Source organism: Telopea speciosissima, chromosome 4 (assembly GCF_018873765.1).
Source record: "Telopea speciosissima isolate NSW1024214 ecotype Mountain lineage chromosome 4, Tspe_v1, whole genome shotgun sequence".
NCBI classification, from domain to species: domain Eukaryota; kingdom Viridiplantae; phylum Streptophyta; class Magnoliopsida; order Proteales; family Proteaceae; genus Telopea; species Telopea speciosissima.
The window spans coordinates 7,359,232-7,502,470 of record NC_057919.1 but is presented as its reverse complement, the minus strand read 5'-3'; the positions used below and the strand labels follow the sequence as shown (position 1 = coordinate 7,502,470).

Here is a 143,239-nt window from a genome sequence, read left to right as displayed (position 1 = left end):
CCTTCACAGGAAATAGAAACTAAATTAAAACTGGTTCAACTCCCAATTGGCTTGTCCGATGAATATCAAATTTTAAACACTAGGAGTAATAACACTGAGGAACGACATACTAGAAAATGGTGTCCATCCAAAGGCTGGAATTGCAGCCAGAATTAATAAGTAAATAAAACAGTGGTTGATATCTTGCTTATCAGTGGAAAAAAAATGAACATATGAGGGCCAGAACACAAGGAAGCAATGGAGCATAAGATCAGGCACACACATTAATGTGTGGCCTGCTAATCAAAGGGGAAAAAAAACCCTGTCAAGCAGAACCGAGAGTGATAACCATTGAACAAACCTACAGTAAAAGGTTAGGACAGAACAGCAGGATATTAAACCAAGGAAAACCAAAAGCAAAAAAAATCAAAGAAACAGTCGATATTACCTTGCTGGAAGTTGGTTAACAGAATATGCAATGAAAGAGAAAAAAAGAAGAAAAGAAAGTAGAAGAAGAGAGATAAGATTTGGCTTCACATCAGGAGTCCAGGACCAGGTTATGCTTCACCCGCCTTGGCTGCAACTAATTCACCATAGGAGCAAGAGTTTCTTGAGAAGACACTGTTTTTGCTTTGTCAAAATCGTGGGCTAACTCCTCCCACCTCTCTTTTATATATAGCATTCTAAAAACTATTATAAGAAATAGAAAGTAATAGAAGGAAAGACAATAAAGGAGAATCTGTTCTTGGCCTTTAAGCCACTAAGATGAATCCTAGGTGGGCCTGTAATGGGCTTAAGTGAAACATATTTTAACCCATAATGGGTCCAAAACAGACTTAGAACAAGTGACATAATACCTAGCATGGCCTGTTAAAATAGCCTAACTAATGGGCTGTTTTAAGCAGCTAAAGGAGGGCCTGTCCGATGGCCCTTGTGCCTCCTTGAGTAAACCTTCAGCTCTGTACCAATACTATCCTCCTGAGCACCCCAACAAGGCTTAAAATATTCCCTGCCCCTGACATAATGAAGAGTGCTATCGCTTGATCTAAATTACCATCAGTGGTGTTGCTTGTCCTATTGATGGTACCATTAAGAAAGAAAAGATTCTATCTTCAATATTATAATCGAGATTATCATTTCAAGTCCTATTCAAATGATGGCTTCCTCCCCCCAACCCCCCCTTGTGTTTTTTGAAGGAGCTTGGATAGGGGCTGGGGAGGGAAGGGGGAGTATGACAGGAGTAGCAAAAAAGAGAGAATTGTGTTTCAATGTTCTTGTAACAATATCAGAAACTAAAAACCAGTAACAGCAAGAGAAAGCAGAGTCAGTATATTTGGCAGTTCCCCCCCCCCCCCCCCGGTCGCATATATATAATAAACCAATTACAAATAGACAAGGACTAGAAGTCCTTGCTGTAGAAGAAGTCTGATAATAGAAGTCTAGCCTAAGTAGGAAAGAATAAAACAAACCAAAAGAAAAGATAACAACTAACCACAATACACTCCCCCTATCGTGGTACACATACATAATGTACCCCCACAGTACATTTGGTACAAACTTGAACAGTTCTCATGAATTGAAGCTGTGATACATCCATATTTATTAATTTATGGTTGTTGTATGAGAGAGTGAAGCTTTGAGAGATTCTATTACACTCTTGGTGTTTGCTGTTTAATTTTGAAGCTCTATTGACACTTCTAAGTGAATTTCCTAACTGTTCCTTTTTGTGGACAAATATCTGTAGCTTTCTTTCAAGGACAAAAAGTCTTACTGTTGGATTTCTGAACTCCAGTATTTGTATTTTGTGTTATCAGGTCATAGCAGAAAGCTTATCTGAGGAGGAAATTGCCGGTTTAAAAGAGATGTTTAAGGCAATGGATACTGACAATAGTGGTGCAATCACATTTGATGAATTAAAGGCTGGTTTGAGAAGATATGGCTCCAACCTTAAGGAGTCAGAGATCCGTCAACTTATGGATGCAGTAAGATTATTTGGTTTCCTAAGGAAAAAGAAAAAAAATTTTTTAACAAGGTTGTTGATGATTCAGTATTATTGAGAAATACTTTTTTCTGTTTTATTTTTCCTTTTTTTGGGTGATATTACTGTCTCTCCATGAACTGACAGATAGGCTTGCAAAAAGTAGATAGTTTTCTTATTCACAGGAAATAGAAGTTGACAGTCTTTAAAAACCATGAAAGTAACACACATGAATCCTGTTGCTTCAGAATAATTTTTTTTTTTTTTGGGGGGGGGGGGGGACCATATTTAGTTGAAGATTTTGGAAATTACATCTCGTATGCTCATGTACTTTGGGGGCAATTGTTTGTGCTTCTACCACTCCTGACTATCCTGGATTTAATTTTTCTATTCCTGACGATTTTGTTGGTTATTTGAAATATTTTACCAAAGCAGTCTAAGCTGGATTAATTCCATGAGGGAAATTTTATATTGGATGAGGAAAGTGAAGAATTTACTGTATGATATGATGATAGTATGAGGAGGCTATTCAAAATAATTTGATCACTTGGGTATTTAGGAGTTGTCCTGCTTATCCTGGACAATTGCATGCACCATTGATGAGGTTAAGGCAAACTAGAAAACGTTGTTTTCTTGGACATAATGTTTCCAGGTGGAAAATTCTGTTGCTGAAATGCTTTTTAAATGAGTTCTGATTGAGTCTTTAAACAGCTCCTGCTTCTGCAGTAATCCTTTTGATCTGCTGCTTCTTCTCTATAAACCTTGTGGCTTTAATGTCTGCTAGTGTGGCTTCAAATTGTGTCATGCTGCTTCTGCAGCAATTAATTGCTCTTTTTAGACCGTAAATATCTTTAGTTATTCTTTTGAGCTGCTGTTTATCTTCTAATTACTTTTAATTGCTTTTTGATGATTCATTATTTGAATAGAAAATTAAATTATAAGATGTTTGCGAAGGGTAGTGGGCATTTGGATCAGAAAAAATAATTGTAGGCCTAGAGAGAGAGAGAGAGAGAGAGAGTAAATTTTCTGGGTTCAGAAGTTTGTAGTTCTTGGGATGTGATTGCATGAATTGGATTCTGTTTAGCTAACTGAGTTTGATCATGTCAGGCCGATGTGGATAACAGTGGGACCATTGACTATGGGGAATTTATCGCTGCAACTGTACATCTTAACAAACTGGAGCGTGAAGAACATCTCATTGCGGCATTTTCATACTTTGACAAGGATGGAAGTGGTTATATTACAGTTGATGAACTCCAGCAGGCTTGCTCAGAACATGGCATGACTGATGTTCCTCTTGAAGATATCATCAAAGAAGTTGATCAAGACAATGTAAGTGATGAGACCTCTGAATGCTTATAATGCCCCTTTTCAGGAAATCGGTTTACTCTTTTTCCCTTTCGGATTATATTTCCACTGGATGATGTATAGAAGTATTTCAATCATCAAAACTGATAAAAAAAAGTGGTTAATTTGTTGCTATTGTTTAGGTCACGATTATAGATTATTGCAGTTTTACCATATCAGATTATCAATTACCTACATAGTTTCACCAAATTTGACCTTTCAAGAACCTTGTAATCAGTTCTTAATTACATATTACCAATTCATCGGGCTGGAAGACACTGCACTTTCTTTTCTAGCCTGCTTGGCCATAGAAAAAGAGATTATTTTCTTTCTTTCTTTATGGATCTTCAAAAGAGGGACAGGAGGAGGTGAAAATCTGAAGTAAAAATACTCTAGTAGGCATCCAATCTCTCACACACACAGGATCATCAGACCCTTTTTGAATGATGTGAGTTCTGAATTTTATTTGTAAGCACACCATGTGTGTTGCATAGCTATGTTGGGAGGTTGTAGGTGCTGATGTCGAGTGAAAGCATATGTTAATCCTGATTAAAACTTAAAACATGCACTTGTTATTTGACATTATCTTCTCTATTCCTCTTGTATTATTGTTATTGTTATGATTATTATTTTTGAGCTTGGGTTAACCTCTGATATATTGTTGGTTATTTATATATATGTTTCAGGATGGTAGGATAGACTATGGTGAGTTTGTTGCTATGATGCAAAAAGGTAATCCTTTTGTTGGAAGAAGAACCATGCGGAACAGTCTGAATATGAGCATGAGAGATGCACCAGGAGCTCATTGAATTCTGATCACGCGCATCATGAACAGGTATCCTTCAAATTCCTGTACCTTGTAATGTCCCTTTCTCCTCATCGTTCTCTTTTACGGATATTTTTAACAGTTGTTCTCAACGTTGAAGGATAAAAGTTGGGAATATACGCAAACCTGAAACACAATATAGTGAAGTACCTTTTAGCTTACATTATTTATACCATTAACCATAGTTGTCAAGGCGTCCTGGTGCCCTTTGCTGGAAGGTCGCCTTGGTGCCTTATTGGTGTTACCTTGATTTTTCCCCTCCTCCAACGCTTAGGATCGTCTAGATGCTGTGACAACTATGCTATGAATAGAAGAAAGAGACACAAATTGTGTACCTAGCTTTTTGCATAAGAAAAAATAAATAATTTTATTATGGAAAATACGTTCTGTTAAAGAGAAGGTGTAAAGTAACCGATGAATACAACAGAAGGGAGGTCTACTTATAGCATTCTTGGCTGCTTCATCATGAAAGAAGCGTGAGCCATTATTAAAACATTATGCAGTTGATGATTCCCACAAAAAATTTGATCGCCGGGTCATGCTAATTCCATACGAATCAGTTCTGAGCAGCACCTGCCATTACTTCATCAAGACCATGAATACGGCAATACCGTCGCCTACTTGAAGTACGGTGCCAGTTTAAATATTTTAGTTTGTAAGGTTAATAACTAAGTAGTAACTTTTCATTAGTGACTTGGTCATCTAATTTGAGATCATCTAGAATAATTAAATAGGTCTTCATATCTGTAATATACCTCCATCAATTGAAGATGTTTTGAGTAATGAATACAAGTTTTTTTATGAGTTTTGGAGTTGTTGAGTTTAGAATACGGGATTGGTACCCATACTCCTTTCTTCTTCTTCTCCATTTATTACAAGGTTGGTTTCTGCAATTTTCTTCTCTCTTCATATCAATTTCTAATTCTGATTATGTTCTTCGTATTAAAAATCCTATGTTTTTCTGGATTCTTAAATTCCTACTCCTAAAAAAGGGCATACCCAGTGCACGAGGCTCCTGCCACTGTGGGGTCTGGGGAGAATAATAAGGTATGCAGCCTTACTCCTGCTTCCGCAGAGAGGCTGTTTCCAGACCCGAACCCGTGACCACTTGGTCACAATTGAGCAACCTTCACCGTTGCACCAAGGCCCGCCCTCTATAAATCTGATTTTTTTCGGCCTCCGTACTTAGTAATTGATTACTGATCTGAACATTCTTACGGTTTCAAAATTCAAACTTGAATTGTATTCTCTGGTTTTTACTTCAAGTCTGATTTTAGTTTAAGCAATTTTAAAGTTTTAATTTCTAAGTTTGATCTCAGATTTTTTGTCTATCACTCGGCTTGTTATTTGGTACTGAAATCAATCTCTAATCTGGTTTGTCTGAACTTTTTATCGATTCTTAGATTTGGGAATTCCTTCTTCATGTAGGAATCTTCAGCTCCTAAGAATCTGACCATTGGATCAAGCCTTATTTCTGATATAATATTGTCCCATCCCATTAAAGCCTTTGACCAGAATTTTGCCTGAACCTGATCCCTTGATTCTTGGTTATTAAAATTCTTTGGAAATCTGGTTTTATTTCTTATGTGTGATCCTGTCGCAAGCTTATCTCCTATTGGATCTCACTGGTTCGAGATTAGCACTGCATTACCTGAAACTCTTCATCATGGAGATTGATCTAGACGCCTATGTCTTACTCTTTCTAATGATAGGTGATCTCCATAAAAGGTGAAGCTATCTTTGAATTACTTGAAGAATCACTAGAAGTGGATGGTCTTCAAGAGCAAATCACGACTGTGATTGAAGCTGAGGATTTGATTAACGGTTCGATTGAAGTCGTGGGGCCCCAAAAATATATTCCAATCGAAGAGACACAACTTGACGTTGTTCATAAGGGGATTGAGATGGTTGAACTTCTTCTTCCTCCACAAAAATTATATGAAAGGAAGCTGATCATTGCTGATTTTGATAGTGAGATGTGTTGAATCATCATACCATTAAAGCCGATGATAATGGATGTTGATGGAGTGACGTTGATTCTCACCCACTATAAAACTCGAGGATGAGTTTTTTTTTTCCAACAGCAGGGGATTTGATGCAGTTAAGGATGGTCAATCGGGCCAATTGGGCCTTGGAAGACTTTACTCCTAGGTTTGTCAGCTGACGTCTGAATAATCGATGGTCTTGAAAATTACTTATGGAGTCCCTGTGTTTGTATCATTCATCGGCCTCGATTAGGTCCTTATCGATTCTCTCCGGATTGGAGGATCACCTTTGACCTGTCCGAACTGCTAATATGGCTAGTCTATGTGCCAATTGTTTCCCAGAGGTGGGAGCGGTCTTTTGGCCCATAGTTGGGTCTATGGGTTTGATAGTGAAATGCGCTGGATCATCGTACCATTAAAGCCGATGATCATGGATGTTGATCGAGTGGCGTTGATTCTCACCCACTATAATACTCGAGCATGAATTTTTTTTCAACATCAGAAGAATTGATGAGTTAAGGGTGGCCAATCGGGCCAATTGGGTCTCAAAAGACTTTATTTTGGCCCATAGTTTGGTCTATGGACCTTGGGCTTTTATTTTTGAGTTTATTGATGTAAGGGACCTAATTTCTAAGCCCATAAAGTGGGGGTAAAGTTAGTGCGCAAGTTAGTGGTTTGAGTTAGATTAGGATGCTTAATAGCTTTTACGAGTTCTAGTTTGAGTCTGTTTACTTTAAGTCAGTATAAGACAGTGATTATGAGTCCTTTTTTGAGTCAATTTAGGAATTATAGAAGGTTATTATATATGCAATACACCCCCTCATCAATTGGAGATGTTTTGAGTAACGGATGAGTTTTTTTCAAGAGTTTTGGAGCTGTTGAGCTTGACATGTGTGATTGGTATCCCATACTTGATGTTTTCTCTTCTCCTAGTTCTCTTTTCCTCTCTTCTTTTCTCCATTTATTACAAGGTTAGTTTCTGCAATTCTCTTTTCTTCATATCAATTTCTAGTCCTGATCCTGTTCTAAGCATACAAATCCTATATTTTTTCTGGATTCTTGAATTTCTACACCCAACTTGTAGGAATTTTTTGAAATTAGATTTCAATTCTGCTTCCATACTTTGCAATTGGCTTCTGATCTGAATCTTCTTATGTTTTCAAAATTCAAACTTGAAACTGAAATTCCATTTTCCTACTACAAATTTTATTTTCTGTTTAATCGATTAATTTTTTACTATCTTAATGGCTTGTTATTTGATACTGAGATCAATCTATAATCTGGTTTGTCTGAACCTTCTATCGATTCTTAGATTTGAGAATTCGTTACTCAAGTAGTAATCTTCAGATCCTAAGAATCTGACCATTGGATTAAGCCTGATTTCTGATATTATATTGTCCCATCCAATTAGAGCCTTTGACAAGAATTTTGCCTGAATCTGATCCCTTTATTCTTTGTTGTTAAAATTCTTTGGAAATCTGGTTTTATTACTTATGTGTGATCATGTCACAAGCATATCTCCCATTGAATCTCACAGGTTTGAGAATAGCACTGCATTAGAAGGGATTTTGATCTCGCTAATTTTGTCAATGATAAGATTATATGCTGTAAGGCCACCTCATCAAAATTTAATTTTCTCGGCTTTGAAGCTGTCAGTGGCATGAGGATTAACTTCAGCAGAGGTGTGATTGGTGGTGTATTAGATGTTCTGAATATGCATGGCTTTCCGGGATCTTGAGATATTTCCTATTGGTTTAGTCACTCCAGTTCTGGTACTGGTTATGATTATATGTATGGCAGATACTGATACTGTTGGGGCGCATCATTGAATCTGCGATTGGGACCAGTCCTGGACTCTTGATAGTGTGGTAAAGATGGACAGGTAGATATCTTCAAGAGGTGGAAAAGGGCTCTTATCAGAAGTTGCTCTCGATTTTGCCAATCTATTTCATGTTCCTCTCTGCATTTCAGTATTGATGCCCGACCAGTAGGAGTTACTTGAAAGATTGTCATTTATATAAGAGACTGATCAATGCTATAAGTGGTTCGGTTGTGTGTGCCGTGATGCGTTAAACTTATTTGAGTTTAAGACTATCCTAACAATTTCAGTTGCATTAAGTGACCCCGTTTGATTCAAAGTGGCCATAGAGAAGTCAGTTTCAGACTGATTGGTGGTGTGAGAAAACACCTGTTTTCCAGCCCCTCTTTTCTGCCTTATGGCCAATAAAGAATCACTGTTGATAGACTTTTGGAGCAGGGAGAGGGCAGATACTTTTTCCTAGCCTAGGAAGGAAATTTGATGATTTGTGGATTGAGCCTGAGGAAAAGAACTCTTTGAAATCTCTCTCGATCCCTTTCCTTCACTCTTCAGGCTGGCGAATAATGTTTCTCCCCCTTACCTCCTTTTTGTTTTTCCCTTGTTATTGATGTTTTGGTTGCAGTGACATAGCAACATGTAGTGGTGAGCATCTTCCGTAATAAATGGTACTCATGATATTTTTTTTAGAAGCTGCCTCAGCTATTCCCATGTTCAATCTTTTCTGAAACCAACTTTAGAATTAAGTTGGTAGACATGGTTGCTGGCTTGGACATTCCTTTGGAAGTAAAAAAAGAATTGATAATTTCCCTTCCTCTCCCACCATAAGTTTTCCCTTTGAAATGTTCCTCGTGATAGGGCCAGTGAACAATTGAACATAAGGTCATTTATTAATGCCAATGGCAGGTGATCATGTCTTATCTGGCTTATATGCATCAATGGGATGGATGCCTTACAAGCAGAGATGATGGTTCTTTCATAACTAACTTCTTGAAACTGTTTGCTATTAGTTCTTTCATAACTAGCTCTATTTTGAAGCCTTTCTGACTTGTGTCTGAAGTTTTCGTTGTGTCATGGTTCTTGGCTGTAAATGCATTTCAACATCCCCAAATTGTTAATTTTAGATAACTATAACAATACAAGCAAAATTATGATCCTACAGTTCAAACTTGCATCCAAATGACTGTTCCCAATTTATGCAAATGATCTTTGTTACTTATCAGAAGTTACGAATGCAACTATCTCACAGAAGCTCGAATCCACCTGGACATTAAGACATAAATTCACCTAAGCTTCTAACAGGCGAGGACCTATTCATTATATCATCCATTGACAATTAGGCAAGAGGTGAAAATGAAGGACAATTAAGAATACAACCTTTTTTTAATTTAATATTCAGTAGAACTATAGAACCTCTGTGCACTAGTACCCAAAAGACTTGACAATTTTATTGATTACTTAAGTTATTAATTTGTAAAGTAACATAAGATATTAGATTGCCTCAGTAGAGCCATCACTTTATACACAGATGGTAACAGAAAGAGAATGTCCAAAAGCCTACAAGCTCATAACAGTAGAAATCTGATTGGGTTGTATTAAGGCCCTCACATTGGAGCTTATAATAAGTGTATAACAGTAGAAATCTATCATTACACCTTTATAGATCTTATATCAGTATTAAACCCTGGCTGTCTGACACCAGTTTGGTATTAGGGCATTTGTTCTCACAGGGGTTGTGAGTCCAATCTTCAAGACATCTACATAGATTTATGGAATTTTTAAATTTGAGAAAAACCCCAGCATTAGAAAGTTGTGTAAATTTCACTTACCACAGAAAATCCAGTTTTTGTTCATGAACTGGGGGTTTGACTTTTTATCCTTTTGGAATTTTATTTTTTAACTATTTTTATTAGATTTAAATAGGGGGTATTGCTTATTTATGAATTATTTATGAATAATATCTTAAGTCAATGAAATATAAATACATGAATATTTACTTAAATGATATTTGGCATAAATAAGTGTTTGTCTTGACAACTATAAATCTCAGTACACTGTGTATGCGTACACTAGTAAACTTGGGTGAAAAACCACAAGTACCATTTTGAGTGTTTTTTGTGTGAAAATAGTTCATGCATTATGTTTAGAATGTCAAAAATAGGTTGTATACAAAACATCAGATCAAAAAAAACATTTCTGGGCCTTGAAACCACCAACACGAATTGACTGGGAAAAAATCACTGATTTCGACCATATCTCGGTTTTTGGCTGGTTGAAACCTGGTCGAAACCCGAGTTATCATATATAATATATTATATAACAAAATGTGGGTGAAATTTAAAGTTTGATATATATATATATATAACTTAAAGCATGGTTGGGCCAGGCTCAACTTGAGGCCTCAACCCTAGCCCGATCTGACCTTGACTCAGGGCTGGAACTAGAAATTTCCAGCCCTCACCCCCCCTCGGGGCCAAGATATCTCAACCCAGGCCCTGTTGGGCCGACAGGCCCAAACTTGCACTTCTACTACACGGATCCTTGCCCTTCAATCAGCTCTATTCGATGTCATACTAGAGACAAGACCTAATCTATGCAGGTCTTCCCTCACCACTTCTCCTAGGGTCATTTTAGGCCTGGCCCTAGCTCTTGTAGTCCTAGAATTGAATTGCTCAAACCAGAAACCAAACAGAACCTGTTAATCAAAGCATAGTTCAGATTAGGGAAAATCTTGATAATAGGAAATTGGGTGGTTGAGTGGACTTAAAACTTAGATCGAGTATGGATTAGGTAGGGGAGAAAAGTTGCTGAAAGTTACAACTAAATCAGATGGTTAATTCTGGAATTACGGAGGAATCCTACTAGAGAAAGGAGAGAAGGGAAATGGGTGAGTTCAGACAATCGGCTGGGTGGATGGGTATGGAACTTGGATAGAGTCACTATTTAATCCCCAAATAATGATGAAATTAACACTACCAGAGTCTCTTTTGCCCGTAGAAGTAAGAAATCAAAGTTGATTTTACCAAAAAAAAATGATTAGAATGCCTAACGGGAGCTCTCATAAGTGTTTTGCAGTCACGGATCCTGTTTTGTAGTTTATAAGAGATGCATCAAGCGTATCGATAGATATGACCCGACACATTAATTAAGAACTTATGCAGAAGGAAATGAAGAAACAAAAGCAGTGGCCTCAAAAGAAAGAAGCTCGGAAATTATATAATGCAAACCTGAAAGATGGATTCGAATTTACGAAAAGATCGAGCCAGGAGAGCTCGGTGGGCGTCGGCTTTCGAGGATTATCAGAAGCGAATCTGTAAGGAATCGTCCAAGCTCTATAATTCGATTCGATCGGAGGCATCAGCTGGGGAAAGGGAACCAATTCCTTAGAACTGTCCATGACTTCCCTCTGATTCCCTTGGATGATTCCTTCAATCTCTAATTCTTCAGGTTTAGTTCTCAATTGAGCCCTAGATTTCACAACAGCTACAATAAACCAAACAGATCGCAAAGTATATATATGCGAATGTGCGATAACGAGGGAATCAGTGAGAGTCGGCTACTGTGACACGAAATCCCCCTGGGCTTACAAACAGCCAAAGAAATGCAATAATTCATCTCTGAGTTTACAAATATCCTCCTATGTTATTTTCCAAAATACCCTTTTTTATTCCATTTCTTTGGCTGTAAACCGGGGGTAGCAGCAAAGTTTCGTCCGGCAATAAACCACGAAAGATATCATAGAAGTTAACAAGTACCTAATCTTTTAGATCAGATTAAACATGTATTAAATATTAATGATGTCCGATATTAGTGTTGCGCGCTGCACTGGACGCGCGTCTGATCAATAATTCACAGAAACTGAATTTGAATCTCTCACATCAACCGTGAGATAGAGCCTTGTCACCTTTTGTAAATGTCATCCAGCTGTCAGCTGTTTACAACTACAGCTCTAAAAAACCAAACACATCAAATCAAGTCTGACTTCAGGACAGGGTGTCACATAGTTGGTGCTGACTGTGTTAGTCTTTAGAAGGGGTCCGCAACTTTCTCTATCTTGTATTTTAATATTTTGTTTCTTATTTTTTTGTTTTTGTTTTTGTTTTTTGAGTGGGTGATAGTAGCACTTCGTGTATTTTTGTAAAACGCAACGACTTAGGGTGCGTTTGGTAACAGTCTGAACAAAGAACGTTCGTTCTTGATTAGAAACATTCTTTTACGTTTTTAGTCTGGAACGACGTTCTGAGCCTGAAAATGATCGTTTGGTAACGGTCTCAAGAACGTCGTTCAGAACGAAAATGGTGTTTGGTAAAACATGTTCTTCCCTATTTGATGTTAATTACAATAATGCCATTTCTTTGTCAATTATATCAATAAAAGACTTGTAAAATCATTTTCTCTTACCAACCTTAGCATAAAATTAAAAAATCTCATTAACATAACTAAAGTAAGTATGAAAATATGTCAAATTTCAAAGATACCATTAAAATTGGGTTCTTGTGTGGATTAGTGGCATAACTGACTATGCTATGAACAATTGAATAAAGAGGGCCTTGGTGGACTCGAACCACCATCCTCTTGGAACATGCTCATGTTCCGAGTGCTCTACCAATTTGAGTTAAAGACCCATCAAGTTGTCAATGAATTAACACAACAGATTAAACCAAATTATATTCTCCATTCTTTTTTGAATTAATTTGCAATGAATGAATTTTAATGGCCCAAGAAGCACAAAAGAAATCATTCAACGAAGCTGTGGAAAGGGAAAGCGTTTTTACCTTATATGTGTGGCCTGTAATCTCCAATCTATACAATCTTTGTCTTCAATTCTAAGCAAATCCCAGATTTGCACTCTGCTAAAACTTTCCTGAATTTTCCTTTGTTACAGTAAACTTCTAGCATCTCCTAACAACAAAATTAACAATTAAAAGTGGAACCAAATATATTTTGTTGGTCTGGTTCTTAGGAGGTCCTTTGATCATTAATACTAAAATGGTACATGTCATGTAGGTTTAACTTCCCAGGTGAAAGCCTGGAAGTCATCGTTTTCTCCTTTAAAAAGCTTAGAGATCTTGGATTTGAGTTCAAGTACAGCTTAGAAGAGATGTACAAGGGAGCCATAAAAACAACTAAGGAGAAGGGTTTGCTTCCCCTTTCTAATCCAAACCCAACTCAATAACACTAGCTAGAACGCTAAACTAAAATCAGAGGAAGCTGGGAAAAAAAAAAAACACAAACAATGAAAGCCAAGAGGATATAAAAGGAGGGAGGGGGCAGAAGAAGAGGAATTAGGCACAACATCATAATGCAAAATCTCTTCGATTCTCTCTACTTTAACCTAAAGCTCCAAACTTTAATTCCCAATTACTAACTAGACTGTTCTGTGTTGTACAATTGAAAAAAAAAAAAATAAGGAAACACATTCATAATGATTTTTTTTTTTTTTTTTTTTTTTTTTTTTTTTTTTTTTTTTTTTTTTTTTTTTTTTTTTTTTTTACGTTTGGTTGGTTTTTCTTTTTCATTTTTATTTTTTATTTTTTTTTTTTTCCTCATGCTTCTGTAGGAACATCTCATCATGATCATCCCATAGAGAACTAGTTCTACAAATTCATAAGTGAATGTGCTAGAGATAGATGTATCTTTAAGGGAGTCTATGCATCAAGGACACCATATTTCTATGTTGCTTTACCTTTTATTGTATAGAGCAATATCTGGTTTGTCGTCCCACTTAGTGGGGTTTCTTTGTCTTCTTAATTGAAGTGTTTATTCATTTAGAAAAGGGGAGGTGGGGGGAAGAGATTGAAGTACAACCAAATGCTCTGTAAGAATTATTCCTTTAGCTAGAGACCTGACTACCATGCCAAGCCTTCCAATCTAAGCTGGCATCTTACAGAACATAGTCCAACAATCACATAATATCAGTCCATACAAAGAAACCAGTTGATTAACAGCTGAGCTCAACCAATCGACAATATTTAATACTGAAAACAAAATAAATCAATGTTGAGCAAACCATACAGGTTTGTTCTAGATCAAATCAGCCAAAAGAACCCCAATCATCAGGCATAATTTGAGAACCAACCAAATTAAAATTAAAAATCCCCCATTTTCAATCGAATTACCTCACGAGGCTGATGTGAACACCCAAGCTTTGGTGAACAGCGGAGCAATCGATGCAAAGAAAAATCCCATACGTGACGAACGCCCATGTTGGATTCTTTGCATTGCAATCGAAACACATCGCATCAAAAAACCGAAACAAATGAACAAGGAGAACCAAAAATGAATCATGCAGATCGCAACTCTTAAACCGATCTCAAAATAAAAAAACCAATAAAATTGAGATAAAAAGAGGAGGGAAAAACAAAACATGAACCTTGTCACAGATCATACAAAATTCCCAAATCACACCAAAAAAATCCCTAAGATTACAGATCATACAAAATTCCCAAATCATACCAACAAAATTTCTGAAATCCCATACCTTTTCGGCTGAATCCTTTGAAGTGTAGGGTTGGTGACCCAATTCGAAGACAGAGAGAGTGAGAGGGAGAGAGCAAGACAGAGAGAGCCAAAGAGAGAGAGAGAGAGTGCGAGACAGAGAGCGAGAGGGAGAGAGAGAGACAGAGAGAGTGAGAGCAGAGAGAGAGAGAGAGAGAGAGAGAGAGAGAGAGAGAGAGAGAGAGAGAGAGAGAGAGACATGAGATCATGGTTTGGCCGTAGTTGCAGATGACCTTCTCTTCCTCTGCTCCTTCTATTTCCTTCTCTTCCCCTACTCCTATTTCCTTCTCTTCCCGATCTATCGCAAAGAGGCAACGAGCTTGTTTGCTTCTTTCTCAAAATCACGGGTTTTCACGATATCGTGATATAATTGTCGTTTTTGTTCTTTGAAGACCGTCTCTGAGACGGTCTGTAAAGAACGTTCTTTTGGTGCGCAAGACCTCCGATTCGTTTTAAAAGAACGAAAAAACAAACCGTAAAGCCAAACACTTTTTCATGTTTTTTTGTTCTTTTTGAACAAAAGAACTGTTCAGAACGTTGTTCTGAACGTTACCAAACGCACTCTTAATCTGAGTCGTTTATGTTTTTACCTTTTAATCGTAATTGTTGAATTAAAAAAGTCATCAACTTGTTCACCGTGACAGCAAGTTTCTTCTTTTTCCTATTCTTCTTCGTTGCTGGGGAGTGCTTCAGGTTTCTCTGGCTTCTTCTTCTTCTCTATTCACAGGTTTTTCTTGAATCTCTGGGATCTGAAACAACTGCCTTCTGGGTTCTCCTCTCTACAACCATTTGTCTCAACCTGAAGACCCTTGAATCTCTGGGATCTGGAACAACAGCTTTCTGGGTTCTTTCGATTTGGAACTAAACAGAAATGCCAAAAAACTCCATCTTCCCTTTCATTAAAAAAAGGGAAAATATCATCCCCCTCCCCTCTAAGTTTGCCTTATATCAATCCAGTACCCAAGTGTTGAAAAATATCTTTCTCCTCCTCTACTTTATAAAGTTACTATCAATCGTACCCTAAGTATGTAACGCTGTTAAAAAAACATGTGTAAAGATAAAATTACCCTTTTTAATATCTATTGAAAGCATATGTCTTTCTCTCTTGCTTGTGAAAAGACTATATTACCCTTTTATGTAGAGTTAAAAGGCAAAAGCCTTTCTTCTCCCTTGCAACAGCCAAATCGAGAGATAGAAGAAACGGACCGGTCGGACGAACCAAAACGGACCTTGGCCGGCTCGGTTTACACTAAAACAAAAGCCATCGTCCTCTTCTCTGTCTGAAACTCAGGATTCTTCTTCCTCTTCTGAATCCTTTCGAACCGAAACCTTCCTTCTTCCTCCTATGAATCCTTTGTGAAGAAATCAGCTCTCTTCTTTGTTAGCCCAAACCGAGCTTCTTCCTCCTCTGGCGAAGGTTGGAACAAAAACCCAGATCCAGATCTAGGAAAGATTTGAAACAGGGGAGCTCACAAACTGATCAACTTCTAAAAATTACAAAGAATGAATAACCAAACAGCTGTTCGAGAAAAGAAGAACAGGAAAAGAAACCCATGAAACAAGACAGATAATGTAAACATCCCAGATTGAAATCCTGGATGGGATTGGAAAGCAAAGGGAAAACAATAAATCTTGATGAAAACCCAGATATGTAAAAACAGAGAGAGAGACCAAAATTGAAAAGAAAAGAAAAAAACTCCAAAAAAGTATTACCAATTCCTTGCCAAGTTCTATAGCAGCATCTTGATAGCTACTCTTTCTTTCCTTGGCTGCTACTTCCATCAAACACACAAATCTGTTTAAACTTGGATTGCTTCAATCCCTTCTCCCTCTCCATTCTTTATCTATTTTATGTTACTTTGTCGCTGAGAACTCTTCTGTTTTGACGTGTGTTTTTTGTTGGTGTGTTCATTGATGTAAGATTACTTCTCTAGTCACAAGTCCACGGCAGCTGCCTGCAAGTGAAATATGTAAGCATCCAAACAGGGCCTTTATGAATTATGAGTTGCCTCATCTTGCTTTCAATATTTCAATCGACTGCCTGGTCTTGCATCCAAATTTTTTTAAAGAATTGTTAGTTGCAGGTGCACACAGGCAGCCCCGCTTGGAAGTCTGCCAGATCCAAAAGGGTGTGGTTGATGCAAACACATCGGAATGAGGGAACCAATGGCATGCATCGATTTGCCCTTCAAGATCAATTCATGGAGAGAAGAAGACGAGAGGAAGAAGACATTGGATGGATGGTTCAGTGTTTGAGAGGAAGAAGACGGTGGAGGCAGAACCAGTTTCTCAATCGTGTAAGTGTGAAAAGATGGCTTGAGAAAATAGGGTTTTGTTTTGCTTTTTAGATCTGGTTTGGTCCAAGTGAAATGGTCTATTAGTAGCCTGTTTACGGTTTTATCTCATCAAACCGATCTTCAACTCAGCTTTTGTAAAGTTTTAAAAATGTCCGTTAGATATCTCTTACACCACGCGTCACTCCCATAATAGAGGGTGGGAAGATGGTTGCTATAGCCCAGGCCGTAGAAGATCTGAATCCCGATGCAAAAAGGGAATTTTGGGATTGGAGGGATAAAAATGGAATTAGAATAAATTAAGGGTAATTTGGGGTTTTAGATAAAATGGACCTGTCCACGTCATCAAATATAGGTAGTTTTTAACGGTTAGGATTCGGTTGATAATAACTTTATAAAGTATGGGAGGGGGAAGATATTTTTCAAAACTTGGGTACTGAATTAATATAAGGCAAACTTAGAGGGGGAGGAAGATGATATTTCCTTTAAAATAAATAAATAAACCCCCTCTTCCCACCGACAATACATGGGGTACATGGGGAAGGCGGAGGTAGGAGGAGACAATACACAGTGGCTTCTTCTTCTTCAGCTTTCTTTAAAAAAGAGGATTTTGAGAAGAAAAAAATCAAAACAAAGATAATCAATTTACAGGGGAGTGCTTCAAGGAGATGGGTTTTGGGTTGCAAGGGGTGGGTTTTTTATTTATTTATTTTTCTTTTTAGTAAATTGATTCTCTCTGGGTTTGCAGAGAATAGGTTTACAGGGGAAGACAGAGATTTACAGGGGATTGCTTCAAGGAGATGAGTTTTGGGTTGCAGGTGGTGGTTCCTTGGTTATCTCAGGGGATGGGAAAAATTAGGACTTGAAATATCCCTAAGATCGACCATCTGATAGAGACTCCACCACTACCGCCCTTTGGGTGTCTGGTCGTGGGCATTAGACCCATTTGAAAGCTTCGGGTCTTCGCAATGCAGCTGATGCTGCTTCTGTTTCTTTTTTTCTTTTTCTTTTTTAATTTTAATATCAGTCTCTTGCTATTCTTCTTCTATGTTCTAATCTCCTCCTTCCTTCCGCCCTTCATTTTGCTTCTTCTTCTACTCCCGTTGTGTTTTAATGTTTTAAGGAGACGGAAAAGAAAAGCGTTGGACAGTAGTCAGAAATACGAAAAGAGGGACTAAGTGTAGCAGCACGAATTTGCCATTTGCTAAAAAGAAAACAAGCAAAATCCGAAGCAGAGACGATTAGACGATAGTAGAGAGAGAGAGCCTGGACTACATATTTCCTTCAAATAATATTATAGATTGGATCTAACGTCTTCTCCATTTGATGTTCTTAGATTTTAGGGGTTAAGCTTGTAGCAATGGCGGTTATTACTCGTGAATTTGGGTTTAGTGTTGCTTTTTTTCTTTTTTTTGTTTAAAAATTGATTCTCTCTGGTTTTGCAGAGAATAGGGGAAGAGAGAGATTTACAGGGGAGTTCTTCAAGGAGATGGGTTTTGGGTTGCAGGGGTGGTTCTTGTTTTATAAATTGATTCTCTCCGGATTTGCAGAGATAGGTTTACAGGGGAAGAGAGAGCTGCAGAAGACGATGTGGGAGAGACTGTTGCAGGTTGAAACAGTTAAGATCGAGTGATTAAATCTCAATGCGTTTAACGGTGCGCTTATCCAATTTTATCGATCGCGTTGCGATTTTTTTCCTTTGTTTTTTTTTTTTGTTTTGTTTTTTGATCAAGTTTCCTTTCACCCACGACGGGGCGGGGAATAGGAGGGTATTTTGAAACATACAAAAAATCTAAGAGGGGTTTGTGAACCATAAAATGGTGGGTGAATCGGCCTCTGTTTTTTGTGTTTTTGTTTTTTTTTAATATGTTCCTATTGTTTTCTATTTCAACAATTAAGGTGTATTTCCCTTTAGATTCGATACTATAAGACACATCTCTAATGGGGTAAGAGAACGGAAAGGAAAAGGGAAGGGAAGGATAGGGAAATTGAGTTTTGTGATCTCCACATTACTAAAATAATCAATTCCCTCCTTCCCCCCACAAAATTGTACCTAAAATGGTGGGATCCTCAAAAGGGACGGAGTGGAAAATTTTGACCGTCACGTTAGTGGACAATCCCCTTAAATTATGGAAAATTGTCTTTTCATTTCTTCCACCCAGTAATCAAAATAAACATGGGTTTTGGTATATATAAATCTAATAAAAAATTACTATCGAAGGATCAACTCAGTTCGAGAAGATCAACTCCTCAAATAAGAAGTCACCTATTCCCCCTCTCCTTTCCCCTATTAAAGCTCTCCAATTCTTTAAAAAAAAAAAAAAAAAATCTAATAAAAAAATTGTGATTTGAATTTGTAGAGAAACTTGTATTTATACAAAATGGGATGCGCAGTCTCTAGTTTTACCTCAACTATGGATGTAGGAACCTATAGTTAAGCTTGAAACAAGTCGCAAGTGATGGGACGAAATTTTGCTGCTACACCTGCTACAGGTGTGGCAGAAACATACAAAGGCTGGCAGCGAAGGAAATGGGATCTTAAGGGTATTTAAGAAAATAATAAAATTTAGGAGGGTATTATGAATCCAAAGGCGAAGTGAATTATTCCATTTCCTTGGCACCCAGCCTTGTAGCAGCAAAAAAAAATTTCCCAAGTTGATGCTCGTTGTTGATTGTGATTGAAGCATTACCATTTACTTTGTAAATGATTGACCCAGACTCCACTTCCCTTACATCCCTTACATCCCAGAACTCATGAACCAGAAACTACAGACAAAATTTCACAAACTCCTTATTTCTCACCTTATATACAGTAGTTTACAGGGTAATTAATATTGTAAAGAGAGACAAATATACTTTTAAGGTACGATTGATCCAGGTAATTAAGGGTTCAAAACTACACTGGCACTGGTTTCGTATCTTCCAAGCAGCTCATTTTGATTTTTCACCTATGTAGCAGCAGCAATTGCACTTGGAGTTGTATGAGAGTACTGTTTGGTGTAGTTTGTTAAAGATCTCCACAAAGTCCCATCATGATCAGATCCTTCTTCCCTCTCATTCTCTTCTAATGATCTTCCCATAGTTTCACGAGTGAAGAAAAAGGTCAAAATCATCCCAACCAAACCTATTACACCAAGAAGCATCAAAGTTTTCATCATTCCAATCCCTTCATGATATCCATACTCCACATCACGCTTATGCTTTTCCTGTGATGCCCATAAAAACCCTACCGACCCTATAATTGCTCCGACCTTACCGGCGGCACCTGATATTCCGTGACACGTCGACCGGAATCTTGCCGGAAAGAGCTCTGCAGGTATGATGAAGGTGGTGGTATTAGGCCCAAAGTTAGAGAAGAAGAAGATGAGTCCATAGAGGATCAAGAATCCTGCATTGGGATCAGTTTTCCAGTACTTATCATAAGAAATCCCAACAGCAAATAAGCAGAGAGAAACACAGAAGAAACCCATCATTTGTATTTTGACTCTACCAACACGATCAATCAAGGCAACGGTAGCCCAATATCCAGGTATTGTAGAGCAAATTGCGATAATAGCTTGAAGCTTCGCAACATGGAATGCTTCTTGGTAGGAATTGACAGTTTTCTTTTCGGGGAGAGAATGGCTGTAAATCTGAGACTGGAAAAGATTGTTACAGTAGAAAACAACATCTATGAGGAACCATGTGATAGCACAAGCAAATAGATCTCGACCATGGCGTTGAAAGAATATCTTGGAGAAAAGGCCATAAGATGGTGGGTCTGGTAGGACCAGATCATTATCTTCTTTGATCTCATTTACAGGTACGTCCAAAACTTTCTCCATATCTTTCACAGCTTGACAAATATTTTGCTCCACCAATGCGGTATATCTGTAGAACAAGTAACAATTATCAGAATAAGAGAAGACAACCACTCCCATAGCCCAAGCCCAAGCCAAAGCCAAAGACCAGTCCAGCTTTCAGTTTGTATTTTGGATTTGGATCCTCTGCGGCCTGGGGTTGAGCAGCAATCGTGTTGCGCTCAATTCACATGCCACCATATCGGATTTCATGCCGATTTAATGGAACCGAGCCATTTACAATTAAATCGTGAAATCGTTTAATAAATGGTTTTGTTTGATTGTAAAACTAACACTGTTTGGTTAAATGGTTTAAATGGAATCGTTTTAAACTAATGGTAAATTGTTTTTTAAATCATTTAAATTGAAACAAATATTAGTAATGTAATGATACTAATTAACCATTAGTGGTAAGAATAAATAATCAATAAATATGTAACGATAAAAATAAATAATTATTTAAAAAAAACATATAAGAATTCAATTCATACATCCATTCAAATAAAAAAAATTAGACATGCAATAAAAAGCAATAGTTAGAATTAAAAAAAAAAAAAAAAAAAAGTTAAAACACCTTACAAAACTGTTTAAACTGAGACCAACATGTGAAACCGTTTAGTAAACAGCCGGCTTTGGTTTCACCTGACAAAAACTTGCGCTGAACTGTTTAACACCCATAGACTTGGTCAGTAGAAACAGGTTTGACCAAAACGGATCTCTTTTTGAGAGATACATACCAAGGTGCATTATAAAAATGACATGTTGATAAAAATCAAGTTCTACACGAAAAAAAAAAAAATTTCAAATTGATTGAATTCGATCATTTTCTAAGCTTGGGTGAATCTTCACGATCATATTTTATAATTTTTCTATTCCACTGGATTATTTGTTCGAGTCAAATCTTTATTTTTTTAACAATGACAAAGAAACTAAGATGACTCGAGATAATTCATTTAAAAAACAAGAAAAAATAACGTACAATCAAGCATATGTCCATCCTCTCTCTCCCCTCTCTCCCCCAACACCCCTATTGATGCTATGCCGAAGCACTCCTAATTGATGTACTCCCTATGAGTGCTTCATTAAAGATCTTTCTTCCCACAAATATATGTGTTGGGCTCTTTCATAAGGCGGGAGTGTAGCGCATATCCAATGGCCCGCAATGCTTAGGCATGCAGTCCAACACTCCGCATGTATGTTGGACTGCATACCCAATCACTGTGGGTTGTTAGATGGTGCGATACAAACCCTATCGTGCTATATACGTTGGAAGAGATAACACTGCATGAATGCATTGCGTTTGCATCACCATAGAAGCCAATGGAAGTGTGTGCTCAGGCATCAAACATGACGGCTGAGTGATCATTTTGCTACTCCCTTGTGTGTAGGTATGTGGGAGCATAACCAAGCAAGGGTTTTTTACCCTTAAAAGGTTACTTAAATCCACGTCTTTTATTATAATAAAATAATTTTTGTACGGACTAATATAATTATGAATATACCCTTACCCTTGATTGGGCAATCAATCAGAAGTCATATCGTCATGACCTTCTAGAGCTTATAAGGGCAAATTGGTAAATCAAAAAGAGGAAGGCTTGGGGAATCGTTGACGGATCCCTATTTTCTTTCAAATTTTGACTGAGTCAGGACATGTTAATGTAGACCCGGCATCATAGTAGACCATCACTAAAACGAGGGAAAATCGAACGGCTGGAGAGAAATCGAAAGGGGCACAGAGAGACATCACATACCTGGCAGTTTCGGGCATCATCATCCGCCAATAGTAAGTCATCGCCGCAGGGATGGCTCCGATCATGAGAATCAATCGCCACGCGAGATCGGCCTCGTCGGGAGTCGGTCTTTTCGGATCGGGCCAACCGGAGACCCGGTTGAAAATAGCACAGACGGCCATGGTGACGGCGGAGCTGGTAAGGATCCCAAACCCTTGCATGCAGAAAACGGCGGCGATGAAAGAGCCACGTGTGCGTTTATTGGCGAACTCCGACATTATAGTGGCGGAGAGAGGGTAATCGCCACCGATACCGACACCGAGCCAGAAGCGAAAGAAGCAGAGACTGGTAAGAACGCATTTCTTGGTACGGCAGATTGAAAATCCGCAACCCACGGAGCTGGACACCATGAGTATGAGAGCCAAACCGTAGACCCGCCTCCGGCCAACCAGGTCACCGAGTCTGCCGAAGACGAGTTTACCGATTACGGTGCCGAGGAGGGCGATGGACACCATTATTGAAACGACGGAAGGGGGAGTGACGCCGGAATTGGCAGTTCCCGGGCGGGAGTAGTAGATGTGTCCGATGAGTTTCATGACGGGAGCAATACAGAAAAGGTCGTAAGCGTCGGTGAAGAGACCCATGCCGGCGATGATGATGGCCTTGAAGTGGTAGTATTGTGTTTTCGCCGTGTCCAGCGCCGACAACACCTTCAGTCCCATCGTCACTCTCTGGTCAATCAGTTTCCTTTCCTGTAGGTGTAGCTATGCCCTCTTCCTCTTCTTCTTCTTCTCTCTTCTGTTTCAACAACTTTCACGTTCTTCAATTCCTCGAGTTGTGGCTTTGGATCTGTATAAATATGACAAGACTATATGACTATTGTACCTGATCGTAAGTCAACTCCGCTCCTTCGCAGCTGTAAGGAGGAACATAGAAGACGATCAAAACTATATACAGCTTCTCAGGTTTTGACTCTTTGCAAGCTATGGGGCCCACGTAAGAATCTGGTAAGCAACCACTAAACAGCTGATTAATCAACTCTACTTTCCTTGATTGCGTTTCACTAGTACGATAGAATCATATCACTCTCACTGTGATTGGAATCCTAACTCTGATACTGATCTAGGAGGCCCATACCTGGCTCAAATACCAATGAAATGGCATAGTCTATAGCGAACTCAATTAATGGTATAATATTGTTTGCTTTGAATAAGGTTTACTGCAACATTTTAAAACACATCGTATCATATGAAGGTTGGTCATCGTTTATATGGATATTCCATGACTATATTGTATCATGCATGTGAAGGTTGACCGACACTACATGTTCATATCGATATCGTATTAGGGATGTAAATGGATTAGATTTGGTTCGGATAGTGCTATATCCGCATCCACATCCGATTAGCTTTTGAATGGATTCAGATATTGTTAAACGGATACAGACATGGATATGGATCGAATATTTTATCCGTTTACATGTAAATATAGCTTTTTGAATAGTTATAGCCTATCCGTATCCGTATTTATTTAACTTTCAGATGGATTCAAATAATACTAAACGGATACGGATATCAATACGAAAACAAATTTCGACTATGAAAAGATCGAAATCGTCTATATAAGGATTGGAGTGCGACTAGTCTAGAGCAGAGAGTAGACAATATAATAAAACGAATTCCCTGACATCATCTTGATAGTATTTTTAAAACAGAACCACTTTCTTTCTGATGTGTGCCGATAGTGATACTTTCAACCATGGTTGAGGCTAACCACAAAATTTGATGTGATTAAGAGAGGAAATTTCTCGTATAATACAATTGGCAAAATGATCATATAATCGTTGGAGAGAATATATCGGCCAGCTAATTGAGTTGACTTCAAAAATTCAAATTAGTTGTGCCGAGGAATAAAAAGGCTGAAGCGGACTTTCCAGCTAACGGTCCAACGCCGTAGTCGTGTGATCCAATCGAGGTTGACTTATAAGGACTTTTCTTTTTTCTATTTAAAAAAAAATCCTTTTTGGTTGGTTGAGAAGCAATATTGACTGTAGAGTCTTGCGTATTTGATCCCATGAAGATGTGGAAGCGGGCCTCCCTCACCGTCAATGGTGTTTTCTTTGAACTTTCCTCTCTCAAGGCTAAACGCGTTTGACCTGTATAGGTTTTGATAAAGACATCTCTATTTCTTCCTCTTTTGGTTTTTAGGATAAGGGGAAAGTTTTTATACACGGCTGTGTAAGCCGTGTATGTGAGAGGGTGGAAGTTTTAAGGCATTAATTAATGAGTGGGGGTTTATGATTTTTTCAATTCTTTGTGAGAGGGAACACGACCGTGCATGCTTACACGATCGTGTATGAAAACTTCCCCCGAAGGATAATCTAAGAAATTGATCAATCATCTACTCTGGGATCTCTTCGTATGGCTAAGCCATGGTTTTAGTGCACGGTATCACAACGGATATCGATCAACATGGAAACGGATATGGTATCAGATCGTTATCGACATGGATCAACTGTATTGGACAAATTTACCCCTAAATCTCCTTTAAACATAGATTTTTTGACCATTTTATCCCTTTTCTGTATTGTATCATTAATATGGTATTGACACAGTATTGAGATGTTCAGTTGCAAAAATGATACGTATCGCCCGGTATAGGCAATACGATACCAATACATCAAACCATGGCTAAACCGAATTAACCAAGCACAATGATGAACTTGTGACTATTTTAATGTGAGATGTTTACCTGTGAGGTGTTTATTAGGTATTGGGTTGGGATTAGCAATATCGGTATTAATAACTACTTGATATCAGATCGGTGGTACAAAAATCAAAGGGTAAAATAGTAAAAAAAAAAAAATATCATATTGAAATCTTTGAAGCAGATAGAAGAAGCATCTGATCCAGCTTGATATGGTTGATATTGGTATCTATATTGATGATGACCAATACGAGTCCAGATACCGTGCACTAGAACCCTGATTGTTGCTCAAATTGTTTGAATTGGTCACTCTATCCACAAATATTTCTTTTGTCATTTTTGTCTTCGAGTAAAAACTGTCACTCAGTAGGTATCACTAGCATCTGTTCGAAGGATCTTGAGTCTATCAAATGAGATTCAAAATAATGTTTAAATACATAACCAATTGTTATTGTCAACTGAGAAAACATGGCGATCATCAAGAGCTCTCATAAACTGGACCCTAAGAAAACCCGATTGTTATTCTTCTTCTTTTTTAAAAGAGGCTTTAATCTCTTTGGCATTGGTGGCTCATTAACTTACGAATGTGCAAGTTTATGAGAATGGATTCTAGTGTTATTTTTGTAAATCATAAATATTTTGTACTCATGAAGTAGGGATAAAGCTGCGTACGTTATGATCTTCCCCAAACCATATTTAATATTCATAATTTTTTTTTGTAATTTCATAATGTTTTTTTGGTACTTAAATTTTGTGGGCATTTTATACATATTATTAACATTTAATTGTAATAAAATTTTGAATCTAATTAAACATTATTATAAGTCAGACTGATACTTACAAATTATTTGAAACAATCAACCTTGGTATAACGAATAATGACATTGGAAAATTAAGTGAAAACCCTTACATAGAGAGTCGTCAATTGAGATAGACCACCAAATTTTTTATATGGTCTATTCAAAGGATCGCCAACTGCCCAAGTCTTACGACCATGACTATTAAATAATTGCACGTAGGTCCGGTTCTTTATACGGTTTTAGTTAATTGGTTCCATACATTGAAAAAAAATAAAAATTGCAAAACTTGGGTATCAAAAGTTAATAATCTTCTCTAAACAAGATGGAGGAAGTGATTCCTGTCCGAGAGCATAGACTCTGCAAACGCTCTTCTCTCTCCCCGCTAATCTCCTGAAATGACCTCTGTGCCCCCTAAAATGATTCCTATCCAAGGGCACTCTTTGGGTGTTCCTTGCCAGTAGTGACACCCATTCCAACAGTTTTTCAAATGACAAACTGACTAGTCAATGTTGTGGAAACTGGTAACTCATTTGAAAGGCTCCAGATTGTGCCCTTTTTAGCTACTTTTCTCCTAATAGATTTACAATTGTTTAATTAAGGGGAAATTTCTAAGATCCACTTGATAAAAAAATTAATTACAAGACTAGCAGCTTTAAAATATATTTACGGTTACTAGTTTCAATTTTAAAAGGATTTACTCAATCCCCAAAATTATTTTTTGCTCATACTGCTCAAGATGAAAACAAAAGTAAACTTCCTTAAATACCCCAACCTCTTTTCAGCTTCTCTCTCCACATATTTTCTATTTTTATTTTAAATTTTTTTTATTTAATTCTTTTATTTTTAATGCCATATGTGGGATCCACTTCCTCTTCTTTCTCTGAAGAATGCTGCACCATCCCGCTCCTGCAAACCCCTTGGAACTCCACCTCTACCTGTAACACCCACTCCTTCTCCTGCTCTCACTCTCTCATCCCCTGCCTCCCTACCCTCCACAGTGCTCTCATCAACCCTCGCCTCACCCCCTGCTTCTCTGCCCTTTCTCCTCCCCCATCTCCCGTCAACACTGGGAACTTTGTCAAACCACGGGAAACAGTAAATTTGAATGGTAAAGTTTTGATTCGCGCCTAACTGATAACAGCCCGATGAGATTCTAAAATGCTCCTTCACTATCTCGCCATGGCTGCTCCATTCCTGCAGAAATCCCAAATCCCTTTGCACACAGACCCAAAATCGAATCTTGAGTTTAGAAACAATGATTTCAGAGGAACCCATCTTAGGATCAGCTTTTCTCACATAATCCACTTCAGAGATGGAATCTCCAGAAACCCAATTCTCAAATTGATATTTTGGTATGCTAAAACTACCTCACCCTTTTCGCAAATTCAGCGAGAGAAAGACGTTGATCAGGATAACATAATCGAAGATCTTTTGATCTTCCTCCACTCACTGATTTCGTCTCAATAATTCACTGTTAAAAAGGAAGTAGAGAGGGTACACGTTGGATACTTGACTTCTCAATTAACATTTTAATTAGAAATTCTTCAAGGGCTTGGAAATTGGAATGGACGCTTAATAGCACAAAGATCTCTTCTGGGTTTCTGGGTTTTGAGATTCAAGAGCCCAAAATGTCTTATTCTTTTATTTAAAATTCGGAGAAAGCTTACATTTTTATCATCATCAAGGAGATGATCTAGTGGTAGTAGAGGAATCCGAAGTTGTGTGATTGTGCAACATTTTTATGCTCCGTTACGCACCAGAAAAAAGGTAGTAGAGGAATCCAGTAAAAAACTCATTTCTTTGCTTGAACATCTTAAAAAGATTAATGCACCACACATAAGCCGAGAAGAGGAAAGGCGAAAAATGGTGGGGGGTGGGGAGGGTGTTGTAGAAAGGAGGTCGGGGGGGATGGGGAAGGGCAGGAAAGCAGGATGGGTGGGTTGCAGAGGAGGGGGAGTGAAAGCGGGAGAGAGAGAATGGGTGTTGCAGGTGGGGGTGGAGTTGCAGACAAGGCGAGGGTGTTGTAGCCTGTAGGGGGTGGTTCCGCCTTGGTGGAGAAAGAAGAAGAAGATGAAGAAAAGGAGGAGGAGATGGTGGTGGGTCCCGCAATTACTTAAAAATATGAAAAAATGAAAAAATAAAATAAAATAAAATGAAGTGATTTTGGGGTATGAATAGATGAAGCGATGTTGGGGCATTTTAGGAAGTTCAGTCTAATTATATCATGGGTTACATGAGCAATAACTAACTTTGAGGAATTAGGTAAATCTTTTCAAAATTGAAACTAATAGATGTAAAATATATTTTAAACCTACTTACCTTGTAATAACTTTCTTATCTAGTAGATCCAGGCAATTTTTCCTTTAATTAATTGGCTCACTTCGGATCTTAGGTGAGACCTTAGAGAGCTTGTTTTGGCAGGTACTCTCTTATAGTAAGTACGATTAGACCCACTTTTTTATTTTTAAAATAAGGTTAATTGAACAGATAAAAATCCTCTGCAATTCCCTCATGATATAGTGCGGTGTAGTTTGGGGTGGAGATATTGACATCTGACCGTTAGAGATGGCACCTCTGCGAGGTGTTGACATCTCCACCCTGAACTGCATCATGGGGAATTGGAGAGGATTTAAACTCATTCTATAGAAATTCAAGAAAATTTTCATTATAACGAAAAAATTATTATAACGTTAAATACTATATATAAATAATGAGAAAAAGTACGAGGGCAAATAAACATGAGAGTCAAAACAATAACAAGTGTCAGTACTATGAGTTAGCCTACTGTAATACTTTAGCCATTCACGGAGAGAAGGTTCATCAAGCGTTTTAAAATTTCCTTTTTCTCATCCAAAAAAACAAAAATTGAGAAAAAGTCCATTGGTGGGTGACTTGGGTTTTCGTGTGCTATGCACAACACAATAGAACATGTAGTTGGAATCATTACTTCTACATACTTATTTACGAATGTCTAAACAAACCTTAAACTTGTGACCTTATATTTAAATTCCCCTAGAAATGAGTCGCTCAATGTGATCACGACGACTAGTGATCCCTAGCCCTGAAATGATTATTTCAACAAATAATAAGAATAGGAGATGAGATTAATGACTTCAATCTCTTTGTGAACTAGGTTACCTAACTTTGGCCATTAAAATTTTTGGGAAAATTACCTAGATGTATTAAATAAGAAAAAAGTATTACAATACAAGTAGGTTTACAAGAAAAATTAATGTAAAACAAAGTCAAACCTACTTGCTTTGTAATACTTTTTCTAGTCTAATAGATGTAAGAAATTAAAATATAAGGTAATGCTGGAAATACAACATAACCCACTCAATACATGGGGTACTCTAGGCTGGCCGCAGGTCCAACCCAACTTCAATTTGGATCCTCTATTGCCGAGCAGCCCGGTAGGACCATGCTGCCCAGACACGATGTTGTGTGCAATGTCCGCCTTACCCCTGTCCAAACACCTTACCCGAGTGAGGGTAAGGCGGTCATTGCATGCAATACCGTGTCTGGGCAGCACGGTTCTGCCGGACAGCTCAACAGTAGAGGATCTGGATCCACCCAACCTATGCTAAACTGAGAGAGCCTATCTCACTAGATTGACTTGGGTTGGCCTTCACAGTTGATAAAATTAGAAGAAAAAAAATTAATCTACAAAATATAATATAAATTTGAGTGGATTTTCTCCCAAATTTCTCGATATGTTTATTTATTTTGGATTTTTTTAAATATTGTAAAGGCATATGTTTTTCATAAGTTGTACTTTTATTTATACAATAATTTAAGCTAAAAATTCATATAGAGCTTGGACTCTAAATCTTATTTTAAAATCTATTACTTTGTCATTATTCTTTAATCTCTCATCCTCCTATTCAAAAAATTCTATGAAAAATTATTCCTCTATTTCTGATCCATAGTTTCAATCTCCACCTGCCACACTTTCTCAGTTTCTCTCCTCTACCAAATTCCTATTAAACACCGTTCCCCCTCCCTCATGTTTCCTTTCTATAGCTTTTCCTTATCCATAGTTCTACTACCCACTTGCCACATAACTCTCCACAATATTTTTCTTATTTTGTCCTCAACCCTACCAACCCAGGACTTCCTTCGAAAAAGGAACCTAATCACCCAAAAATACTGTCTTTGTTGGAACTCTAAAGAAAGTGTGGAGCACTTGTTCTTTTCTTGTCCCTCCTCCAAAAGTTTCTAAAAATTAATCCTTTCAAGAATTTTGCCACATCCAAATGATATTAAACTTTTTCAAAGGAGTAGAGACGGATATTAAAGAACTTTAATAGTAAAACAACTTATGACTCGATATATCACATCTAGTGGAAAAGAAACAAGAAAAGGTGGACCTCTTCTTCGCAGACTAATTAGCAGATTTGGACTTCTATCAGTGCCACTAATCATAATACTGTTACGAATAGGCATCTTGAGATTTCTTGGGACCTTCCTCTTATTGCTTCCCGTCCCAGTAATTTATATCCCCTCCATTGAGCTTTCTTCGTATTAGTATTAAGGGAACCTCATCTTGTATGGCCTATTAGGGTGGTTATTGTATCCTGTTTTTTCTTTAAATATGTTTTTCACTCCCCCAAAAAATATATATATCTCCCTTATTTGTTAACCCACCATTTTCCTACTATTGGAAATTTTCAATATCTCCTCTACAATAAAACTATAGGAGACCAGTGTACAGCTTCAAGCCTTGGAGGAGGGGGTATTATAGGAAACATAAAAAATAAGGGACATATGAGAAATTTTACAAGAAGTGGTGCTACAATAATCTGAGTCTTGTAAGGAGTACCCGCATACAATTTTGAACTTAAATTGATATTGTACTAGTCTTTAACCCATAACTGACTTTAAACTTTATTTTCCTTCTCAAAATAGACCTACATCTTCTCGCAAGGTGAAGATAGAAGAGTTGAACCCATGAATTGTTGGGAGCCTACACTTTATCTACAAGGCATTGATTGTTTTCAACTCACTCAATTTGATTGGTGATATAATTGTTGGGATTTCACAATCACATAAACCCACTCAATATCCAAAGGTCAAAATTGCCACATCATTTTGACTGGTGATAATTTTGTAGACTAAATGAGAGCTTATCTTGATGTCGCCATGAAGTGGCATTTTTCCCTCATCTTTAATTGGGCAGGGTAGGGGCACAATTCTTGCTTGCAAGTGCTAGAAGCATGCACCAATGAGGATGGTGGGACAAGAGGTCTTTTCCACGGTATAGGGCTAGAGAAAGACACACGGCTTAGCACAGCACTCGCATGTCCAGCTTTTTCTCTTTTTATAATTTTAATTGAGGAATGGGTCTTTTTCTCTTTTTATAATTTTAATTGAGGAATGGGTATGAGAGCAGTACACCATAAGCTAGCACCCTATGTGTCCATCTATCTCTTCCCCTTTTGAAATGACTCCTTTACCCTTAAAAGGATGAAGAGAGAGAGAGAGAGAGAGAGAGAGAGAGAGAGACATAGACACATAGTACACCCTTTAGATAACCCAGAACTTCCTTCGCTCCATTAGTAGGTATGCAAAAACCAAAGTTGAATCCATTGCATTCATAATATGTATCTCAAAAGGTTAAAATACCTTGTTTTAACATTTCTACTAGAATCTCTCAATGCTAAAATTTTAAAAATAAATAAATTTTTTTTCTTTGATCTTCAAAAAGGGCATATCCGGTGCACAAAACTCCAGCTACTGCAAGGTCTGGAGAGGGTCATAATGTATACAGCTTTACCCCTGCTTTTGAAGAGAGACTGTTTCCAGACTCTTTGATCTTCATTTCCTTAAAATAAAAAATATGGCAACCAGATATGATCATTCATCTATTGCTAAGGAAATTCGAACTTTTAGAAAGGGGAAACAAGAATTACAAGAGGAAAAGAGTCAGCCAGTTGAAAATGAAAAGAGATGAAAAAGAGAGTCCGCTCCATTGTGTATGATATAATTTAAACAATTTATCTATATTGTTGAAGGAAGAGCAGCTACATCTATGCACCAGGTATTTTGTATTTCATCACTACAGCTTCAAGGATTCCATCTGATCTGAAATCGGGTGAAAACAATCTTGGGTCCACAGGTCCAGGCAGACTGAAAGAGACTGTGAACGGTCCAGGCGGGCAAAGGTGCTGGGTCTTCATCTGAAATAAACGTGAATGTCTAAGGACAGATCTTTCACCTGTCGCCATCACCCCTCGGATATGGACCTTCCCGTTGTGTTCAATCTCACAACTAAACTGACCTGCTCAGAAACATCCATGGTATGAATGAGAACCCAAAATAAAATGTAATAGATTTGCCAAGCACTCTAACTATAATCTTCCTGAGAGAAAACATGAGTGATAAGTCACACAAGTGAACGTTCAGTGAAGCCAATACAAGGCAAGAAGAAATCATCTCATGTATTATTTCATACAAAAATTAGGCTACCAAGTACATAAGAATCACCATGTACATACAATACTACCCTTTTAAGGTTTTTCCCTGCCCTTGTAATGGTGTGGTCTACTAAAAAGTTGCAGAAGATCACAACTTGATACTCCCAACATACTATCCAATTAGCAACTGGACACCAATGGTTCGATGGGTTCAAAACTACTACTTAGTACTTAAAGACCATTATGAAGAAGTGACAAAGTATAGTGAGTCTGATGCCACTTCATGAATTTAGTAGGAAAAGATCCATGAATATCATTTTCAGTACCTTGCAAAAACTTCCAATCACTTTTGAATCACCATGTACATACAATACTACCCTCGTAAGGATCACAACTTGATACTCCCAACATACCATCCAATTAGCAACTGGACACCAATGGTTCGATGGATTCAAAACTACTACTTACAAGACCAATGTGAAGAAGTGAAAGTATAGTGAGTCTGATGCCACTGTCACTCACACTAATATTCCCCAGTTCTTGTTCATCTTTAAACAGATGGCTGGCAACTTCAAGAATTTAGTAGGAAAAGATCCATGGATATCATTTTCAGTACCTTGCAAAAACTTCCAATCACTTTCAAAGATGTTTTTATTGTTTTCTGATCAGACATTCAGAAAGAACAACAAGAGAAGAGCATACATTTAGATTTGTAACTTGAATTGGTCACAAGTTGAGAAAGTATGAACCAACACCTTCTTTCCATCCATCTTATTCTACTGTTTGAAATGTAATAGAGGCAGCAAGTATTACCAAGGATATTTATCAACATCACTTTTTCTGCTGTATCCTTGATTGCAGTCAACTAGTGTCTCTCCACTATGATTTTTTTTCTTCTAATTTTTTGGTGGAAATTTTCAAGTAGTTGTAGAAAGAGAAAATTCCTATGTTTACTCCATGCTTAATTATTAGATATAAACCCAAATCATGTACATCTTATTCACTTTACCATAAGGTTTGAATTTCTCTCTTGATATGCCATTATGCATTCAAGTCCAGACTATCCCATTGCGTATGTACTAACCAACAAGAGTTTCATCAGACATAGAGTGGTCATTCAATAATATAAACAGCTCAGTGCTCACAGCTTAAGAAGGAACCACACCCCCCCCCCCCCAAAAAAAAAAAGAAGGAGAGAGAAGCTTAAGAAGAGAATGAACCTACATAAAATCTCCTATCCCTCCACTCTTCCTCCAATCCCCTCTCTCCAACCCATCTTTGCCAGAAACTTCTTTGACAATTTCCTCGAGAAAGAAAATATAGAAAGTTTTTCTATGTTCCTTCAACAATCCACAATAAAGCTATAAACAGGTGATCCATTAATCCAATCATGTTCAATTCTGCGCATGAGACTAATAACCTTTCAAACGACACCACAATCATGCAACAAACAAGCTTTGACAACCCAATATAAACCCTAAAGAACATGAGGGACTCCTGCTTCTACTTCAAACTCCTATTCCTTGCCATCAATCTGTATTTCTTTTGGTGTTATATCTTCCATCAATGTCATGGAAAGCTTTTTCTGATTTTCCCCAATATAGATCCAACCCATAGATCTCTGCAATCTTGTTGAATTTTGTGGTACATTAGATTTCCATTGACCTCACTTCCTTTGCTTGAATCACCAAAACAATATAGGGATCCAGTTTGCAACAGATTTCCTATACAAAATAACATCGAATAGCAGCAATCGCTGAGCCTTTGCATGGAGCTAGTGATTCCTATGCAATATGAGGAACTGTATATTCTTCTAGTTGTGTAGAACTGTATATTCTTCAAGTTTGTATAGATGACGACCATGTACTCTCCACTCTCTAGGGTTTACAACCATTAGAAAATTTTAGTTAAGTGGATGTACTCTTTTTTAGGGGTTGGGGGGGAGGGGGTCAGTCTAAGGAGGATTAGATATGAGAGGCTATATGTGTCTTTGTGGACCAGAGATGACCTTTTCTTTTTTGTTTTTGGGGGTAAAACATATGACCTTCCTTTTAATTATGTAACTTCATAACGAATACAAAACTAAACGACTATAGGGGACATCAAGGAGCAACATTTGAAACCTGAAAACTCTGATCAGCTTGAAGATCTGTCAACTGGAGACTTTGAAGGAAAGAAAAGAATGCATCAAGCTTACTAGCAGTCTTTATCAAGAAAACTTAACTGTCGAGTTCGTATGAGATGTACATCTTGTTTTGGTATTGCCAAGTGGCAATGTATCTACTCTAGTGGTAGGGTGAGGAAACTTGAAATATCATTCATCGATGATCAATGACCATGCCTTCTGAGGCAAATATAGACACCACAGAAACTCTATTATGATATTTGCTTTGATCTACTAACGAAGTTGTCAGTCCATAGTCTGATCCAAGGCATTAAGGACAATCAACAGACCTACAAATGAAGGAAGAACCAAACCCAGAAAAAGGAACAAAAATAAAAGAAGGAATTGTCCAAACCAATGTCTGAACTTGGGCCTAAATTTCTTCCCCTTATCTTCGCTAAATACAAAACAAGAACACTGGACTGCTTTGAACAACACCTTTTTCTTTGTTGGAGGGGGGGGGGGGGATGTTGGTCAACTCTCGAAAATATCAAGATACAATTTCAAGAAATAACAAAGAAAAAGGACAAAAGGTTAAACAGGGAATTCTGAGTTTCAAAAAGTTTCCAAAAACCCAGAAAATTTAAGCTACATGACATATGAAGTCATTAGAGGAAAAAGAGGGTCGACCAGTCAACTGCGTTAATCATGTTACTGACAATGTTTTGTCCTATGCTGCCAGGTCCTGCGGAGGGGCCCGGTTCAACAATTTACCACCTCCACTGGTCAGGCCACTTGGACTTTTATAATTACATCTTTAAAAATAACAATGCATATCAATGAAAGAGTAAGATGTAAACTAATACAATGCAAAGAGCAGGGAAAACAAACCTACCTTGATCTTTCTTGACACCAGGCAGAGCGACTCGAAAAAGATATGCATCCTTACTTATTCCTATGTCAACAAGACCAACAGGTGGTCCGGCTCTCCCTTCTTTTGCAGTTCCTGTTAAAATGATAGAGGAATTTGAGTTGCATTGTTCCAACTTGGGAGTGGAGAAAAGTGACACCATGGAAGGCCCACCCAACTCAGAGGTCCTTATAGAAAAACTTTCTTCAATTGGATGAGCTTGTATGGGTATAGGACAAAGTTGAGGCAGGGTGTCCATTTGAAAGGGATCAGTATGGCTCCTTTTCTTCATTCCAACTTGATGTTTTGCAGTGGCACTAGCACTTCCACTGAGAACCCCTTTTATTTCTGTTTCCTTACTCATCTTGTCTTGGTTACTTTCTTCTTTGTCAGTTCGGTACCCATGGGAGTATAATTGGACTTCTCCTATATTGATCTTAATATCATACATGCCAGTTAAATGCCTGAACTTTTCCAGATCCTCTAATTTAATGTATGAAGTATCAGGGTTGTCAATCAGAATGGTTCCATTGACCTTATGGCTACCCCTGTACCTAGTCTGCTTATGAAGATTCAGAGGGAAGAAACTTGTAAACTGCTGGCTATCTTCAAGCAACCCAGACCATGGAGAAGATAATTTACCTTTGAAGTACATGTATAGTGAGTGCAGTTTTAATACTGCACTTGGGTGTGCATGCCGCAAAATGTAGTAGTATAAATTTTCTACTTGAGGAAGACTAACAAATGAAGAACCTAAATCATTCAAACTGTATGGGGGCAGACCTTCAGCCATTCTCTGGGCGGCTGATCGCCTTGGGATATCAGTTTTGACATCAGGGCCCAAGAAAGTTCCCATAATGAAGTTGATCAAGAATCTCTGGTCATTCGAGGATGCTTCGACCAACTGTCTAGGATGGTTGTTATTTTCTTGACTATCCATCCCTCCTGTTCAGCTTCTTTTTCAGTGCTCAACTTACCTATTTCAGGAATTAAGACAAAATTAGAAATAAGTCCAACAGGTGGTGAATTGTTAAGGAGCAGAAAATTGAAGCATAGTGGAGATAACCACTAAACCACATATGCTATGACAGGCGGATCCTTGCTAAGCCTGGCTTTATGCAAAAAAGCTCCAGCCCAAGAGGGTAAAGCTATTGATCTCAAAAACAACCTGGCCTGTCAAGCCTCTAGCACCAGGTTGCCTCTGTTTGAGACCAGCAAGGTCGCCAGTCGCAAACCCTACATCAGAGGATAATTATGTATAATCTTTAATTGAAAAATAAGAAAGACTTTCTCAAAAAATAAGATGAAGATAAAAGGCAACAAGATTTTCAAATCATAAGAGGAAACACTACAGTGCAGCAATCTGAAGGAACAATAAAAGTGGAAAGAAATGTTTCAGGACAAAGTTAGAGATTGCTTATGACATTTGTACCATCTTGTCTTAAGGAGGCCAAGCAACCAACCTGATTCTCCTCAAGAATAACATCATCTTTGGAACCACCCAGTAAGACATATAATGAAGAGTAGCAATCACGAATCACGACATGCTCATAAAATGAAGGACCATGAATACTGTTACAAACAAATTTCATTCTCGAGTCTTGACCGGCCTGCGAGACAAACAACATATTCAATCCTAAACACAAGAATCATAGAGAGAAGCAAATCCTGAAAGCCAAAATGAAAAAGACATGATATAACCAGGGAAAGATGATTGATCACCTTCACAAAGCATACAATTTTACTGCAACTGATATAACTAGGATATATTGAACTAGGCAAGTGTCTTGTACTGGATGTATGCTAACTCACCAAGCACATCTAACAAATCAGAACACATAATTTTCGTACTCGCTAATCTCTAAGTGGCAATATCAGAACGAAGAGAAGAACTAGATGCTGGCTCAGGAGCATACTGCACATATTGCCCTCAACAAGCTAATATGTCATGAAGAAAGCATGGAAGGCACCATTTACCACCCAGTTTGTGAGGAACTGTGGAAAACTCTTCTGAATCTATTTAAAACTCTGATCTCAATCAAATAATCATAAATCTGGAGATGAAGTATGGACATACTGTTGACATGTTACATAACAAGCTAATCCAAGTTATAAGAAATAAAAATAACATCAGTAGTACTGCGAAGGCTTAGGTCAAGTAATTTTGATGGATTACCATTGCAACTAGTCTTAGTAATCAATACTCAAATATAAAAAAGTAATCCTTCACAAATGATCCACACTTTCGAGCCCATTCAGCATACTATTAACAAGGATGTATTATCATTGCAACTACTCTCAATCATCATAATCCACAGTTTCTAGCCCATTCAGCATACTATAGACAGCATGATGACCCTGACATCAACAAGATTTAATTTGCATACATTTGTATTGAACCAATTGCTTTCATGAATATCAAGATAAAGTTCCTTTTCCAAAAGCAAATTGTGACTCACCAAAATTTAAGCATGTCTTCTGCTTTAAAGTCAAACTTTGATGACATTCCAAAAACCTGACGACCAAAGAAACACACCTTGCCTCTGGAGCAATAAAAAATTTAACCCTCCTGCAGCAATGCCATGTAAACCACCAAGTAAGAGAAAGGAAACTACAAGGAGAGGTTTCATCATTGATTGGCATAAGAAGATGGATGAAATTTCATGAGTTAATCAGAAATAAGAGAAAAGTTATACTCAAGATTGATCATCGACACCTCATTCTACCTAAATCAAAACCTGAAACAGAAAACAGGTTGAACAGTATTTGCTACAAGACATTCACCAAAAAATGGCACAATTCTAACAAATCTTGACCAGGCATACTGTTGCTGATGCTATCTTCACCTGTTAATTTGTCTCTTTCTAGTTGGATGTGAAGAATTTCTTCTCCACAGTGATCTAAACAGGTACAATTGCATGAAACCACTTCAAATATCACTTATTCTGACCTTATTCCCGTACTACTAGAAGAGATGTCATGGGTACTTCCATACCCTCCTTTTAACATTGAAATACACATGTTACTTTGGATTCTCTATGCACTCCATATAATGAAGTGCAAGGGAAAATCAAACTCTTAAGTAATTGAGATTTCAAGAAACAAGAAATATCAGCAATTCAGCATAAAAAAACATAAAAATAACAAAAATAGTATCAATATGAAAATCATTGTCTGTACTATTGCTTCAATAATAGACAATTGAGCTAAGTTGTATCGACAAAAAACAAGATGGTATAACTAGTATTTGATGTAGATCGAATCATGAAGAAGAAAGGACCAAAACAGGATTCAGCAAACCAGCAGCCTGTCCAGATTTTCCCCCATCGAGCCAGCACACTTGTGCCATATTGTGAAAATAATTAAGCCCCTATAGCCAGGCCTATTCTGTCATCGATCAGCAACTCTTCAAAGAGATATTTGGCAGATCTGTGGGGCCCATTACCATGTTTTAATAGGACTTGGGTGGAAGCCTATTACTACCATCTTATTCTATTTTGTTTCTATTTTTGTTATCAGTTTTAAGGAAGATTTTATTCAGCATTCAGTTTCCATTTTGGGTGTAACTAGGAATTAGAAAGAAACCTAGGCTAGTTTCAATTTTCATTGAATTGAATTTATTAAGATAAGTGTCACGATGAGGGGGTCTGTCCCTATTGTGATTAGTTGTTATTTTTATTTTATTCTTTTCCTATTTAGGCTAGATCACTATTCCCTAATTAGACTAGATTTCTATTTTCTGTTTTCTTGCTGCACAAGGACTTACTTTCCTTGTTTGATTGTACTTCATTGGTTATTATATAAGGGTGGTAAGGGGGACTGCTAAAGTAACGATTGTAAGCTCTCTAGCAGTCTCTCCTGTCTTTCTCCCTCAATCTGGTGTCTTTCTCTCAGCTCTCTTCTTCTTCTTCAGTGGTCCTGATTATCAAGGTTAACATTTGTTGCATGGTATCAGAGCTATGAAGAAAAAGGTGGAAAAAAAAAAACTGAAAGTCTGAGAAGAGAGGTCCCTGCAAGTCTTGAAAAAAAAAGGACGAGTCTCTGCTGTTTTGATGATATATGTATATATATATATGATCATACTGATTTCTTGTGATTTCCACTTATGCTGTTTTATCGTTGATGGGTTTGCCGCTGATAAACCTCTTGCAAGGAACATCCTACATGAATGAATTGGTTTGAAGATCCTGATTTGCTGATCGTGATTTTCCTGGTGCCGTTCGAAGAAGTGGCCAATGGTACCTTTGTTTTCCGCTGGTTTCTGACCCAAATCTCTGCTTGTTTCGCGCGAGGGTAGAAGAAGATTTTTTAGGCCTACTTTTCCAGGCAGCAATTTGTTCTTGGAGTTCAACGAGGGTTGAAGAAGATTTCCGCGAGATAACGTTTCCTGTTGGATGCGTGATTTCCACGAGATAAGGTTTCCAGATTACCGCCGCCTCCTCTCCCTGGTTCTCGGTTGCAGTGGGCCAGTGGCTAGGGTTTCTTCTCATTGAGTGAAGGACTAGGTCTCTCAATTGATTTCGTGAGGACTTCCTCTTCAAATTGTCTTCCATTACGAAGAGTACTTTCCATATTGTTTTGCCCTTTATTTTTTGTGTTTCCATATCTGCCCCTCCCTTTATGCCTACTTCTATCAACATCCATATTCAGTGTTATTGCCAAGTCTGTCCCTACACAATAATTACTAATACTCTATATGTCCCCTTGCCTCTTTATTTACCAATAGCCCCTTTAAATTTCTAGGATCTACCAAACTGCCATTGCCTTTTTATCATTGGACTCTTGTTGATTTACCAAACGTGAATATATTGTTCTTATCTGCTCAAGTCACCAGTTGGAGATTATTATTATTTTGTATCCTCATGTTAGGATTAGAACCTTGCACGATTTATTATTTAGCAATTGAATATATAGTACATTCGTAGACGATCTCTACAAAGAAGGAAAGATAGAGATTGAGATACAATGTGACTCTACATGTGATATGAATTGATAATAAAGAGATCTAGGTGATTTAGGCATCCTAGATTGGAGAAGAATCGAATAGAGTTCCTAAAGGAGGAAGAACTCTATTCCGGTCAATATACCCCCTCAAGTTGGAGGGTCAGGTGGATGGACCTTCAGCTTGTCACATAAGAACTGGAATCGACTCGTAGAGAGAGGCTTTGTGAGAGCATCGGCAAGTTGATCAGATGTAGTCATGATCTAAACAGAGAGTTGGAGATTGGCGATTGGCGACATGTTCGCACACAAAATGAAAGTCGATCTCAATGTGCTTGGTACGAACATGGAAGGCCAGTTTCACCAATAAGTAGGTGGCACCAATGTTGTCACACCATAAGATAGGAGGAGCCTTCAGAGGAAATCCCAACTCAAGAAAGAGAGCTTCCAACCAAAGTAACTCTGCAGATGTCTCGGCAAGGGCTTTATACTTGGACTCAGTAGAGGAGCATGCAACTGTCGTCTGTTTGCGAGATTGCCAGGAGATCAAATTAGGGCCAAGAAAAATGGCGTACATGGGTACACGCCTGTGGAGCGGCGATAAGAACTACTGCCAGCCCAGTCAGTAATCAGCATCAAAGAACGCTTGCAACTTATTGTCTGAAGAGCGTTTAATGAGCAAGCCATAGGTGCAAGTATGCTGCAGATAACGTAAAATACATTTGACTAAGGACCAATGATCTTCCGTCGAGGCAGACTCTGTTAACAATGAAGGCCACATCAAGCTGAGTAAAAGTAAAACACTGTAAAGCTTCAACGATAGATCGACATTTTGTGGCATCAGTCATAAGAGTACCCCCTGAAGATGAAGCCGGTGGAGTTATGGACATCGGAGTGAGAATGGGTTTACATGCACTCATGCCAGACCACCAAAGAAGATCCCTGATATATTGAGATTGAGAGGAAGTACACCCTTGGTATGAGAAAGGACCTCAACCCCCAAGAAGAAGTTTAGGGGTCCTAAATCTTTAAAGGAGAACTCGGCAGCCAACTGGTTCAATAGAGTAGTCACCTGAGAGGGAGTGTTACTGGTAACGATAATGTCATCAACGTAAATAAGCACATAGACCATAGAACCACCTTTCCTGTAGATAAATAAGGAGGGATCGGAACGAGATGCAGAAAACCCCAACTGAAGCAAAAAATGGGATAACCTGTGAAATCAGGCCCGGGGAGCCTGCTTGAGACCATAAAGAGACCTGTGTAGCATGCAAAAATGTTGTGGTTTGGTAGAGTCCTCAAAGCCAGGCGGCTGGGCCATGTAAACTTCTTCAAATAGAACACCATGTAAAAAGACGTTGTGAACATCAAGTTGTTGAATGGGCCAGCCTTGAGAAATGGCAATAGCAAGAATAGAGCGAACCGTTGTAAGTTTCACAACAGCGCTGAAAGTTTCTGCGTAGTCAAGGCCCTCTTGTTGGTGAAACCCTTTAGCAACAAGGCAAGCCTCGTACTGTTCCAATGATCGATCAGCTTTCCGCTTAACTCTGTAAACCCATTTACATCCAACCAAATTCATATGAGGAGAGCGAGGCACAAGAGACCAAGTACCATTCCTTAGAAGCACATTAAACTCATCGGACATAGCCTGCCGCCACTCAAAAAATTTCCGTGCTTGAGAGAAACACGTAGGTTCATCAAGAGGTGTGGTGGTGGATAAGGAATATAGAGGTGGAGGGCGGGTGGTGTGAGAGCGAAGCTGAATGGGATGCAACCGTGATGGGGCAGGTAGTGGAGAGGAGATAGCAGGGGTGGGGAGCGGGGGGAATGGTGCACCAGGTGAGGGGATAGTCATAGAGTTGTAGAGGTCTATGAGAGGACAAGTTCGGGGAGGAGGTGCAATAGAATCTGTAGTGGAGGGTTGAGAGGGTGTTGTATGATTCAGCTGTTGGTGCGAAACCTGGGTCACAACCCTGTTGGGTTCGCTTATGGGCTCACCCAATCAATGAAATTCCCAATATGAGAATGCAATGGCAGTTCTGTAATTAACCTGAACTTTAGAATCGACAAGAGAGTGAAATGGGGTGAGATAGTAGTTGAAATCAGCTTCTTAAATAAAGGGCATACCCAATGCACGAGGATCTCGCCACAGCGAGATCTGGGGAGGGTCATAATGTATGCAGCCTTACCCCTGCTTTCGCAAAGAGGCTGTTTCTAGAAATGAGGGGCAATAATGGAAAGTCACAATAGATTGGAAAGAAGGGACTAACCAAAGGGCTGGAAGGGTATCTTCATAAATAAGGGCAATAGCTTTAATTAATAACCAAGGGAGAGGCCATCTTCATCCTCTCGACTTGCATAGAAGGCAGCAGAACAAGATGGACTTCAGACGGGAGAATGCACTCATGTGGCCTCCTTGGGTTGGCATGGGATTTCAGAATAAGGACTCCAACTCACAACCCTCTTAGAAACAATCAACAATGGATGGTAAGTAATGAGTTTAATTTTCTGCAACTATTCTTGGCAATAGACATGAAATCAGATTCGAAGATGAGTTAGAACCTCCCAATCTTCGACTCCTTTCGGTCTCAAACTGGGTGAACTGATGTGCATATGCAAAGAGAAAACTATGCCCAGAATCTGAGAGCATAAGGTGTTGAATCGAACGGGATTGACCGACCCGAGTTGGGCTGCCAGTATCACTTAATGACTGAAACCAAGAAGTAACAATAGAAAGACGTTTTCCTTCCAATTCGACTAGGGCATTTTTAACAACATTCTTAATTCAAGATTCCAAGTAGTCATCTCATTCCACATTTCCACATCGCACGGAAGAAATGGGGGAAAATCTCGCACAACACAGCCACGCAAGCTCTCACAAACTCAATTCATTATTCCATTCATCGAATCTGCCCAATGAATTTGGTTATGAGCACATTTATAAAAACTAAATGGGTTTGGATGGTTACGCATGCCACCCCTGCTTTCCAAAATAATTAATAAGTAAACCCACTCCGTTAACCTGGGACTAAAAACGTTAGAATATATCATATGTTAACCAAATTGCCCTTCCTGCTAAACTAAACCTCTTTCTTCCATTACTTGGTCTGTGGAGCAAGAACAAACCGAGGAGAAGCCCTAAGCCCCTAACAGCTACTACACCTTCGAGGTGACCACCATTCATGCCGCTGAGCTGAAACAACCCACCAATGGCTTCCAGCGACCTGGAAATGTAGAGCTGCTACTGAGATCTGCTACCTGCAACTCCTCCACTCTTTCTTCCATGCATGTTTTATTATTCTTTTTCACATAGTTTATCGTTTCAGAATCGGTTACATTAAGGTGGAACTAGGGTGAAGATGATAAGATTAAGAACCCATTCAGTTTCAAATCCTTTTTCTGTTCTGAATTCTGGAATCTGCTTTAGTTACCTTCCTTCATGGAGGGAAGAGTAAAAAAATTGAACCACTTTCGCTTCCACTGTTTTCATTTTTCTTTTTAAATTGATAGTCAAAGCAGAGAACTGATTCCGTCGGTTCCAACCAGGAAACTCTAACAGATGTAATCATATGAAACAATGAACAACCATGATCATCTCTAACGGAATGATACAATTCAAATTTCTTCTTTTTTTTTCCCCAATTTTGCTCCTATTGAAAATCTACTCTTGTTTCTAAATGAAAAGAACAAAAATTCTTACATACAAAATCTAAAAATACATACAAGATGTTCTGTTTGTCACTTTGTTTATATACTAATAGTCTGAAAGTCAATTTCTCTTTACCAAAAATAAATAAATAAACTCAATTTCTCTTTCTCATCCCTTCGATTTGGTTGGGAATGATTCATTCAATCAAACAGGATGAGTGCGTAGAGATAGAATTTCAAGAGAAGAAAAGAAGAAGAATCTCAAAAGAAGACAACATTGGTGACACCAAAATCGTCAGAATTGGCAATGGAATGATGGGGCCACAATTCCCTGAGAAGCTTGAGAAGCAACTGTGCCTTGCGCTTGGCTCACACGCTACTGCATCCCTCTGCAACTGCTCTAACGCTGAGCACAGTGACAGCAGAGCACCCACCGTGTACTCCATCACTCTATTTGATATCTTCAGTATGATCTTCACAAGAATCGGAACTGTAGCACGTGTAAAGAGAAGGCCGCGCAACTCGTCCACACCCGGCACAACAGCTCCACCGTTGCCAGAGCTTGCTCCGCCGAGACCGCCTTGATCCGATTTTGCTTCACCAGGCACAACGTGAACAATGCCTTTATCCCGACCTTCAACGCTCTTGGGTATGCCAACGGATGTTTCAATATTGTCGTTATCCCTTCCACAACGTCCTCGACATTTCCGGTCATGATCTGATGCTCCATGGACTGAGTTCCCGTGACTGCCATCTCAAGGAGTGCCGACGCATTGACTCAGACTTCGATGGACAAGCTTACCACGAGCGCGAGAGGATGATTAGCTTCTCGAGACAAGCTTACCGCGAGGTCACGGCGGGGAAGATGAGCTGCAGGTATATTGTCTGGAGATGTTCTTGCGCAAAGATGATGGGACTTCAAACCCTAAACGGTGGATTGTGTTCTTGTGCATAGATCATGTCATTCTACCTTATCAAGGGTATATTGTTCATAAAATGTCTAAAACACTCTTACCGATTGCAACTAACGGGAACAGCTAACGGAGTGGGTTTACTTATTAATTATTTTGGAAAGCAGAGGTGACATGCGTAAATATCCAAAACTCACAGGTGGATCTATGATTACACGATACCTACGGGGATGTACATGTAAACTACCCAAACTAAGGCTCTCTTTGGTATGCTTTTTATTTTTTATTTTTGCCTATTTAACAAAAATCATTTGTGAAAACCATTTTTGGTCAAAACATAAAAATCGTTTGGTAACCACTACACAGAATAGATTGTAGACAAAGAAATATGTTTGGCATACCTATGTGCATAATAATTTTTTGAAGTGGGTGGGTGAAGAGATGCCACCTTTAACCATCCTCCTTCGCAAAGCATAAACTCAGAACCAAGTTGTTGGGTATCAATCTCTCTGGATTTTCCTTATTTCATTTTGGGATTTTGGGTTTAGATCACCCATCCATATGCGATTTAATCCCCTAAGATCCAGATCCGAAAGGTTTTTGCAAATCAAAATTGAATTAGAATTGTTCATTTCCACCCAAGATCTCATTTTTATTGACACTAATTCATCGTCGGTGAAGGAAAACTACCTCCATGGCAAATCTAGTTGTCAAGTTTGACTCATATACCTTGTTCAGGGATCAGGGCTAAAGTAGATCCTTTCTTTACAACCCACGGTAGCAGCAAATAAGTGTATGTGTGTGCGACAACCTCAAACCAGAGACTTTTTTTACTTTCCCAAACCAGGAAGAGAAACCGATCTTGCAAATTGGGATAAGGTGCCATTTGGATTTCATCATTATAGGCACAAATTGCTCCATGGCAGGACCAAAAAACAAAAACACAATCAAATTAGGACTGAGTTTCCCTTCATCTATTGCGAAGAACGAATTCATCATCCTGGCATTGGTATTGTCAGATTGCCAGAGATTGCAGACGGAGAGTAGTTTCAGTTTTTATATATATATATATTTTTTTTGGTGAAAGAGTAGTTGCAGGGAAAATAAGAAGAATGGGAAGTGGCAAATAGGGTTGCAGGAAGAAGAAGATGAGGGAGCGGGTGGAGTTGCAGGAAAAATAAGAAGAATGAGAAGTGACGGATGGGGTTGCAAGAGGAGGAAGAAGAAGAAGTTGGAGGAGGAGGGTCGATATTTCTAATTAAACAAGGAAATGACGCTCTTACCCTTCGATTTTAAGACCTATGAGCACGTGCTCATTAAAGTCCCCGCATAAATAGTCAAAAGTGATTTTCAACGAAAAACCATAAAAGGCTTTCGATCTCTTTTTGGTTTTTGGTTTTTTTTTTTTTCAATCTTTTTAAAATAGAAACAGGCTCCATAAACGATACCAAAGACACCCTAAACTGAAAGTTTCGTAATTATAGTCTAATGCTGGAATAGAAATAAAATCTAAATAAGTAGAAGTGCAATGGAACTCTAGCCTAAGTAAAAGATTACAAGATAAATCCAAATAAGTAAATAAATAAACTACTAATATTCTACTAGACCCAAATTCCAATTTGAGCCCGGCTCTAGGTCAGAGTTTTCAAACAAGTTCAGCCCGGTCCAAAGAAATGTTCATGCATCAATTCCCCCGCTGTTGAGAAAAATTTACACATGATTTTGTAGAGCAATAAAAATAAAAGCACACAAACGAAGGCTAACTGCTTCTTGTCTACAACTCGAATAAAATCCAACATATGAAGTTTTGGGGTTGCATCCATGGCTGGAAAATTGTGGGGAATAGCCTTTGCTCCACTAGCTTCCAAAGGTATTTCTTCCACAATATTCTTGTCTCCCGTTGCCACTATTGGTTGTTCTTGTCGAGGCTGCATCATCAGTATTGCCTCTTTCAGCTTTGAGCAAACCTTATCAACTAATCCTTGAAGAACGAATGTTTGGCACATGTGAAAAGGTTGTAGGGTGCATAAATTTCTATCACGATCAACGATTCCTGTTTGGCACATGTGAAAAGGTTGTAGGGCCGAAATGACACAAAGTCAGTTATATAAATACCATGTTTCGACTTTTCTCGGTAAACTCGACTGGTTTCGCCAGTTTATGAGAAAACAGCTCCAAATCTTACCAAAAAAAAGCTTGGAACACTTGGATTTGATGCTCAAGAACAACATTTGGAGGAGATTTGCTGCCTAACAAGTAACAACCTTCCTTGGAGGAGATTGAACTTGAAGGCGTCGTACTAGTTCAATATTAGGATGAGCATATAGGGTCTATGTCACAGGGTTAAAACCCTTAAATACACATAGCTTTCCCTATGTTTCCTAACGTTTTCAATAAAACCTTCTTGTAGAAGTTTTTAAACAAAGTATAGGTTTCAGTGATATGAGTAGATGCTATTCGAACCGTTCCTTTTCTTTCCATGTCAGCTATAGTGTCCCTACCCATGACGCTAGAGCCTGTGAATGAGGAGCTGTCAAGTCCAAAACACAAGTCAAAAACAGCAGAAGAGCTCTGTGTAGTTGTTGGCTTGTACTGTTAAATGTTGACTCAAAATATATTTCACTCTATATAACAAATAATGTTGTATGTAAGATTATGAAATGGTTGACAATTTGATGCCTTTTCATTCCTATTGCTTATTTAAGCTGTTCTACTTGAATTATATGTGTTGTAATACTAAAGATTGTATTGAATAGGTCATATCAGTACATATATTATGACAAAACCCTACTTGAATTATATGTGTCCTTTAGACAAGATCCCTTGCTAAACCGGTTTCTAACTCAAGTTTCTGGGTTCTACAATTCAGGTAGGTTGGTGTTCTATGTTCCATGGGGCTTACATTGTCATAATACTAATGTAAGACCAGTTCCCAACAAGTCAACTAGGAACCAGTTCCACAGTAGGATTATTCTATTCTGCTAACAGTACAATGTGTCTCCAGTTCCAGCAATAGAAAACGAAAGAAAATACCTAACAGTAGGTGAACAGCAGGGTGATTTAATCCCTTAAACCCTCAACCATACTAATTAGAACCCCAGGTTGGTGTATAATCACTGAAGAAAACAACAGTGTAAATTTTTGAATGGTGGCAGTTTGAATTTTTATTTTTTATTTTTTGGGTGGGGGTGGGGGAGTAGTAGTAGTTGAGTTTGTTTGTGGTTGAGTGGTTCTATATAGATCTCGCAGAGATCACGGCGAGTTTTAGAATTATGGATGACAGCTATCACATCTAAAAACTTCTCAGGACCAACAATCTCATTTAAATATTCAAGGAAAAACTTAAGTAGAAAGATATATCTAATAGGATACTTCCGACTACAACAAACAAGTATGTAAAAGACTACAACAAACAAGTATGTAAAAGAATTAAAGTATATCAAGTTTCTAATAACTTCGTCGCATCAAGTTCACTTGTCCAGAGTTCAACAGAGAAATCAAGCAACAGGAGAAAAGAAAATAAAAGAGATTTATTGTTCAACAGCAGGGTACAGTTACTAACTAGTTTCTGGTCGGACAACTGTTTAAAGGGTGCTCAGACAACTGTTTAAAGGGTGTTGGAAGTACTCAAACTGTGTCATATATTGTCAGTTTTAATCAGGCAAAATCAAGAGAAAAAATCATATGACGATCTCAGAGATTCGAAGCTTAAAATCTGAAGTAGAACTAAAGAGTATGAACTGATAAACTCATGAACTGAATCCATAAACTTTGTTTCATTTTCAAGTAATGTCTCGAATCTAAAGCCAACATTGATAACTAATAAACCCTAAACTCCAGAAATCACTTAAGCACATGAGCTTAAAAGGGCAAAAAATGGAAAAAACATAAGCATGGAAGTAACTAAGAACAAATTTGTATCTCTGAGAATTTACCGTTACTCCGCCGGACACTGAAGAACGAGCAAGAACAAATCGGAGCTCCGTTAACTTGAAGAAGACAAAGAATAGTCAGAGCTCCGACTGCCGTCTTGGTCAGCTTTCTCTTTCTTCCCCACCGATTTGTATCAGACTTACAGTGAACATGGTAAAAATGAAAATACCTAAAAGATTCGTTATTTTGCATCCAAAGATTTTTAAATTCGGAACAGCTGGAATCGGGCCCTCGGACCTGAAACCCAGCAAAGAGATCCCAAAACCCTAAAAAGTGATCACTCCGAAATGTTCAGAGTCGAGATCGGTAACGACCGATTCCGATCTGAATCAACTTACCCAGATCTCGATTCCGATTCTCTAAACGATGTTTTGCACGAAAAAGGGTGAGTGATGCCAGAGGTGCTCATTTAATAAATCTTTGAGGCATGGATGAATCGTTCACATTAATGATTAGTGATCCAAACGAACCTATAGCCCACTAGCCCACAAGAACGGATCAGAGAAGCGCAGACTTTTTTATTTTCTCCTTGTGGTTTTTTTTTTGTTGATTTCTGCTTGTGGTTACTACCTACTAAAAGTAAAATATTATTTCTTCTGTTACTTTTTTTTTAAATCAAGATTGAAGGCAGTAATTTCATTATTTTCTTTCGACCCAAAATAAAAAAATTCAGATTTTTGTGTCTTCGTGATGAACTAGACAGGGTAATCTCCTTAATCCGTACCTTTTTATTATTGTTACGAAAAAACAATCAGAGAAATACAGAACTTTTTATTTTTTGTCCATAACTACTATAGTAACTTTTTATTCAGGGGTTTTTTACAATTATCACCTCAAAATTTTTACTATTTATTATTATCCCCTTACAAACTTTCAAACAATTATTACCCCCTCTGATGCATACTAATCACTAAATGATCTCACCGTCACATTTTCGTAACGATTGAGATTAGTCATGATAGTGTGCCGTTATCACAAATTTTTTAAGATCAAAATACCCTTTTGAGGTGGTAATTATTAAAAAAAAAAAAAAACCCATCACCATCCGTCTCCTTCTCCTTCTTCTCCTTCCTCCTCAGCAACCCCAAAATGTAGCTGCCATGAAACCAAAATAAAAAACCGGGCTGCAAATCCACCTTTCTGCATCCTCCCATTTGGAGGGTAAAGTCCTTCCACTGTTGAAAGGCAAGAGGGCAGCAGTAGCGTACCTCCGGCTGCCGTTCACTGGCAATGGAACCCGTTCTGAGCTCCATCCCTTCTGCATCCCTATACTTCCGTGCCGGTAATTCGGTGTTCCTGGACTGGGGAAGATACCAGTTTTGCGAGAAAAAACAGTGCTCTTCTTCATGCCTTCCAATTGCGGCGAAGAACTGGTGACATCGCTTGCCCCATTTTTCAAATCAAGTGAAACAGAGAGTCTTCGCCTACCTGACCTTTTGACAGCTGTAGTAACATCAGATTTGAGTCGCCTGTTCTGACATTCTGTGAAGAAACTGTTTTAGAGTTCGGACTTGAAATAATGGAAGCTGATTAGCTGAAAATAGAGTTTGGTACCTTTGAGAGCTTGGGAGAAGGAATTCTGCGGTTGATCTAGGGTATAGTTATCGTCTTGTGTCTCTGTTTCTTCTTCTCGTTCTGTAAAGGACTCGGTTAGTGAGCTTGGTGTCCCAAATTGAAGTTATATCGGAAGTCGTAAGACGGAAGACATGGTATCTTTCTATTTTTTTTCCACAAACTTTTTTCTTTTTGTTTGAACTTTGAACTCATCCTAGTCTAGGCAGTAGTACATTTTGCCTTGTCTCCTTTTGTGACAGGGAGACTGTTCTTATTGACTGTACGTGATGTACTCGGATCTAAATCTGGTTTTTTATTTTGGTTTGATTGCAGTCACATTTTGGGTTTGCAGAGATGAAGAAGATGAAGAAGAAGACGGAGAAGGAGGATGAGGAGAAGGACGCTGATGGGTTTTTTTTATTTTTTTTTATTTTTATATAATTACCATTTGAGAAGGACATTTAGGTTTTAGAAAATTCGTGACGAAGGTACACTGTCACGATTAACCCCCACCGTTACGAAAATGTGACGGTGGGGTCAGTTAGTGGTTAGTATGCATCACAAGGGGTAACAATTGTTTGAAATTTTTTGAAAAAGTAATAATAAATAGTAAAAATTTGGGATGATAATTGTAAGAAACCCTTTATTCATTATATTCTTTTTCTCCTTTAAGATGGATGGTAGTAGTTTCGAGATTTTTAAGGAGACATTAGCTTTTTATCATTGCTATGGAGTATGGACGGTCTCTCTAGGATATTGAATGTCTATAAGAATATTAATTTATATAAAGGAATTAAAATAGAAAATATGTGTCCCGAGATTAATCACTTGCTTTTAGAGGATAATTTTTTTTTAATTTTTATATATAGAGTAGATGGAGATGACATCTCTATTGTGTGTGCAATTTGTGTAATTTATGAACCTGTTTCAAGATATATCTCTGGACAATAATAAATTTTAGCAAAAGTAGTGTGTCGTTTGGTAGATCAGTTAGTCATCATATAAAGCAAATGGTGTCCTGTAATCTTGGAATCAACCATATCAAGGAGGGTGCGAAATATTTGAGTACCGCTGTATTTCTTTAATAGAAATAATTCTCGAGATTGGGACCATTTAATTAGGAGGGTAGAAAATAATCCTAGTGGTTGGAAGATCCCTCTTTTAACCCAAGCAGGGAGGGCAATATTAGTTAAATCGGTTATAAGTGTTGTTCATACCTATTGGATGTCATGTTTCTCAACGACGAAGAAGATATATGCTAATTGGACTCTATTTGTTTGAGATTTTGAAAAGAAACAAAGGAGGGAGAGAAAAAAAGGTATGGTGTAGGGTGGGATAAAATTTGTTTACCTAAGACCATGAAGGTTGGGGTTTAGACTCCCAAACATGCAAAATAAGGCTGTGTTGATTAAACTTGTCTAGAGATTAATCATGTATCAAAAAATTTCCCAATTGTCTATCTTTTGTACCAAGATAAATCATTTATTGTGGCACGTGGAGTTATGCCTTTGTGCTGAATTGTAAAACGTGAGGCAAGGGTTTCTATATTCCAATATGACCATCAATTTTAAGATCTAATTAGCATGTTCTGTAATAGTTTCTTAGCACTATTTAGGGAAAGCTTCTTAATCCCACCATGTAGGAAAACTATGCCTACAATTAATTCGATTCAGTTTACCAAAATAAATAAAAAAAATTTAATTTGATTCAAGTACTTTAAAAATATTTAAATGACACCCCTATAGATGTATTTAGATGGGACAATTACTACGAATCCCCTACATTTTGTCTATATTTACTGATACTTCTCTACCTTAAACTTTGTTCTCACTTTCCTAAAAATGTCTTACCAACCCCCAAAAGTGTACTTTTATCTCTCCTTCTCTCTTGGTACTTTAAAACCCCCAAATCACCCATTTGTCCAAGTAAACCCATCACCCCCTATCCGGTTGTCCTTTGACTCTATCCAACACTTTTGAATCAAGTCCCTCCCTTGCAGACTAATCATTTTCCTTCATTTGGTCTACTTAGCTTGTCTTTCATTCTCGCCAAGGAAAACGGTGCAGCCATTACGATTTAGGGCTTTCCAAAGGAGGGTTTCATCGGTGAGCCCGAACACTAAGAAATTGCAAGCGACTGAGTTCTTCCTCTTGACTAAGAGGGAACTCATAATTTGAGAGTTGCTGGGATTGTACTAAAGGTTCAAAGGAATATAAAACATGATAACGCATTTCAGTGCCTCATTTATTTTTTTATTTTCTCTTGATTTTTTCTATCATTGTTCGTTTTTACGTTCAATTGAGCACAACCCTAAAGTGTCTTGATGTGGTCTAATAAGCAAGTGCAACGATAACTTAAGAGACTTGAAAGGCTGTTTTATCTTGAATGTTGATTTGCAAGAATCCGATTTGTATCATAAAAAAAAACTATTATCTTAAGGAGAGTGACCAGTGACACGACTTTGCCTCATCGATTGTTTAAATTTCTCCATATATCTTGAGGTTTGTGACGCTAAGTTTGTATATTTTGGATGATTATTTCCAACAAAAACAAGAAGAAGATGAGGAAGCGCCACTGATTAAATGCAAAGAGTTATGGAGATGGATCTGTTATTTTGTTTTTCCCCAGATAAATGAGATCATCTATCATTTGAAAATACAAAATCAGAGATACGGCAGTGGATATAAATTATGGGTAATGGCCAATGAGAAGGAGTTGTATACAATGGTGCATGGATTCTCACAGGTTCCCTACAGTTGTTTGGTTCCTCTCAAAGAATCTGAAATGACGATCTAACCCCTGCCCATTCATTGTCTCTGTACTCACGCTTGTGAGAATCTCGATCCCCGAGTTTTTGCTCCTATAAGGCAATTACACTATTCCAGCTGTGACGGAGCTCCACTTTCCCACTGCCACGTCGCCTCTCTATCGGTACGCTTCGCTGAAACTCTCGTGAAAAGTGGAAAAATGGAGAGAATCTCTCTATCTTATCTCCCCTGTTTTCTATATCTCGTATTGTTCTTCGTCGCATCGACACTTCCCTCAGTCGTCGTTTCATTGCCAAAGGATTCATCGGCGATAATATCCAGATTCCAACAGTACCTTCAAATCAACACAGCTCAGCCGAATCCTGACTACTTTGGAGTTACAGATTTCATCCTCTCTCAGGCCAAAGTCATCGGCCTCGAATCCCAAATCCTCGAGTTCGTTAAGGGTACGCCTGTTGTTCTCCTCAAATGGCCCGGTACAAACCCTAGTCTTTCTTCCATTCTCCTAAATTCGCACACCGACGTGGTACCTGCCGAGCAACATAAGTGGACTCACGGTCCTTTCGACGCTCACATCGATCAGGCTGGAAATATTTATGCGAGAGGATCGCAGGACATGAAGTGTGTTGGGATGCAATACCTTGAGGCCATCCGCAGATTGAAAAACTATGGGTTTCAGCCGGTTAGGACGCTTTATGTTTCATTCGTTCCGGACGAGGAAATCGGTGGCCATAACGGAGCTGAGAAGCTTGCAGAGTCGGAAGAATTTGAGAAAATGAATGTTGGGATCGTCCTTGACGAAGGTAAACATCCTTGCTATTTAGAAGTAGTTTGGTTTTCAGAATTACAGTACACTTAAAAATTTTCGGTTCGGAACTCTGATAGGGCTGGCTTCGACGAGTGACAATTACCGTATTTTCTATGCGGAGAGGTGCCCATGGTGGCTTGTGATTAAGGCTACTGGTGCCCCTGGACATGGGTCAAAGCTTTACGACAATAGTGCAATGGAGAACCTGCAGAAGAGCATCGAGAGCGTGAGGAGGTTCCGTGCTGCTCAATTTGACATGTTAAAGTCGGGTTTGAAGGCAGAAGGCGAGGTCATTTCAGTGAATATGGTCTTCTTGAAGGCTGGCACACCATCCCCGACTGTAAGTTATTGGATTAGTTATTTGTGCGTTTGGCCTAATAGTTCACCAGCTATTGCTTTGGTTCTACTTCAAATCACCCTTCTGTGATTCAGTTTTAACTCAGAGGTGTTTAGTGCAACAGTGTGTCAACCAACCTTACACATAGATCAGAGTCATCAGATCCCTTTCGTTATAGGTTGAACGCTAACATCAATTCCAGACCAAGGGCTCATTAGCAGTCTCAAACACATTTTAATATGGCTTAAGGTCCCATTTAATGGATCCTGGCTTTGGTTTGTTAGCAAACAGAATTTGAATTGGACCTGGCAACATGCAAAGTCAATTGAATAGGAAACATGATAACCTATTTATTCAATTAAATTCAAATTTAATTATGCTGTGTTAGTCATTAATTGTTTTCTGCATTATCTGAAGCAATAATTTTGTATTAATCCTTAATTTTTTTTAATCATATTAAATCTTTTAACTGACATAGAGAAGCTGTAGGTTCACACTGGGATACTTCTCTATATTTCTTCTCCAATGTGAATCCCACCTAACTTCAAAATCTTCATTGCTAACCAAAATCCAACTTGGAGAGTTCTCCTAAATAATATGAATATGAGCACTTTAGAGCTTACCATAATATAACTTGAACTAGAAACAAAAAATGGTTAATCCCTTCGCATAAACAGTTTGTCAGTTTCTACATACAATTACAATGTTTTAATTGTTTATGATGAAAAAAAATCTGTCCTGATGTTTTACTTCCTTCTCTATAATTTCAAGAAAAAATTTCATTGAGTTCTATGTTTCTTTAGTTAGTTTTTAGTACAGGTTTTGTTCTGTAACTTTTCTGGTCTGGGAGTGGGAGGAATAAGATTGGGGGGGGGGTATTTATCGATTTCATCAATTTGATAGGTTCTAATTTGAATTTTTTTTCATATGGAATGTCAGTTTATTGTGCTGATTTGCAGATTTCAAATTGAAATTGAGGTTTAATCTCAGGATGACCTCTTAATGCTTTGTTTAACCATGGGGACACTGGGGTTAGAGTAAAAAGACTGATGCAACATTCTTATTGCAGGAGGACTGAGGGAATTAAAAATAAATAGAAAAATGGAGTGAAGTAAATGAGTTACTATAATGATTTATAGTTTTTCTCCCTCATTGAATATTCAGGTGGTGGTAGCAGAGATTTTGTTGTAAACAATAATATCCAAAAATTCATTATGTAATCAATCAAAGCCTCTGAGAGCAATAGGTCTTCTGTGGACTGGATTGGAAACTGGACAGCAGGGTAACGATGGTTGACAACCCTACTGTTCTCTTTTTCCAAATGACCAATGAAAGGCCATGGGTAAAATCCAGAGTGAATATTCAAAGAGGGGTATCCCCACCCTCTCCTTTGTTCTATATTAGGTCAAACACATTTACCTCTCTAGAAAAGACAGATTATTAATTCTGATTATTAACATCCAAAATAGAATCTGGATAGATCTTGATCTGATTGGAAATCAATCTTTAGTAGTTATTCCCTAAATTCAGTTTAAGAATTAATACCCTGATTTAGGAATTAGTGCTGGAAATTGACCCGGAAGGCAATGATAATTGTCTTATTTTCAAAGACACTAAAGCAGTACAGAGAGATTGGACTCTCTGATGAGACTAAACAGTCACTCATAGAATTTAAACCATAGCTATCTGCTTAAATCATATACTGATTAAGTTTGACAGTTGATTTGGTGGATGTTTAGTGAGTTGATCCTTTTGATGTCATGTTTTATTATTTCCTTCTGATTCCTGCCCTTATTCAACTCAAATTTATGTGGCCAAAACCTTATTATGGACAAAAGAGGAAAGAGTAGAACTGATGTAGATAGGAGGAGGAGGAGAAGAAAAGTCCAGCCATCGCATCAAGCCCAGTCCAATCAACCATCCAGTCAGTGTAGGCTTTGCGGCACCGTCTTTGGTTCACTATCATGGGCAGCCAGATTTCTGGCCATTACTACATCTTTGTAGTCCTTGCGTAGGGGACCTTTTAGTAGTTTTATTTAGTTTCTATTTGATATAGATTCTCTTCTATGTAGTAGTAGTTACTAATTTAGTGGCTGTCTCTATTTTGTTAAGTGTCTACATGTTAGTTTCTAATTGGAAGAATGCTATCTCCCTCTCCATGCAAGGAGGGATCTGAGCTGTTGTTTTGTTTCAAGTATTAAATAAAGTAAGGCTCTTTACATGACCGCTATTTAGACGAAAGAAAAAACAATGGCTTGAGATGCAGTTAGCAAGGTGAGAGACTTTGCATGGTCAGTGAGATGCTGCTCCAGGCTTGAATGAAAGGTTCAAGTCATAACCCCTTCCTCCTATCTATATTCTTCTTCCCCTTTTCAAAACTGATTCCGTGATTCAACTGAGATTGCATTTATGTTGTCAAAAATTCTGGGGTTTTTATTTGAGGGTTGTTAGTGCTAATCAGAAGGGAGTTAATTGGGGGGCTAACTGAGTTGATCTGCTGCCCTGTAAAAGCTTTGCAGTTGTACTGTTTTGGAGTATACTTAAATTTTATGAGTTGCAGTTTAGCAGCTTCTGGACTTCACATTGGGACAAGATTTGAATGAGTTGTTCTCTGTACAAGGGGAGCCAATCGACCAGGAGTTGATTCTGATTAGATCTGCCAATTGGGTGTTATCACAGTTCCTAGATTTAGGAACTAAATGTTGCTATTTCTGTTCCTGTTGATCGGAAACATTCAATTACTGATATACCGTCTTCTGTCCATCGGTTCATGGCTAGTTTTTGAAGTTATTAACTGTTGGTAATTTATTTCTTCAATTGGAATATTGAAAAGTTCTATCCTGCAGATTGATATATATTGGTTGTTACTAATTCTGAGCCTAAGTTTCTATTTTGTGTACCACTGATGTAAGGCTTCTAGCCATTGTATTGAACTGAGTTTTATATATGATGATCTGTTTATGGAGTGATGAATCTGTTCCTGTTCTGGTGTTATTCTGCCTCATGGATTTGAAGATATACTAAAAAGGGTGTACCCAGTGCATGAGCTCCCTCCACTGTGGGGTCTGGGGAGGGTCATATGTACGCAACCTTATTATGGGAGGAGGGGCAAGGAAGAAAGAGAATCCAGAAAGAAATCAGAATTGCAGGGGGGGGGGGGGGGGAGAAGAAGCAGTAGGTCGCAATGAGCAACCTTACCGTTGCGCCGAGGCCCGCCCTCTAGATTTGAAGATATACTGCTGTTTATAAATTAGGAGTTTAGTTTCCATTTTTATTTCTTGTCAATAACTTGAAATCCAACCATTGGATTTTCATCCAGGAATTGAAGTACGATTTGTTACCTACACCTGACCTAAGTTTGGGGTTAATCTGAACCCTAGATTGGGGATTATCTGTGGTGTTTAACCTGCTGGTTGTGAGCCCTATGATTTTTCCTGTTGGGCGGGAATCTGAAACTTTCCATAGGGATGCCTGGATTCCATCAAGAACAAGGGGAGAAAATTGTTGATGAACAGTCTTGAGGGAAAAAATTGTGATAACTCCATTGATGATGAGACCTTAACTTACTGCTGTATGCTTGGCCAGTTGGCCATTAGCCAGACGATGAGTCAGCAACCATGTCTAGGAGGGGGCATACCCAATCTAACTGTAAATTAACTTCTTCCTCCCATGTCACCTGGGCATTAAGTAATGCAATACCATTGGAGAAGCTGGAATATGCACCAGTGGATACAATCTCTTCTATTCACATGCTTTAAGGAACTGTCTGCACTTGTTTTTTGTTCGAAAGTATTTCCTTGAGTGAACGGCTCAACATGTTGCTCCCACCACCTCTATCGTGTACTAGTATAGCCACCTACTTTGTCTAGTCACCACCCTCCAAGTCCCTGAAGCTGGCAAATTACAGATCTGTAAAACCACCAACAGATTTTGACAACCCCACCCCATCTTTCAGTTTCAGCTATTGCCGTGCCTATCTGATGTAAATTCCTTATTCTTTCTGTCAGGGTTTCGTCATGAATCTGCAGCCATCTGAAGCTGAAGCAGGTTTTGATATTCGAGTCCCGCCAATTGTTGATGAGAAATCGTTGGAGAAACGGATTGAAGAGGAATGGGCACCTTCTTCACGCAACATGACATTTGAGGTATGGAAGAACTTGGAAGATTTTCCTTATTCCCGAGAATCAAGTTAGGAATGGAGGAAGGAAGCATTTATTTATTGATTTCCATTGCCGTTATTCTTGCATTGGATCTCTTGCCAATATTTTATGTAAACGAGATGAGTTAAGGGGAATTACTACTACAACTACCACTAAAATAGTTATCATCACTATTTTTATGTGATGCTTTGTTTTTGTGTGTGTGAATTTTTCATCATAACTATCAAATATCCATAGTGAAAGAGTTGTAAAAGCCATATATTGGGATGCACAGTTTTTCAATTCTGACCATGTTTGCTTGCGGCAGTTTAAACAAAAGGTTTCTACCCTAAATCAGTTTGGGAAACCAGTCCTCACTGCTACAGATGACTCTAATCCATGGTGGACAATCTTTGAAGGGGCTGTAAAGAAAGCTAATGGCAAACTTGGAAAACCAGAAGTTTTTCCAGCAGCAACAGATAGTCGATACTTCCGGCAACGAGGATTGCCAGCAATTGGCTTTTCTCCCATGGCAAATACTCCTGTTCTGCTCCATGACCATAATGAGGTAACTGTCAAATTTGCTCTCCATGCTTCCAGTTGCTATATGTCTTTCCCATGTATTAGTATATTTGCTAGCTGTGTCTTCATTCACATTTTAGACACTGTGTTTTATGATTAAATTCTGTATTCACAAATACATGAGGTTGGGAACCAAATGGTGCTGTTGCTGTAACAAATCCTGTATTTTAGGATTAAGTTCTTTTTTCTCCCATGGCAAACACTCCTATTCTGCTCCATGAACATAATGTATTAGTATTTTTGCCTTTTCCATGTATTAGTATATTTTCATCCTATTTTGTTTGGTTTTCCATAAAATGGATTCTACAAAACTGCGAATTTTGCCTGTTCTGCTGACTCTAAAATGTGTTAGGGTTGGGTTTCCAAGTACATTGGTGCATGGTGCATATTGAGACCTTCAACCATTCCCCTGTGAACAGATTTTTCATTGGAGGATGATAATAACTCTTGTGGTCCAATAGACTACTGGGCCAAATTGCTGAAGCCCAGCTTACTTTATGGTCTAACCAAAAAAGGCTGTCAAAATGTGAGGTCAACCTTAGGTTTCTTGGAATAGATCAATTTTCATTGCTTGAATTTTCGTGCTGGATGGGAAGAAGAGGATGCACCATAATGTTTTTGCTAGGGACAGCTGAAAATTTCCTGATCAGACATTTAAGCCATTGTTTGGCTGACTCTTTTTTTGGGTGGGGGGGGGGGGGTTGTTCTGCAGGAGTTCTTGGCAGCAATTTTTGTTCTTTTTCTCCATTTTAGGGATGCAATGGGAAGCAAGCTGCAAATGTATCTCAAGTCATGATGACTGAGGGATCAGCCTGCCTGCGAGTCAGGTCCTTAGGTTGGGGAACAATGCCCAGACCAGACCTGAGCTTGAATTGGGATGGAAGTAGCCAACCGTAACCAGAAGATCTTCTTCCAAGCAATATTTCAGGTCACAGATCTTTTTTCACTTGCATTGTCGTAGTTTATTTTCTATGTAGGAACGACCACACTCCTTCATAGATCACTAAAACAGAAACATCACCCAGAGTTGTGTCATTTATCAATTTCTAACATAGTTGCTATGCTTTATTTTATTTTATTTATAATTTGATTATCTGTGTTATGCAATTTATGCTAATCAATTATTGTTTTCTAATTATTTTTTATATTGTGATGCAGTTTCTAAATCAAGCAGAGTACCTGAAAGGAATTGAAATATATGAGTCAATCATCAAAGCATACACATCTTACACCGAGCACACCGGGAATGTTGTATCCAAAGATGAATTGTAAGAGAGCAGCATGCCTTGTGACTGAACAAGTTTTAGCTTCATTATAGTGCAGAAGAGATAAGGGATTGACTCAACTTGGTAACTGTAAGGGAGAGAAATGTATTAATGGAGGTCACTCTCCTATTCCCAAGTGCATTGGTGAATAATAAGATGTATTCCATTGGTTTAAACATTAGTTTCTAAGGGCCACATGTTTCTTCTTCCAATCACATCTTTCTCATAAACACCGAAAACCCTAAAGTTAATTGGATTAATTATGTGACAATTGAGAACATAACGAAATTTCTTTATTATTCGATCCATTGAGGTAGTTTTGTCGCTTCTAGATCTTGGTTGTGTCAACGGGGTTGCATAATTTTAATGAATTCTAGGATCATTTGTTTCTTAATTGTCCATTTTGATGAAAATAACGACTTTTTACTGGAACAGATATGACTTGGGATCTGAAATTCTCATAATAAGTGATCAGATTTCAGGTTGATAGTTGGATTTTTGGTGTCGCTCTTGCTGGAACAGATGACGTGGAGTTTGTTTCTTTTTCAATTTTGAGTGGTAGTCATCTAAAATTTTGTCTGAAGAAGGTTTGATTTTGATATTTTTCTTGAAAGAACAAAGTTGTAAGTGATCGTTATTATGCCCTGATGTGTGGATCGATTGGATTTATTCGTTTTTAATTATTTGTTAAGATCATCTGCAGAGCTGAGCCGTTATCCTTAAACTGGGCAGCATTGGTAATGGTGACGATGGTGGAGCGGCCATTCAATTACGTTTTAGAAGGAAGAGATGAGGTAGCGAAGGGATGAAGAGGTTTTCAATTGTAGGTTAGGGTTCTTCAAGAATAGAAATAAGGGAAATATTGAACAAATAGGTTCATTTTAGCATGAAGTGCATTTTTAATAAATAGTTCTAATGTTTTCAGTGACAAGTTAATTTAGTGAGTTTAGTTATTAATTAATTTGGAAAGCATGAGAGGTACACGTTATTTGCCAAACCTTACAGGTGAAAGTGTAATTAAAGTAAATCTTAGGGGAGATACATGTAAATTATCCTAAAACTAAAGATTATGATTGCAAAATATAGTAAAATATAATAATCATATTCAAAAAGTTTTACAATTAGTTATACAATTATGTTAGATTTTGATTACAAAGTTTCCATTTTAGTATTGATTTGATTTCACGTCCATTCCTTTAATTTTCCTGGCAAACTTATGGAACTTAAAATATACAATATAAAACATACTACGTATGTGAAGCCTTGTTGCTTATACCTTCTTAATTTTCATAATTTTACTCCAATCAATATTTGCCTTATTGACAAATTAAGTTTTGATCAAACAATATATAAACTAAGGGGAAATGGTTGGTGTGTGTGTGTGTGTGTGCATGGAGGAGGAGGAGGAGGAGGAGGAGGAGGAGAGCGTGGCCTCTGCCCCTAGACAGGGGATTCGAAATGACCGCCCCACACCCCATGAAAGGTGGAAATGCCCATGAAAGTGTAATTAAAGAAAATCTTAGGGGAGATACATGTAAATTACCCTAAAACTAAAGAATATGATTGCAAAATATAGTAAAATATAATAATCATATTCAAAAAGTTTACAATTAGTTATACAATTATGTTAGATTCTGATTACAAAGTTTCCATTTTAGTATTGATTTGATTTCACTTCCATTCCTTTAATTTTCCTGGCAAACTTATGGAATTTAAAATATACAATATAAAACATACTAATTATGTGAAGCCTTGTTGCTTATACCTTCTTAATTTTCATAATTTTACTCCAATCAATATTTGCCTTATTGACAAATTAAGTTTTGGTCAAACAATATATAAACTAAGGGGAAATGGTTTGTGTGTGTGTGTGTGTGTGTGCGCATGGAGGGCGGGGGGGGGGGGGAGGAGAGCGTGGCCTCTGCAGGCCCCTAGACATGCATGGGATTTGAAATGACCATCCCGCACCCCATGAAAGGTGGAAATGCCCATCATGTTGATGCTTTCACGTGCACTTCCATTGGTTCCGTGTGCAAAGGCCACGCTCCCCCATAGGAAATTCATACATAAAAAGAATAAAATAATAACATAAAAATTTTAGAGCTTGTTGCATAGGAAATAAAAAAGCAAGGCCATAAAAGTCATACAATGAGACTCACATTTTATGCCTAATTATGTAAAATATTGTAGAGACCATAATAGGACTGCAACAGGCTTGGGCCTTTTAAAATTTCAGTCCAACCCTGAGTCCCCTTAGTTGGGCCCAGACCTGACCTGTCCCTGACTTAGTGAGTACCGATCTGAACACCAACCATTTGGGGCGGGGGACAGAGAAAGAGATGTATGGGCTGGCCAAGATTGCAAGAAAAAAGAAGAAGAAATCCGTATTTGCATCATGGCATGCAAGCTGGCCGAACTGCTTGCTTGCTCGGTTTGCTGGCTTGATATGCTTAGATCTCCCTTAAATATATGAGAGTGGTCGTGTTAAGCTTTGAATTGACTGACTCGAAATCCCTGTTTGCATCATATGGAAACTCGAAACTCTACCCAGCTTATTTGAATTAGTTCTAAATCCTAATTGAGAAATCAATATGAAACACATCCTTTGTTTCTGGATGGAACCCTCCATTGGCTCATTAAAAAGCATTTTTTTGGATGAGGACTTCAAAAGTAGTAGTGAGTACATTCTTGCCTTAGACATTGACAGTGAAAAGTTTTGGACCATGGATTGTTGTACGGCATCCTAGAGAGTCTAGACAAAGAAAAAGTTTAATTAATTCACATGGATGGATCTCTTGCCATTATTGATTATGATCATACAACACCAAGACCAAGACCAAGACCAACACGTTTGTTTGGCAACGTATAGTACTTTCTGTTTCTATACCCATTTGTTATGCACAAAAATTTATGTTTATGGAACTTTAAAATTTGATGAAGAGGGTCACAGTGGGCTCTGTGATCCAACAGGACACTGGGCCAAAGTGCTGAAGCCCCTGCTTACTTTATGGTGTAATAAAAAAAAAAAAAAAACTATCAAAATGTGAGGTCAACCTTAGGTTGCTTGGGATAGATGATCAATTTCCATCTCATGAACTTTCTTGCTGGATGGGAAGAAGAGGATGCACTATGGTGTTTTTGTTAGGGACTGCTGAAAACTTCATGGTCAAACATTTAGGCCATTGTTTAACTGACTGTTTTTAAATTTTTTTTTTAGGATGGAGGGAGGCCGGAGGAGTTCTTGGCAGCAACTATATGCTCCTGTTGCTCTTACTTGGTTGAAGCAGTCAACAATTTTTGTGTTTTTTTTCTCTAATTTAGGGATGCATTGGGAAGTAAGCTACAAATGCTCTCACGTCCGTTTGGTGGGTGGGGGAGGGGGAGGTTGGGGAGGGGGGGAGATACAGTGCTATTACCGTTTCGGAGGTGTTTGAAGCAAGGTTCTAAAACTCGGGTTTCGATTAGGTTTCGATCATTCAGAAAACGAGTTCGTCTCGGTTTCGACCATATCTCGATTGAAACTTGGGACTTTCTCCAAGCTAACTCGATCCTTGGTTTCGAAGTCCAGAAGTTATTTTTTTTTCCTTGGTTCTTGTTGTGTTGCCTATTTTTGATATTTTAAACTCAATCCATGCATTAGTTTCACATAAATAACACTAAAATTATGATTTGTGGCTTTGATCCAAGTTTGATACTGCATATTGTTCTTGGACATAGTATCAAATAAGGTTTGACCGGAACATAACTCCTTCAATATAAACGAGATTTAAGCAATCTTGGATTTGTTAGAAAACTTTATTTTGATGGCTTTCCAACAAGTCCAAGATTACTTAAATCTGATATATATTGAAGGAGTTATGTATCGGTCAAACTTAATTTGGTGTGCACGAATGCTGTTAAAATTGCTCTAAATAAAAATATTTTTTGGACATCAAAACAAATGAATATTTTACCGTACTTTTGGTTTTTAGCAATATTTTATCATATTAAGATTTATGAAATTTTTAGATTTGAGAAAAACCCCAACATTAGAAGGTTGAAAATTGCACCTACCGTAAAAAATTCAGTTTTTGTTCTTGAACTGGAGGGTTTGACTTTTTATCCTTTTGAAATTTAATTTTTTAACTATTTTTATTGGATTCAAATAGAAAGATATTTACTTATTTATGAATAATATCTTAAGCAAATATAAATACAAATACAAAAATATTTACTTAAATAATATTAGACATCACTAAGTGTCTGTACTGGTTTCTGGTAATTTTTTGCATAAATATCTGTCTGTCCTAGTTTCGAGTCAAGTTTTCCCTAGTTTCGATGGACATATGTGTTCAAACCATTGAAATATGATTAAAATAAATCGAAACCATCGAAACCCGATCGAATCCAGAGATTTTATTCGTCTTGAAAACCAAAAAAATAAAGTTAACTCGATGATTTTGATAGATTTCGATCGAATTTTTATTCCGTGGTTTGAAGTGTTAGTGATGAGTTTGGGATGATTTGTATGTGATTTGAAACCTAAGGGCATTGTGGTAGTTTTGCTCGGGCCTTCACGGGTCAATTTGTTGACTGATTGATTGGTTGGTACAGTGGTTCCGCATGGAAGTTAATTGAAATGACATGAAAATCATGTACTTGGTGTGAGGCCCATCTCGAGATTAGGTGGTGCTAAAGTGGCAAATGTTAGAGTGATGTGGTCATCTGATGGAAAATTATCACCTCCGGTTCTTGACGGCCCAGATTCCCGTTCCTCTAATAGGGGATGGTGGATCCCACCCGGGCGGGGTGTTTGGGCATGGGTAGAGGTCATTTCAGCCCCCTTTGTTAGAGGCGGGAAGCTGGGCCGGTCAGCAAACTGGAGGTGATAAAGATCCGTCATCTGATAGGCCACATGGCCTTTGAAATTCAGCTGAGCACCTGGGCAGCACTCAGCAGGGGTGCATGGCCTGGGTAGCAGCAAGGCCTCTATGGCACACGCATATGGGCGGCACAGGGCCATGTAGGCCCATGGTGCATGGGCAGCAACAGGTTACAAGTCCACGGACATGGGCGGCATGGTGCAGTAGCAGCAGCAGCAAGGGGCATGGCCCCCGCGCTTGCGGCTTGGTTCGCATGCACGGCACGAAGACATCCCTTGCCTTTTTTTTTTTTTTTTTAAGACTCTTGCCTACAGAAGCTAAAACCCTGCAGGAAATACTTTTGTCCTTTATTTTGTACTTTACAAAGTCAGAAACGCATACAAATAAACACAAAAATTCGGAGCGGTATCGAAATAAATAGCGAGAAATGACACAGGGGGTTTTATGAAAATTCTAAAAGTTCGGTTGTTTGATTCGGACGGCAAGATCGAGTCACGAGGCTCTTATTCTATTCAGATGGACCACAGGGTGTTGGTTGCGTCAGGTGCCTGAGCGAGCCTTGTGAGCAAGGTTTAAAATCCAGGTATCGGACGCAGTATTGGTCATTGCCAAAACTTTTTCGGATTGGGATCTGATCTGTACAAATCGGTTAAGATTGGTCAAAAAACCCCTATAATCGTTTTTTATGGATCGGGCTATGTATCGGTCAAAGTTGGTGGGTGTTTGGATCTTAGGATCGGATTGGTCAATATCAGTTGGTATTGATCAGTATCGGTCAAGATAATATAAAAAATATAAAAACACTTAGAAATTTAAAAAAATATTTAGAAAAATCGGTCAAGGATCGGTTGATCCAACCGAGTTGGCCAATCCAAGAATGATCTAATCAATCCTTGTTGTATCAGTCTAATCTTGGGATTGGCCTTGATCGATACCGATCTGATCCAGCCGCTATCGGCCGATCCGATTCGAGATTCAAAACCTTGCTTGTGAGTGACTGGGTGTAAAGATGCTTTCGTGTGCCGCATAGTACCAAAATATTCATCAGATCGAGATTCCTTCTCTCTATATTTGATTAGCCGAACAGAAATGCACCTATGCACAACTGCTCCTGATTCAAGATTCCCATGGAGCAGGAACATTCTTGCTACAAGGCTAATAGTTAAGGAAATGGGATACTTCACTCCCACTTAGGGTTCATAAATACCTTCATAGGTTTTAGTATTTTCTAAAATATCCTTTTAGATCCCATTTCCTTGGCTGCCAACCTTACAAGTGTAGCACCAAAATTTGGTCCGAGCCAAACTCTTCAATTTGGCTACAATTTGGTCTTTTCAATTTGGTTACGAATACGTGAATTGACTATCCATTGGTTTCAATATCAATGAGAAAGTTTCTGGTTGTAAGGGGAGTTGTTATAAATCGATGAACGAGTGTTATGTTATGAATAAGAAAATTTGTTGTAACAATGCTTCCATTGATCTTACTTGGGCATTTAAATGAATGATTTGATAGTAGGATTTATTTTGTGATTTCAATAGTAGTTATCATCTCTTCCATTGATTTCAAGATTAGTTATCTTCCCTTTATAATATTAAGGGTGTCAAAATCAAACCGAAATCAAATCGTTTAACACCCTTATATAATAATAAACAATGATTTCGCTAAAAAGAACTTGTTTGCGTGGGTAATGTATATTCCACGCAACCAATCGGTGAATCGTTGGATTAGAACCAAGTGAAACAAATCAGTAAATGTATAGATTGCAGAACCTAATACGAGTACAGAAAGATACCAAACGGCTATACTATCACTCAATTTTATAAGAAAATACAGTAAGAAAGCAGTCTCTGGAACGAACAATTGTAGAGACAGAACTCATTTTTGATATATATCAAATGACAGGTAGGACATGGTATACATAGCTTTTAAATACCCTTTCATGAAGAGGTATACCTGTACGTATACTGGTAACCTATACATACAAGAGGTACTCTTCTAAGGGAGGTGTGTTTATTCATATTCCTACATGTATAGGGAGGTACCCTTCATAGAGGTGTGTATTCGTATATGTGTATATCGTATAAGAATATGGTACACATGGGTGAGCCGGATGAGTGAATTGAATTTTAAATTCTAAAAATTTAAAACCAAAATGCAAAACTTTCAATATCTAAAAAGAAAGTTTTACCCACATCCCGGCCACGACTATGGCCACGGCGAGAAGGGTCACTATCTCTCCAAGGGGCTCACACCTTTAAGAAACAATCCTATATATATACCATTGAAGTTACCCTTCCAAAACCACTGTAGGACTACTCTTGAGCTTCATGTTACCTTTTGCACAACGTACACAACAATTTCAAATAAAAAAATTGAGGGAAGTATAAAAGAAAGGAATATCTAAAAAGAACTTTTCGAAACTTTGACTAAAAACTATTTTAATAAAATAATATAACAACACCAATTAAATTCAAACAATCCAAATAAAATACCAAAAACCCCTAAAACCCTGATCATCAAAAACCAAACCAAAAATAGGCAAATTCTGAAGACACAACATAGTTTGAGTAACGGTCACCTCCAGTACTCAACCTAGGAATCACCAACCGTTCTCTGAAATTGGATGGCTTTCTTGCTCTGGCGATGGAGGCGGCAGTGGTTATGGACGTGGTGAGGGCGGCGGTGGTGGATACAGCCGTGGAGGTGACCGTGGCAAGGGAAGTGGTGGTGGCAGTGATCGTTACTCAAGATGAGTATTATTGAAATATCACAAATATAAAGGTATTTTGGGATTTAATTGATTATATTTAGGGTGATGTCATCACTTAATAGCGACTTTTCACGAAGTGGTTGCGTTTGATAAAATCGTTTGATTTTAGAGGAGGGGAGAAGTATTACTCAATATATGCAAGGGTGGGGCTTGTCATTCAGGCATAATCGAGGGGAGGGAGAGTAATTTACTCTTAATTTAACTTTAGATTAATTAACAGTCTTCCATGCATTAGGGTTAGGTCTAATCAACTTTAATTTGTCTAATTTTGGATTGCATATATAATTCATTAATCAAGCTTTTAGGTTATAAGCTTTAATCAGCTAGTTTAGCTTTGCACCAAAAAAAAAAAAAAAAAAAAGATGGCTAGTTTAGCTTAATGTACCATAACTTTAGCTTAAGATAACTTAGACACGTGGTTTACAGTTGCACTTTATCATACCTATTACCTAATTTTAGGGTTTTACTTATTAACCTAGACTTAGGACTACTTAGTAGGATTAGATAGTAGCAATGGTCTAGATAGAAGAAGGCCGGCTCTCGTTGGGCGGATTGGGTGTCTAACACTTTCGTAGTCCGTAACTTGACACTTATCTAGTGATCTGGTCACATCTAAGCCTTATCCATATGAGTCATTCTTCTCCCTTGACTTGAGGGAGACATTTGAGGGTCTTAGACTCCTTCCATATCATTTACCCTCCTGCGACGTGAGAGGGTACCGTAGTAGAATGAACCCTACAAGACCAGGTTCGCGATCGGCCCCCTCTATCGGGTGAGGTGGATTCTCATCCTTGAACCTACACATAACCATAACCAGTATAGCCTTCTATCATTAAGTTCTAACCCCTAGCATGCTATAAAATATAACCAGTAGCATGATCATTCAAAAATTTTAACCCATTATAATAAATTCAATTCTACTGCTATCAACTTCCAATCCTCCTTCACCCAAATCCCTTACACTAACATAGAAATTGTAACCATGGTTTCAGTGTACGGTATTGGAATGGGTATCGGTGATCCTCAAAATCGATATCATACCGATACGGTATCGACCTGAATCGACTGTATCGAGCAAAAATACCCCTAAATTTCCTTAAAAAACAAGTTTTCTAACCATTTTACCCCTTGTCTGGATTGACATGATATTGATATCGGCAACTAGCAAAACCGATACGTTTCACCTGATATGAACAATACGATACCCATACTTAGAACCATGATTATAGCCCTCAGAATCACTCTCCTCATCCACAACTATCCCATGTAATTCTAGTGCAGTGCCCAACACTGGACTCCTGGGCAGCGCTGGATGAGAAATCGGACTTGTCAGATTTGACAGAGAATGAGCAAAAAGAAGCACTCTCCTCTCATTGTGAGAGGTAAGGCACGTTATTACTTCAATAATTCCTATAATTCAACTCATCAATCAATCTATGGCTAACAGCGAATTCAGCTTACATTTATAAGAAATTTAAAAACCCAAGTCTAAGGGGCTTAATTAATTGCAAATGTCGATCCAGGGCTTGCCTTGGTGGTACAAGTTTCCTTAGCGACATCTAATCCATATTTAATTGTTTTTCAAGAAATGGAGCCTTTGGGTACCATATTTGACCCCTTGTGGGTGCCCTCATTGCCTCCGAATGGGTCTTTTTGAGGTTGATGTCCGATGGGCCCTTGAATTGCACCCAAAAAAAAAAAAAAAAATTACAAATGAAAAAGACAAAACAAACACGTTCCAATGCCGAAATCGTGAACCATAAAGGGTTTGGCTACTAAAAGCTAAGGAAGAAGGCAGCAAAAATATTCCCCTTGATTGGTCATGGTTGGTGATTTGGGATTATCCTATTTGGTCAATGGTTTTCCAAAAATAAAAGATGCTCCTGCCATGGCCATTAAAATTTACCTCATTTGTCTCATTCTGTGTCACGCCAAAAATATGATATGATACAGATCCCTCTGTGTCACGCCAAATACATGATATGTTACAGATCCCTCCCTCCCTTCCTTCCTTGCGAATTGAACTCCTTTATAAGTACTCAACACTCCCTTCTCTACTCTCCCTACCCTCCCTCTTTGACAGAAGAAGACCATTGGAAAATGATTCATTTCCTCCCTTGCGAAACCCAACCTTTGAAACTACTCAATCCCGTCCATACTCCCCTACCCTCTTTGATAAAACCGTCCGGAAGTTGTTTGGTGGAATTCATTGGCTTCTAATTAGGGATGTAAACGAATCGAATTCGGTTGGATAGTGGCATTATCATATTCGTATCTGTTTATATTCGGACGGATTCGGATAATATCCTTTCGGTATTCGGATGGATTCGGATAATTTTTGGATAATGATTTTTTGAATATAGGTTCTCCTAAATGGATATGAATACAGATCGAATACGATTTTTCGACTATCCGTTGACATATTTACCTGTTTTATGATGAAAGTTAGGGTTGAAACTTGAGAGTTCAGTTATTACCCTTTCTTCTACTCTTCTTAGTCTTTTATTCTCTTATGTTTTTTACTTTTGATTTTTTAATAGATATGTAATTTCATGTAGCACATTGCATAAAATAATATATATAAACCAATAACAAATCTAGAAAAAGAATCACATTATCTTAACTTATAAATTTATAAAAATAAGATAACAAAATCCAATAAGGTAACTTAAAAGGATAGACAAACACAGAGTTATATTTCAAATATTTTATTACCGTTGGACTGCTAAACGAATCGGATAATAATCAGTCGGATATGGGGATTATCATATTCGTATCCGATTAGTTTCGGGCGGATTCGGATTCTCCTAAACGGATACGAACACGGATCGAATACGGATTTACGAATATCCATTTACATCCTTACTTCTAATCCCATCACTACTCATGAGAGTTGGAATCTGTCATGGCCGGGCTCGGTTTCTTTAGTCTCCCTGTTGTTTTGGGTTGGAAATTTTCAGGAAGACAATGAGCTAGCGCCGGTGAGACTGCCTCATCCAAGTATCGACGCTCTACACCCCTTCACTTATCGGGCTTCCTTTGAAGCCTTACAATTTTACCTCTAGATGAATGATATTTACGATATTTTCGTCCTTAGGTAAGTATTTCTTCCCTCGCTGTGCTCACCTTTGTTTTGTGGTAAACATAATATAAGATAAACCTAATTTTATTTATATAAAAAGTGAGTCAAAACTATTCAAATGTTGAACGAGATGACAGTCTTTTTTTCAGGGGTTATGCCTTTTGATCGAGATGGCGGGGATCATGCTTTTGATTTTAAGTTAGTTCCGATGAAGGAAAAGGAAAGGATCCCAGAAGATGGGGAGTTTTATTACAGAAAAGATGCCCTGGGAACTGCTATCACTGCCATCTTTTCTGTAATAAAACACCCCATCTTCTGGGATCCTTTCCTTTTCCTTCACCAGAATTAACTTAAAATCAAAAGCCCGATCGCCGCCAGCTCGATCAAAAGGCATATCCATGAATAAAAATAGAGAGAGATATGAAAAGTGAGAAAAGCGAGGGAAGAAGACTTCATCTCGTTGAACATTTGAATGGTTTTGACTCACTTTTTATATTAAAAAAAAGGAAAAAGTTCTCTGTCCGGGAGTGTGGCGTACACCAGCACTCCCATGAGTCTATCTCTCTCCTCCCCATGTGAAAAGACACCTCTGACCCCTTGTTTTAGAGGAGAGAGATAGACACATGGGAGTGCGAGGGAAGAAGACGTCATCTCGTTCAACATTTGAATGGTTTTGACTCACTTTTTATATAAAAAAAGGGGAATAAGTTCTCTGTCCGGGAGTGTGGCCTACACCAGCACTCCCATGAGTCTATCTCTCTCCTCCCCATGTGAAAAGACACCTCTGACCCCTTGTTTTAAGGAGGAGAGAGATAGACACATGGGAGTGTTGGTGTAGGCTACACTCCCATACAGAAAACTGCTTCCCTAAAAAAAATTAGGTTTATCCTATATTCTATGTTTATGTGAGAAAAGCGAGGGAAGAAATACATACGTCAATACGAAAATATTGGAGATATCATTGAGGTAAAATTGTAAGGCTTCACAGAATCCCGATACGTGAAGGGGTGTAGAGCGTCGATCCTTGGGTGAGGCAGTCTCATAGGCGGCAGCCCATTGGGTTCCTGAAAATCATCAATGTTTTGGTGTAAATATCCCTTCCAATCCAAAACAGCAAGGAGACAAGAAAACAAGCCCGGCCATGATAGGTTTTAACTCTTCATGAGTAGTGATAGGTTTGGAAGTTGATAAACTATAAATACTCGAGGCCAACCCCGATCCGCCACGTGGCATGGTATGAAGGGAGGATAACCCAGACCCAGCTACATCAAGACCCATCTGCTGGACCTAAGAGGAAGAGATCCGATAGGTCACGTAAGAACCAAGGTCACCACCCAGATTTACATCATCCTACCGGCAAAGGAACCTTATCCCAGAGGAGATGAACCTCACCTACGTACGACCCTCAAGGATCTTATCCAATACACGAGGGAAGCACATGTCCATCTGCTAGGGAACACCTTCCCTACTCAGACTCTACCTCCCAAGAAGAGGTGATCTACTACGTGATGGACTCTACTACCAAGGAGACTATCACCAACTACCTAGACTCTTTACCACCATACACAACTATAAATACCTAGGTAATCTACCCCATTAACCCATCTTGAATTACATTAATTCATCTGTTGCTCAGAGAAATCTAACTTAGGCATCGAAGAGTCCTAGGCGGGAACCACACCGGTTTCTCCTTGTCCTTAACGTCTTTTTGCAGGTTACGGCACCCGAAGGACCCACCGGCAATTTCTTGACGCAACAGAAGCCACTAAATCCCACAATACAACTTTCCGACAGTTTTCCATCAAAGAGGGTAGTGGAATATGGACGGGAGTGGCCAGTTTCAAAGATTGAGTTTTGCAAGGGAGGGAATGAATCACATTCCAATGGTCTTCTGTCAAAATTGTTGTAAATCTTGGACTACGGAAGTTCTGGAAACATAGTCTGGAACCCAATTTCGGAGCGGGTTGGAAATTTTAAGTTGAATTTCGGTGTGGTTCACTATTGTTGATTTAACCCTGAAAACAGTTGGGAGTGAATTGGTTTCACGAAGTGGTAATTATGTATTGTTTATTTTTGTGGCGTATATTTCCAGCAAGATCTGTAGACTAAGTTTGGTCCGGATTTATAAAATACATGACCCAAGGCTAAGTTAGTAATCTGAAAATTTTGGTGGCCTCAGGATATTTCTAGGTTAGTAAAACCTTAATAATTCCTGGCCATTACAGATGAACTTGTTGGTAGAATTTGATAGAATAGTAAAGAAGTGATTTTTAAAGGGGGAATGAGAGTTTAATCAATATTGTAGAATCATGATATTAGCTAAGAGCGATACTGATCAGATTGATTAAATGCATGTGTATAGGTGACAGTTGATTTGTCTTCAACACAGACGGGACAGTAATTTTAGGGACATCTTTTTTTTTTTGGGTAGAAAGCGAATGTATTTATAAACGCGTGGAAGACACATGGAGTCAAAAGTACATATACTTGACACCCACGGGGTGGAATGTGGCCAGTAGGTCTTGCACGCACAAGACACTGCCATCCTGGCCAGGGAGTCAGCCAAGCTATTAATCTCCCTGGGAATGTGAGTGAAAGAACAGTCACTAAACAAAGTGGACAAGTGCTTGATGTCTTGGACAACATTGAGGACATCCATGGGATACTGAGGCTTAGAAGAATTGAGGTTGTCGATCAGCTCTTTACAATCTGACTCAGCCATCAAATAAGCAATCCCTTTGTCCAAACTCAAGCGGAGACCAGCTCTTAGGGCCAAAGCCTCTCCTAGTAACGTAGTAGAGAAATCATAGGGTTCAAAAACAGCCTTAACAACAGTACCCTCACCATCTCGAAGTGCATAACCCAGACCCCCCGAGCCTTCATGGGACATCAAGGTAAGTGGAAGTGTGGAACATGGCGTGGTTTCTTTCACCTATATATTTGTTTGTTTGTTTGTTTGTTTTTTTTTTTTGAGTAAAATTGTTTGATTGTTTTTAATGCAATACTAGACTTCATGATGATATATGTTGGATTAAAAATACATGCACATGTTCAAATGATGATGTTTAAAGATTATTACGATGGTTTCCATGTAAAGAACACTTATATTTTTTGTAAGAAAGAATGGCAATGAATGAAAGTTTTCATGTTTTGAGATTTAGACTTATCTGCAACCTTTTCCAGCAAGGGGTTAGGTGTTGAATGAGGCACACTTATATTTTTATATTCCGACTAGTGCGATGTGCCTAAAGGATGATGTCGTTGGATCAACACGGAGTGCTCTCACCCATATGTTTGCACTTTTAGCAGCTTCTCTCATTGAGAGATCCATGGTTTTGTATTTGAGGAATGTCTTCCATTTTTGTCTTTCAGAAAGTAAGAGCACTGAGGGATAGGTGGATCATGGAGGAGAGGAGGGGAAGGAAGGGTAGAAATTAGGGTTGAGGCAAGTTTCAAAAACACGAAATCAGGGAAGGGATTGATTTGTATTGATTCTAATTTGATTCCAATTAATAGCGTCTCATAATCGGTTGAGAACCAATCAAACTCAATCTAACTCGACTCAATATGCATAGTATCATATCCAGTTGATTCCAAGTTTAATCAGTCAATTTTTCTTTTTAGACTTATATTAAGTGCTCTTCAATTAACATGGAAGGACAAAGCAGACTTATCTTCAATACAGTGATAAGCTTCTTGTTACTTGTTTTCAATTCAATGATAAACTTCCTTAAGTGATTACACCATGGCACGAAAGAGATGTTTATAAGAAAAAGTTCTCTTCACTACATCAAGAAAAAACATATAATCTTCCAATAGATTGTCTTTATTACATAGTAATATTTTAAAATAAAACATTTATTTATTATTATTTTTTCAAATCATCATTTGTTAATATACTTCATTGAAAAATGTCAATATTACAAGAATGCCCAAACGACAACCTAGACTACAAGCCATGTCCTAGAACAATCTATACCAAATTATTAGGCTAACATCCAAGACATCCAATAAGGTCTAGGTGGTATTCTAGGCTGCAACCTAGGGCACGCACTTGATCTCCTATCTGATCCAAAATGTCCAAGAAAAGGGTTCTCTCCAATATGCACGGCTTTATTTCACATGATAGTTTAATTGACATTCAAGATCACAAGCCATGTATATTATTGAATTCTCTTCCAACTAAAATCCCCACGGTTTCGGGCTAATCGGATTTCAACTCATGTTAAAGTAAAGGTTTTCAGGTTCACCAAAAAATAAATAAAAAATAGAGGTTTTCAGGTTTTCTTATTTAACGGCTGAGATCAATCTGATATAAGATCCACGGTTTGGTGTTGCTACAGCTTACTCTTATTTATGATCTCATTTGTTTGTTTGTTTTTTTTTAAGTAAATTACATGCTCCCCTCCTGTAGTTTGAAACAATATCAAAATATCTCCTTTAGTTTCATTATTTACATTCACCCCCTGCATTTGTGGACGGTCTACAAATAAATCCTTACCGTCAAGTGTAACTTATTAGTTGTAGTCAAACTTTTAAAAATGACTATATTGCCATTCAATTTTTGCCATGGACAATATTACCCTTATAAAACTTATCCATAATCCAAAGTCCAAACCCTATCCCTTTCTTCTCCGACGAACAAGTTTTTGTGCTTATTTGCAGTTGCAGAATGTGATAAATGAGATTCAGAGAAGAATAGACAAAGATGGTCATCAAATTGAATGGAATTGGCTTTTGCTCCTAGTTCTGTGAGATTCAGAGAAACAGTTTGCTGTGAGATGCAGTGAAGCCTTGGTGGGATTCCAGGTCTGGATTCAGGTGGGATTCCTGAATCACTTAACTCTTTCTCTTCTTTCTTCTTCATTCCATCGAATCAGGTCATGAGAAGGAGATGCAGTGAAGTCTCGGTGGAATTTAGAGCATGCTTATCTCTGCTTGTTTTTTAATTTTGTTTTGCTTGATAATATTCTGTCAGTCATCTCCTTCTCCTGAGTTCCGCTTCTAGTTCTGATTCGGTTTCTGTTTTCTAATACTCTTCTTTCCATCAATTTCATAGAGTCATATTTCAAGTCTGATTTCTTAGAATCTCTTAATTTTGAACTAATTTCTGAAACCTGGTTTCAGATTAATAGTCTCTTGTTTCTGCTGAGTTTATGTTGCTGTTTATCCATTGTTCTATTCTAATTAATTGTTATTCTAAATCTTCTAGACTAAACCATCGAATTCTAGTTCTTGAGCTATCCTATCTTAAGTACGTTTCTAAGATAAAACCTATACAGGGAGGGAACCATTTTTAACCTCTTTGTTGTTCAGACTTCAGACTCGAGAGACGCAAAACCAGAACACAAGTAGTAAAATTTCCTGAATCCACATTTAAATGGAGGGGAAGAAGAAAAAGAAAGAAAACCACAAAATACAACCACAGAGATGAATTAAGAGAAGTGGGTTCTTGAGAGTCTTCTTGAACTTTACCCGGATGAGAGAACCACCAGAGTATGAGCCAACAGATGAACACAACCAGAGGAATATTACGGTACTTGAATCGGCCATTAAAAGAAGGGGTTTATTAGGGTTTCAATCGGATTAAGGGTTTCCTATGGGCATTAGAATGACATCAGACACCGGCATCAAGTTCGCCGGAGTCACACCCGTCGTTTGCCAGAATCATGGAGGCCGAATACCATCGGGAGAAGCCGGAATCGGCGGCTGAAAATCACAAAAACCCCTGGCGTTTTCTGATTTTTCTGTTTTAGATGGAGGTTGAAGACGGGGATATCTCCGTCATTACTTAATTTGTTTTAGGGTAAAACGGTCTTTTTACTTTTAAAACTAACAATGTACTAACACCGTGAGCTAGTAGGGGGTTTTTTGATATTGTTTCAAACTACAAGGGGGTACATGTAATTTTCTCTTCTTTTTTTTTTTTTTTTTTTTTTTTTTTTTTTAAAATTAGAGTTTATAAACAGGGAAGAGTACTCTTAAATCGATTCGTTTCTTTTCGTGCACACATTGTTATCGTCTCCTTCTAAAAGCACAACTGCACAAGGGATCTAAACTTCTTCCACATCGACTCTTTAGTTGCAGAGTGAAACCCTAATCAGAATACATGGTTGATGCCTTGAGGAGCCATCGGGAGATCGTTGGTATGCGTCGGTAGGGGTTACAGTTGCAGGTAAACGGATAATGGCTGGGAGCTGTGCTATTATGTGTTATTTTCGGATTCTCTGAAGTGGATATTTTGAGGTTGGGAGATATGTCCCTGAGAATCAAAGCCGTGGTTGATAAGTTTGTGAAGGAGCTGAAAGAAGCTCTCGATGCAGATATCCAAGACCGGATCATGAAAGAGAGGGAAATGCAAAGCTACATCGAGGAGAGGGAGAGAGAGGTCGCCGAGAGAGAGGCTGCTTGGAAGGCTGAGCTATCTCGTCGAGAGGTGAATACAATCGCTTATGGACCTCCTAAGTTCTTTCTGGTGTCTTCGTAGATAGCAGAAAATTGTACTTACTTATTTTCGCCATTCAATCTGATGTTTCCTTTGAATTGAATTTCGTAGTTGATGACACCTCATCCAAGTTTTCACTGTTTCTTTTCATTGGCATAAATTTTTTGATTTCCCTCACCTTTTGGATTAAATCTTCTATTGTTGAATGGTAAACCGTGGATTAATTAGGGGAAAAACACCCCTTCAAGTGAAAGGGAATCCCTACTCTGTCTAATTAGTATATTACCCTGTTTGCTCCAAATTTCATCAGATAGGAAAGCCCCTTTTGATCTTTGTAAATCATTTCCACTTTGGATCTTAGTGAATCATTTCCCGAGTATTGCTTTCATTTTCAATTTTCTTGCATCAATTCGATCTGAAGACTTCTTATTCCTTAAGCTTTACTTCAGGTCATCCTCCAAACGTGATCCTGAAATGCTCTTTTAGAACAATAGTGCAAACTTGCTTGTTTCATTTCTGCATCTAACGCTGCCAAGATTGATGGAATTGAAATTCTGTCAATAACTTGCTATTTTCTTGCTTTGTTGAATAAGTTGAGAAAGGGTGAAAAAAGATGTTCTATGCCTTATCCTTACCGGTGCATAGGGTAGAGAAAATGATAACAGAGTTTTCTTTCTGTAACTGAATGGGATGGAAGAAACTCAGTTGAATGAATCAGAAGGCGAAAACCTGCCTTAGTAATGTAAGGATTTGCAGTGTTTGTGTTACGTCTGCTTTTAAAGAAACAATGAGAGGCTTTCTCTTTAGCATTGCACTAAGTGAATTGGGATGAAGGAAACTCAGCTTACTGATAAAGCTTCTCAATCTATTGGAGGATGACCAAAGGTTAGGTTCAGGTAAATGGTTTGTTGACGCCTGCTTATTTGGAAGCTGGTATGTGAACATTGAAACCAATGGTTTGGATAGTATGGTTGCTTCACTCATTTTTTTTTTCTCCTAAGAACCATTTCGCACCGTAGTATGTGGCTAGTAAATGCGATAGCTCTGTATTCTTATAGATCTTTTCCTTCTTTAAGAAAAGTTTGATCACAAACCAAAAAAATTACCCCGTGCAAGTAGGAGTGTAGGACACTTTGAGAGACATGATAGTCTTTTTGTTTGCTTTATCAAAGTTTCTTTAATATTGGTACCTCTTTCCTTCTTTGTTTGATTTTGGTTTCAATTGAATTTTCTGGGGTTCCCTGTTGATTTATTTCATTAGCATGGTGTATTGGGGTTACCTGACAGTTCAGATCACTTATTTGACTGCTTTCTTAACACTGTGTTCTTGTTCAAATGACTAGGTTCCACTGATGGATCCAAAATCCCTGCCCCCACAACCTTACAAGATGTGGTTTGATATTTGAATGATTTGATTTTGAACAAGTGCACCAGACATCACTAAACATTATTTCCTAGAAATGTCAAACTTGTGTGCATGTTCATAAATGGCAACAATCATCCTTCATTATTTTTTCGAAGTTATTTTCTTTCTTTTATAATTTGTTGCCACTACTGCACTCATTTAAAATCAGTTTTATACAAAGCTCTTCCTTACACACATTGATGAACAGTGCTAAGTTAGCTTCAATACTCGTCTAAATAATGCTTGATAATTATTTATAATGAAGTTATTCATTGTGTGGATTTTTTTCTTCTCACATGATCTAAATTAAAGGTGAAATGTTGATCTGCTTCTGATTTTGCGTAAAGATATTTATGGTGTAGGTTGACCTACTTTCAATTGATAAATCAAGGATTCTGAGCTGATACTAGTAGTGTTTGACTTTGGGACCCGACTCTGAATCTTATCGCAGGCAGAGATTGCCCGACAAGAAGCTAGGCTTAAGATTGAGAGAGAGAACCTTGAGAAAGAGAAAAGTGTCTTAATGGGAACTGCATCAAATCAGGATAACCAGGATGGGGCTCTTGAAATCACAGTAAGCGGTGAGAAGTACCGATGCCTCAGGTTTGCTAAAGCAAAAAAATGAAGTTTACTATGGAGAACTTTGTGATGTCCTGATTCTATTCTTTAACCAGCCAGGAGCTACACTCTGCAGCTGGTAATCTTCAATCTTCATGTATTTTAAGTGCAATGATCTGGTCCAAGCTTGTATATAGCTTCTGCCATTTCTTTTCTAGGAATTGGGTTGCAATTGCTATTTAGATGCAGATATAAAAAAGGAATGGTGTCAGCAGTTATATTTCCTCCTGTTAATTTTTATCTGAAGAGAAATGTGGTCTTCTAAAAACTGACTGGCCAGCTATACTCTTAACATTTATTTGCATCCTCAAGAGGATTTTGCCTTCAGTTGTATGCCCAGCCAAAGAGCAAAACAGCAAATGGCTTAACAGCGGGGGATTCGCCCCCCTTGTGTGTCTGCGCTGCAGGACGCACACTCCTTCACAAAGAACTTTTAGCTGTAATTAAATCTTTAAAAGAAAACAGGGAAATGGAATGCCAACTCGTCGTGCGTCTGGCCGTGTACCTGCACCCAGACACAGTCGTGTGTGAAATGACTGCCCTGCTCCCATGGAAAAATCAGTGGTGTTTCGTGCTCGCCTGTATCTAGGCGCAGGTCCAGGCCCAGATGCACAACCGGGTGCCATTCTTTCACCCAAGAAAATATCTTAAGATTGAAATCATATTGACATAGGCTATCTTTGGTATAGTTTATATTTTTGATTTTTGCTTTTAAAAACGTTTTTGGTTGTGTTTGGTATTATTTATGGAGCCTATTTCTATTTAAAAAAGATTGAAAAAAATCAAAAATTAAAAATAGATGAAAAGCCGTTTTCTATTTGTTCGGACACTTTAATGAGCATGTGTTCATATACCCCAAAATTGAAGGTTAAAATTGTAAATTGCTTTTGTTTTTTAAAATGGCATGCCTCTGGCTCGTTCTCCTCCGTCATCGATCAAGAGAGAATGGGGAGACCATGATCGCAGCTAATGCCGCCACCGCCGGCGCCAGCAGCACTACCACCATCGCTGGTTTCTTCTCCTTTCTCTCAAGAAATTTCTCCGACGAAGTTGACTTTCTATTCTAGCTTGCAGTAGATGGTAGCGTCGCCGGCTCGGAGTTCTTGAAACCAAGCAGAACCAGAAAAAATTTAGTCTGACGACATGCCGATCCCCTTCGGATTTTCAACGTTTGCAACCCAATTTGCTTGAAGTTATTTTGAAGGTTAATGGGATTGGGTTGCGGAGGAGGGAGAGGAGATTCTTTCTCCCTTTTGACGACACGTGGATCAACTTGAGAGGTGATTTTCTTCCTAATCGCACTGTTGGATTTCTCTGATGCATCGTCTTCTTTTATCTTCACACAGTGCAGTCTCCTTCTGCTCCCCTCCTGTAGGAGAAAATCGGTTTCCAGACCTCTACCTGATGTTTGATTCTTTGTTACCTTCTCCATCCCTGCCACAAGTAAATGAAAAGATTAGCGAACCCATTTGGTTTTGGGTTTGGTTTGCTCCAACGACTCAAGAAATGGGAAGAAGAGGGTGACACTTGGAGGAAATCTCTCAATCTGAAAAAGGCAAATCTTTATCACCATAAGATCTAAGGTTGTCACAGAGAAATCAATTTATATCCGAGTAATCAAACGAAGGCCACCAAAGGATAATCAGAGGTGAAAAGTGAAGTCCACAAAGGGGAATTGGAAATGAAAAAGAAATATGTGGAAGAACAATAGATCGAGTCGAGAATCTCAGTGGAATTAACATCATAACTCATCATCAATCGAATAAACAGAAGACAGATAGAGAGAGTTACCGAGTCCTCCACCGAACATCTGATGCACATCCTGTGTCTGTTGAACAATCGCTCCGATGAATCCATGAGAAAGGGATAAGGGAAGAAACCAAAGGTTTTTCAATTCATTGCTTCGTAGTAGCAAATCCGATAAGCATAACAATGGAAATTTTTTTTTTGTTTTTGTTTTTTTGAACTTTTTCTCATCCCTTTCCGTTTTTCAGGAAAGAAGATGGGTGAAGAGGGAATATCTTCATACACCATTTCTTCAAAAAACTATTCTACACATGATCATAGCAAATCATTTTTCATTTTTATATTCTATTATGTCTAATGTTTACCAAATGATTTTTAGTTTTTGATCAAAAATGGTTTTCATTAATGATTTTTATTAAATAGACAAAAATCAAAAGTAAAAACTATACCAGAGATAGCCTTAGAAAAAAGAAATAGAAAAGTGAAAAAAGAGCATGAACGTGGGAGCATCGCATGCACTAGTAGCACTACACACTCGCCAATAGGATTGGTTTTCCTTGTTTTTGAAGAATTGACATTCTCGTCGAAAGTAAAATATTTCTATGGCAAGGCAAATGTAATACGCCCAAAACTGGAAACAATGAGGGTGATGACTTTTTTTTTAAAATTTTGGTAAAAGGGTCACGACCGATTCAATCTATTCTGATTTTAAAACCCTGTCTAAGAGGGTGATGACTTTTAGGTAGGGTTTTAAAAATCAGAATCGATTGAATCGGTAGTGATCGATCTTGATTCCGCCCTCAACTCGAATCGTTGTCCCTGTGCTTCTTTTATGGGTTTTGTCCGATTCTGATAGTTTCTATAACTTTTCTAGCCGAATTTTTATTCCAGGAATCAAGTTGGACCTGACTCGAATGCTATACTTTTCATCTAGTTCTAACAAATTTTTATTTTTATTTTTTATGGGGTGAAAGTTCTTGCAAATTAGAAAATTGGGTTAAGAACTGCCCACTTTACAAATTGTTGGAGCCATTAACTAACATCTATGTTGGCGATTGATCGATCGATCTAAATCGGGTGGCATCAGTGTTTCACAACTTCTAAATCATTATATTTTGTAACTGAAAATATAATGATTTCTTATCACACTGCCTCATCATTAAAGGAATTCTTATCACACAACTTTACGAATTTTTCTCCTCTCAGGTTCCCTGACCGGTCAGATTCGCAGGTTCCTCTCTCATAGGGGGGAGGAAATGACGACCTCACCCCACCCGGACAGTGTGTTCAGGCAGGGGGTGAGGTCTTCATTTTCGCCCCCCCCTATTAGAGGAACTTGTGAACCTGACCGGGCAGGGAACCTGATCAGAAGAGAACGATACTTCTTGTACATCTCATGGTTGTCGGTTGAAGGCATGACCAGGTACATACATGGCCGTGCCCATAACCTTTTGTCAATAAAAATTTTAGAATCTTAAGACTGTTTGGTATCCATTTTTGGAATACATTCTACATAGATTTCACGTTCTTGAATGATAATACAACTTAAAATTTCACATCTTCACCCTATATTAGAAAAGTGAGAAAGTCACACCGATGGGAGTCATGTGATCGGTTGTCAGGGGGGATCTTTATCCCCTCCTGTTCCCTGCCTGGCCTAGTTCCCTAGTCCCCCTAACAATGGGGGCACAATGACCACCCTACCTCTGCCCGGGTGGGGTCCACCCCCTCCTCCCTCCCCCCTATTAGAGGGATTGGGGAACTTGCCGGGTAGGGAACTACAGGAGATAATTTTCTTTGTCATGGAGAGGGATGGAAAAATTCCCTAAAAGTGTGGAGTAGTCCTACAGGAGATAATTTTTAAACCAATAAAAAAAGACCAATTGAAATAAATAAGTATTCCATTTGTAAGAAGACTGCCTGTTAAATCAATTTTTTTTATTGTCTGGATATAATCAAAGGTCTAAAATGGCTAGCCCTAATCCGACGGTAAGAAGATTGCCTGCGTAGAAAATGTGCCACCTATGCAACCTAAAGTACTTTCTCCCATAAAAAATTATTAAAAAAATAATAATGACATATTTCGGATGCAAGGAAGAGTATAACGAGACATTCCTTGGACCTCCATAATTGACCAATTTACCGGGTAAAATCAGGCAAAGCTAATAATTTAAAAGTTGTTCAATAACATAATAGTATGAAAAGTAGAGTTGAACTCATTAAATGAGATAGTTTAAACCACAAACATTAGCTAATCAAAACTTTAGTTTATGCAAGAGGAGACAATTACATGTTTAAGGATTGAGAAGAGCACAAGGAAGACTGAGACTAATCAAAAGAAGCCAGCACAACATACATACATGCAATTAGCAAACTCAATAATACACAACTTAATGAAATGAAAATTCTGTTTCAAGACTCCTTACCGTTAATAATGAAGTAAAAGATTGGAAGTATGGAATTGTGCGCTTGGTTGAATTGGATGAGAAGATCAGGAAGAATTTGTTTTCACTGTTTTGTTTTTCTTTAGAAGGTTTTCTTCCCAACCCGTCAATCGCTTTCCACCTTTGCCATGCTCTTTCTTCTTCAACTCTTTTACTATGTTCACATCATGATACCCACTTGAGACACCTATATTGGGGGCATCAATTGAAATATTTTGAAGTTGTGCAAACAAGTCATTGGCAACCATGTCAACCAATGCATATCTCTCAGACGAATTCGATGCTTCTGAGGCTATCCGTACTAGTTTAGGGCAAAGAAGCCTATAACGTTGTGTACAATCCAAGTTAACATCTTGTTCAACTTGGATTCCATCACTATCATGTTCCTTGCTCCCTGTGTCCATCTCCTCAACACATAAGTTGCAGGTATAAACTTGATATCTAACACATCCAAGATTTTCAAAGCATGTCAGTATAGAATGCCGAATGTCTCAAACTTCGTGCAACTACAAGCAATAGTAGAGCCAACTGGGTTACACATAACATTAAAATCCCCTTCTTTATGCACAACAGCAACTATATATTCATGAATGGGTGGACTCCAGTTTCGATATTTGATGTAGCAAGCAGTAATCCAGCCAAACTCCTCTTGAAATTCTTCAAATGTTCTAGGAGTGTAAACTTCTAATGCTTAGGTCATAACGGGTGACTTATCAAAGATATTTCTTGGAGTTTTATTTCTTGCATCAAACTCCGCCTTCAACTCATTATAACGCTTATGGTTCACCACAGTCTTGAAGTACTTAAAAAAACACACAAGATCCAAACTGGATTTCAAGTAATCCTTCAAATCCCCATTCAAACTTTCATTGAGTTATGGACTTCGCATACCTATGGTGAAAGTCTTCTTCATAAAAGCCCATTTCTCTTTCAGCCCCCATAGATACGATTTAACCATGACGAGTCTTTAATTGGATAACCACTACGCAACTTCTCCCATGCATTTTCAAACTCTTGTACTTTCTCGTAATGAAACATACAAGTTTTAAACTCTTTCAAAAAATTTGATCCATCCCTCATTAAATTTCCTAGATGCTTGATCCCATTTTGCATTATGTGCCAAGTACACAAACCATGTCATGTATCAGGTAACACCTCAGATATCATCTTTCCCGTTGCAACATCTTAATCAGTAAAAATGGTTAATGGATTCTTTTGCCCATGGGCTTTCAGGAAAGCCTCAAATAACCATTTGAAAGATTTCGAAGTCTCATTATATAACAAGGCAACCCAAAAAATGCATATACCTCTATGGTGATTAAATTCAGCAAATACACCGAATGACCTATATTCTTTGTTGGTGCAAAATGTCGTATCAAAGGTAACAACATCACCAAATAACGCATAGTCTATTAACATCTTCGGACGAACCCAGAATATATTTGTTATCTAATCCTCACTATCCAACTGCAACGCATATGTAAAAGAAGGATTTCTCCTTGTTTGTTTTTCAAAGTAGTTCAACAAACTACCAGGTTCACCATAAGATAAATCACGCTGACGCTTCGTTCGGAGATAATTCTTATGGTTTATTCTAGTGTACCCAAGGTTTTCTCTTCCACCTGCTTGCCGACTCATGTAATCAAATACAACCTTAGGTCTTATTCCAGAATCATCGCCCAAAACAATCTCCAAATTATGTGCATCTGAAACTTTCCGTTGCGACCGCATCATATGCAAAGTAGCCTGTATATGAAGAAGATGATTATGATCTTCATCAAATACATTACACTTATATTGTCCATTTTCAACCATGACAATTCCCATGTGTGCATGACAAGAAGTTCTTGTATCTGCTCTATGTTTGTTTGTATCACTATCTCGGTTGTCCTTCTGTCTCACACCTTGTTTAGAACATACGAATTTCCTCGAAGTCAGGATTGACTTATCGGTTCTGCTCCAATGTGCATAACTTTTTCTCACACTAAAACCCATTTTTCCCCGTATGAATTGTAGAATTCATACTCCTCTTTCTCTGAATTAAATTTCATGCTGACCCAAGGCTCATTCTCAACATCTTCACCTATGTCTTGATTTACCGTCGTATTAGCTCCTTCCATGGTAAACTACAAATGAATGTGTAAAAATCACATGAACAATCAAAAGGAAATTCTTACATCGACAACTTTAAGTGTAGTAGCATATTAAAGACAAAATACAACATCAAGTCATACTTACATCAATATGGCCAAAGTATCAAAACCAAACATGGATAATGAAAGAAAAAAAGAAAAACCAACTTAAATTACTGCAATGATCCTCTAGATGAACTCTTGATAAAAATAAAAAAAAAACCATAGCATAATAAAATAAAAAAGGAATAACCATACTTACATCACTATTGGATCCCCATATCGTAATACCTTCATCCAATTTCTTTTGTTGGGATTTTACCCATATCGCAGCATACAACCCAACAATGTGGTAATTGCCCTTATAGTTCATTACAAGGGGGAGAGAGAGAGAGAATGTGAATATATACTGATGTAACAATTTCCATTGAAAGTGAATATCAAACACTTATAGTTCAGAAGAAAACAAAATAACCATAACACCTTTTTTCTTCAAACTTTCTTGGCTCTGTTTTTATTTCATTCAAACAAAATAACCTAAACGGGTTGATAAACATTTTTGTTGGATCTGAACAAGAACAGTCATGTCAGTCTATTATTGTGTTAAGTCTCATTTTATTCCTTTCTTATAGCTTCAAAGAATTTGACTTCTGAATTGGAGCCATAACAAAACAAAGTAACACTAAAAATTTTCTAGTATTTCCCAAAGATGCCCTGGTCTCGAACACAGGTGGTCAAGGGATGAGGGTGGTATCTTAGCAATTAGAATTAGCAAATTGGGCTTATTGTGGCTACCTAATGGTAAGACCTTGGAGCCATAACATAAGAGAGTGGATCCATTCCCCTGGCAAAATGATTCAAGAACACCTCTGTTGTTCCAGCAATGATCATGGCTCCCCCACTTGCACCAATAACTGCTTTCAATTGCTTGTCCTAAAGAGCCAGAACACAAAATGGGAAATTAAAGGGAGAGAAAAAAAAAATTTGAGTTGAGAATTTGCATATTTTAAATCAATTTAGAGCTAACTGATTCTCCACTTAGAAGTAATCCATTGGTTCAAAAAAACAGCCAAGTAGACAATCTGAACATGGAAATAGAAATATATTCACAAACATCTACTACCTTGAGGACGATGGTAGGAGTCATAGCAAATAATGGACAAACTTTAAATTCATTCCATCTTAAATTACTGCAACGATCCTCGAGATGAACTCTTGATAAAATAAGAAAAAATCATAGCATAATATGATTAAAAAAAAAAAAGGAATAACCATACTTACATCACTAAACCTAGAATGCCTCATCGACCGGCAGTGGAGGGGAACTCGCAAATGAAGGAGAAGAAGAGGGATTTACAACTCTTCGAATCGCAGAGGGTACTTTCGATTATGGAACGATGGAGAAGAAGAGGTCATGGTTGTTGCAGAGAAGCCGAATCCACAGTCTCAAATGAAAATGCAGAAGGGGGAAGACTGGCAAACGAAGGAGAATATCAATTTCTGCTTCACAACTCTTTGAATCACAAGGAGTAAAGCAGAAATCCAGAATTGCAGTTGTGCAAACGGAAAAGAAAAATGCAGAAGAGAGTAAAGCCGCGAACGAAGGAGAAGAAGAGAGGTTTGGCGCTAGGTTTGATTCAAAACCAACATTATCTTCTCGTACATCACACGTCCAATCCTCGTATCAGCTCCAAAATTTTCCTGTCCATCAGATTTGAAGTTGTCCACGTGTCAAAGAATCACGCTGCACTACAAGATCTGTAGCTCACCCCCCGCGCTATAGAGGAGCCGAATCCGGGCATCGGCACCATTAGATTGTTATAGGGGAGGGTACTTTTGACTTTATCAATAAGTACTGGGAATGTAATGATGATTTAAGAATTCTTCATTTTCTATTGGTGAATGAAAAAATTTGACCTTCTCTTATTTATATTCCATGAATTGAAGTGTCAAATAATTTGTAATCTTACTTTTTGTCCTTTATATAATGGATCGAGTTTTCCTCCACCTACGGGATTCCATTCACTGAGGGGCGAGAGAGGGTGGGAAAGAGTATCAGGAGGATATTTTGGAACATACTAAAACCGTAGGAGGGGTTTGTGAACCCTAGGATGGTGAGTGAGCGGTCCTCTATGGTTGAAGAAAATTTTGTTCTTATATTATATATAACATATACTCTTTTCAATATAAATAAATCTTGTCATTTTATACATATAATTTTGACAAACGTGCAAAGGTAACAGCTTTTGAGAATAACATATTAATAAGTCACACACGCACACACACGCACGCACACATGCACGCACGCACACGCACACACCCACACACACAAATGATGTGTGTTTGAGAAATGGTTAACTTGATCGTACTTTGCTTTGTTTGGGATTACCGGTCAAAGAAATGATGAACTTGATCGTACTTTGCTTTGTTTGGGATTACCAGTCAAAGAAATGATGAACTAGATCGTACCTTGATTAATTTGCTTTGTTTGAGATTCAATATCTTTGAAGAAAATCAATGCTAATGAAATGCTGATAATGAATGTGAGGATTCTAAATTAAAAAGATTGCATTTAAGTGAAACATGCATCCAAACAATAAATGTTCTTATCAAATTTTTTCACAAGTGGTTTTAATCGTGAAAAAAATATTCAATACTCAAATTTTGGTTGTGTTTAGAACACTAATTTACTACATGTGTAATATAACTGTAAAACAAGACCAGAAAAAATTAAAATGCAGGTAACGTTCTTTTCCATTCGAAATTTATTAACAATAAAACCTCTGTAGTAAAAGGAAAAAGAAAATTCACGTTCATTGTTGAGCAGGAGTTTCAAAAATCGGTGAATCAGATGGAAAATTCTCGTTATTTTTTATCTGATTCGGAGAAGCGATTCCACCCCCAATTCCGATCCGATCTGAATCGAGATTCGGTCACGATTCCTGGTTTTGAAAATCTGATGTTGAGTTAAACAATGGCAGAAGAACAAAGAAGATTCAAACAATAATATATGTTCTCCTTCTAAGGTTAGAATGCGTTTTGTGTTTCTCAAAATTTGAATGTATAGTATAGCAATCATCATAGCCTTAGTCTTTTCCGTTTTGGAAATTTCAAAACTTACCTGTTGATGGCCGATGAACTATATTGAAACTGAAACCAACTTTTATATATATATATTGAGGGATACGTACATAATGTCTGGTAACAAAGTCTACAGACGCACAACATTAAACACATAATAATCCCTAAACTGCGAATATGAAGATCATAGATGTCTTCTCTACAAACATTTTTGAGAAGAAAACTCTAAATATTACCCTTGAATCTATTTGCTAATAAGATTCATAAAAAAAACCCAGAAACTATAAACGGAGAGTGAGGTCGAGGTTCCCTTGCTCATCATCTCCATTCTCTCCGACCGGGAAGAGTTGCTCGACGGTGGAACTCGCCTGGCCCTGGCTGAGATTAAGTGACGGAGAAGCTGAAGCAAAGTGGAGCCCACGTGATTCAACCCCGTGCTGGTCGAGATACTGAGATTAAGAGCCGAAGGCTTTGAAGATAGTAGCTTGGGCGAGGTGCTTCTCCCTTTTTCTTGTGGGCTCCACTCCACTTTCCTTCGGCTTCTCCGTCACTTAATCTCAGCCAAGGCCAGGCGAGCTCCACCGTCGAGCAGCTCTTCCCGGTCGGAGAGAATGGAGATGATGAGCAAGGGAACCTTGACCTCACTCTCCGTTTATAGTTTCTGGGTTTTTTTATGAATCTTATTAGCTAATAGATTCAAGAGTAATATTTTGAGTTTCTTCTAAAACTTTGGCCCTTTTTTTGGTTCCCTTTCGAGGTTTCAGGAAGGTGTTATCAGCTCCGGAATCCGCCATCGCAGAAGAGAAATAAAACACAAAGTTGAATTGAGCCACATAGAAAAGACAAGGGGAACCTGAGTGCTTTATAGGAGGTTTTGATCTGTAGGGATTTGGGGATTCAGGTTTAAAAGCTGTGACTCTCAAATGCCTTATGTGAAAATGACTGGTTGACCAATGAAATGACGGACTCGGCTGAATTTGGGGAAAAGGGTGTTTGGATGGTAAAATTGTAAATAAAAAGGATGACTGCCGTCGTTTTAGGTCTTCTGGAAATTCTGTGCTTTTGCGGTTTAGCCTTTTTATTATGGGTTAACAAATGCCTCCCTGAAAATGCCCATTTATCAAAATGCCCTCTATAGCTTTTTTAATTGTAAATGCCCCTTTAATCTCAAAACATTGTAGCACTTTGGTTTAGTCCGTTTATTTGAGACATTAGACGTTAGTTTTAGGAAATCTAATGATCAAAATGTCTTTCTATTAAAAATCCACCAAAATTAAAGAATAAAATGATTAAATTGCCCTCATCTTCCCCAAATGGTTTAGGATTTGAAACTGAAATTCAAACCCTAAACTATTTGGGGAAGATGAACCCTAAAATCAAACCTCTAAAATTGAAGTTGCAGTGAAGAAATTTATTCGAGTTCGTTCAAATGGAGGTTTGATTTTCAATTTAAAACCCTGAAACTCGACTCTGCAACTGAGGCAGTGGCGAGCGACGCCAATTTTTCCTGAAGCTGACGATTTTTTGTTCGAAACAAGGTCAGAATCTCTCTCTCTCTCTGATCAATACGAGATTTTGGATTCCGGCCAGAATCAAAGGATTTGTCATCTATAATCGTGTTAACCCCTGCCTCTTCCAGTCTGTTTACTCCTATGATGGAGAGGCATACGCGCCTTGCATTCAAAGTTCGTACCTGTTTCCCCCCAATTTCTTTGATCGGGAGACCGTTGTTGGATGTGGAAAATATTCCATAAAGTGAATTGAATCAAAGAGTGGGTTCTACCAGTGCCTTGGTAATCCAAGGACTTTTCAAAAGAAATGCAATGATTGCGATACCAAGAACAAGAAAAAGAAGCAATCAAATTAATTTTTTTCTCTAGATACATCTTTGGTAAAATGAAGGACTACAGAGATCTTCAATTTGACTTAGAACATAGTACTGTTGAAGAGTAACCCCAACAGGTTCTTTTAAGGAAAAGAACAGAAACCATTTACAATTAAGAAAATAAAAAAGAAAAAGACAATAAAAGATAAATGTAAAGACTTGTTGTATTGATTTGTTGGATCTCTTCCTTTGTTTTGAATTTTTCTTTTTATAGACATCCTCAAGTGATTTCTGGAGTTACCAGGTAGTTTCATAATTACCCACTTCTTTGAGAGCTTTTTGTAACCACCTTGCTGATCGTTCGCCGGTGACCGTTTTTTATCATTGGCCCTTTTTTTGATCGTTTTCGGTCATTGACCGTTTTTGACCGTTTTCGATTTGGCTGCTTCTGACTATTTTCAGTCACTGACCGTTTTTCGATCACTTACTAACAAGTCAATCTTGATATAAATAGATTTCGTTCTATTTGTCTATTGACCGAAATAGGCCGAAACTAGGGTGTCAACAGTACCCTAATCGCAGATTTAACACCCTTTTGGCTCCAAGCGAACCAATACTTCTCACAGCTCTAGGTTCATGCCATTCTATGTCCTCTTCTTTCCACAACCCGTTCCCACCCCATCACCAAAACTTGATCGATAAAGATTATCGTCCCCTATCATCCATCGTATGAATATCTCATGCAGACTAAAAAAGGTTCTACTGCTTATTGTCACAAACATTCGTTTCTGTCTGTACATTCGTCTTTTGTTCCATTTGTTTTTTGGTTGAACACAATTGGTGGAAATGCAATTCTGGAAGAATAATCTTTCATTATAGGTTTTGTTTCTCGGGGTGCTTTGATTTGTCTCGTCTTTAGCTCTGCTCAAAGGCCTTGAATTTGGACATTTTACATTCTCCTTGTTCATTACTGCCCAGTTGATCTTTATGTTGTCCTCAGGAGGCCAGGAGGGTTTTTTTTTTTCCTAAATTCTTGAAGACAATTCACAGAATCCCATGAAATGCAGTGACTTTCTTGATCTAGATTCTGAATGGACTGTTCAATTGATGCAACTTCAATTTTGGAGGTTTAATTTTAGGGTTCATCTTCCCCAAATGGTTTAGGGTTTGATTTTCAGTTTCAAACCCTAAAGTCCTAAATCATTTGGGGAAGATGAGGGCAATTTGGTCATTTTATTCTTTAATTTTTATCGATTTTTATTAAAAGGGCATTTTGGTCATTAGATTCCCTAAAACTAATGTCTAATGTCCCAAATTAACGAGTGGGACCAAAGTGCTACACTGCTTTGAAATTAGTGGGACATTTGCAATTAGAAAAGTTATAGGGGGCATTTGGACAAATGAACATTTTCAAGGGGGCATTTGTTAAAAATCCTTTTATTATTCTTTTACCCGACCCAGAGTAGGGATGTAAATCGTGATCGGATTCAGCTTGGATAGTGCTATATCTGCATCCGCATCCGATTAGCTTTCGAACGGATTCGGATAGTGCTAAACGGTTAGACACAGATACAGATCGAATATTTTATCCGTTTATATGTAAATATAGCTTTTTAGATAGCTATAGTCTATCCATATCCGTATCCGTTTAACTTTCAAATCGATTTGAATAGTGCTAAATAGATACGAAAACAGATTTCCGATATTCATTTACATCCCTACCTCAGAGTCAAAAGTTACTTGCGACGACCCTTCGGTTTGACCGCAGCTTTTGATTGGTGTAATGAGTGAAACCCCCCCCCCCCCTCTGAAGTGTGAATTCTGATCCAGGCCTTGTATGTAATGATTCCCCCCACCCTCTGAAGGGTGATTTATCCCATGTAATTTTCACCAAAAAAAAATTCATCCCATGTAATCCAACGGTTTTCCCTCCTAGATTACCAATCCGATGGCTCCCACTGCAGGACCCCGAAATGGACGGCTAAGATACAACATGTGATTGGGTTTAACGCCTTAAGTACTGCTTATGTTTCTTCCCTCTTGTGCCATATAATTGAGCAATGCAACTTCAACTTGGCCTGGTTAGACTAATGACTTCAATTTACTGCACTTTTGGTTGGGTCTTGGGTGGGGTTCTTATTTTATCCAAAATAAATTCCTCTCGATGGAGCTAAGGCTCAGTTTGGTTGCAAGGGGAATTAAAAGGAATGGAAGAGAAAATTTTCAAACTTAAAAAAAAAACTTTTGTAATCATTATCCCATGTGATTGTATAAACTATTTCAATTTCTTAGCATATATAGTAAATATACATTTTTTATGTAATATTTATTTTACATTTAAAATCAAAGGGAAATAGATGAAAAATAAAATGGAATTTAATTACCAAATATGGAATGATTTGAAATTATTGATATTGTCACATGGTGTCACATGGGGTAATGATTATGAAAATTTCCCTTCCCTTCCTTTTAATTCCCCTTGCAACCTAGGTTCCATTTGGTTTCAAGGGGAATAAAAGGGAAGGGAAAGAAAAATTTTCAAACCTAAAAAAGATATTTTTGTAATCATTACCCATGTGATTGTATAAATTACTTATATTACTTATCATATTTAGTAATGATACATTTTATATGTAATATTTATTTTACATTTTAAACCAAAGGTAAATGAATGTAAAGTAAAATAGAATTTAATACCCAAATATGGAATGATTTGAAGTTAGTGATATTGTCACATGGGGTAATGATTATAAATTTTTTTTTTTCTAGTATGAAAATTTCACTTCCCTTCCCTTTAATTCCCCTTGCAACCAAACGGAGCCCTAAGGTTTACAAACTCGGAATCAGGTATAAGATCAGCAGAATCAATTGAGAATTGATCGAATTAACTTGGATTCAGTCTATCTCGATTGTACACAATAAGGGAAGAATCAAAATTAATGGAAATCAATCCGTTCGATTCTTGGTAGGTGAGCATCAAGTTATAAGAGTTAAGACTCCCATGCCATATACTGCTATAAAAAATTTAGAGAAAAAGAATAGTACCTGGTTGCGTGGCTCCTACACCTGGACCACATGAAAGTATCGCCCTGTTCCCATGAATTAAAAAACTAACATGGGTTTGATGGACGTTGAGAAAACCTTCAATTCCGGAATGCAATTTCCCACCAATGAGGGGGTGGGAGAGAGAGAGAGAGAGAGAGGTGGGAATGTGGGATGTGAGAGGACATGCACAATAATTTGCACACAAGTTTTGTGGACTTCTTTTTCAATTTACAAGTTTAGTTCAGTTGTATATAAAAGAAAGGGTATCAATTGGGACGGTTCCCGGTATTAGGGACGGGTCTGTACTGGTATCGGTACCAAAGATGTCAATTTCAATACTGTCCCATTTAGTTAACGGGACCAAACCTAGGTCCTAGTCCCAATTATCACTAGGACGGGACGATACCAGTTCCTAAACGGTTCTAAGCCAAGTAAAAAAAATGAGAACTTTAATGGTTTTTAACAAGATGGTTTCATTTAGGGCTGCAATAGGGTCGGGTTGGGCCGAGCTTTTTAGAACCCTAGCCCAACCTTAAGTCCCTTTAGCTGGACCCGGGCCCGACTCAACCCTGACTTAGGCCAAAAAATTCCAACCCTGACCCGCCCTCAAGGTCGGGCCAGGCTGACTCTAATTGGCGCTGATCATGGGAAGGGGGAAGGAAATGCATGGGTTAGAATGGGTCGGGTAGAAAATTATCAATTTTTACGTAAAATAACATTGTAATAAAATGTAATAAAATGTATCATATATAATATATTATATAACAAAATGTGGGCGACCTTTACAATTTATAATATATATATATATATATATTATATATCAATTTATATTTTATAGTATAACTTAAAATTAGGTCAGGTCAGGCCAGGCTTAGCCCGAGGCCTCAACTCTGATCCGACCCAACCCTGACTCGGGACCAGAAATTTTCAGTCCTGACCCACCCTCAGGGCCAAAATATCACAGCGCAGGTCCTATTCGGGGTTAGGGCGGGTTCGGGCCGACAGGGCCTAACTTGCACCCCTAGTCGTGCCTTTCTATTGCAAGGATTGCATTTACATAGTCCCTCTGTCCATCTCATGGTTGTCAGTTGAAGGCACGACCAGGTACATGCATGGTTGTGCCCACAACCTTTTGTCAATAAAAATTTTAGAATCTTAAAGACTGTTTGGAATCCATTTTTGGAATACATTCTACGTAGATTTCACGTTCTTGAATGATAATACAACTTAAAATTTCACATCTTCACCATATATTAGAAAGGTAAATTACACATCACCCCTAGTTTTCAGATGAAATTCAAATCACCCCCTGACTTTTGAAAATACTCAAATCACCCCTCTACAATAACGGTGTTAGTCTGTTGTTAATTATTACTATGAAAGGACTATTTTACCCTTGTGCTAAAACATTAGAATTATATTTACAATACTATCCTTCCTTCATCTTCCACCTAAATTACCCCTCCCCTTTCCTACAACTCCTCTGGATCTAGCTAACCCCTTCCAAGATCTTATACCAATTAAGGGAAAGAAACAACCCTAAAATTTATTAAATCCAAATCTTAGAAAAATCTGATCTAATTAAACCTAGGAGTCTCTGTTTACAGATTTTTCCAGATCTGACCAAAACCTTCACTAGATCGTACTCTGACTCACTAGATCTCAAGCAATGATGAAGTGAAGTGGGAGGTGCAAGCGTTTAAAGACTGACGATTCTGATTCCTAAGCATTTAAAGAGAGTGGATAGTGAAGGAGGAAGAGCCGAAAGGTGAGTGGGAAGACAGGATGGTTCGTGCCTTGTTGATTTCTTTCACTTGTCTCAAAGAGATAACAACATTATATAAGAAAACTCTAACCAGAAAGTACAAAACTGCCAGTAGAGACCCATCGGATCTTATTCAAACCTGAACCAACATATGTTAAAATACATATTAAATCGAAGATCTCGACGAGCTCTACAAGGGACCAAGTACTTTGTGGACTGAGATCAGACTTCACTAATAACAGCTTAAGTTCCCTTAATTTAGTATAATAAGTTCCATAGGTCTATAAGCTAAAACCATTAGCTTAATTTGCTATGTTCATGAACTTCATCTTGCTGGCAAGTGAATTCAACATTATATTACTCATTAATTAAGTGAATTCAACATTATGTTAATCATTAATTTTAGGGAAAATTACATTGTGATCCCTTGAGATTTATCTTAAATACAAAATGACCCCTTGTGTTTTTAAATTATATAACCGCGTTCCTTGAGTTTAAGTTAAGTTGTTACAGTTAGTCCCACTCCGTTAGTTAGGTGTTACAGTGTTGGTTAAGTTGCCTTCAAATGACTAAGATACCCCTTCCAAAATGGGAGGTTACCATTTTACTCATAGAGCATCCCTAACTTCACACCTCCCCTTCCCTTGTTACTCGAATCAGAAAGAGGGTTTGGTGTTTTCCAGAGCATAAGCTCCCTTAGCTATGGCGGTTGTATGGTTCTTCTTCAGTAGTTGTTTCATCTCTCTGGTTCTCCTCTTCCATTTGGATTGCTTCATATCCCCAAGTACCGATCGTACTTCAACGAAGAAGTGAACGCTTTCTCCTCTCTCTCCCCCTCTACTCCATCTCGTCTTTCAGAAGACGCAGCTTCCCATGCCCAATCTGCGGCGAAGTCTTTCAGAAGACGCAACTTCTAGCCCAGCTCCTATTGATGGTAAGAAACCTTGAGGGCAGAAATGGATAAACACAGCAGCAGAAACAGAGAAATTCTGGAAAGGCATTGAATGGAGGCAGAAACGGCAAAAGACTTCGTAATCTGCAAAAATAAATAAATAAATAAAGAAGAAAAACTAAACTCCAGATGAGATCTGCCCATTTGAAATATATTACAATATTACGTAACAGTAAAAAAAAAAAGGCTTACTTTTGAACATGCTAGCATCTATTGCTCTGCACCTTGAGAAGGGGGTATGATTGGAGTCTTGAGGCGACCTGAGATCTGGTTTGTTTATTATCCCAAATATCCCTAAACTGAGCCCTAGATCAAGACTTCTCATATCTCAATACTGAATTATTAGATCAATTTGAAATTTTAAGAGCTTTTTCCCCTCTGTTAGAGCTTCATTTGATTGAAATATTGGGGTTATTTGCTCACTTTTAAATCTGTTCTTCATTTCTGATCTGAAACTCTAAGTGGCCCTAATCAATAGATCCAATTTGGGTACTGTTTTTCTTATTGTAATTAATATCTGATTCTGAAATTGGGTATTACTGTTGAGAGTTGAGAAGGGTGATGCTTTGATTGTAAGGAGTGGGACGAAGGTTGCAGCGGTGGTTGAAGAAGAAGAGGAAAAAATAGTAGTGGGTCCCACTTTTTTATGTTAGAAAAATAAAAAATTAGAATAGAGTTATTTTAATTGAAGGGCAAAATTATCATTTGAATAGATTTTTGGGTTATGATCTTAGAAGAGGACAAAATTGTCATTTTACATTATATTATTTAACACCATCCATTCAAACATTTCAAGGGGTGCAGCTGTATAATTTAAAAACACAAGTAATCGCTCTATAGTACAAAACTCAGAGGATGGTAGTGTAATTTGCCATTAATTTTATATTTACAAGATAGGGATAGATATACGAAAAGGATGTTAATATCAGAATTGGTTAAGGTTATAATTAGATTTAGACATTAGGTAAACATAGAAAGGTATGGTGTGTCATATCTCATTATTACAAAGAAGTGGTTGAGATATCTTCATTAAAAAAGATAAGATGATGATGGACCACACCACGAGTCATCATGAATTATACCTCCCAATGCATTAATATTTAGAAGATGAATTGCTTACAATTCACATGTTCTTCTTTTTTAAATCATTTATGTTTTTTGTTAAGTTGTTACTGTTTTGTTGCTCAAGGAAGAGACGACTCGGACCTGTCTCATCTCGTCTCACCTTTCCACAAATTGAAAAAATATAGTAATCAAGAACCTGAGGGGCCCAGCCCATGGTCCATGATTATTTTCATGGCCGAAGGTTGCCTAATGGGCTTCTATTGTTGAAAATAAATCCTAATACGATGCAAAAAAAAAATGAAAATCACAAATAACAATCAAACAATGAATACAAATATTTACATGGTTCGACAGGATTACCTATGTCCACAGTCAAATGAGATTTGTTTCACTATCAATAGGGAATAGGGTTATAGCCGCTCGTGTCTGAGTAATTTTGAAAATCCTTCATTCTCATAACGTCTAAGATTTATTCCCCCTTGACTTCAAGTTTTCGAGGAGAAATAAAAGATGGTGCTAATAAGGTGGTGTGTTTGGTATTCCCTCTTTCCTGTAGTTCTATGTATCTGTTACAAATTGTTTTCACAACCTAACTGTAAGGTCATTTCAGTAATTGATCGAATAACAAATCGAATATTTCTATTGCAAGGCAAATGTAGAATTAGAAAGGATTCAGTTTTTATGCAGAGTCGTGCCTTTTTATTGCAAGGATTGTCTTTACATATTCCCTGTGTCCATCTCATGATTGTCGGTTGAAGGCACAACCCGGTACATATATGGCCGTGCCCATAACTTTTTGTCAATAAAAATTTTAGAATCTTAAGACTTTTTGGTATCCATTTTTGGAATACATTCTACGTAGATTTCAGTTTGTTGAATGATAATACAACTTAAAATTTCACATCTTCACCCTATATTAGAAAAGTGAAAAAGCCACACTGATGGGAGTCATGCGATCGGTTGTCAGGGGGGATCTTTATCCCGTCTAGTTCCCTGCACGGCCTAGTTCCCTAGTTCCCCTAACAATTGGAGCTCAATGACCACCCTACCTCTGCCCGGGTGGGGTTCACCCCCCCCCCCCCTTATTGGAGGGATTGGGGAACTCGCCGGGCATGGAACTAGAGTAGATATTTTCTTTGTCAAGGAGGAGAGGGATGGAAAAATTCCCTAAAAGTGTGGAATGTGGCAGTGCTAGGTGGAGATGTCGACACCTGGCAACTCGGACAACCAACGCTACGAGCTCATTGACTTCTGCTGTGCTCGAACTGTTGGTTGTCTAAGCTGCGAGGTGCATGGTTCATAATGTATTGGATCGGATCGGCCGATATCGATTGAGGCTGATCCCGAGATTAGACCAATCCAGCAAGGTTTAACTGAATCGTTTTCTAAATTGTCCAACTCGGTTGGGTCGGCCAATCCGATCCAATACATGCCGGTTTTTTGGGTTTTAAAATCCATATTTAGTCTTGATCCCAAGTCTTTCTAGTTGTGATTCATGGATTTAGGGTTTCAAATCCTTGAGAAAAAAGGGGAATCTAGACGTTTTTTATTACGAAATCCCAATTAAGGGAATATTTTATTCCATTAAAACATTGATTTGCTTAAGGTGGTTAAAGATTTAGCCTCAAATCCGCCTACGACCGCAAGTGAAAACAAGGGGGATCTTATCGTTTTGGATTAGGAATCAATTATGGAAAGATTTCATTCCTTATAAAAACATTGATTCCATCCCACAAAACCTGAAGTTGTTTAGATAATCACACAAGCAACCCATGAATAGAATATCCTCAATCAAAGATCGTAGTGCTGGAATATGATAGGGGATTGTCCTACCAATAGGGCGTGCCAGTTATTCAAAAATTTTAGGATAACGTTCATGTTTCCCCTATAATGCACCCAATATTCCTCGTACCCCCCTAAGCGGCTCAATATTCTACGTACCACCTCTGTTTTATACCTCAAATTCCAAATAGGTCCACACCAGGTATTAAATGTTAGAAAATGACCAAACTACCCTTTCTTCTATCTTTTCTAAAATTTGAAAAGACCTAATTGCCCTGACCTATTTACTAAAATTTGAAAGACCCAAATGCCCTCATCTTCCCCAAATCATCATCTTCTTTTACATACCCACCACCACCGCCGCCGCCGCCACCACCGCCCACCATTAAAACCATCACCATCCCACCGTGAAGCCCCTCCTCACTGTCTCTCCTCCCCTTCTCTACTTCCTCCACCTCTCGTTGAGTTGGGAGCCGGAGCCGCAGCCACAGCATCGCTGAATATGTATCCAAGCCATAGACAGAATAAGAGATGTTCTTCGTCCCAGCAGCTGTGCCAAGATCATGGATTTCCCAGATCTTCTGACGACTAAAGAAATACCCAATTAATTAACCACATTAATCTCTGTTAAAAAAATTAAACGAAAAAATGGATCTGATTTTTCAGACCCTGGCAAGAACCCCTCCCAGCTGTATCCTATTGGGCCCATGTAGGTAGCAGCAAAATTGAAACTTTGCGCTTTCTCTTTATTAATCTTTGTACTGGAATGGATCGGGCCTCGTCTCAATGAGCGGCTTTCTTGCATTATCCTCTAATCCTCCGGCCGGGAGGAGTTGCCCCCTTCCTTATTCCATTTTTAAGGAAATAAATTCTTCATTATTGTTTGTTTATTTTAAAAAAATAAATAAATAAAAGATACCTTCCGTCGATGGAGATAGGTCTCGATCAATCCTTCCGTGGAATGCGATTTCAATCTTGAAATTCAAGGGCGATTCCTCGAGTCCCAATCTGGAGCATTTTCGATGGAGGTAAGTACTGATATACCTTCCGTCCATGTATTTATTGGATTCGAGATCTATCCACCCTTTCAGTTGCTTTTGGTCAATTTTAGTTTTATTTTTACAAATTTTATTCTTCCATCTCTGGTGATGGTGTTAATGGTGTGGGTGGTGGTGGTGATGGTGGTGGGTATGCAAAAGAAGATGATGATTTGGGGAAGATGAGGGCATTTTGGTCTTTCAAATTTTAGCAAATAGGTCAGGGCAATTAGGTCTTTTCAAATTTTAGAAAAGATAGAAGAAAGGGTAGTTTGGTCATTAATACCTGGTGTAGACTTATCTGGCATTTGGGGTGTAAAGCAAGGGTGGTACATGGAATATTGAGGGGTGGTACGTGGAATATTGAACCGTTTAGGGGGCTATGAGGAATATTGGGTGCATTATAGGGGGGTACGTGTATTTTACTGGTTAATTTTAACAAAGCGTACACAAAAAGGAATGAAGGAGGGTTGTTGTAGGTACCTAGGTTGTGGGGAGAGAAGAATTCAGATCCCACATAATAATCGCAAGGGAAAAAGTTCTTTGTCCGTGAGTGTATCGCTCTCCTCCCCATGTGAAAAGACACATCTACCCACTTGTTTTAATGAGGAGAGAGATAGACACATGGAAGTGCTGGCGTAGGCCACACTCCCATACAGAAAACTGCTTCCCTAATCAAAATTATATCTGTGACAAAATTAAACACGTACGTACATTAAAAATCTAAAGCACTCCATTATTGATAATGAATACACATGACGACAAGAAACACAATAGATCGAAGAAGTAAGTACTCAAAAACAATATATATACGTAGATCGAGAGAGAGGGGGAGTCGAGACTCGAGAGTTAACCATGTATCGATGAGCAGCAGGTATCCTTGAGGGATATCCAAGTGTCGATGGCCTACATCCATTCACATATCGAGAGCCTTCTTTGACTCCATACGGCCACACGTCAACGTGGAAATCTCTCAAATATTCGAACTCAGGTATTTCTTCCACCCTCTTCTTTCTTATTTTCTCTCCTTTCTCACTAAAAGTTGTTTACTTATTTCAGGGTTGTGCCTATTAATCGAGACCGCGACCAGGCATTTGACTTTAAGTTAACTCCAGTGGCTGAAAGAGAAAGGAAGGGATCGCTGGGGAGTCGTATTGCCGAAAGGATACCCTGGAGAAGAGAACCATAGCAACATACAAAGTTGACAACAGTAGTATCGACAGCAATGGCAGTACCGACAGCAACACCACCAGTAACAGCACCCGCGGCAGTACCACCGATAACAGCACTCGCGGCCGCGGGAAAAGATCATATTGTAATATCCTTTAAAGGTACAAAATTGCTAATGGTGGAACTGCTGATCCAACTAGTGATGTTAATGTTACCATTGTTGAAATTTGTCCCTGCCAAATTTAGACTCAAAATATTAATAAAGATGAACTTGATGGTATGGTATACTAATCAGATTGATTAAATGCATGTGTATAGGTGGAGGCAATTGATTTGTATTGAACACTGACACGCAGGCAGGACAGTTATTTTAGGCGACATCATATATATCGAAGGCAATAAGCGGAACATGACATGGTTACCTATATATATTTATGTCATAATAATGTTTTTTTTTTTTTTATTGGGTTCAAAATATGTCATAATAATGTTTGTTTGTTTGTTTTTAAAGACTATTATGTGAAAGAACATAACAGTATTAATTATAATTATACAATTATTAATGTGAATTTTCAAGTATTAGAAATGATGGGCTTTGACGGGTCCAACTTTACTTTTACAGAATCTATCCAAAAAAAAAAAAAAAAATCTAAATATAAGAAGATTCGTTATTTATAAAAGAAAAAAAAGCTAAGTTGGACCCGTCAAAACCCATCATTTCTAATACATGAAAATTCACATTAATAACTGTATAATTATAATTAATATTGTTCTGTTCTTTTACATAATAGTCTTTGAAAAACAAACAAACAAACAAACATTATTATGACATATTTTGAACCCCAAAAAAAAAAAACATTATTATGATATAAATATATATAGGTACCCATGTCATGTTCCATTTATTGCCTTCAATATATATGATGTGGCCTAAAATAACTGTCTCATCAGCACGTCAGTGTTCAATACAAATCAATTGCTGCCACCTATACACATGCATTTAATCAATCTGATTAATATACCATACCATCAAGTTCGTCTGTATTAATATTTTGAGTCTAAATTTGGCAGAGACAAATTTCAACAACGGTACCATTAACATCACTAGTTGGATCAGCAGTTCCACCATTAACAATTTTGTACCTTTAAAGGATATTACAGTATGATCTTTTCCCGGGGTCGAGGGTGTTGTTACCGGTGGTACTGCTGCGGGTGTTGTTACTGGTGGTGTTGCTGTCGGTACTGCCATTGTTGCCAATACTGCTATTGTCAACTCTCTATGCTGCTATGGTTCTTTTCTCCAGGGTATCCTTTCGATAATACAACTCCCCAACGATCCCTTCCTTTTCCCTTTGGGCCACCGGAGTTAACTTAGAGTCAAATTCCTGATCACGGTCTCGATTAATAGGCCTAGCCCTGAAATAAGTAAACAACTTCTAGTGAAAAAAGAGAAGGAAGAAAAAAGAAGAGGGTGGAAGAAATACCGAATTACCAATATTTGAGAGATTTCCACGTTGACAAGTGGCCGCATGGCGTCCAAGAAGGCTCGATATGTGAATGGATGTAGGGCGTCAACCCTTGGATAAGGCAGTCTCGGCACCTTATCACGGGTAATTCGGTTGTTGGTGTATGCCTTCCAGCCCGAAGAAACGGGGAGACCGAAGAAATTTTGCCTGGTAAGGATCGGGTAGGGGGACGGGATTGAGAGACTTTGAGAGAATGAATTGAATCAAGGGTCCAATGGCCTCCTTTTAAAGAATTTCAATTCGGGAGGGATCTAGTTGGCGTGACAATGACACTCTCGACAATGACACTCCTGACAATGACACTCCCAACCACTTTTGTTATTATTTGCGGTTAACCCTTAGCTTTTAAGTTGTCTTTTTATAGGTTTTTTTTTTTTTAATAATTATAGTTGTTTGTAAATTTCCAGGAAAAACCCATTATGGCATTGGAACGTGTTTTTCAATTGTAATTAATTAGAATCTCATTCTATTACAAATCATATCTTAAATCTGGAAACTGATGAATGTCGTGTGCCATATTGAATTTCACACAATCACACACACGGGGCTTGGAACATTATGTTGCATCTAGGAGTGCAGGTTTGGCCCTGTCGGCCCGAACTCGTACTGAGTCCGAACAAGGCCTGGGTTGAGATATTTGATCTTGAGTGCGAGTCAGAATTGAAAATTTCTGGTCCTGAATCAAGGTCGGGTTCGGGTTCGGGTTCGGGTTCGGGTTCGGGTTCGGGTTGAGGCTTCGGGCTAAGCTTGGCCCAACCCGGCCTGGCCCTGATTTAAATTATATTATAAAATAAATATTGATATAATATATATATTATAAACTTTACACACCACCCACATTTTTTTATATAATATATTATATATGAAGACAATAAGTGTGTATGTAAAATTGATAATGTTCTCTCTCTTCAGTCCATGCATTTCTTTCTCTCTCCCCATGATCAGGGTCAACCCGATCGGACCCTGAGGGAGAGTCAGGGTTGGATTTTTTTGGCCTTGAGTGAGGGTCGGGTCAGGTCGGGCCTGGGCCCAGCTAAGGGGACTTAGGGTTGGGCTAGGGTTCTATAAAGCCCAGTCCAACCCGTCCTTGTTGCAGCCCTAATTGCATCTGTCTTTGAAGAGTTCCAATCTTCCTTTGTCCTTAAAGATCGATCAAGTTTCATTAAACCCTTAAAAATCATAGAGTTTTACTACAACCTACAAGTACAACGAATTACCAGTTGTTTCTTATGGAACTATCAAGAGATAGAACAATGAAATAAATGGTCGACGAACTTATTAGGGAGATTGACATAGCATATTAAGTCCATAAAGGAAGCCCCATGAACAGATTGAAGTTGTACTTCGATCTGTTCTAACCTTTGTCTTTTAGATCTTGTTGTTTATCAACGATCGTACCTTGAATAATTTGCTTTGTTTCAGATTCGATATCTTTGGAGAAAATCAATGCTAATGAAATGCTGATAATGAAGGTGAGGATTCTAAATTAAAAAGACTGCATTTTAGTGAAACATGCCTCCAAACAATATATGTTCTTATCAAATTTGTTCACAACAATAAGCGACTCCTCTGATTTTGCCGTTAATGGGCTTATAAATCATTTCCATTACAAGTAAAACTAATAAAATAGAAGGCACAACTTACATATAATCCAAGTTAAGAAAAAAAAATTCCAACGGCTACTCCTCTGATTTTGCCGGAGATGAAAAGAAAAAAAAAACAGGGGAAAGAGTGTGGGAGAGGCAGCAAACCCTAATACCTTCTTTGCAGCAGTTGATGGTGCTTCGGCGGAGAGAGGGAGAGGTCTTCAGAAGAGAGGGTACTCCGCAAGTGAGGGTTCTCCGTCTCGTGTTCTTGCGTCGGCGTAAGAGTGCTCTAGATAGAGAGAGAGTCTGTTTATCCTCGACGTCTTCGCAGCATCAAGAGACGGCTTCTGGTTGCTGGTTGCTGTTTGCGGCGGCTTCTCCGACAAGCGTTCGAGTGAAGACGAAGAACCTTCGTTGTGAGAGAAGAGAGAGATTGGCAGGAAAGAGGCAAAGTTGGAGAGAGAAATAGGAAAAGGGTATTAGGTTTTTTTTTTGGAATTTGGTTTTTCAAAAGTGGCCGTCGGATTGACAATAAGCACGTGTTGATCTCCCAGGAAGCATTTGAGGTGCAATGGGGGATCAAGTACTGGGGCGATAAAAATCCGATTTGAGGTGGAGTCAATTTTGGGCTGAGTAGATTTTGTGTAATTTGATTGTTATAAGTTCATTAGTCGTGTTGGATCGATTTTTTGGTTTTTTTTGGGGTGTCTGTCAAAGTTGGCATACCTGATCCAAGCCGAACTAGATTAAAAATCTGAGGTGATTTGATTCTAAAAATTACACATTACTATATAAAATGTTGACAAAATTAAAAGCAAAATAAATAATTGTGATCGGATCAATGTGTATCCAGATTTGATTCGTTTATTTGTCGGATCATTACCTAATGGATCGGATCAAACCCTTAACCTTAAGCCCTTGTTAAATCAAATTCAGATCAGATTCATATCAAATTTGATCCATTGACAACCCAACATGAACCCAACAACTGTTGAGCGCAGTTGGTTAGGTGCTGCTTGTCGAAGCAGCGACCACCAGGCATGTCTTGAGTTTGAGACCTCCACCTCTGATGTTGGCTTCTGAGCCTTTCCCTTTGTCTGTTGACCTATGGAGTCTGGGTCTTCTCTCCTCCACCCCTCCTCTGTACTTGGCCTATGGGCCCTAGATTAGGAAAAATAAATTACAAACAGAATATGACTGATTAATTTTAGGTCATGCGGTCAAAAATATAATCACTTTTTTTTTCTTTGAGTAAACGGAAAAAAATATAATCACTTTTGTTTTTGTTTGTCAAGAATATAATCACTTTTGGATGCATAGTTTTTAGTTAAATATTGCAAAGAAATTAGGTGGCTAAATAAGCATCTTTTGTAATGTTGAGTCTCTGTTTGATAAACCTTGAAAAATATATTAGTAGTGAGTGACCCTTCAAAAGTGGAGCCCAATAATATTCAAACTAGTGATGCCCTCATCAATTGATCTGAACCATCACCTTGCTAAAAAAGATTGATAGGTAGAATTTGGGATCGCATTTTACTTTCAAGCCATTGATTTCTATAAGATTGTTGGATCAACTTTATGTATGGGATTTTCTTATGGATCGGGTTTCCCTTCACCTCCTTCACCGTGGGCATCGCAGCATCGGTTCCATTAGAGTGCTGAAGGGGAGGGTATTTTGACTTTGTAAGTAAGTGATAGGAATTTAGTGATGACACTTAAGAATTCTTCATTGTCTTTTGGTGAAGGAAAAACCTTTCGCCTTTTCTTATTGATATGTCTTGAAGTTTTGTCAAATAATTTGTAATCTTACTCTTTGTTCCTCATAGAATGGATCGAGTTTCCCACCGCTCATGGGATCCTAGTCATCGAGGGACGGGAGAGTTTGAGAATAGGTAACAGGAGGGCATTTTATAACAAACAAAAACCCTAAGAGGGGTTTGTAAACCCTAAGATGGAGGAGGAAAATTTTGTCCTTATGTAATATATATTTTTTTCAGTAAAAATAAGTCTTGTCATTTTAGGATGTATAGGGTGAAGTTTTCATACACAACCATGTAAGCATGCACGGTGGTGTCCCCTCTCACAAAGAGTTGGAAAAGTCATAAACCCCCCACCCATTAATTAATGCCTTGAAACTCCTACCTTCTCACAAACACGGCTTACACAGCCGTGTATGAAAACTTTCCCCATATGTATAATTGAAAATGTGCAAAAACAATCATAGTTTTTGAGAATAACATATTAATAAGTCATTTTCAAATAATTTTGGAAACCTTTTTTCATCCCAAATTAAGAAATTTTTAAGAATAAAAATACAATCCTTTTTAGAATTTATGTGTAGAATTACGGTAGTACTATCTTAATCCATTGGCCTAAGACTTGTTCATCTGTGGCCCGCAAAATGGAGGACAATTTCCGGGCCTGACGTTAAATTCTCTAAATAGAATTTCCGTATTGATATTTTTGCTTGGACCCAGTAGGTGGATTGATATGCATATTTTTAATGATTTTTTTTCTTAATAAAATATTTAGTTCCCAATTCTCAGTTTAAGGGGATTGTATTAACAATCAAATGCTCCCTCACGTCTACACTAGGAATAATACAACCTTTCTCTTAATTCCATAATTAAATCCTTGCTCTTTATCATATGGGACTATGTAAATCATTGAATGCTCAAAGTTAATGTTTAAGATATGCAATATTCAGTTTGTAATTCAAAAATAAAGATTAATAGCAATTTTAATTTCCTTAATTTTAGTGTACACATGTAGTTTTTGAAATCACAGACTCTTAAGTTTCAAAGGCAACTAAAGTTAGTCTAGATTTAACGACGAGTTTAATTCAGAATTGACCATAGGGTTGATTCAATAAAGTTTAAACTCACGGTAAAAAAAATCATTTTAAAAATGACAACTCATCATGATACATGAAAGGAAGGATTTTTTTTGTATGGAAATGCACCACCATAATTCATGAGTCAAAGTTTTCATTTAGAATGTATAGTACTTTTTAACGGGTTAATTAAGTTCAGCATGACCATACATTTATTCTAGAACTTACCATGTATACTAAGTTTTAGTTTTTAATGTATAGTACTTTTTTAAGGGGTTAAGTTCAGTATGACCATACATTTAGTCTAGAAATTACAACGATTACTTGGCATATGGTCGTATAGGCCAAGTGAGGAAAAATAGTCATAGCATTGGACAGAAGATGGTGGGTTGTGCTGGTCCATAATAGGGCATATTAGGTCCTCATTGACGTTAATATTCTAGTTTTATTTATGCATTAATGTGAAGAACATAAGATCCTATGAGAACCATATATAGAAGCCATGAGGCTGATCCCAAGGGGGTAAAGGGAGTCACAAACAACAATTAGATAATGAACACAAAGATTTACATGATTCGGGCGAATTGCCTACGCCCACGATCAGATGAGATTTGTTTCACTATCAATAGAGAATAGGGTTATAGCTGCTCGTGTCTGGGTAATTTTGAAAGTCCTTCGTTCTCATAACGTCTAAGATTTATTCCCCCTTGACTTCAAGTTTTCAAGGGGAAATAGAAGATGGTGCTAATAAGGTGGTGTGTTCGGTATTCCCTTTCCTGTAGTTCTATTTATCTATTACAAATTGTTTGCACAACCTAACTGTAAGGTCATTTCAGTAATTGATTGAATAACAAATGGAATATTTCTATTGCAAGGCAAATGTAGAATTAGAAAGGATTCAGTTTGTATGCACAGTCGTGCCTTTCTATTGCAAGGATTGTATTTACATATTCCCTCTGTCCATCTCATAGTTGTCGGTTGATACATACATGACTGTGCCCATAACCTTTTGTCAATAAAAATTTTAGAATCTTAAGACTGTTTGGTATCCATTTTTGGAATACATTCTACGTAGTTTTCACACTCTTGAATGATAATACAACTTAAAATTTCACATCTTCACCCTATATTGGAAAAGTGAGAAAGCCACACCGATGGGAGTCATGTGATCGATTGTCAAGGGGGATCTTTATCCCCTCCAGTTCCTACCTGGCCTAGATCCCTAGTCCCCCTAACAATTGGGGCTCAATGACCATCCTACCTCTACTCGGGTGGGGTTCACATCCTCCCCCCACTTCTTGGAGGGACTGGGGAATTGGCTGGGCAAGGAACTAGCTAGAGTATATAATTTTCTTTGTCAGGGAGGAAAGGGATGGAAAAATTCCCTAAAAGTATGGAGTGCGGCAGGGCTAGGTGGAGATGTCAACACCTGACAACTCAGACATCCAACGCTCCGAGTTCATTGACTTCTGCTGTGCTCGGACTGTTGGTTGTCTGGGCTGTGAGATGCATGGTTCATAATCTACTGGATCGGATCGGCCGATATCGAACGGATCGGATCGGTATCGGTCGAGGCTGATCCCGAGATTAAACCGATCCATCAAGGTTTAACTGAATTGTTTTCTAGATCATCCAACTCGGTTGGGTCGGCCGATCCGATCCAATACATACCGGTTTTTTGGGTTTTAAAATCCATATTTAGTCTTGATCCCGAGTCTTTCAAGTTGTGATTCATAGATTTAGGGTTTCAAATTGGTGAGAAAAAAGAGGGATCTTACTGTTTTTTATTATAGAATCCGAATTAAGGGAATATTTTATTCCATTTAAACATTGATTTGCTTAAGGTGATCAAGGATTTAGCCTCAAATCCGTCCGCGAGTGAAAAGGAAGGGAATCTTATCGTTTTGGATTAGGAATCAATTATGGAAAGATTTCATTCCCTATAAAAACATTGATTCCATCCCACAAAATCTGGAATTTTTTAGATAATCACGCAAATGAAGGAGGTTAGTTGTACGTAGATAGTTTGTTGGGGGGGGGGGGGGGGGAGGAGAAGAATTCAGACCCCACATAATAATCCAAATTATATCTGTGACAAAATTAAGCACGTACATACATAAAAATCAAAAGCACTCCATTATTGATAATGAAAACACATGACGACAGGAAACACAATAGATCGAGAGAGGGAGGGAGTCGAGAGTCGAGAGTCGAGAGAGTTAACCATGTATGGATGAGCAGCAGATATCCTTGAGAGATTTGAGGGTTGGCACCATCCAATTTGTGAGCAACCTATCAGTTTTCCAAGGTGGTGCTAAAACAGATAAACACTGCTGCTTCAGCGGAGAATAGAGAATGAGGGAGGTCTCAATTTTTTTAATTTCTCTCACATACTTCCATAACCTTAGCAGGAATGTATCGTGGCCATATTTAGCCAAGACTGAGAAACAATTTCCCCAAGGGATTGATCCCGACATATCGTAAGTAGTGCAAGTAAATGAGAAGCCCCCCTTGGTGGTGCTGCTGCTGGTGCTGGTGCCACCCCTGATCTGATGATGATCAAGTAACCATATGTCCACAGACCATGACTTTGTTCCGCAGTCGGCATAATCAATAATGGCAAGAGACCCATCCATGTGGATTAAACTCCTTCTTTTTCTACCCTCTCTAGGATGACAACAATCGATAGTCCAAAACTTCTCACTGTGGATGTCTAAAGCAAGAATCCATTTACCCTCGCCGTTGTTGGGGTAACCGAAATTATCAATTAGCCAATAGAGAGTTCCATCCAAAAGCAAAGGATGTGTTTCATATTGTTCCAGTCTATACCCACACTGCTCTCGTCCATAGATATGTATATCTCTTAGGAATATTGGGGGGAGGAACTCTTCTAACTTTCTCCAGCAACTTGATGAACTTGATGAACTTGAACTTTCTTCTTCTTGATCATCATCACCACCACCCACTGTAATTATCTCGCAATATCTTTTAATAACCATATCGCCATTCTCGTCTTCATTCTTAAGATCTAAAAATCTAAATAATATAAAAAGTCGGACCACTTTATATTTATTGCTTAAGCTGTCGAACCCAAAACCAACACTGTTTATTATTGCTGGGACTCCTGTGCTGGGGCAGTGGTTTATTCTGGGCAAAATAAGATCAGATTTGGGCAACATCATACTCTCTCTTGTAATGGGATTACAGAGATAGATGGGACCCAAACCCTGCCGTGCCGCTAAGCACAGAAAGCCATTGCAAGAACCCACAATATCAAGGTAACCCCCTTTCATCTCAAAACCCAATGCTATGTGATTAATATTGTGTGTGGTTTTCCAGTAGTAGTAGTAGTAGTGTGGTACTGATCATCACTACTACTCCTCACTTCTCCTGCAACTGCAACTGCAACTGCAGGGGTCACCATAACTAGACTACTCATGATCTCATTGTCATTCGGTGGATATGTTAGTGGTGAGAGTCTAATAACAAGACTGGGTGGTCTCATCATAGATTTAGTAAAGTGAAGGGAAATGAAATCAGAATCATGTCGAAAGCTAGACCAGCGCTTGCATACGCTGAAGCATCGGAGGAGAGTTTGTATGGGAAGTCTACACAATATCTCCAAAATAATGTCCCGAGGGAGGGAGAGATTCATCATCGGGATAGATTCATTATCATCCTTACCTGCTACAGCATTATCCGGCGTTGCTTCTTCTTCGCCTTCTTTGTCATCGTCCTTATAACTATTTCTCATCTTCAAAATAATGTCCCGAGGGAGGAGCAGGAGGTGGAGGATATGATTCATCATCATCCTTACGTGCTGCTGCAATATTATTATGCGTTGCTGCTTCTTCGCTTCTTTGCCATCGTCCTTACAAGTATTTCTAATCTCCATTTTCTTCTTCGATCTCCTTCCCTGCTTAATTTCTTCTCGTCGTCTCTATCAACTGAACTGAACTGATGATGAACGTCGATCGGTATTAGACCCAGCACACACTTACGTACACTTGTTCTTGTGATCGGCTCCTCCTACTCTACTCTACTCACACCCCAAATATTTAATTAAATAGAAATTTTAATACACCGCCAGAGAGACAAAGATGGTATCCATTAATTAATGGAATATATACTACTCCCAACAATTTTGCCGATTGTTTCTCCCCTGCCCAATTAGAGAATATATAGAATTAATTCACATAGTCTGGCTGGCTGGCTGGCTGGCTGGGTGACTAGTTAAAATCCTCCTCTACAATTCCTTCATCTTGGGGTGCCTTTGCATATCGTTCAAGTCTAAGAGCTTGACACGTACAAGATGCTCATCCAACGCAATTTGTTTTTTATATCCACTAGTTTCTATTTAAAAAAAGATTTACTTAATCCCCAAAGTTCATTATTACTCCTGCCGGCCATGTTAAAATAAAATAAAAGAAACCTTCCAAAATTGCCCTAACGTCTTTTAACCAACTTTTATTACGTACTTCTTCCCTCCCTATTTTTTTTAATTGCAAGACAGATTTTTAGGACAATTTTGAAAGTTTACTTTTACAAATTTAAAACCTACTTACTTATCTTGTAGAAATTTCCGTTCTTATCTACTAAATCTAAAAAATTATCTATATATTCTATGTAATCTTTTCACAATTTTGCGGTAACGGAAAATCTTTTTCAAATCGCAGTTTACGGTCTGGGAGGGGCCATTAACTAGCATCTATGTTGGTGATTGATCGATCCATCTAAATCGGGTGGGATCAGTGCTTCACAACTTCTAAATCATTCCATTATATTTTGTAACTGAAATTATGTTTTTACTTTTTTCTTATCTCTATGTCTCGTCATTTAAAGGAATTCTTATCACACAACTTTAATTTCTGAAAATTTAATTGTACAGCTCTTCCTAATGAAAGCAACAAGTAATTTTGGAAAGTCTTTCATTCTCATAACGCCCAAAGATTTATTCCCTCCCCCCTCCCCTCACTTCAATTTTTCAAGGAGAAATAAAAGCTGGTGCTAATGTGGTGTGTTCGGTGTTCTCTTTCCTTTAGTTCTAACTGTAAGGTCATTTCAGTAATTGAATAACAAATCAAATATTTCTATTGCAAGGCAAATGTAGAATAAGAAAGGATCCAATTAAGGGTGTCAATGAGTAACCAGGAACCAAATACCGAATCCAGATCCTGATCGTCCTAGGCATGGATCTGAAAATGTCTTTATAATTCTGTTTGGTTTGCATCCGATCTACCCACTAAACTGACGGATCTAACCATATCCGAACCAAATAACTACTTTAAAAGTTAACTTAAAACCCTAATAGTTTATTTGGTTTAAAATTTTAATAGTTTATCCTTAGTGTCTTAAAGCCTTTGATTCACTTACTTCTTAGTCCTTACGTCTTACTAAATACAGATTTCTTCATGATTACGACTTCTTTTGTAACTCTTCAATTCTTCACCTCTTTCTCTTCACCGCTTCATCTTCTCCGTTTTTCTCTTTATTGCTTCATCTTCTTCGTCTTTTGAATATCAGAACCGAACGAGAACCGAATAGCATAATCGAATTTAAATTGGATATAGTTACCGAATGTAGTAACCAGATAAGAACCGAATTGTAACCAGATCTGATCCGAGCTGACCAGGATCGGTTAGAGTATTTCATTCTAGAATCAATCCAGGACTTGCTCCGGATCTAGATCCCATTGCCACTACTTGGAACCGAATCGAATACCCGGTTCCGTACCCAATTGACACCCTTAGTTTTTATCACGGTCGTGCCTTTGACTTTTGGATGAGTGGGGGTGGAGGTATTTGCATTTTTTAGAATGCATTCTAGATAGATTCACATTCTTTTAAGATAAAAACAGCTTAAATTTCACATTTTCACCCTGTATAGGAGTCATGTGATCGGTTGTCAGGGAGGGGAGGGATAATCTGTGAGACCCACTTTGACGTCGTGGGAAAAAAAATTTCCATTGATTCCCTTTGTTTCCATGTAAAAAAAGCGAAAAAAAATTCATGCAAAATAATTTTTTTATTATTTATTTTAAGAAGAAAAAAACTACGATAGAGATAATGCATGGGTGGAAATGACTAAAACCCCCACCCCCAATTTAAAGAAAGAAGCTTTAAATCGCTATATGCGACTGTGCATTGACCTTCTCTCTGATTTCTAAAAGTATGAATCTTTCATAAAGTACCACAGAAGGAACACTGGCAAATGGCAACGCCGGGACTGATCCACCATGATACACAAGAAATAGGGATAATTTCGTAATTTTATATAAATGAGCAAGGGTCAATAATTTGACTTGGGAAAATTAATGAAACATTGAAGCGAAACCCCCTTCGAAACGAAAACTCGTCACTCCCCGTCCCTACCCTCTTTGGCCTTTGCTCTCTGAGAAGTCAGAAATCCAAAACCCACTCCCCTATTTTTAAGCTTTTTTTTTTAAGTTTCAAACTCCCTGTTTTCTTTCATTTCCCTTTTTAACTTTCTTGTACTTTCATTCTCTGAAATTCTTGATTCCTCCCAACCCCAAAACTCTTGAAAACGAAGGTTTTCCTTTTCTTTGTTTTGGTGATGGAAGAATCGCTTCGGAAACTGGCACTGTGGAATTCAAGGACTTTCAGGGCCATCATGACTCATGATGAACTGGAATCTATAATGGCCACTCTTGGTTTCGTCAGTCTCCCTGTTTCATCCTCGCCTTCTCCGTCGAACGCGAGCGGTTGTGCCTGGAAGGAATACGCGTACTGCGCCGCTGAAAGTTGTCGGAATCGGTCTCCAACGGGGACGATTCCGCGGCCGAGGCTTCCTTACCCAAGGATCGACGGATTACACACCTGCACGTATCGAGCCTTCATCGATGCTGTCGCCTTTTTCCTCGGGAGAAGTGATATCTCCGATCTTTTCCACGTTAGGTCCGTATTTCTTTCTTGCTTCTTCTGGATTCTTCCCTTCCCTCGCTTTTCTCTGTTATTGTTCCTTTTTAGTAGTTCATTACTTACTTACAATGTTTGATGATATCTTTCAATTTGTTTATGAATCTCTCTGTGTTTTGTTCATTCTCTGCAATCTTGGAAATCTTTTTAATTTAGCAACGGGGAATCGAATTACGATTCACGAGTTCCCCTTAAAACCAACTCTGAAACTCTGATATCTGAGAGGTACGACAGTAACTGAAAATAATAAGTAAGAACAAAAAGGCAAAAATAGCACTTCTTTTTGTAGGTTTCTTTGGATTCTTTTTTGTTGAGATTTGGTTTTTGTAATGTGAATCGGAAAACAGGTCTTTATGTACAAAGAGGTTGTTTAGCTACTAACTATTGGATTTGAATCTCGGGATTTGGTTATGCATCTTTTCTCGATTGGGAATTTTTTTTTTTTTTTTTTTTTTTTTTTTTTCCATTTTCCTTTTTGTAGGCTATGTTTGTTTGTATGCCAAGAAAAGAAAAAGAAACTGAGAGCTAACCAATTAAATCCCAATAATCGGAATCATATCTTTCGAGGCCAATTCGGATTAGACTCGGTTGTGATCGAATCCGACCGATTCTTACCAATTCTTCTCTGTTTTGATCCGATTCCAATCAAAATAATTGGGGGCAATTGTCCCCATACAAATTTGCCTTCTTTGCATGTGTAAGGAGGGATAGTATTGGTATTATGTAGCATAGTTGAAAATTCCTTTTATCATACAACAGTAGTGTAAGATTACACTTACATCTATAGTTGCTTTCTCGGAGCACTATGTTCTGGGTGGGATGCAGGGGCCATGCACCAACCAATGAGAGTACACGTGATGGCACAAAAGGGGGCGGAATTTCCGCCATACATAGGAGCATGGCGGTCATTCCAGCCCCTTTTTGCATAAAACATTCTCCCTACTTTGTTTTATTTGGTCTACGTTACATCGTAAGAGGGTACAACACAAAAATGTGATTACAAAAGTGCATAACCACCATACACAGAATATAGGATAGGATAAGGGATCTTTATCCCCTCAATTTACCTACCCCTCAATTTCCTCAATTTCATCTAATAGCAGTGGAAATGGTCATCCTATCACCTACCTGAACATACTGCTCGGATGGGATCCACCTCTTGCACAGAAAGCCATTGCAAGAACCCACAATATCAAGGTAACCTCCTGTTATTTGAGGGAATTGAGGAAATTGACGGACAGGCAAATTGATGTGATAATTTTTCACCAATGGGCCACTTCCCTCTTGGCGGGCCTAGATCTCAACTGTGTAAAATGGGTACCATCACATCTATGGCCCCACCATAGTAAAGACCTAGTGGTGATGAAGTGGATTACAACCATGCATATCATGTTTAATGGAAAAATATCACCTCAATTTGTCTGCCAGTCAATTTCATCAATTCCCTCTAATAGAGTGAGGTGGACCCTACTCTGGGTAGTATGTTCGAGCAGGGGGTAGGGTGGTCATTTCTACCCTCCTATTAGATGGAATTGAGGAAATTGAGGAGCTGGCAAATTGAGGGGATAAAGATCCCCCATCGGTACACTTGTGGAAAAATTATCACCTCAATTTATCTGCCCATTAATTTTCTCAATTCCTCTAATAGATGGAGGTGGATCCCATCCGGGCAATGTGTTCGGGCAGAGGGTAGAGTGATCATTTTTACCCCCTATTAGATAGAATTGAGGAATTTGAGGAACAGACAAATTGAGGGGATAAAGATCCACACTTGTGTTGCGTAACCAATTGGTATATGTTGCCTACTTCACATTAACATGGAACAAAATCTCGTCAGAACAAGACAGAGGTCCAAGCTATGGGGGTTGGATTGACTTTTGATGGTTTAGAGATTAGAGAGAATTGCTACTATAAACTATGGTCCACACATTACCAAGAAGTTCTCATCCGACGGTATTGAACCAAGGAAAAGTTTACACCTGAGGCCTGAGACCCGCCTGGTTTTGTCGGATTGTATCCAACTTTATTATTAGTTTTGTACTATCTAAATAGCCCTGGTTGGTAACTTAATTTATTGCCAATATTTTTTTTAGGGTACTTAATATTTTTCCATGTAAAAAGGAGGTGATGTTTCGGAATATCATAAGATAAATCTGGACCATCCATTTTTAAAGATAAATAAAAAGTGTTAGATTGAATTAGACTTTGAAATTTGATACATGTCTAATCTAAGCCATGTATTTTCTATCCAATGGTCGGAATGGACACATCATCCGTCCATGTGGCAAGATACATATTTTGGAATAATAATAATAAGAGATCCTTATAACAATAATTAAGATACATATTTTGGAATAATAATAATAAGAGATCCTTATAACAATAATTATACACTTTTTATGAGAATTTTGCGAGAGTGCCATTGGACCTATATTCTAATCAATTGCTACATTTTGTGTGGGCACATGATAATGAATTCAGCTCTCCTCCAGCCATGGAGGGAGCTGGAGGATCCAGCGCAGCCAAAATAGGGGTGTTTGGGTCATGTTGTTTACTTAGTGAGCAATTAAGATTTATAGGGTTTTTGAATTATTCTTTTCTATTTCTATTTCTATTTCAGGGGTATGCCTCTTCATCGAGTTCACGACCGGCCTTTTGATAAGAAGTTCCGTCGGTTGGAGGAAGAAGATGGGATTTATGTTTACAGAGAAGGTACACTGGACCAGGCAACTTTTATGCTCTACAATAGCAATAACAATAACAACAACAACAACAATAATGGTAACATTATCATCACTAGTAGGACCAGCAATCCCACCATAAGCAATCTTGTACCATTGAAAGATATTACAGTATAATCTTTTCCAAACAATCCCCTTTGGTTATGAGTTGGTGCATTCCTCAATGATATGTGGGTTATACTCAATCCATGAAAATTACTTGATCAGTTGGAAGATAATATTGGTTTTCATATAATTTTTACTAAATCATTGGCTAGTAAAATCCAGATACCAACCTACTTTCCCTAACCTTAATGGTTTCAAAGATCTAAGCTTTGCTTCATTGCAATTGTTTAGAATGAACCAGGATTTCTTCTAAGCTTTCCATTTTCATGGTTTTTTTTTTTCTTTCTAAACCGTTTGTTCCTTGTCAAAGTTGGGAGAGTGTATGCTAATGGCTAGAACATTGATTTTTTTTTTTTTTTTTTTTTTTTTTGGGGTCTCATATTAAATATTAATAATCAATTTAATAATAATAATAATAATAATAATAATAATATACAAACAGGATATATTGAATTAAACTTTGAAATTTGATATACGGGTAATTTAGACCATTGCCTCTCTATCCCACGGTTGGAATAGACACATCATCAGTCCATGTGGAAGATGTGTCTAGTGATGTTAGAAAAGTAGCAGACCCTTGGGAGTTGTGACAATAATATATCGCATATATTTTTTTTTCCCTCTTTTGGTTTTACTTTTTCTGCTAAATGATCAAATTTGGCCATAGCAAAGTTGACCATGTAGGAAAAGAATTGGATGATTCACCATGGTTGGTTGTTAGAAAGAACTTATAATCAATTCAAGATACCCGCTAGCGGCCTAGCATGCTCATTACTTGAAAATTCAACCGATTCAATTTAAAACAGGCGGGACACTCTAATTCCTATATCTGAATTTTTATACTCAATATTCAATGGGGTCGGATATATGGATCCAAACGAAACAAAGTAAGGAAAACTGAAGTCTAAACAAAGAAGGGGGGATGAAGATATGGGGAATGAGATGAAAATAACAAAAAATGGAAAAAGGAAAATGTAAGAGGTAAGTAAGAGGAACTAGTCACAGCCCAGGAAATCAGGAGAATCTCAGCTAAATGGGTTATGCTACATGGATCCGTGCCCTCCGACAGACTCTATCCGAGATCATACTTGGTACAAGACATATTCTTTGTGAAATGCACTTTTGAACGCAGACATAATCTCAGCTAAAGTGGAGAGGTGCGTCCGGAATGTTGTGTGACCATCGTATTCTTTTAAAACGGAATATAAAATCCTATAAAATGGAATTAATGATGGGATGTAGACCTCTCGACTTCAACCATCCCACTTTAATTCTCTGTGAAATGCACCTCTCGACGCAGCTCAATATTGTAACTAAAAAAATTTCATGTAGTTAAATTTCATAAATGAAGGGAAAAGCTTCAAGGGAGAAGAATATGATAGATTTTCTTTAGAAAAATTCACAAAAGACTCATTGCATGTTTGGACTCTTATGGGGGAAAATCTTTTTGGCTGTCCGAAATCCCAATCGAAGAACTTAAACTATAAAATGGGAATTAATAATGGTATGATGGTGGTTATATATAATGTAACAAGAGGAAGGACCCTTCACACAAACCTTGTGATCATGTTATCTCTCCCTTACCTTCTAATCACCAATCTCTCTGAACCCACTTCTATAGCAACATATGTTGTTGATCTCTGAACCTTGAAATCAAATCCCAGCAGCTGAATCCATTTGCAGTAATGGACGGCACAAGAATCCACGGGGCAGCACTTTTGATCTTTTCTATTACATTCTCCCTGAACAGGGAATTGATGATGAAAAATCAAAGACAGCAATGTTTCCTGTGGATCCTTGCGCCTGCATCACTGCAAAAGAAAATTGCTGCAATACAGATGGATCGAGTTGGAGACATTAAAAGTGGGAATAGAAGGGGGTTAGTTAGAAGGTAAGTATAGCATGATTGGTTATGTGTGTGTGTGTGTGTGTTTTTTTTATCCAGATCTCATATATGTCTTTGTTTTTGTTCGGTCAATCAATCGATCGATCGATCCTATGGTTATAAGTATCGGTATCAGATCTTGTCCATATCGGGTGATTTGTAAAGGTTTTATACCTTGTCAATCTCGATATCATGTCGATATCAAATCGGTGACATGGTATGGACAAGCGGTAAAATGGTAAACAAAATCTACTTTTAAAGGAGGATCAAGGGCAAATTTGTCCAATGCTTCCTGTGGACCCTTCTTTCTTGAGTTCCATTATTAGTGGTGTTAATTTAAAACAAAAATTTTAACCTTAAACCTTTTTTTAACTTGACCTTCAAATCACATTTTAAAAATAAACTAACCCCCGTTTTTATGCAATTTGGCTCTCCTCCAGCCGTGGCGGGGAGCTGGAGGGTCCAGCTCAGCAAAATAAGGATAGTTTTGGTCATTTCACAGGTGGGACCCAAGTGGTCCCCTATGAAATGACCAAACCCCCTCTTTGTTTTTGGGTGTTTTTGTTAGGCTGGACTCTCCAGCTCCTGCCACGGGTGGAGGAGAACGAAATCCCTTTTTATGGGGCATTCGGCACCAAGAATCCAATAGGACAATGTCATGACAGGAAAATCACAATTGTTGCTATGAGAAGCTAAAACTTAATGTCATGGCCTTAGTCATTGCTAAGCCAACCGTACTTGCATTTATCAACTTACAAGCATTCTTATAGATTAACGACATTGTCTAATCCAATGGATCAAATTTATAGGCTAAGTGAGATTTGCCGTGGGCTTATGTAGTGGGCTATGACATTAAGCTTTGAATGGATATGTTGATAGTGATAGTTGAAAAGAGATACATCAAGGATTTGACACCATGAACTCATTGTTATTCTCACATTGGATCTTAATTTTTATGGGAAATTTTGAGCCCAAAGACTAATGCCTAATGGGCTTATATTGGGTTTAGATGTTTATCAAATTTTCTTGCTAAGGCCTGGCATAGCCTTTTTCATGTCGATTTTTCAAGCTTGTCTGATTGTTTAAAGCCACAAAAACCTCCTGAGCAGAAGAGAACAAGTAAAAAGATCATATAATAAACCTGGAAATGGAAGTATATATAGAACTATAGTAAAACATTAGCAGTAATAAGGATTTCTGGTTCTGGCTCTGGCTCTGGCTCTGGCTCTGGCATTTGGGTATATGGGGTATTGGGTATAGAATATAGATGGTAGGACCAGGACCCAGAAACGGTCTCAAAAGTGCAAAGATATTCAACTTCTTCGCCTTGATCCGACTTTTGAGAGAAGGAATTATAGAAGTTTAAGAACTGAGATCCTTATTCTTTGGGTGCAGTTGCAGAGGCAGTTTGGCCTTTGGATGGATTGTTCTTTGTAAAGCTTACAACAGTAGGCCAAGATATATTTATAGGTCCCACCAAAACATTCATTTTCTGGACGGACGAGCTGTTGTGATTCTGCCACGTGGATTAACTAATATGGCCAATCAAATGAAAAGGGTAGGCATTCTGCAACATCGATCCTTTGGCACTTTGGTCTGCTTTAATGGTGGAAGTCTGTGAAGTCAATTCTCCCTAAAACCTTTACTTTGCCACGTCAGTCAGTGCCACGGTGGATATATATATATATATATATATGCTGTCTGAAAGTGATGGAAACTAGAGTATCCAAAGAAATACCAAACTTGCTCTGCGGTTTAGTTCTTGAGAAGAAGGGATTTGTTTGCTTCTCTTTTTCTTTTTCTTTTTCTTTTTCTTTTTCATTCTCTTCCTTTTTTCTTCCTCTGGAGTTTGGAAAGATCACAGTTTTAACACAACATCTGGTGGGGTGGGTCTTTGATCTTACTGGACTATGAATCACCACCATCCCAATACATTTACATTTCTTTACCTTTACAGGTTGGTTTGTGCATCTGTGACAACTGGACTGTAATTTTGTCTCCATCTCTTTGATCCACTAAAAGCTAAGTTGGACCCGTCAAAGCCCATCATTTTTAGTACTTGAAACTCTCACAACATTGCTTTCCTCAGAAGAGAAACCTTGAAGCTTGAGCTCATAACCCCCCTTGGTATAACCGTTTCCTTGTCTTCTTCTTTTCATGTTTTTTTTTTTTTTTGGTTTGTCTGTTTCCCTTTATAAAAGCAAAGCAAAGCAAAGAGGTAGATTACTAAACCTAGCTTATGATGATCTCACTTTTGTGTTTATATATATTCCATCTTTTATCTTGTCCCCTTCTACTATATATACCCCACATAGACCCCCTTTGCTTCAATCCCTCCCTCATTCCAATTGCTCTAATCATTGTCTGTCTCCTCTTCATCTCTCTGTTTCTCGATCTCCTTTTAAACAATCTACAACTCATCTATAATTTATAAGGTCCTTCATGGAGGTAAGATTATTTTTAATAGTTCCTCACAAGGGTCTTCTCTTTCATCTTGTTTTCCTTTACTGGATATGGGATTAAAAGGGATAACTCTTGTTTTTCCTCTGCATTTCTTCTTGTTTCTTCTCCGGAAAGACAAGAAAAGACATGGCTGTAATTTGGAAATAACTTGTGTCAGAGGTGGCCGGGTGGTCATGTACTGTGATTTCTTTTCCCAATCATTTTCTAATGAGCATGAAAATCTACTTTGCAGACCGTGGAATTGAAGGTGGAGATGGTGGGGATACACGAGAAGAGATTGAGGAAGTGTTTGTCCAAAGTGAAGGGTATGATTCTTTACTTCGTTTAATTAGTTTTGCTTGCACCAAATAAAGAACTAATATTTTATGTGGCCGGGTTTATTAAGCAGTTTCACTCTTAATTAACCCTTTAGCCTTAAGCTAGATCTGATCAGAGTATGGAAGGGAGAGAGAGACCCTTTTAAGAAAGTGTCTATAGAATCTGCTTTCCTAGCTTATGAGTTCAGAGTCTGCAATGCATAAATCTAGCTAATCTTTCAAAAGTGGGTTTGATTAGAAAATAAATTTGCTTGTAATGTTTGATGATGCAGGAATAGAGAAGGTGGAAGTGGATGTGAGCAGTCAGAAGGTGGTGGTGACAGGGTACACTCATCGGAATAAAATACTTAAGGCATTGCGTAGAGCTGGTTTGAAAGCCGATTTTTGGTCTGCACAAAATGAACTCCTCAATGCTTATGCCAGTGTCAGCAGCTATGGAAGCTTGAGAATTAACAATTTTAATCTCTTCTAGTGTATTTCTCACTCTTCTACTATACCTTTTCCTCCTTTCTCCAAATTAATGATCATACATGAGGGGTTTTATTTTATTTTATTTTTTATATATTTTTTTGAAGGCCATGTATATCAACTGTACGTACCAGGTTATAAGAAGAAAAGTGAAAGGAAAAACAGTATTTCTCAAGTTTTCAACTGTACTTGTGTGGAATTGGTCATGCTCATGTTCTTTACCTTCATTTAACAACCATGTAACAAGTGATGAACAGTTATCCTATTGTACGCTCTTGGATTGTTGTGGTTAGTGTAACATCTCATTTATCACCTTAGAAACATGCATAGCAATGATGAATGGGTGTCATGTGATAATGTATGAAGCACAATTTTTAATTTTAAAAGTCTTAATGAATCCTCAAACGACATGAATGTGGAATCATTCCAATGAATTTTAAAAAATTAATTGAAAATTTATCAAAATGCTCTAGGAGAGCGACTGAGTCAAATGAAATGACTTGAAATCTTCCAAAGTTTCATGATTAGAGAAGTTTTATCATAAAAATTTATTGACCAAGTTTATTTTCAATTCAAAAGTACTCAAAAAGAGCTTACCAACACCAATTGAATTGTGAAATTTGAGAGTAACACGTCGCAGAAGGCGTGCCATGTCACCAGTCACCACTTATTCATCTTGCTTAAAAACCTTTTTTTTTTTTAACCTAATCAATGGGCCTATACTACGAAGGAGGGGGGGGAGGGAAGGCCCATAGACCAACAGAGAAAGGAGGAAGGCTCAGAGGCCAACATAAGAGGTGGGGTGGGGGGGAGGTCTAAGACTCGAGACTTGCCTATCGGTCGTTGCTTCGACAAGCAGCACCTAACCAACTGCACTCAGCAGTTGTTGGAGTCATGTTGGGTTGCCAATGGATCAAATTTGAACTGAATCCAATCTGAACTCGGTTTAATAAGGGCTTATGGAGTTACGGTCAAGGGTTTGATCCAATCCATTAGGTAATGATCCGGTAAATAAATGAATCAAATTTGGATATATATTAATCCGATCACAATATTTTTTTTCTTTTAATTTTTTTAACATTTTATATAGTAGTGTGTAATTTTAGAATCAGATCACCGTAGAGAATGGTCAGACCTACCTGTGTACCAAATTTGAGCATTAGATAAACTGCTAAATAACAGATACGAGTGGGATGTTTAGCTTGAGTTGGTAAAACAATTCCTTTGGTACCGCTAACTCACACTAAAGATATGAATCTCAAGGCCTCTGGACTTAATGGCCCATATATAAAACTTTTATCACATGAATTAAACCCAACCCAAAATAGAGTAAATTGTAAATGAAAAACCTTAACCCCCACATTCTCGATTAGGCCTGCAAGTTTGGCCCTGTCGGCCCGAACCCGCCCTGAGCCCGAACAGGGCCTGGGCTAAGATTTCTGGCCCTGAGTCAGGGTTGAGACCTCGGGCTTAGCTCGATCCTGATTTTTTACCCTTATTTTGGCCCTGAAGAAAATTCTTTATTTATTAAAAAATAGAAATTAGTATACATATAAACAAGTGCCTAGTATTCTTAGTAGTTTGTGGTCCATAAAAGCCTTGCTACCTGGTGGTCCTGGGTTCAAGCCTCCTCTTTCACATCTTTCTTACATTTGTTATTTTAATTTGTTTATTGCAGGGCCAGGGTCAGGGCCAATCAGGGTGGGCTTGGGCTGGGCTTGGCCCGACAGGGTCAGGGTTAAAGTCAGGGTATTTAGGCCCTGAGTCAAGGTCAGGGCGAGCCTGGGCCCAACTAAGGGAACTCATGGTTGGGCTAGGGTTTTAAAAAGCCCGGCCCAACCCGACCTTATTGCAGCCCTATTCTCGATCATCTAAATCGATCTAAATCAGTCAAACTTGGTAAATTTAATTCAGACCACGACACAGCCAAAGTCCATATTTTTTCCTCAAGGCTAGACTGAAACTTTTTTTTTTTTGGGGTCATTTCCCTTCAAAGGCCCATAGGCCACCAGGGGCTGAGGGTATTTGTTGGCGGGGCAGAGGAAAGGGGGTTAATAACAAGATGTACACATCTGATTGGGGGGAAAGTCGAACATATGACTTCTCCCTAAACATAGCCCAGCGCTCTACTGCATTGGCAGCCACCACCACTCAAAGAGATGCTTCCCCAATCATTCAACATTTTGGTTTAGTCACTCTATCATTCTATGTTTTTACATTCCTCCAACCCCCCTGGCCCCTGCGCAATGGTCTGAACGGGAGCATCCTCTTAACTCCCATAGATCATTTGGCATTTTTAATTTTGGGGTCTGAACTAATGGAAAGACATATAGCAAATGGTTGGTACTTGGTACATTGTAGAATAGTCCCAGGAGGTCATGGGTTCAATTCTCTTGTCCAAACCCTAAAATCGACCATTCAAATCTGAAAACTAAATGGTCTGATTCCAAAATAGAGTTGGGTCACTGGAGCGTCCAAAATCAGGATCAATCATGGCTGATTCCAATCCAAATTCGATTCAACTGATCTGATTTCTGTATTTAAAGCAGTGAGCAGTGCATGTGATATTTTACATGAGCAGTACCTGGGTTCAATTCATGGAGCTAAAAAGACTTCGAATTCCGTCAAAAGTGTCAATGCTTAATCCTTCTTTTTTCCACCCATTGCGATACCTTTCACTCCCACTTTCCTGATCTTCTTCATTAAAGTCTACTCTTTGCTTCTTCTCAAAAGACGCGCCCCCAGCTAAACAACGTTTTAGATTAGAAGAATACAAAGTAATTAAAGAAGGCACCGTAACCCGTCATTAGCAATGCCACGGCCACCAAGGCCATTCCTTAAACCCTAAAACCCTGATTCGTATCCCCAGAAAGAAAAAACACATCGAGCCAAATGTAGGCGTCAATATTTCTTGACTCTTCGTTTTATTTGTCCCCATTGTTCTTGTTCATTTGTTATAATCTAGGGGAAATTCTTCCCCACTCCCCAAAATAATAGAATAAAATCTCAGAGCCCTTGTAACCCTACCTCACTCTCGAGGCTCATCCCCAATGTTAAATGTAGTTTTGGCAGTTCTTTTTCAGTTTTTCTTCCTCTCTGCTCCACCACAATACCCATGGAGAATATAAGTTCATAACCATCTCCCCTTCTTAAAACCTATCGCTACTCAGATCCTCTCTCTCTCTCCAATGGGTATTTTCCAGACCACACTTCTGTACTTTGTTTTGTCAAATATTGGCTCAATAACTGCTAGGCAAGAAGAATGGAAGTCTGCTACTGCAACATACTCCAAAGAAACAAATGGGTCAATCATCACAGGTACTTCTCTATGAAAGGTTTCTAGTCACACCTATGGGGTATTTTTTCCTGTGTTCTAGTTCTAAAACTAGGTTTGAAGAGTAGAATTCACCCCCTAAAACTAGGTTTGAAGAGAGCTTTTGTCTTCACATTGTGTTGTGTGCTGGGTTGTTGCAGAAGGTGCTTGTGGTTACGGGGACCTTCACAAGAAAAGCTATGGGAAGTACAGTGCTGGAGTAAGTAGCATGTTATTCAACAGAGGGCGTACCTGTGGGGGTTGCTTCGAACTGAGATGTGTCGACCATATCCGCTGGTGCTTGCAAGGGAGCCCTTCTGTTTTCGTTACCGCCACAGATTTCTGTCCACCAAATTATGGACTTCCATCAGACTACGGTGGCTGGTGCAATTTCCCACAAGAGCACTTCGAGATGTCTGAGGCAGCTTTTGCTGAAATAGCAGTTACAAAAGCTGATATCGTCCCAGTACAGTATAGAAGGTAAGCCTCTTGCCTCTCCGTTTCTGCACCAGAAATCAAACACCCTACATGACCAATGTGACTGAGCAGGGCCAAGCTGAAATCAGGAGCCCAGGCCTGAACTAACTTCTGATCAGCATGGTCCTCTCAATCTAAGCTAGCATAGCTCGCTTTTAGGCTTTGCGACTGACCAAGAACAGGCTGGACCTTATTGCCAACCTCTCCAACAAGTTAGCAAACCAAGCAATGGGTAGGGAAAGAAGTTGATTTCCACTATATTTCCTCAATGTTGTACAAACCTCATACTTGGAGCCCTCCAGCCATTCCTTTATCAACTCTTTATGGTTCAAATTGAGCAACTAAAGTGAAGGGAATCAATGTTGCATGTAGGGTGAATTGCGTGAGGAATGGAGGATTGAGATTCACAGTCAGTGGGAGTTCCTACTTCTATCAAGTCCTGATTACCAATGTTGGGTTGGATGGCGAGGTGGTTGCAGTGAAAGTAAAAGGATCAAAGACGGGGTGGCTTCCAATGGTAAGGAACTGGGGCCAAAATTGGCAATGTAACATAAACCTTGGAGGGCAGCCTCTATCTTTCGAGGTGACAATCAGCAGTGGAAGGACAGTTTCATCTTACAATGTAGCTCCAGCAAATTGGCAGTTCGGTCAGACATTTGAAGGGAAACAGTTCTAAGAGAGCTGAAAAAGCTTCAAAACCACAAATGGGTGAGTTTGGGGGTTTGATAGAAACTGTATAATGAGAGAAGCTCAAAATGAGTTTACCAGTACTTGGAATATTGGGATCCTGAAACTTTCAAACGCATTATTACCTTATTCAAAAAAAGGAGAAAGAAAAAGTGGTGCCCATATTTATAGATTCACAGAGTTTTGATTCACCCTAAAGCACAGAGTCATCTCACAAGCCCCTGAAATTGTCTAAGAAAGCAAAACAAACTTTTAACTACAAAAGAAAGTTAAAGACATGAAAGACTTTCGTCCCATTTCAGTCTCCTTTGAAACGTATGCTTATTGAGAAGAAAAAAAAAAAGAATATTGATAGATACTGCCATTCAAAAGGAGAAACTATTTGTTCTACATCTTTTTTTTTGGTTAATCAGCTTTGCTCTGGCTTTAATCTGTTTGACTGGAAATGGTTATGTTGCTGGAAAAAAAGGAAAAAGGAAGAAAGCTAACATAAAATTACATTAAAATACATGATGAAAGATCAATTGAAATTTCAGTTCACTGTGTACCATAACCCATTTAGCAGAAAAATAAAAGGTTCAAGTACAATTAGGCAGTTTTGGTTAACCAGTATGTTACACGGGTAATAATCAACAGAAGTTGTTTATATCTGTTATTCATAAAACATAAAAATAAAAACAACTTCTGAAGGTTCTCTACATATTATATGCTTAAGCAGTATCAACAACTTCCGATTACCTTGTTTCCTTATGAGCAAGTATAAATATGGATCCAGGTTTGACTATCTGTGATCTGTGGATGAAGAATGGTATTTGAGCTACATTTTGCCACTTCCCAGTTATGCATGTCATCTTCCAATTTTATGGTGTAAGAATACTCCTTGTCTGCTTCCATTTAAGTTGTAACATTAGTAACAATAAATATATATTAAAAAATTAAAAAAAAATTAAAAAGACAGAAAGAAATAGTGGTCCCATGAACCAGAGTCTAGAGATAACATTAATCAGGTTGTCAGAATCTTCCAGTAAATTACAGTGGACTATAATCATATGTAATTTCTACCAGAATAAGAATTTGATAAATTGAACACCTGGGATTGAAAAATGGCTGGCAGATGAATTAACATGATGTCAAGCCAACAGACAACACATAGACTCCTGCTCTGCGATCATTTTGCTATATCTGATGCTGCTTTCAGTATTTTCTCGCTTGTTTTGGAATATGTTCATCATTTACAAGCAGAACGGAAGAAAGTGAAAGAAACTTTCAGGCAAGCAGTGACTAATCTAAGATGTGGCCAACTGGATGGCATTTAGGGGAAAAACTAGAGTCTTGCCATAATGAAAGACAACCATGAAATACTGTCTCATTGAGCTGAAACACGTAACAGAGTAGTTGCTCTCACAAAGACAAAACCAACAGTACACAAGGGAATATGACCCAATAAGTATTTATCTGTATATTGTGCTTTAATCCATCGCCAAAAAATGATCACAGATATTATGGGAAACTTCGGCTTCAATCCTTTGCCGATGTAGGTGCCATGCCTTTGAAAATATGGTTTATCATTCAACCAATGCCAGTATTTATTGTAATGAGGCCTTTACTCCAGGTAATAGTACGCTCCAGGGATTTCCTCTTCCTCAGAGATAATAATGTGACAATTGCTACAATTAATTAGAACTCAATGTCAAGTCTTGCTTCTCTTCCAGGAACTCCAGAGATCCACCAAAATGCTTCTCAGCTTCCTTCCTTACAATAGCAGAAAGAGTTGTTTCTCCCTTCAACTCTAACTCATCGATCAAAATTCTAAAGGTTGACTTATCTGGTTCACACCCCACTGCTTTCATTAAATGAAAACAATCCATCACAAGCCTGGTAGTGCCAAACTCAATCAAAGTTTTCAACAGAGCAGTGAATCCCTCAGTATCAGCGTCTAAACTACTTTCCATTTTGAGATACAAAAAAAGACGTTCAACCATTTCAAGCATCCCATTGCTTGCCAACACATTAATCATATCAGCATACAACAGCACCTGAGGCTTATACCAGTACTCCTTCTGAACTTCTTGAAAAACCTAAATCATGAAATGATATTGAGCAAACGATTTTAAGCCTTCCATGCATGCTGTTGGTTAAAGTCACAAAAAAAAAAATCGGAAAAAAAAAAAATAGTCATGAATTTCTACAGGAATTGCTACAACTTTGAAACTGAAAAAAGTATAAAAAAACAGAGCAATTAGCAAGTTAAATACAGTAAAACAAATGTCAGTCTTCATGCATATATTGGCTACCGTGACATAGACAAAGAAATAGACCCTAAAGGGATATTTTACATGTGCCACCACAGAACCGACAAAGAAAGAGAAACCAAGCAATTAGTAACTTTGACACGGTAAGACATCAAAACCATGTAAACATTACTTCTTTTTTTTTTTTTGCAGGGGGGGGGGGGGGGGGGGGGGGGGAGACTTCATGGTAAAATCATCAGCTGCAATCAAATTTCTGGTAACTATGTTTTCTGCTAGGTATGCTTTCACTCAGATGAGATCATTGTTTCAGAAGAATAAAGTTCCAATTTAATTCACAATGCACTCCTCTCCGATTCTCTCCTCTAGCAACTATTAGAAGAGGGGGAGGGGGAGGGAAGGTCCATAAGAACTACCTCTACAACACAGTAGTATATCTTGAAATGTAGTGAAACTCAGATAACTGGGTAGACAAAAGGAGTCCGAATACCTCAAAAAGCTATAGACATGTTATGCCGAGACTGGAAAGTGGAAAAGTCATACAAGTTTGTGAAGATAACTTCTTATTATCAGTCAAAGCATGAGCTTAAAGCTGCTGCATTCAAGTTAGAGAGGGAAGGAGACTATAACAGTCCTCATGGGTCAATGGCCATTTAAGTGATGTGTAAAATGAGTTTGGATACTACCATAGAACCAAAAGAAAACTTGAAATTACTGAATGACATGGACTTTCATCAATTAGTCAGCTGTGCAAGAAGTTTCAATTGTTTAACACAAAATAGCCACAGAGAATAAATTGTTCCAGCATGAACTCTCCAAGAGCACTCTTAAGCACAAAAGCAGGAAACATACATAAAATATGTCAATTGGAGGGGGGGGGGGGGGGAAGGAAAAAAGGTTCCCACAATCATAGATTGACGAAGAATACTTTTTACATTGGTTTTGGTCTGATGAATGAAGAAAAATACATGGCAAGAACTTAATTTTAAAGGCGCAGCTCTTCAAGAAAACTCAGAAACCATAAAATCTAAGCAACTGGCAAGAACGGCAGCAATCAGAAGGAACTATAGTGTCATGTTTACTGCCAGAAGAGCGAATTATATGGTATAAAGAAACAAATCCTAGGTAATCAATAAGAAGTCGAACTTCGAAATCACGAACAACATCTCCATAGTTGCTATTTCAATTAGGTCGGATAAGTAGGTAAAAAGTGTCGAAAATTGGGAATATCAAATTAGCAAACGCGATCATGGACCGGCAAGGAATCAAAAACAGACCTTAAGTGCCAAAAGAGGTTCGTTCTGCCTCAGTAGCTCCCGAAGAACAGCCATTAGATCAAATTTCAACAATCGCCTCACCTTGTATTCCATCTCTCGCTCCAGGGAATTGATATCTTTCTTAGCTCGTTTCAATGCTTGCACAGTCTGAATAGCTTCGATGCTGAGGTTCCTCCCTCTCTGTAAGGGCTTACGATTCTTGCTTCTGTCTCTCATGGTGATGACTCCTACCCTGCCCTTAGACTTAGAGATTGCCAATTGCAGCGTAGGCGCTCTCTTCGTAGCTATGTTAGTAATAGCTTCCACAATCCGGAGACTTCCATGGATATTCACGGCGCAGGTTTGAGAGCTGTAGAGCATCGGCTCAGACGGAATGCGACTCGCATACGAATGCATCGACTATTATCTCTCGCGCGCGAATCTTCGAGTCTTACTACTCGTTATCCAATCTTCCCCGCCTCCTATGGCCTTCCATTCCTCCGTCAAAACTCAAAAGTTGAAATTAAGCAGATAAATGAATGGATGAAGTGACCAAATCTCACCTTCACTCTCAGCTTGACGCACTCCTGGATTCCCGACCAGTGGCGACCAGTGGAAGAGCCGATAGCGGCTATAACCACTTGCACTACAATGTTAGGGGCACCTGGGGATGTAAACGGATCAGATACGGATCCGGTGTGATCGGATTTGAATATTCCCTACCTAGATACGGATGCAAATTGAATTCGGATTTTTGACTATCTATTTACATCTCTAACTTGTGTAACCCAGATCTTCCTCCCTCCAACGGATGCGATTCATTCTCAATCTAGGTTTTATTCTCATAATTCTCATTTTCTCATTCTTTAGAACCTGTTGAATCTTCAAAAACCCATATCCCTAAACAAATATAGATGCAAATTAAATTTGGATTTTTAGGTACCCCGATTTACATCCCTATGTAGACTCTCTTAGCTTCATAGGGTATCTCACTTCCATGGCCCACCCAAGGATTTAAAAATCAGAATCAGACGAATTGGCATAGGCTAAACCTTATTCTGCCATTCCACAGCGTGCAATACTTTAGGTTTTTAAGCCAAAAAAAGAACCAACTGTTCAAATTCTGATACCAAATGTTAAATACTTGATCGATAATTTAAAAACGTGAAGAACATTAAATCTAACTTTTTAACCTAATGCTAGACTGATTCAATACATTCATTATAGTCGTTATCGAAATCTAAAGTTATATAAACATATCTCAGTATCAATCTATCTTTATTTATAGAGAGAGATCAAAATCTCTGTAAAATTAAAAAAATCATCTAGACATGTATTTGACCAAAATCTGGATTTTTATTGGATTCGGATTCAGGATTTTGAATTCAGACAACCACTTACAGGCTGGCCAGAATTAACCGTTGACATAGAAACTCTAAAGCCCCTGAGTATAAAAAATGGTTCAAGGCTTTCAAGTTTCAACTTTGAACAAGCACCCTACCGAGGCTTCCTCCTCGAATTGGGAGGGAGGTGCAAAAGAGGGAAGAGCTCGTTCCCATAACAAATATCAGGTACGATCACTAACTTCAATGCTTTACGCTTAGAATTGCTTTCTTATGAGACTATTGTGAACCCATCGATGCCCATACGCAACGGCTGGGCTCTGGTTGGTTCTTAGGATCCTTACCAGGAACCCTTCCTAGTGCTAGGGTTCCTCTTAAGAGCAATGGCCCCTCCCAGTGCCGGGTATCATATACTTCTGCTAGGCTGATAAATGACAAGAGTCCCCAAGTGCTATGATTGCTCATTATGTGTTCAAAAAATCTATAATTTGTTCATGTTTTCATATGTCCAAATCGTTCCTGGTCAATTCCAGTCTGGATTGGAATCAATCAGGATTGGTGAAAACAAAAACTTTCCCTAACATTCTAACCCTAATTTTCAGATAAGGATCAGATTGGCCAATCCTTATTCTCAAAACAATTGTTGCCTTGTGCTTTCATTGCCACTTGTGTTGATTTCCTTTCAATAGAACTCAGTTAATTCCCACAACCTCACGGCTGAGCATATCATTTTCAGATATCTTGCTCCTGGCTCAACGAAATCTATTTAGGATTACATATAGAAACTTTTATAATCATATTATGCAATTTATTAAAGAGATTCTTTTATTATTTACTGATTTATGCTTTTAAAATGTAATCTTTATTTTCCTCTTTAAATCGAAGGGATGTGGTTATGAAGTACATAACTAGATTTGAAATGTAGTACATAACTAGATTTGAAATGTTTTGAGAGTTAAATATACTATCCAAAGTTCACATTTTAGTTTTGTGTTAACATCATTTCCTCCAACCAGAAACAGCCTAAAGGTTTGGCCAAAATAAAAATAAGATGCTGAGGTTGATTATAAGAGGGTCAACCATGCTGCAAGAGTAGCACATGAAATAAAATAAGAATCAAAGAAGACAAGCCGGACCAAGCGCATACAATGACTATGAGAGACAATCACAATCTTTCTATTCTAAAAGTTATCAAATTAAACACACAGGCTACAATGCTGGGGGGAAGCACAGTGATTCACTACCTGTCATGTGCTTCCGGATCAGCTGGGTTGAGCCTGGAAAGTCACCAGCAATCCTTCCTCAGCGCACCTAAATTACAGAAGATGGGAACAAGGCTGATATAGATTACAAATGGGTCTCTTAGACTAGGGATTAGATAAAAACCATGGGAGCCAATGCCTACTACACCGGGATAAGCCCATTGCTGTGAGATTCTATTGTTCTACTTCCATGGCATGTTAGCCATGCCTTGCGGGTGGCTGTTATTGCATGCGCCTGTACTTTGGTTGAGAGGGCTTCCAGGACCACCTGAGGATTCACTCAAGGTCCCCCGTGACTGTGGGCTACCTGCTCCTGCAGCCCCACCACCAGGAGTAAGCTTTGGTGGTGCAGAAGAAGGTTCTGATTGGTTCGTCGATTTTGATTCTTTACGGCCATCTGCAATAAAACTACCTACAACCACCTGCAGGTAAAACAGGAAACTGTATCAGGTGTTGCGGAACAAACATAAACATGAGAATGGGTGGCCTGTTCAGCACAAGCCATAAGATCCTAGTAAAAAATTGTGTAAACAAATCACAAGACCAATAAATTCCATGCACTGAAAAGAAAATCACCTTTTTCTTGACCCTTTTAAATCTTTAGGAGGGAAAATGACTACTAGTTCCTATGAGCCTTCACACAGTTTTGGGCTGAAATGTTAAGAGGGCAGTAAGCCACTGTCTATGTAGCTAATTCAGGGGATAGTGGGATACTATGATCCTGAAACCAAGGGGTCTCTCAGACTGAAGAGGTGCTACAATATGGTTGAACAAAAAAATTGTTCCAGTTTCTTAATTTAGAGACTCGAACAAGGATAATAAAACAGAACAAAAGGGCAGCACAAGGAGTGCTCAACTCACCAATCTACAAATGATCAATTTCCCTTGGGTGTCTAACAAAATAGGATAAAAGGTATAATTTAGGCATAGGATGAAGACAGACCTGAACAGGAGATGCTGCTGTTAGAAGTCCAGCCACACCACCACCTAAAACACGACCGTCTGGACCTGCTAGGGACACGCTCAATCCACCAGTTCTACTGCGTTGACCACCACTCTCTGAGAGCAGGAAGGAACCAGAAAGGGACAGGATTTCAAATCGTCCCTGCACAGGCAATATACAAGAGAGCTTCAGCAAGAGAGAATTACCACCTGTAAAATCACACTGAACCCTGTACATTCTTTTTCTTAAGGCTCTGTTGTTTTCAGTAAAAAAAATATTTTCAACGAAAAATTTCCAGCAAAACCTTATTTTTTACACATATACCTGATAATTTTCCTTTTTATGTGTTTTCAACTGGAACCAAACAGGGACTGAAAGGAGGGAAAAAGAAAATAAAGGCCATAAACAACACAACCAGTGTTAGAATCCTATAATGGATAAGCAATGGGTTAGCTTCCATCACTATACTGACACTGAACCCTATTAACAGGGCAGGGCCCCACAAGGCAACAAAGTAAACAGGACAGGGCACTGCCGCGCAGTTCTGGGTATGGCAGACTGGACCAACACATATAAAGCATGCCCTAACCAATGGGAGAGGTGCAGAGCAAGCCCCGTGTTTGACTCATCCCATTGCCATTTTTCTCAATAATTAGAAATACTGGCCGAGTTTTAACACACCCCCCCCCCCCCCAAAAAAAAAAAAAATTACTGGCTGAGTGCACAAATTTGCGTTTAGAAAAATTCAATAATAATGAAAAGAGAAAATAATCTGGTAATAAAGGCATTTTCAAACATATAAATACATCCCAAATTGATTTGGTACAATTGTACAACTTAATTACTAACTCTTAATGAACTGCTAGCTTAACTGGCAAAAGAACAGCTAAACGTAAACCAGAAACCATCTGTGCATGACAATTGCCTGGGTGAGGTACTTGTTAATCTACTTTAAGATTCCTCAGACAACAAAACATCTCTTCAGATCCTGTTTAAACTACCAAAATTCTAATCCTTGGCCTTCATCCTGCTTTTATACATTCAATATAAAAGAAGAGAAAAGGAAGTCCACGACACCAGCATACAGATTCCTTTATACGCCCACTCACATTCCACCCATGGGACCCACACTCTCTCTCCACATTAAATGCCTCTTATTGGATGGTTCATCACCCACAACGCCTAATGGTGGGAAACTGCACCCTTGGCATCATGGGTAACCTCTTCCCTAAAACCAAAAAAAAAAACATTTGAAAGGAAAAAGAAAAGGATAAGCACTAAATCTCACAAACAAAATAAATACTAGTTCAAAGATTTTCTGCATCACTATCCTATTTGAAAGGTTCAGAAACCATATTGAAAGGTCTTCTGGAGATTTTAGCACTCTCAACAAATTCATGTATCATGCAACATTTAGCAATAAGAACTAAAATATTCACATGGCTCAATGAATTACTAGATCATATAATAACTTGGCCTTTTTAGGATTTTGGTTTCTCTTAACCAACTAAGAGTTTAATATTTAATTGATCCCACGTATCAACAAGAAATAACATGTTGAAATGGCACTATAATTATAGTTCTAAACAATACCTTCCCTCAGTCTCCATTCCCTGGGTTTTTCCTATTTGTCAACACCCAAACCAGCTAAAATTCAAACTGATAAATGAGGTAATTGAGCACGGATTACAACTTTTGGCTATCATGTTGGACATTGTCCACTTCTGTGTGTGTGTGTGTTTGTCAGGGTCACTGGCCTTTGCTCTATAATTCCAGGACCTAAGCTTAAAAGGCTAGAAAAATCAATTAATCGAAGAAGAGAAAAACTAAAGGTGCAATTCCATTTGTAATAATATGAGATTGGGTTGCCCTCTTCGTACACAAGTTCCTTTGTTCCGGTGTCCCTGTTCATTTATTTGTATGGATGTCTGCATTACTGAAACCCCTAAACCCCACCCCCTCACACCTGCTAAAAATGGCAGATTTCAACTTATCTTTCCAGTTGACGAAACTTCACAGGTCATAATTATCAGGCAAGGTAGGCATGACAGTAATTAATGACACAAACCTCGTAAGTCACAGTTCCACCAGATGTTGCTGCTTGACGAAGTGTTACATTTGATATAGCACCATTTGCTGAAAGAATGCAAACAGCCCGTGGACCATGGTGGGAGAATGACATTATTTTTGACGACACATCCTGAAAAGCAAAACCACAGTATAAACTTCGGCAGATGAAAAGTAAATATAAATAGGACACAAAACACCCCTAGATCATTTAAATAACTTCCAAGTACAAGCCAGAATACTTAGAGGCATCATCACAATAAGTGGAAACAGTCAATACAAAATCCTAACATTTTGATATTAGCAATAAATGAGATCAGTTTATTTGAATAAAGTTTATGTTTCTTTAAATACCCAATGATTTTTTCCAGCTTTTCCTAAAAATTTTGTCCAAACTAGGATTATGCACATCAATATTGCCCATATTAATAACAAAATCCGAGGATAGTTCATCACGGTGAAAATAAGGCATGTCTCAAACCAATTGGTTATTTCAGTCAACAACTGTATGTCGAGATGCAGAGATGCCCTGTTCTTGTCCAGGACAAAAGGAATAACACATTCTGCTTTTCGGAGAAGAGCAATGGATTTATTATTCTGAACTAAGGTTTTTATACATGTATTTGAACAAAAGGCTTCTTCTTTCCTTAGCAAACAAAAAGATGCCTTGGCCACCAGAAACGACAATATTACAACCTGAGTGAGCACAGCAGCAAATAAACCTCAAAAGTTACATTCATGAGCTTTGGATATCAACAAATATGACAGGAAAAGGTTTCGAAGAGCCAAACAGGCTTCTCTCAACACTCAACCCACTTTTAGCCATATGAAGGGTTAAAATAGTCAAACAAGTCCATTCATCTGAAGAAATCTCTACAGTGGCATGTGTACAATTCCAACTCCGCACTAAAGATTAAAATCCCCCCCCCCCTGCTTTTCTTTATGGAGAAAGTAGAGGCCACATATAAGGCTAGAAAAACAAACCTCCCTTGGTCAAGTGGAAAATAATTCTGTTTCACTGTAATGGCATTTAGTGCCTATCTTGTAAACTTTTTCACTAATTGACTCAATTTTAAGGCACTTCCCCTTCTTGTATAGGGCTAAATTTTGACAAGTGTGATGGGTATATATATAGTATTAAATGTAGGGGTAAAAAGGGGATTGGAACGGCATTTAATGCATGTCCTATTTGAAAACTCTTTTTCACCCCTGCATTAAATATTGGATTTAGTAACTTTTAGGAATAAAATAAGGGGCAAAAAAGTAAGGTTACAATCTTGTTGTAACCAACCTTGGTTACAACAAGATTCTGCATTGCGTTTTACGAAGTAGGTCAAACCAACTGTTGGATGGGTACTATCCCATTGGATCAGACATATGTCAAGTTTGGGTTCCATCTCTATCATATGGCCCACCACATATTGAATTTCTACCTTGCATTTTCAAACATTAAACAGAAAATTTCAAGATTGACTTTTCGACCATCATTTTTTTTTTTTTTTTGGATAAATTTTTTTCAAACATTTTCCGTAGCTTTATATTGCCACCTAAGAAGATGCATTTGGGTTGAAAATTACTGGATGGATAGATAATAAAATGGACAACAATGTCCACCAATTAAACTACCAAGTGGCAGATATCTTCGGCTGTGTTGAGAGCCTTTCCTCAATGAACCATGAAGGAAACATTGCAGATCAATTGAGATTGCGAAAGGAAGCAATTTATATAACAAGAACACCCAGACAAGGAAATTAACTGATAGATGTACACACGTGCTAAGAGAAGAAGATTACATTGCAGAATCTACTTGTCCTAAACAAATACCCACATATGGAATCACAACAATAATTCTTGTACTTGAACAAAACAAGAACTTAATTTTACTTATCAAAGGAGGAAAAAAAAAGAAACTTTAACCTTTCTCAAAAACCACCTTTTTTGCATCTTGTAAACTCTTCACAACAGCATGTACAACTAATTACACCATACGGTAACAGCAATTGATGCCAATTTCACCACACTCACAATTACTACCAAAAGTACGCTTGGGTTGAAATTTTATACGGGAATCAAGCAAACATTTAGTTTAAATGACAGAAAAAGAGAAGAAAAGGAAGGCACACCTCTCCAGCCTTTACTGTGATAACATGTGGTGTAAATCCAATCCCTGCCGATCCTGCAAGCGAAGCACATGATAAGAAATTGAAAACAAAACTTGCAAATTAAATAAGAGAACCAATCAGCAGCCAAAAACACATTGGTCACGGTGCACGAATCAAACCAATATTTTCTGTGGATTCAACTGGTTTACTGAAATTCATTGAAAATTATTACAATGATACTACCAAACTGACATGAGTATTTCTAATCTCACCAAATTGAATGAAACTTATAGAAAGAGTGATTGACCTCACAGACAAATGATCACAAAAAATGATGATAATCATAACATTAGTATTAAATATCTCAAGTCTCATTTGTTACAGGGAAAAGAACAAGCAGTTTTCTATTTAAATAGAATTTATCAAAATTATTAGCACAACATAACCAAATTTAATAAAATAAAAAAATTTAAAACACAAAAACTTCTTAAGAAAATGAATTGCAAATCCCTCTAGAAAATATTTTACTACCGCGATGGTAAATCAACCTGAATTTACCATTTTTTTTTTTTTTGGATAAAATTGCATACCACTAACAGGGGAATACAAGAATTTTTTTAATTGGGGGGGGGGGGGTGAAAGGGGAATACAAGAACTGAACACCTCAAGAGAATCAAATAATAATATTAACTACCAAGGGCATATAGGTACTTTCACAGATAAAATTTATGGAATCAAATCTAACACAGTGATCCCAAGTGTGGCAATACCAAATTGCCTTCTTTTCCCTTTTACACAGTGATATACTCATCTACCCCCTATTTGTCGTCAGACCACCGACCGGAACCCAAACTAATGACCACCTCAAGGTTCTCAGGAGGACACATTGAAACTTGAAAGACCCAGGTCGCCCGGGCATTGAAATAAGAAAATGTTGCAGCGAGATCCTCAACTCTACTATAGAAATAAAAAGTTAAAAAACCAAAATACGTGAACTGCAGGAGCATAAAAAACAATCAAACAAAATCATAAGATGAATAAACTAAATCAAAAACATATACTTGATAAACAAAGAAGTTACCAAGTGCACTCATCTGCTGCTTCTTGCTAGAGCCTGGTGGGCGACCCCTTGCCTTCTTCATTGAGGACGGCGAGGAGGCAGCAGCGGTACCAGTGGTGGTGGCTGTAGAAGGAGAAGAGAACCCACCGGAGGGGACAGCAGGCGTCGTAGGCGTCAATGCAAGTGCCATGGTGCCGCCAGGACCATATTTCCGGGGCCTCCCTCGCTTCCGCTTCATCGGCTCGCCCATGTTCATATTAAGACCGTGCTGAACAATTGCGCCGGTTGTACCATCACCGCCACCACCACCAGCACTACCAGTAGCAGCAGCTCCACTGCTTGGTTGAAAAATTGTTGGAGAGGTATTGAGAGGTTTGTAGACTGCAGTACCATCGGAACTGAACGCTAATCGCATGTTGGCTATCCCCGAAGGTTGAGAAGGTGCAGGACTTTTCTGGAGACCGACGCCGAAAGATTCTCTAGCCGACATGATTCCCGGCTCAGATCCGGACATCATGTATAACAATTCGATAACCCTTTATACCATAAACCCCTTAAATTATCATAAAACGCAAGAACCTACAGATTAAACCATTTAGAAATCCTACAAGCTTTTACAGCACCTGTCGGAAACTGAAACGAGAAGAAATTAAAGTCGAAATTTTTGGATACTGAAACAAAAAGCTGAGATTTTGCTCTGACACCTGAAAATCATCACGTTGAAGCGAGATAATTACTACAAACACCAACTGCAATGAGAAATTCCAGATAAAAAAAAAATTCAAAAAGCTTTGAGCCAAAGTTTTAAACACTCAGTACACTCTGAACAGACATAAACCCCAGTCTGGGAAAAACTGTGCTTCACCAGCCTAAGATTCGAGTACAACCAGGGAACTCAACAGCAGAAATCCGAACAAAGTTTCTTACAGAAAACAAGAACATTAACCTAGGTGAAGTGAAACTCGAAGAAGACTAACTAAGTTTAGAGGTAAAAAACCTAATTTAGCAGGGGAAAAAAAGAGGATTTTTCCAAATCCAAGCGAAGATCCAGAAACAAAAATAATAAAGCAACAAAATTCAGAACTCTATCACTAAAACTCTGTCCCTCCACAGAAATCAGTTCTCCAAGTTCCTTCTTTTTTGGATTTTTACCTGCATTAAAAATTATAAAAAAAAAAATATCAAAAAAGCAGCAAAAATCATGAAAATTAGAAAATGAAGCAGAAAATCTCTATTTTCTTACCTTAAAAAAAGGGAAAATTCCAGAAACAGAAACAGAAATATAGAGATCACACAAAGAAAAGTAAAGAAATTTGGGGTTCCCGCGAGAAAACAGAGAAGAGCTTCGAAGCTCCCAAAGAAATATGAGAATTCATTTTATTTCCCTATATTTAATTTTTTATTTTTTCCTTTTTTCATTTCTCTCTCATCGCGGCTTTATTTGTTTTTTTTTTTTTTTTTTTTTTAAAGGTCAGGTAAAGCAGGCCGAAATTGCTTTCGTACGAAAAATAAATAAATGCATTAATTCCAACGTCCTCATTGCGGGCTATTCTTTTTTCTTTTCTTTCCTTTTTTTTTTTTTCTCTCTTTTCTCTCTCTTTTATTGCTTTTTCACTTGCTTCTGCAAACGAAACACGTAATATTCTTACATTTTTTAAATTAAAAAAATATATTGTTTGCCCTTTTTCTTTCTTCTTTCTTATTGTTGATAGATCAGTGTAATCTCAAATTGATCACGGATCAAGGAATTAGTATCGGATTGCTGGAACCGCCGGATCTATATTGGTATTGGCAATCTGCGATACATATTCTGGGGCGATCCCGTATCGATGAATCAGATAGCCAAGGTATACAGGCCCAATATCAGCCGATATTGATCTCGTATCCAATACCAATTCTTAAAACCATCCTCTCAAGTAGAGTATTTTATGGGAGAAAATAATGCATTTAATAATATACAATAGAGGAAGGGTTAGTTATTCGATCACATTGCTTGCAACAATGCGGGGGAGTGTGGCAGTCATTTCACCTCGTGTGTGGGTACAAGGGAACACAATCAGACAATATTTTTTTTTCCTCGATCATAATTAGTGTCTCTATTTTGAAACAAAGTTCCTTTGTCAAGCATGAACCGAAGTCCAGGGAGTCAAGGGATACTTTTATTGAGCATCGTTTGTGTATTACTTCACCTTTAAGAGCACAAGTGTTCTCAAAATGAAGAGACATTTTGAAAATGCGTCTCAATTCCATTCTAAGGATTGGTTCACTTTAAGCGCAACAAAAATGAACTTACATGTCCAAACACATTTTGGGTGTGTTTCTATTCCCACAGAGTTTATAAAGTGATGGAGACATTTCACTTAGTAAATCGATGATGATAATTATTTAGAGTTGTGAATACAAGAAAGTAAAAAGATGAGTGATAATAAAGAGTTAGTAACTCAAAACAACTACATAATTAGTGTCTTATGATCCCATGAAGCTATAAAGATGAATGTCAATGTCTTAAGATCCCATAAAAAATTTCCTAATCAATCGTGAGTAAAGAAACTCCAACAAAATTATGCTTTTAAGAAAAGAAAACTCTATTTATAATCTTGAAATTTACGTCACACCGTAAGAATTGTGCTTCTAATTAACATCTTAATTTCTTCTACCCCACACCTAAAATTATTGATTAAGAAGGATTATTATTTGGCAAAAATGAATTAAGTGCATACTAAGCAATAACTCTAATGAGATAATTAGAAAACATATTGAGAGCAAATGGGTGAATTTAATAAGGAAATTTTTTTTTATTGAAAAAGAGATATCTATCTCTACTTTTTAGGCGTGGGATTATATTAATGAAAAAATGTTCAGATTTTTTTTAAATAAATATTAAAAAAAATTATGTATTTTTTAATTTGAAATTTTGAACCATACTTTGATGTTACCTAAAGTCAGAGACATTTTTCCAAAGGATATTATTTTGCCGAGGAGAATCTATCAGAATTGAAGAAAAAGACGAGAGTAATGAATGGCTTTTTTTATCTTTTTCTCTTTATTTTTATCCAAAGAGTTTCACAAGTGGAAGAAAATCGCTGCACAAGAATATTTATTTAATTGGAAAAGAAATAAGAAATAATTAAGGGGGAGATGAACCTTATCTTAAATCTTGACCAACAAGGCTGGATTTCATAGGAAATCGGTGGAAAATCCATCGAAGAAAAGCAAAATCTCCTCTAATTGATGGCATTGTGTTAGGTGTAAAGACAGGTTTTTGAAAAGCTTGACTGGTTTCCTAATGGCAAAAAAGACAAACTATTTGTATGACTTTTTCTATCCATATGTCTTTCCTAAGCAATTATCTTCACGAGCCAAATGTGATCTGCATACATCATCATCGTTATCTTCATCGTTATTATTTTTTATAAATAATAAATTTATTAAAGGAGAATGTTCTTTATGCTCTAAAACACATGGGGTGAGCGAAATGATCGATTTATCGGTGTGAATGACTGAAATGGCCATCCTGTCCTACCTCATGTGTCTGGACTATAGTTAGCACAAAATGAAAACGATAGGAAAAAAAACAGAATCTTACGATACGGGTTTTAACGATAAAAAATTATAAATGGATGGTCATATAAAATGGTTAAAAAAAAGAGAGAACGATAAAAAATGGAAAACAAATGGTACGGGTTTTAAACGTTTAAACAGAACAAAAAAAGAGCTACTATTCTCACATAAATTAAGGAATTTTTACTTGAAATACATGCTTCTATTTTCGGTATCCGTACATTGACCTTGAGTTGAAAATTATATCATGAAAAATGTAATTCTTCGAATCATCTTTACATCGATGAAAGAATCAAGCCGATCAGAGTTCGAGAGAGAGAGAGATGATCAATTAAGTCCAAAATCTTAAAAAAGGCCAAAAAAAAGAAGAACGTGTTTTAAACATGTTTTAAATACGTTTAAAACGGGATTGCTTGCCATTTACCATTTTTTATCGTATGTTTGATAAGCATACGATAAAACGTGTTTAAAATAATAAAAAATAAAAACATGTTTAAAATGAAATTTTAAACGCGTATTTGCTAATAATTGGACATATCCTGTTCACCCCTGTACACTCCTAGACCGAGAACATCACCCCCATTGATTAAGTTCAAGGTGGGAAACAAGCAAACAAACTCCAATTAAAGTGAAAAGTGCAGGGAAACAATTCAAGAACCGTTGCCAAAAATGCCTTTTTTGTATTGAAAGGATTTAAATTTATTTCTCTCGTTTGTC

The 143,239-nt window shown here is 38.1% G+C and overlaps 10 protein-coding genes and 1 long non-coding RNA gene across 18 annotated transcripts in view; 7 read left to right on the top strand and 4 right to left on the bottom strand.

The window, feature by feature from the left end:
• LOC122657292 (calcium-dependent protein kinase 26) overlaps positions 1-4,172 on the top strand; it is a 7,217-nt gene extending 3,045 nt beyond the window's left edge. The window contains exons 6-8 of the mRNA XM_043851941.1: positions 1,794-1,961; positions 3,065-3,289; positions 3,991-4,172. Coding sequence (XP_043707876.1) covers positions 1,794-1,961; positions 3,065-3,289; positions 3,991-4,113 — 516 coding nt within the window. The 3' untranslated portion in view covers positions 4,114-4,172. The remainder of the gene's footprint in view (positions 1-1,793; positions 1,962-3,064; positions 3,290-3,990) is intronic.
• A 15,499-nt stretch (positions 4,173-19,671) lies between these two features.
• On the bottom strand, positions 19,672-23,103 carry LOC122658229 (probable inorganic phosphate transporter 1-10). The gene is made up of 2 exons (XM_043853144.1): positions 22,314-23,103; positions 19,672-20,593 (listed from the first exon to the last, which is right to left on the bottom strand). The coding sequence occupies exons 1-2, from the start codon at positions 23,012-23,014 to the stop codon at positions 19,672-19,674; spliced, it is 1,623 nt and encodes a 540-aa protein (XP_043709079.1). The 5' UTR covers positions 23,015-23,103.
• Positions 23,104-30,506: 7,403 nt separating this feature from the next.
• LOC122657293 (increased DNA methylation 3) lies at positions 30,507-37,797 on the bottom strand. 4 transcript variants are annotated; one of them, XM_043851946.1, is made up of 5 exons: positions 37,688-37,797; positions 36,692-36,838; positions 35,214-36,464; positions 31,826-32,078; positions 30,507-30,520 (listed from the first exon to the last, which is right to left on the bottom strand). In XM_043851946.1, exons 3-4 carry the CDS (start codon positions 36,166-36,168, stop codon positions 31,828-31,830), a joined length of 1,206 nt encoding a protein of 401 aa, XP_043707881.1. In that variant the 5' UTR covers positions 36,169-36,464; positions 36,692-36,838; positions 37,688-37,797; the 3' UTR covers positions 30,507-30,520; positions 31,826-31,827. The 4 variants fall into 4 exon arrangements, with proteins under 4 accessions (XP_043707881.1, XP_043707879.1, XP_043707880.1 ...); XM_043851944.1 differs by lacking the exons at positions 30,507-30,520; positions 37,688-37,797 and having other exon boundaries at positions 31,779-32,078; positions 35,214-36,205; positions 36,295-36,464; XM_043851945.1 differs by lacking the exons at positions 30,507-30,520; positions 37,688-37,797 and having other exon boundaries at positions 31,779-32,078; positions 35,214-36,205; positions 36,397-36,464.
• A 15,370-nt stretch (positions 37,798-53,167) lies between these two features.
• On the top strand, positions 53,168-60,295 carry LOC122659862 (aminoacylase-1-like). Its single transcript, XM_043855009.1, has 5 exons — positions 53,168-53,786; positions 53,869-54,131; positions 58,136-58,273; positions 58,596-58,835; positions 60,008-60,295. The coding sequence occupies exons 1-5, from the start codon at positions 53,183-53,185 to the stop codon at positions 60,119-60,121; spliced, it is 1,359 nt and encodes a 452-aa protein (XP_043710944.1). The 5' UTR covers positions 53,168-53,182; the 3' UTR covers positions 60,122-60,295.
• Positions 60,296-63,527: 3,232 nt separating this feature from the next.
• Positions 63,528-80,760, top strand: LOC122659864. Its single transcript, XR_006332567.1, has 3 exons — positions 63,528-63,540; positions 71,345-71,350; positions 80,504-80,760. It is a non-coding gene; the product is annotated as an uncharacterized LOC122659864 (long non-coding RNA).
• On the top strand, positions 76,907-79,615 carry LOC122659863. Its single transcript, XM_043855010.1, has 2 exons — positions 76,907-77,267; positions 79,133-79,615. Exons 1-2 carry the CDS (start codon positions 77,088-77,090, stop codon positions 79,304-79,306), a joined length of 354 nt encoding a protein of 117 aa, XP_043710945.1. The 5' UTR covers positions 76,907-77,087; the 3' UTR covers positions 79,307-79,615.
• Positions 80,761-113,830: 33,070 nt separating the features above from the next.
• LOC122659968 lies at positions 113,831-117,096 on the top strand. Its single transcript, XM_043855134.1, has 2 exons — positions 113,831-114,202; positions 116,844-117,096. Exons 1-2 carry the CDS (start codon positions 113,862-113,864, stop codon positions 117,079-117,081), a joined length of 579 nt encoding a protein of 192 aa, XP_043711069.1. The 5' UTR covers positions 113,831-113,861; the 3' UTR covers positions 117,082-117,096.
• Positions 117,097-118,844: 1,748 nt separating this feature from the next.
• LOC122658115 (protein THYLAKOID ASSEMBLY 8-like, chloroplastic) lies at positions 118,845-130,693 on the bottom strand. Of its 2 annotated transcripts, XM_043853012.1 has the most exons (4): positions 130,206-130,693; positions 128,348-128,757; positions 123,070-123,072; positions 118,845-118,856 (listed from the first exon to the last, which is right to left on the bottom strand). In XM_043853012.1, the coding sequence occupies exons 1-2, from the start codon at positions 130,599-130,601 to the stop codon at positions 128,353-128,355; spliced, it is 801 nt and encodes a 266-aa protein (XP_043708947.1). In that variant the 5' UTR covers positions 130,602-130,693; the 3' UTR covers positions 118,845-118,856; positions 123,070-123,072; positions 128,348-128,352. The 2 variants fall into 2 exon arrangements, with proteins under 2 accessions (XP_043708947.1, XP_043708946.1); XM_043853011.1 differs by lacking the exons at positions 118,845-118,856; positions 123,070-123,072 and having other exon boundaries at positions 127,668-128,757; positions 130,206-130,692.
• LOC122658117 (heavy metal-associated isoprenylated plant protein 45-like) lies at positions 121,393-122,286 on the top strand. Its single transcript, XM_043853015.1, has 3 exons — positions 121,393-121,402; positions 121,650-121,722; positions 122,007-122,286. The coding sequence occupies exons 1-3, from the start codon at positions 121,397-121,399 to the stop codon at positions 122,204-122,206; spliced, it is 279 nt and encodes a 92-aa protein (XP_043708950.1). The 5' UTR covers positions 121,393-121,396; the 3' UTR covers positions 122,207-122,286.
• LOC122658116 (expansin-A20) lies at positions 125,331-126,849 on the top strand. Of its 2 annotated transcripts, none has more exons than XM_043853014.1 (3): positions 125,331-125,520; positions 125,680-125,995; positions 126,365-126,849. In XM_043853014.1, exons 1-3 carry the CDS (start codon positions 125,391-125,393, stop codon positions 126,666-126,668), a joined length of 750 nt encoding a protein of 249 aa, XP_043708949.1. In that variant the 5' UTR covers positions 125,331-125,390; the 3' UTR covers positions 126,669-126,849. The 2 variants fall into 2 exon arrangements, with proteins under 2 accessions (XP_043708949.1, XP_043708948.1); XM_043853013.1 differs by having other exon boundaries at positions 125,333-125,520; positions 125,677-125,995.
• A 2,055-nt stretch (positions 130,694-132,748) lies between the features above and the next one.
• LOC122658114 (AT-hook motif nuclear-localized protein 10-like) lies at positions 132,749-139,700 on the bottom strand. 3 transcript variants are annotated; one of them, XM_043853008.1, is made up of 6 exons: positions 138,983-139,700; positions 137,923-137,975; positions 135,801-135,932; positions 133,831-133,894; positions 133,733-133,776; positions 132,749-133,211 (listed from the first exon to the last, which is right to left on the bottom strand). In XM_043853008.1, exons 1-6 carry the CDS (start codon positions 139,476-139,478, stop codon positions 132,972-132,974), a joined length of 1,029 nt encoding a protein of 342 aa, XP_043708943.1. In that variant the 5' UTR covers positions 139,479-139,700; the 3' UTR covers positions 132,749-132,971. The 3 variants fall into 3 exon arrangements, with proteins under 3 accessions (XP_043708943.1, XP_043708942.1, XP_043708945.1); XM_043853007.1 differs by having other exon boundaries at positions 133,733-133,894; XM_043853010.1 differs by lacking the exon at positions 132,749-133,211 and adding an exon at positions 133,481-133,654 and having other exon boundaries at positions 133,710-133,894.
• Between the last annotated feature and the right edge of the window lie 3,539 nt (positions 139,701-143,239).

What these genes read in the sequence shown, in the direction of transcription:
- LOC122658229 (XM_043853144.1), bottom strand. Translation starts at nt 23,014, where the DNA reads ATGGGACTGAAGGTGTTGTCGGCGCTGGACACGGCGAAAACACAATAC. An exon ending in ATGATGCCCGAAACTGCCAG is followed by an intron (nt 20,594 to 22,313) that starts GTATGTGATGTC and finishes CTTGTTCTACAG; the next exon opens with ATATACCGCATTGGTGGAGC.
- LOC122657293 (XM_043851946.1), bottom strand. Translation starts at nt 36,168, where the DNA reads ATGGATAGTCAAGAAAATAACAACCATCCTAGACAGTTGGTCGAAGCA. An exon ending in TGGTGTCAAGAAAGATCAAG is followed by an intron (nt 32,079 to 35,213) that starts GTAGGTTTGTTT and finishes GTTTCTGAGCAG; the next exon opens with GTCAGTTTAGTTGTGAGATT.
- LOC122659862 (XM_043855009.1), top strand. Translation starts at nt 53,183, where the DNA reads ATGGAGAGAATCTCTCTATCTTATCTCCCCTGTTTTCTATATCTCGTA. An exon ending in CTGGCACACCATCCCCGACT is followed by an intron (nt 54,132 to 58,135) that starts GTAAGTTATTGG and finishes TCTTTCTGTCAG; the next exon opens with GGTTTCGTCATGAATCTGCA. An exon ending in TGCTCCATGACCATAATGAG is followed by an intron (nt 58,836 to 60,007) that starts GTAACTGTCAAA and finishes ATTGTGATGCAG; the next exon opens with TTTCTAAATCAAGCAGAGTA.
- LOC122659863 (XM_043855010.1), top strand. Translation starts at nt 77,088, where the DNA reads ATGTCCCTGAGAATCAAAGCCGTGGTTGATAAGTTTGTGAAGGAGCTG. An exon ending in CTGAGCTATCTCGTCGAGAG is followed by an intron (nt 77,268 to 79,132) that starts GTGAATACAATC and finishes ATCTTATCGCAG; the next exon opens with GCAGAGATTGCCCGACAAGA.
- LOC122659968 (XM_043855134.1), top strand. Translation starts at nt 113,862, where the DNA reads ATGGAAGAATCGCTTCGGAAACTGGCACTGTGGAATTCAAGGACTTTC. An exon ending in TCCGATCTTTTCCACGTTAG is followed by an intron (nt 114,203 to 116,843) that starts GTCCGTATTTCT and finishes TTTCTATTTCAG; the next exon opens with GGGTATGCCTCTTCATCGAG.
- LOC122658117 (XM_043853015.1), top strand. An exon ending in GTGTTTGTCCAAAGTGAAGG is followed by an intron (nt 121,723 to 122,006) that starts GTATGATTCTTT and finishes TTGATGATGCAG; the next exon opens with GAATAGAGAAGGTGGAAGTG.
- LOC122658116 (XM_043853013.1), top strand. Translation starts at nt 125,391, where the DNA reads ATGGGTATTTTCCAGACCACACTTCTGTACTTTGTTTTGTCAAATATT. An exon ending in AAATGGGTCAATCATCACAG is followed by an intron (nt 125,521 to 125,676) that starts GTACTTCTCTAT and finishes GGGTTGTTGCAG; the next exon opens with AAGGTGCTTGTGGTTACGGG. An exon ending in GTCCCAGTACAGTATAGAAG is followed by an intron (nt 125,996 to 126,364) that starts GTAAGCCTCTTG and finishes TGTTGCATGTAG; the next exon opens with GGTGAATTGCGTGAGGAATG.
- LOC122658115 (XM_043853012.1), bottom strand. Translation starts at nt 130,601, where the DNA reads ATGCATTCGTATGCGAGTCGCATTCCGTCTGAGCCGATGCTCTACAGC. An exon ending in AACCTCTTTTGGCACTTAAG is followed by an intron (nt 128,758 to 130,205) that starts GTCTGTTTTTGA and finishes TTCATGATTTAG; the next exon opens with GTTTTTCAAGAAGTTCAGAA.
- LOC122658114 (XM_043853007.1), bottom strand. Translation starts at nt 139,478, where the DNA reads ATGATGTCCGGATCTGAGCCGGGAATCATGTCGGCTAGAGAATCTTTC. An exon ending in TCACAGTAAAGGCTGGAGAG is followed by an intron (nt 135,933 to 137,922) that starts GTGTGCCTTCCT and finishes TTTGCTTTTCAG; the next exon opens with GATGTGTCGTCAAAAATAAT. An exon ending in GTGGAACTGTGACTTACGAG is followed by an intron (nt 133,895 to 135,800) that starts GTTTGTGTCATT and finishes TTGCCTGTGCAG; the next exon opens with GGACGATTTGAAATCCTGTC.